The following is a 144,179-nucleotide window of genomic DNA, read 5'->3' as shown; positions in this document are numbered from 1 at the left end:
TTTGTACCACTTTTAGTTTTAAAGATATCGTTAAAAAACTGCCGTATACGCTCGGGACAAAAATAGAAGTGGATTGAAAGGGATTTGGTTTTACTCAAAAAATGTTTGCCGTTTTTTTTATGCAGTTTCGAAGAAATTCGCTCGGGACATGTGGCTCGGGACATTTTTTCCGACTGTTTTGTAAAGTGGATTTCCTCACCTCTATCCCTCAATTGCTGGATGTTATGCCTTTAACTTAATAGTTTAACATGTAAATGAAGCATTCAGTACAGAAAAATGTCACATATTAGCATTCTTATAGGAAAAATTAACAACAGAAGACATGTCCAAAAAATAACAAAAAAATAGCCAAAAACTAACTTTTGTGTATATTATTGGGGTTTGTCAAACTATACTCAAAATTTTTAGTTTATCTCAGGATCCGACTAATTAGTAGGGGAGTGTAGGGTAATTTGACGAGTAGGGTAATGTGACGAACTCGTCGAATCTCATATATGACGTCACGACAAAAATTCCAAATAAATGTAGTCGTCTCCCCTTATCGTGTCGACAATGTATTTACAGTAATATTAATAAGAAGTCCCGTAATTTGTTCGTGAGGTAATTTTTTCTAAAAATGTGGTGCGCAAACTAGCAAACCTATTCAATTTACTTGTGTTTCAGCAGTACCAGAGCAAAGATGAGTGAAAAATATAACCAGGCAAATATATGCACGTATACATAAGATCTTTATCAACAGTTTTTGGTACCTCGCGTTTTTATCTTTTGCGCCGTTTGAGAGTGACACCGTTTTTGCTCCAAGTCTACAATGTAGGGTATCGTGACGAACTTTTTGTAGGGTATTGTGACGAACTTTTTTTATTCAAGAATTTAAATTGTTATCGTTAATTATTTGTAAAAAAAATATAATAATACCAGATAACATTTACTGCTGAAATTTAATTTAATTTAATTTAATTTAATTTAATTAAACAAAAAAAAAAAATTTTTAATTTAAAAAATTGCATTTTGACCATTTTTTTTTGTAAGTTTCGGTATTATCTTATTACTTCTTTCTTTTCCGTATCGAAAATAACTTTTCCGTAAAGGGGCTGTCCATATATTACGTAATTACGTTTTTGGTGATTTTTGACCCCCTCCCCCCCCTGGTGATCAAACGTAATCATTCAATAAAAAACCCCCCCCCCCCCCAATGATTACGTAATCCCAAGAATAAAATTTTTTTGTTTTAATCTGTGGATTCAAAAGGAGATGCAACCCAATCTTATATATTGTTTATAAATGGAGTTTGGTATGACACATTCGGTTCGTCTACGCTAAAATTATCTCCAACATACTCTTCGTCAAGCCATTCCAGGTCTTCGCGTCCTTCGTGTGATTGAACCACCAAACATTTTCTTTTTCGCCGCCCAGCCACTAAAAAAATTTTTTCTCTGCTTTCCTATCTAAGTTTGTAGATATAATTAAAGGAAAAAAGTTTTTAAATAAATTCTTTAAATAAAAAAATTTATATAAAATGATTACGTAATCAGTGTGCAAGACCCCCCCCCCCTCCCCATTTAATCAAACATAATCATTTCAATGACCCCCTCCCCCCCCTAGGTGATTACGTAATATATGGACAGTCCCAAATTATATATAAAATTTTTTTTTTTTTTGTGAAAAGGATGATTTACACCAAACGCTGTGGGATTTGGCTACGTTGAAATTTCGAATACAAATTTTTCAGAAATATGCTCAGTAAATGTAAGTAACTTTCTGCTTTTACACTTTTAAAAAATATTGATTTTTGGAGAAGTTACATTAAAAACCAAATCGTTCGTCACATTACCCTAAAACTTTTGAAAGTGCTAAAAAAGAAGGGTTCCCGCCAAACGCTGTGGCACTTGGCTGCATTGGAATTTCGAATCCGAATTTTACAGGGATATGCTCAGTAGATGTAAGCAACTTTCTGCGTTTACACTTTTGAAAAATATTGATTTTTAGAAAAGTTACATTCAAAAAACGAATCGTTCGTCACCTTACCCTACACTCCCCTAACTAATATGGCGGCAAAATCATGTGGAAATATGTTTTTTTTCAAGTTTCAAGTTTTTTGGCTTGGTGGACTTTTTGGTGGCCCATATCCATATCCTCGCACTCCCTTTAGCTGAGTTACGATTATTAGATAGTCGGGAAACCAACCCGACTACAGCGTTCTCTCTTGTTTTAATTCATTATCACTATGGACGGCAGTCCATGTAGTGACGAAGCGCACCAGGAGAGTGTGCGAAGGCGACTACTATTATATAGCCGCAAAATTGAAAATCTGCTGTGATAGTCCGATCGTAATGAGTAATACACCAATCGAAAGGTATTGCAAAAACTTAAAGGATTGCATACCAAGACCTCAAGAAAATTTCGAATTTTTGAGCTGTTGGGGCCGGTGGGGATAAATGCCCCCTCGCAATGTTTTAGTTGTATTCCTTTTAAAAATACCCGTCGAATGAGGGGTCATTTGTCAAAATTCGACGCTCCGTTTAAAAGTTATAGCCAAAATAAGATTTTCTTCTTCTTCCCAAAATGAAAATTTAATTCTGTTTGTCAGTTTGTCCAAAATATGTTTTTTAAGTTCTAAAAACTTGATATGACGTTCATCACATCGATATAAAAAACTTTTGTTCTACCACTTTTGGAAAAACCCGCTAGTTTAGCGGGAAAACAGCTATAAATAGCTAAAATTCGGAAAGCCGTAACTTCTATACTACTAAAGCTACAGACTTGTGCTGCATCTCGTTTGAAAGGTATTTTTAAATGCTATAAACGCCCTCTATCTGCAATTTGTGTAAATGTAATAGTTAAAAAGATATGAACCTGAGTGTTGAATTTTGTGCGTGGGTATCAAAACTGTATATTAGGGTCATGAAATCAGTTAATTTGCATTTAACAGTTCCATATAGGAATCTTTTGTTCTACGACTTTTGGAAAAAGCCGCTACTTTAGCGGGAAAAAAGCTAAAAATGGCTAAATTTCGTTAGTTTGTAAGTTCTACACTACTAAAGGTACAGACATGTGCCATACCTCGTTTAAAAGGTATTTTGAAATACTTAAACACCTTTTTAACTTAATTTGTTTAAATACAATGGCTTACAAATTATGATTGACCAATTTAAATTTTAATGTATATATTAGCTCCTATGAGAGCAAATGTAAACAAAAAAAAACTTCTGATATCAAATAAAAACACCTCTTAACGAGGTAAAAAACTACACTCATAAAAATTAATTTCTAAATTTTGGAAATCTCGCCATTGAATCGGCCTACCTTTGAAAATAGAAAAAAAATTTCTTGTTATTAGAAAATTGGCCTTTGAATACAGAAAACCTTTCTTGATGGAAAAAATTCAAGAAAGAATTTTTCTTAAAAATAGAAAAATGAAAATCTCATATGTTTGTTTTGCCGTCGCAGCCAAAACATTTTTGTACGTATTTAAGGACAAAATAACCTTTGAATATATGAATGAAATGACCCTAGAATATAGGAAAGTAGCCATTGACTTCCTTCGGCTGCCGAATGTTAACGACAAGAAAAACGAAGTGGGACGAAGGGCCTACTCGGCCCGACTACTACCGACTTCTCTGATCCCCCGAGCGTCAGTTGTGAAAAAAATTCGTGAGTGATGGACGTGATTTTCAAGCGGATAAGAGGTGAAGCCTTTTTCCGAATATTCAAAGGTATGTAAATATATAATTTTTTGTATAGCGCGCGTACAATTGTATGTATGTAATTAAAGGATAAATTCAAAATCTCTTTACCAAGCTTATATCAATTAAGTTGAATTGTTTTTTAGCTAAGAGCTACGTACATACATACATTTGTACATAAATTTCTGGGTGTACAGTTCTATAATAACTTTATCTTATTACTCGCATTTTATTTATTTTTCAGAGTGAAAATACCTGCAGTTGCATCAGCCAAATAATTTGTTTGTCGAAGCTGTAATTTTATTTTAAAACCTTCTAAGGTAAGAAAAATATGTTGTATTTGTTTGACATACTTATGTATGCATGTAAATATCTATGCATGTACGCGGCTCACCCGATCTGAAACCCGATTTTCAACCCTTTCATATTCTGCTCCTCTCTCTCGCTCGCTTGACCTACGCGTCGCGACGTTTCTCTCTTCTCCTTCTTAAAACTGACACGATCTGCCCTGCTTACATTCGGTCTCCCTTCGCGCAAGGGACTGTATGTAAATATATATGTATGTATGTACGTGTCTCTCCCGTGCCTCTCTGTCTCTCTCTGAAATTCGATTTTCAACCCTTCATTTTCTACCTGTCTTGCTCCTCTCTCTCGGTCGTCTGTCCAACGTGTTTGTATTTTGGCTATTATTAACATTACATTATTTCAAAAAAGTTGTTTATCTAAAAACAAATCATTGATATCCCAATAACTCTTTTTTTATAGATGAGGAAAGGCGAAGAAAATGGATCACCTTAGGTCATATGAAGTTCAACAGACCTTGGGTAATAATAATGTTTTCTTGAGTCAAAAATGTGTTATTTAAAAATGTTTAAATGTTAAGTGTTAAATGTTTTAAATGTAAATAAATATAATATGCAAAAGCAAAAACTAAGTTACATTTTATTTTTAGGGTTTCACAGTTAATATAAAACTTCCTTTCAAGAAATATTATTTCTTAAATCAAGAAATAAAATTTCTTGAAAGGAAATTTAAACAAGAAAGAATTTTTCTTGTTTAAAAGGTGCCTTCCTAAAAAACCCTTTCTTGTTTTAAGAAATTTAATTTCTTGAAACAAGAAACAAACCACCTTTGAAACAAGAATCGCCTTTCTTGTTTTAAGAAATATTTTTTCTTGTTTTTATGGGTGCTTTCTAAAAAACCCTTTCTTGTTTTAAGAAATTTAATTTCTTAAAACAAGAAATATTTTTTTTTTGTTTTAATGGTGCTTTTCAAAAAAACCATTTCTTGAAACAAAGGTGAGGTCGCCTTTGGCAAAAATTCAAGAAACAATTTTCTAGATTTTAAGGAAATTCTTCGATTTTTATACCCTTGCAGAGGGTATTATGATTTCAGTCAGAAGTTTGCAACGCAGTGAAGGAGATGTCTCCGACCCCATAAAGTATATATATTCTTGATCAGCATCACAAGACGAGTCGATCTAGCCATGTCCGTCTGTCCGTCTGTCCGTCCGTCTGTCCGTCTGTCCGTCTGTCCGTCTGTCCGTCTGTCTGTCTGTCCGTCTGTCCGTCTGTCCGTCTGTCTGTTTCTACGCAAACTAGTCTCTCAGTTTTTGAGCTATCGGGACGAAACTTTCGCAAAAGTCTTCTTTCTATTGCAGGTAGTATATATGTCGGAGCCGACCGGATCGGACAACTATATCTTATAGCTCCCATAGCTTCGGTGTTTTTTGAAATATTACCTTCTACTTTTGGGGATGTTATTTTTTAAATATTTCTGAATTTCGAATTAATTATTTAAAAAATCGGACACTATATCATATAGCTGCCATAAGAACGATCGGAAAATTAATGGAAAAGTAATAGGAAATAAATTCTAGCTTCTTTGGTTTTTATTGTATTATCTTCTACTCTAGGATATAACTCTTTTTAAATATTTCCGAATTTCAATTTTAATTTGATCAAAATCGGACGACTATATCATATAGCTGCCATAGGAACGATCGGAAAATTAATGAGAAATATTAGAAAATTGAACATTTTTGCGATTTGTTAATTAATAGGAATGATCTGCAAGGGTATATAAGCTTCGGCTGGCCGAAGCTAGCTTCCTTTCTTGTTTTTTATGAGTGTAGTGACGATCGCACCTTCAACATACAAAAGTTCTGATATCAACATTTGTGACCAAAAATTATTACACTCGTCATTAAATAGACTTTCTAATATTTTCTCATTCGGCACGCTGCAATAGAAAATGCCTGTGAAGGGAAAAAGGCTGGAATAGTTTGCTAGGGCGGGCCGAATGAGAAAATATTAGAAAGTCTATTTAATGACGAGTGTAATAATTTTTGGTCACAAATGTTGATATCAGAACTTTTGTATGTTGAAGGTGCGATCGTCACTAGTTTTTTACCTCGTTAAGAGGTGTTTTTATTTGATTTTCCCTAGTTGTTGACTGTTACTTAATAAAAAAAAAAATTGAATACAAAAAACCATAAGAACAAATTCCAACCCAATTACAACAGATAAGATTTTGTGACGTTATTGGCGATAGATATTTTGGACTTTTTTGTGTTTCAGTCGCACAATAACAGTTATTTTTAGACTTTTATTTTTTTTATTTTAAAAGTCTGAAATAACAGTTACTTCTTGACTTATAAATAAAAGGTAGTAAATAACGATTAATCAATGACTTTTAAAGTAAAACTTATAACTGTTACGGTCCCTGCTTTTAAGTGAACGAATAAACTCACTAATTTGGCTCACTTGTAGTTACTCACTTGCTCAGTTGCTCACTTGTTCAGTTGTTCACATGTTCAGTTACTCACTTGTTCAAATTGTTTATTCTTCCTTTTTTTTTACTTTTTAAAAACTTGGTAAAATCAACTGTAATAATCACTATGGACGGCAGTCCATGTAGTGACGAAGCGCACCAGGAGAGTGTGCGAAGGCGACTACTATTATATAGCCGCAAAATTGAAAATCTGCTGTGATAGTCCGATCGTAATGAGTAATACACCAATCGAAAGGTATTGCAAAAACTTAAAGGATTGCATACCAAGACTTTAAGAAAATCAATTGGCTTGGGAGAGAGAGCGGTGAAAGTGAAAAAATGAAAATTTCGAAATTTGGAGCTGTTGGGGCCGGTGGGGATAAATGCCCCCTCACAATGTATTTAGTTGTTCATCCCATCGATATAAAAAACTTTTGTTCTACCACTTTTGGAAAAACTCGCTAGTTTAGCGGGAAAACAGCTATAAATAGCTAAAGTCTATTTAATGACGAGTGTAATAATTTTTCGTCACAAATGTTGATATCAGAACATTTGTATGTTGAAGTTGCGATCGTCACTAGTTTTTTACCTCGTTAAGAGGTGTTTTTATTTGATTGTCAAACAGGCCCCAACCAGCAAAATTGTCAATTCTACTAAGTAAATAGTTATTCCACAACAACAAAATGCACACAATTAGCAAAGATACACACCCAAAGCAAAAACAAAATACACGTAACTATATTTTACCAAGCAAATTTTTTTGTGTGTAGGTGGTGCTAAAACGTTCAAAAAGACGGCGCCAACTCCGGAACTGGAACTACTGGGATCAAGACATGAACCACAATGTAAAATGCCCACCCTTGACATTAACCCTATGTACACAAAAAAATTTGCTTGGTAAAATTGACCAACAAAGATAGTTAAGTAGCTAATAAAATAGTAACGTGTATTTTGTTTTTGCTTTGGGTGTGTGTCTTTGCTAATTGTGTGTATTTTGTTGTTGTGGAATAACTATTTACTTAGTAGAATTGACAATTTAGCTGGTTGGGGATGTGCATAAAGTTAGCAATGCAACTTTTGAAAAGGCAAATTTTTTTCTATCGACAATTTGCCGTTATTTATCCGTAAATTATTCGTGAAAGAAAAAAATTTGCCGCTCAATTATTTTTAAAATTATGAGATGTTCTGCAAAGTTTATATCAACTTAGCAAAACACCGCCACTAAAGTTCAAAATTTCCAATATCTTTTTTAATGGGAATTTGCCGTTATTTATCCGTAAATGATTCGCGAAAGAAAAAATTTTGTTGCTCTTGTTTTAACATTTTTTTTTTTTAAAAACATAGTTGTTCTGCTAAGTTGATATCAACTTAGCAGAACACCCCCACTAAAGTGCAAAATTTCCAAAATCTTTTTTAATGGGAATTTGCCGTTATTTATCCGTAAATGATTCGCGAAAGAAAAAATTTTGTTGCTCTTGTTTTAACATTTTTTTTTAAAAAAACATAGTTGTTCTGCTAAGTTGATATCAACTTAGCAGAACACCCCACTAAAGTGCAAAATTTCCAAAATCTTTTTTAATGGGAATTTGCCGTTATTTATCCGTAAATGATTCGCGAAAGAAAAAATTTTGTTGCTCTTGTTTTAACCTTTTTTTTTTAAATCATAGTTGTTCTGCTAACATACATATGTGTGTACAACGCGGACGGTAGCAGGGCTCTGCTGACGTCGACGTCAAATGTGTAAAATTCCCGCGAATTCTGCTTCTGTGAGAAGCAACATCCTTTTTTCATGTTTAAACATTTTTAACTTTTGATTATGTGTAATTATGTAAATAATATTGACTCAGACTCACTGCAGAAATCAATAAACCTCAAGGATGCAGAATTCGCGGGAATTTTACACATTTGACGTCGACGTCAGCAGAGCCCTGCTACCGTCCGCGTTGTACACACATATGTTAGCAGAACAACTATGATTTAAAAAAAAAAGGTTAAAACAAGAGCAACTAAATTTTTTCTTTCGCGAATCATTTACGGATAAATAACGGCAAAATCCCATTAAAAAAGATTTTGGGAATTTTGCACTTTAGTGGGGATGTTCTGCTAAGTTGATATCAACTTAGCAAAACAACTATGTTTTTTAAAAAAAAATGTTAAAACAAGAGCAACAAAATTTTTTCTTTCGCGAATCATTTACGGATAAATAACGGCAAATTCCCATTAAAAAAGATTTTGGAAATTTTGCACTTTAGTGGGGATGTTCTGCTAAGTTGATATCAACTTGTTTTGTTTTTAAAAAAAAAAGGTTAAAACAAGAGCAACAAAATTTTTTCTTTCGCGAATCATTTACGGATAAATAACGGCAAATTCCCATTAAAAAAGATTTTGGAAATTTTGCACTTTAGTGGGGGTCTTCTGCTAAGTTGATATCAACTTAGCAGAACAACTATGTTTTTTTAAAAAATAAATCTTAAATTAAGAGCGAAAAAATTAAAAAAAAAAAAAACATTTAAAAACATTTTGGAAAAGTTAACATTTAAGGAGTTGTACTGCTAACTTGATATCAAGTTAGCAGAACATCTTATAACTTTTAAAATAGTTGAGCGGCAAAATATATTGTTTCACGAATAATTTACGGATAAATAACGGCAAATTGTCAATAAGAAAAAAATTTCAATTTCCAAAGTTGTTCTGCTAACTTGATGCGTATTGGTTGGGGCCTGTTTGACAATTATTACTGTCGATTTTACAAAGTTTTTTTTTTGTGTGTGGGAAAACATGTGATTTTGAATTAATTACACAATGACCGTCTTCACCAGAACAACATGATCACTGATCTCTTATCACTGATGGATCAGTAACACTAGTTTACAAAATAATATTTTTTTAGTGTTGGACCCCTAGATCACAAAAATAGCACTTTTTTTTTCGATGGCACAGTTTTTTTTTTAAGATTTTTTAAAGTTCGAAATGTTAAATTTCGGACTTTTTTTGAATTTCTGACCCGGCTGCCGTCACCACTCATTTTTGTTTACATGTCGCCGCCTATGATAAATCTTAAATTTGGACACTGTCAACCGAAAAAGGTGGAAAAATCCGAACTTTAAAAATCCACCATAAATCCAGTTTTCCATGAATTTGGGCCATATCCAGCTTGTTTTATTCGGTAGGATGTAAACTTTAAGTTTGTACCCATTTTGATTTTTCAACGGATTTATTTCAAGTTTTTACGATATATACAGCCGACTTACAGACGACCAAAAAACACATTTTTTATCTTTGTCGAGCTTCTGCGCTGCCACTACTCATCCAATCATATTGATCTGTATGGCAAAGTTAAGCTCTGATCTATTGACTTTAAAATAAAACTAAAACTGGCCCAATCGAGTGGATATCTGCCGAGATATAAGAAGAGATTCGAAAAAAGTCCGAAATTTAACATTTCGAACTTTAAAAAACCTTTAAAAAAAAAACTGTGCCATCGAAAAAAAAATTAGTTATATTTTCGTGATCTAGGGGTCTAAAACTAACAGAATTTGCCATCAATTGCTGGGGAGCATTTCGGCTGTAAACTAGTGTAATCAGTGATCAAGTTTGTTCTGCTGAACGCTCATGATACATTTCGATGACGTTAAAGTAAAATATATATCAAATACTACGCGCGCAATTTGAAAAAAAATTTTCCCGCCCCCGCAACTGCAGCACTGTTCACAGCCAGGGACCGTAACTGTTATGAGTTTTATTTTAAAAATCACACTTTAACACTTATTTTCGGATTTATATGTAAAACTAAAGGCATAACTGTTATTTGCTGAGTTGTGTAATAAAAGTTGAAAAATAACACTTATTTTTTGAGTTTTATTTTTCGATTGACAGATAACACTTATTTTTGAGTTTTATAGTAAAAGTTGAAAAATAACAGTTATATCTTGAGTTTTATTATAAAACTCAAAAATAAAACTTAAAGTTCTTTTGTGGCTCTTCTTGGGTAGATTAAAATAAAACTAGTAAGTTGTTCAAAAAAATTCGTCTTCGACAATTTTTAAAAATTATTTTTAAGTCGTTACGATTACGGCTATGTTATAAAAATACGTATGATTATTGTTATTGGCAGGTGGAATCGGGGATAAATTAAGTACAACTGAAAAAAAAAAGATCCTCCTTAAACACACGGAAAGAATTCATACCAAGACGTCGAAATGGTCTTCTTTAATAATAAAACAAGAGAGAACGTTATAGTCGGGTGCCCCGACTATCAGATACCCGTTACTCAGGTAAAGGGAGTGCGAGGGAGATGGAGATATAGATTGAAAACTTTGATCACGCATAACTTTTATACGAATGGTCCGATTTGAAAAATTTCTTCTACATTTCGATAGGTATTGATAAACACAATAAAACTGCATTTTTACTTTTCCAAAATATTAAAGTTTTTAAAATCGTATATAGCGATTGTGGGCGTTAGAGGGGGCGTGGCACCATTTTGAAATAAACTTGCGCTGCGTAGGAACTCCTAAAATCTGCATGCAAAATGCCAATCTTCTAGCTTTTATAGTTTCCAAAATCTCAGCGTTCATACAGACAGACAGACGGACAGACGGACAGACAGACGGACAGACGGACAGACGGACATGGCTAGATCGACTCGGCTAGTGATCCTGATCAAGAATATATATACTTTATGGGGTCGGAAACGCTTCCTTCTCCCTGTTACATACTTTTGCACGAATACAATATACCCTTTTACTCTACGAGTAACGGGTATAATCACAAATAGTCTACGAATGTTTGAGCAATACCACAGGAAGCTGTAAAATAGCATGTTTTAAGCTGAAGAATAATTAAAATTAAAAGCTGATTGATTTAATGTTCAATCTCATTTAAAAAGTTTATTCAGTTTAACAAATAAGAGTTTTTTAATGGCATCTGAAGAAAGGTTGCAGCGCAGGTCTGTAAGCACTAACTTAAGCGCCGAAAATGTGCGCTCAACGCTGTCCTGCGTTGCAGGAACGGAATGCACAGCCTTAGCCAGTTCGAATAGATAAGGGTAAATAAACTTTTTCTCCTCCCAATAAGCCATTATGTCGGTATTCAGATTTACAGGGTTTGGATTATAATATAACACAGGCCGACAAAATGTGACATGGGTCGGTGTCCAGGCCTGCCACCATTTTATTTCGATAAATGAGGCTTTTCTAAGCATACACTCAAAAAAAAATTTTAGAAAATCGCCTATGGATTTGCTTTACTGGCGATTTTTTTCTATATTTCTGGAATATTTCTTGAATTTAATGAATTTTGATTAATTGGAAGAAAATTTTCTTTACCAGTAGAAAATTTTTTTATTTTAAAGAAAAAAATCGCCAGTGAAGCAAATCCATAGGCGATTTTCTAAAATTCAGGGCGATTCATTTTCTGAGTGTAAGTTAACACTACGCCTATAGTCCATCAGCTCTGGTATTTGCGGTATCTTTAATTTAAGAAAATCACAAATTTTCTTCATCTTTTGGGATATTTCTTTAAGAGTGGTCAACCAATTTTGGTAATCTTTTCGGAATTAAATAGTTACATGTCTCTATTATACGGTCGTTTTGGAAAATTCAATCTAACTCAACCACACGAGGAGGTGGGCGCATTCAAAATTTTAAAGTCACAGCAAAGTTAAAAAATCTTCATTTGTGAACAGCGTTTAAAAATTAAATAAAAATATTTTCTTCTACAATGCATTTTTGATCCAAAGAGACCTTATGTCCCTAATTTTTAGGACACTCATCAGGCTTTTGTAAGTTGTTTTGGAATTTTGAAAATTGTTTTTCTTACTTCCTTCACAGTGACGATTCACAAACAGTGCTCAAACCTGTCACAATTTTAAATATCATAATTCTAAACGATCTAAGTAGTTTTGCTTTGAGTATAAACACATGAGCGTAGCCTACTAATCTTTGGGGGCTGAAATGCCTGAAGTGTAATCCCCCTCCAGCTTTTAGCTTACGTCCATGTATAAATATTTTTAAAGCAAGGGTCACTTATGCTCAAAAATAGTTATGAGTTACGTAAAATAGTGACAGGTTTGGGCACTGTTTGTGAATCGTCACTGTGAAGGAAGTAAGAAAAACAATTTTCAAAATTCCAAAACAACTTACAAAAGCCTGATGAGTGTCCTAAAAATTAGGGACATAAGGTCTTTTTGGATCAAAAATGCATTGTAGAAGAAAATATTTTTATTTTATTTTTAAACGCTGTTCACAAATGAAGATTTTTTAACTTTGCTGTGACTTTAAAATTTTGAATGCGCCCACCTCCTCGTGTGGTTGAGTTAGATTGAATTTTCCAAAACGACCGTATAATAGAGACATGTAACTATTTAATTCCGAAAAGATTACCAAAATTGGTTGACCACTCTTAAAGAAATATCCCAAAAGATGAAGAAAATTTGTGATTTTCTTAAATTAAAGATACCGCAAATACCAGAGCTGATGGACTATAGGCGTAGTGGTAACTTATGCTTAGAAAAGCCTCATTTATCGAAATAAAATGGTGGCAGGCCTGGACATCGACCCATGTCACATTTTGTCGGCCTGTGTAATCATTATATGCATCAATTTCTTGGTAGGCACGTTTAAGGTCTTCGTTTGACTCATCGGTTTCCTCTGTGACATCAATTGAGTTTAGAAACTCGTTCAGCAAGGAATTTGATGCGGATGAGGTGGATGGTTCCTCTACAACAGTAGAGCTTTGACGATCTTCAGACTAAATAAATAAAATGAAATGTTTAAATAGTTTATTTAAATATTTATCAATACACGCCTTATGCGAGGGTCTAAGTAAATAGCACACACTAAAATTTTGTTCTCCATGAAGACATTTTCCCTTTTTTGCAATCAATTCAATAGGATCTGGCTACTTGGATTTGCTATGGCACCAACTTCCAGTTTTAATTCCAGCCACATCTTGTAAAAATCGCCCATAAACAGCTGTTCAGCTTGAAGTTTTTTAGTTGCGACGAATATTGGCTTCAAAGTGAGAGAAAGTGTGCGAATTTTACTCCAGTCACTAACCGTCAGCTTAGATTCTCCATCTAATTCATTATTGCAAAACGCTTCATAATCTAAAAGTTTTTGCAACATTATGTAAGTTGAACCCCAACGCGCAGGCACATCGATTACGGCCTGAAGCAATGACTGGGCAGAAGACTTAAACCTTTAAAAAAAATAAATTGTTATCAAATAATACTAGAAATTTAATACAAACCTGCTCAAGGGGTTCGTAAAATTTTTACTACTTTACCAGATTTTTTAATAATTTCATGACTGTCCGAGTTATTCAAAAAATTCTTAACACTTAATTGTAAGGTATGGGCTGCGCATTTTATAGAAGTTATGTAAAATATTTTAAGGTTTTTTATTTGTATTTGTATTTGTATTTGTTTATTTAAAGCAATGTACTGCTCAAAAGACTTAAAATTATATACATAGCATAAAAATATCATAAATGTAAAAAAAAAACAATAAGTAGGAGAACTAAATTAAGTCGATGTAGAAAGGAACGCAATGACTTTTAGCGAATTAGCCTTGGCAGAGCACTCATAGGATATGAGGTGATAAAGTTCATTATAGTTATCACATAGGATTCGGAAGGGGTCGAAACGGGAGTAGTTTGACCTGCACACAGGAAGTGCTAATGGACGGAATCTGCGAGTAGCTCTGCAAGGAACGTTCCAATTGAGGGTGGCTAACAGATCAACTGAGTCGACGGCGCCAGTGATGAGTTTGTGAAGTAATATCACACCATAACAGGTCCGACGATCCTTTAAGGTAGGTAGATCCAAGAGGCGCAACCTGTCTCTATAAGATGGCAAACGGCGTCCCTCCTCCCAGTTTAAGCCTCGTAGTGCAAAAAGGAGAAATTGCTTTTGGACGGATTCTATCATATTTTGATAGTGCTCATATTGTGGAGACCAAACACTGGAGCAGTACTCAAGTGTAGGACGAATTAGAGAGACGTAAAGGAGCTTAGTGGTGAAAGGGTCATCAAATTCCTTAGACCAGCGTTTTATGAAAGCTAATAAGCATTTAGCTTTATTGGAGATGGTACTGACGTGGCTATTAAAACAAATCTTGTGGTCAAATAGGACACCAAGATCAAGAACAGTATCAATGCGTTCAAGTGCAGAGTGATCTATTGAGTATGTACAAATATATGGATTGGATCGATAAAATGACATGGATTTACATTTATCAGGATTGAGCAGTAGCTTGTTGACTAGGCACCAGGATTGAAGGTTATTTAAGTCGAGCTGGAGCTGCATGTAGGAACTAGGTGAGGTCAGATGCATACACAACTTGACATCATCCGCAAACATAAGTACTTTGGAGAACTCAATTACTTGAGGAAGATCGTTGATAAATAAGCCAAATAGTAAAGGACCGAGGTGACTGCCTTGTGGTACACCCGAATATACGGAAACAGCTTTTGAATAAATGCTGTTGTACTGGACCTTTTGGGTACGATTTGTTAAATAAGAACGAAGCCATGTCAGTAGAGTTGGAGGAAATCCGAGGAGGAGGAGCTTGTGGAGCAGTAGCTCGTGGTTGACCGAATCAAAGGCTTTACTAAAGTCAGTAAAGATAACATCAGTTTGCATTGTGGATTTAAAGCCTTGACTAATGAAGGTCGTAAACTCAAGCAGGTTAGTTGTTGTAGACCGGCACTTTGTGAAACCATGCTGCTTAGAGGATATTAAGGAGCGACACTGGTGCTGCAGTTGATCGCAAATAAGTTTTTCAAAGAGCTTAGGAATAGCACTAAGTTTGGCACTGGCGTTGGCAGAAACTAATGAAGCGTACATTAGTGAGCTATTGGAGGAGCCAGGATCCCTCATGGATGAAGGTGGAATAGTAGGAGTAAGGTGGTTTATTAATTGGCCAGTTGGAGGAGAAGAAAGCTTTGTTGGAGTTTCCTTAATTATTTTTAGCCCATTAAACTGGGACTCAACGGCTATCAGCTTCTCGTGAAGGTGACTAAACAGCTTCTTGATCTCCCTGAAGCCAGTTCGAGTTTGCCGCATGAAGGAACGCATCTCGTCCGTAATCTCACGGCACGCGGAGCAAGTCCAAAGAAATCCAATTCTTTTGGAAATAAGATCCCCAATACGACCATGTACGCCGACACCGGCGCACTTGCAATGCGCAGTATTCTCGCATAGCCAGCACAACAAATAAGTTTCGCCAGCAATAACGCCGTTGAACTCGCATTTTTTGGCTGAGCAGGATAGACTCATTTTTGAATGCACTCAGGTCACTATGCAGAGCAAAGTAAGAGCGGCGAAAGATTAAGGCAACGCGTGGAGAGCAGCGGAATACAGAGCAGCAAGCTACAACGTTCGGATTTAAGAGCGTAAGTTAGCAGGAGGGCTTGCACTGATCGGTGAATTTAGGCGACACGCACAAAGCGGAGAGCGGGAAAAGTGCCGTTAGAGTAATAACGGACCGGCAGCTCCGAGAGGCGTACAGCAGGAGAGCGGGAGAATAAAAACAACAACACAATACTTGCTGTGACAAAGCAGACGCTTTGTTGTTGTTTGCTGGCTGAAGTTAATTTTCTGGTTTGTTTATAAATTAAACACTTTTATATTAACTGTCCGAGCTCGGATTTGATTTGAACAGGAGGAGTTTATGAACCACAGAACTTGTAGGCTAATTTAGCGATTAAATTTAAAATTTTATCACTCAAATAAACAAAAGATTCTGGAGCAACAGAAAAACACGACCGGCTTAGGCAAAGGTAGTTGAACAGTTATTTCCTTATCTTCTTATATTTCGTTTTCGTCACCATTGTACAAGTCGTCGTTAGATTCATCGTTCAAAAGGTCCACTGCTTTGAGCATGTTCCTTTCATTGTCGGTAGTGATGCAGTAAATCTGGTTTTTATTAATTTCAAATTCGTTCAAAAGTTGCTTGATTTCTGTGCATAAATTGGCTCCTGAATGCCTTTGGTGCAGCTCGACAAGTCCGAGAGTTCTGATACAAATCCGGTTATTATAGTAAATTTGAGCATTGATACCCAAAAATTCCGCGGTTACATCTGGTAGCAGTGTCCATTTTCAGACACACCATCTTATTTTTGAACAATTGTTTTAAATTTTGTTTCATTTCAATGTATTTCAGTCCAATTAGGTCCATTACATTTTTAGACGACACTGGTCTCATACTTAGACCATCAAAAATTTGTTTTGTCAAAGTTTTAAAGGCTTCAGAGTTTAGGACTGAGAACGGCATTTTTTCGGTGGTAACAAGGTCGATACAAGCTGCTGTTACTTCGCCTTCTGACATGTTTACCATAAACTTAGTTTTTCCGTCAGACACCGCTACGCGCTCAGGTTCAACAACTTCCATTTGGAACACATCTTTATGATTTTCGATTAGATGTCGTTTAAGATTAGTCAGATACTTTCCTGCGAATACTTTTTTGCACATTTTGCAACGCGACTGATTATTTTCTTCACTAAAGTTAAAATAACTAAGCGGTAAATTATATGGTTTGCGTCCCATTTTTAAAATATTTAAAATAATATTCAGACTATTATTAAAGGCAAAAATGTACCGAATTGTGATATCAAAACGGAGTGCTACTTGAATCCTTTTGATTAAATAGGAGAAGGTAAAATATTCTTATTACTCAAAACTATATTTTTTCCCGGCAGATATTGTTCCCCTGCTAATAACGGCAGTATTTTTTATTTAATTATTTTTCATACATTGTATTGTACAATATATTAATAGCCGCGGTCGTAAAGACTTTAAAATAATCTTAAAAAATTGTCGAAGAAGAATTTTGTTGAACCACTTACTAGTTTTATTTTAATCTACCCAAGCAGAGCCACAAAAGAACTTTAAGTTTATTTTTGAGTTTTATAATAAAACTCAAGGAATAACTGTTATTTTTCAACTTTTATTATAAAACTCAAAAATAAGTGTTATCTGTCAATCGAACTAAAGTTTCTTATATCGAGCTGTTGAACATAATATCAAATTTTCAGGACTTTAACACAATGTTTTGGACAAATCTTTCACAAGGTTGCGCCATATGCAATTTCTGGGACCATGACTTTTTTACCTTTTTTGGCTCTTAAAACCGCGGACGCACGCGGACGCAGCTACAACTTTCCTAATATCAAGAAGAAAGTCCAAATATCGGTTTACGGAAGTATAAAAAATATAATATGAAATACTTTTTTTTTATTTTTTATCAAAGTTTGAAAATTTGGAATAAATTGACGTTTCGCAAATAACGCATAACTAAGAGATGCGGCTGGCAAACTGCAATATGTTTTTCTTTTATTACTCTTAACTAACACACCAATCAGTGGAAAAAAGAAGCAAAGCGATTCGATACCTAGTTTTTCAGATATACCCCCCGGAAGCGCGAAAAATTACCTAAAAACTGTGTTTTTTTAAAGTGAAAAATTGTTCAACTTTGAAAATGCATATCTTTTACAAAAATGTTTGATTTGAAAAAGGGTTACATATTTGTAATAGTGGATCAATTACCTGATTAGCTAATCTGGGTTGCCAGACCATTCCCACATAATTTATTTATTATTGTTTACTAATATTTATTTATTTTTTAATTAGTATGTCTCAACCAGCGAAAATAAGAAAGATTTTGTTTGATGAAGAAGGTAAGTGTAAACACAAAAAATGGATTTATTTTCTTTCTTTTTTATACAAATAGTTTAAAAAATGCCCACATTAATAAAATATTTGTTTTTTACAGAAACTCCAACCGTCTCTAGTAAGTATATAAACCTGTGTTTTTTCGTAATTCTTTAATTTTTTTTAAAGATTTATCTGAAATGTCTGCGTTGAGAGGTAAGTTTAACCTATACTTTATAAAAGTTTATGTTTTTTTTTTAAATTTATTAATATAATCCTTTTTTTTTAATTTAGAAGAGGTTCATCAGCTCCGCAATGAGAACCAGAAACTAATTAGGCAGCTAGAAATACTAACGGATAAACTGGCAGAGAACACCGTCTTGCTAAAGGAATCACTTAAAAAGCACAAGGATGAGTTTAATGGAGGAGTAGACTTCCCCTTGAACACGGAAGAGGAGCTGGACTTCTTCGAGGAGTCCATGAACCCTGAACTCCAGGATTTTTACGTAAGTATAAATTAGAAAAAAAAACAATGTAAAAACGTAAATACATATCTGGATATTAAATTCAAAATTTCCTAGGATCAGGGACCGAAAATAACTGCTATTGTAAATGTTTCTTAAAACACTGTTGACAAATCTGTATGGGTTTTCATTTTTTGATTTTTATAATAAAACTCATAACAGTTACGATCCCTGCTTACTATGTTTTGTCTTAAAAGATTCGATATTGTTTTCAATTTAAATACCCTACGTAACTTTTAATTCAATATCCAGATATGTATTTTCGTCTTTACATTCTTTTTTCTATGTAGGTAAATATATCATAAAAAACCTCTGTCTATATATGTACTTATTTTTTATTTACAGATCAAGAAAGTGACCAAAATAATTAAGAAAGACTATTTATCGATATGCCTGAAGCTCATTATTTCAGATAGTCTGCTCATTAAGTACAATCTAGACGGAAGCAGCCGCAAAAAGTCTATAAAAGCACCCAAAGGGCTATATGCGGTGCTTAATGGTCAGTACGCACTTATTTGAATATTAAATACAAATAGTAATACTTGTTTTTAAAATTTTTTCAGGAGCGTTGACCCACCAATCCGAAGACCCTGATAAGTGCCTAAGAAAGGCCTTACTCAATATTAAAAATAAATTGGTCAAGCAAAGATCTAGAAAAAACAATAATAATAACTTAAATAACACAATTAAAAAAAAAAAAAAGAAATGTAAATGAATACAATGAAATAAATAAATGAATAGAAAATACAATAATTTGTTTTTTTTTTTTTAATAAAATTGCTGACGACATTTTGGAAAAAGTCACTGGTGAAATCATGCGTGACATGTCACAGGATGGCGACGTCTCATATGACCTATTCGTATAAGGCACTGGTGATATCACGAGTGACTTCAAAAAAATGTCATTGAAGCTATCACTATGGTACGGGGTAGGAACTCTTGAACAAAAGTCTCTTTGGAAAATCACGAGTGCGTCACGAGTGTCAAATGACCTGTCACGAGTGATTCACCCGGTGATTCACGAGTGAAAACTGATTTCTGGAACTGAAGGGTAGCTAGTTTACGGTTCAGTTAAACATCACGAAAAACCCGACCAAATTGAATTAAATAAATGAATTTTTGTACATCGAAATAAACATGAACATTTTCTTAAAGAACGATTATAAAACAGAGATCAGTTAAAAAAAAATATATATATGTATATGAAATAAACCCTGATGAAGTGTAATCCGGAAGCTACTGTTAGTCTCTTACTGGAATTATTGAAATAATACATTAATTTTTAATAATGTTTAAAGAAAACATTATGAGTGAGTAGATAACTTCCCTTCAGTTCCAGAAATCAGTTTTCACTCGTGAATCACCGGGTGAAAAAATATTTTATTAGCCGCGCAAAACACTCCTTCTCTCAGAAAACCTTGAAAGTAATGCGATGCACCAAGTCTTCTTCTTACCCCTTTACCCGATTTCTTTTGTTTCATCTTCGCTGTTGGCGCGTGCCAATGCTCCTACACCCTTTCCAAAGCGGTATATATCCGACTAAATAATTTGCATTTGTTTGGTAAAAACGCAATTTCCTAAAACTGTTAGTGTTATAATATTTAAATAAATATTAATGGACCATTTTTTTTTAACTAAAAAATCTACTTATAACATCAAGTTAAAAAAAAATTGAATTAGGTAAATGTATTGTTTAAGTAAATTCAAATTTTATGAATAAACAATTTAAATTTATAACAGGAAATTAATTTGTTTATTTTGAAATATAATAATGCTCAAAAAATGTAAGGGCATACACATGTCGCTGCGTCACGAAAATTATTCCAGCCAAATTTTGGTCGCTAGCTGAACATGACGGCGTTCATCAGAATTCATCCGCTAAATCTAGTATTTTAGTGGTATTTTCTTACTATTTCCTTAGCTCAACTGAGTACCGAGGTGGGAAAAAGTCCCCGGCTAAGGGCTTTAGCTACCTATTTGCCTCTCGCTTACTCCTATGCTTAGCTAGCAGTTTTCGTCGTACTGAGTACTAGACTTAAAGCGCAAAAGAGAATGACGGACCGACCGAAATTGGCCGAGTGCAGGCAGATTATAAGACAGAAAAAGAGAGAGCAATATATGAATATCGGCTTCCCTTTCTTGCACGATAGATTTCGTCCGCAGTCTTCTACGCTGCGCCGACTTCTCTGCTGACGTCGGCAGCGGCCGTTCGTTTGGTCTAATGAATTTGTCATGTGTCACCACTCCAGAACTGAAGGGATATATAAAATCCCATAAAACTCACCATGGGCCTAAAATGCACGTTTGAATCGAACATATGAAAAATTAGGGAAATTTTTGTTTTTCGCCTAGGTGGCATCATTGGCGATTTCGCCGAAGAGAGCGGCAGAGCAAATGGCGTTTCTATACATTATTACTCTATGCCGTCAGATCTCGCGTCAAGTCTTTTGATCGCGGACCCATAGAGTAAGAAACTATATAGAGGCACCATTTGCTCTGCCGCTCTCTTCGGCCAATAATTACTTCTAACTTTTTATATCAAGACTTGACAAATGTATAATACTGTCTGTACTTTTTTTTTAAATATTTCTTGAATTTTATTAGCCTTGAACTTTTTATGTCCAAAACATGTAATAGTCTCTATATTTTCAATAGCCCCTTTTATCTTATTGCAAAACCAAGAATTTTGAACAGAGCATTTAGTTTTGCTAAACTGAATTTCCTCAACCGTACAACTTTTTATGAAATGAGAATAGTTAATAGAATTTTACTTGCTATGGAGGTATACATATTTTTTCTAGACGAAATGTTTTTAGCTTACGATTTTTGTGCTTTGCCTTAAGAGAAAATGTCCACAAATTAGGGTTGTTGAAAATCGATAGCGGACACTATCGATATTTTTGGCTATCGATGGTGGTCACTATTGATACTATCAATAGTATCAAAAACAAACAAATTGTAAAAATAAAGGAATATGTTGAAAAAAAATTATTGAAAATGTGTGGTTGACTCATATAAATTATGGGGAAAGCAACGATCTAACTTTTACAGCGACTAAAGTGAAGCAAAATTCGATGTTGAGCTTTGACACTTAAAATACCGTCATGTTCTTAAGTATATACTTTAAAATACTTTTTTCCTTAAAATATACCAAAAGTTGCTTGTAAAATTCAATTATTTTTTGGAGCGATAGTATCGATTGTGGGTTTAAACCATCGATGTTTCCTGAATATTAAAACCATCGATACTATCGATAGTGCTATCGATTTTTTTTACCAACTCTTCCACAAATGTTTCAACGGGCCAGATTCCATTACAATTCTATGATAGTGATTGAAGAAGTAGAGTATCCTGAAATAGGATAGGGTATTGCTTATTGTGATAAATCATAACATCTTTTAGTGCTCTTAAACTTGTTGGGCAATATTCACTTAATGATATTAAGTGAAAAAAACTGCGTCATCGGGGCTAATACAATCTCCTATCATTAAACTAAAGAAAGTGGCAAAAGTAGGAAGTTCTCTAGCCGTTGATTTAATGTTGAATTTTGTTAAATAACTCATTTGCAAGGCAGGGAAGATGTTTACTATTTCTGAAGCTCCTTAGGGAAATTGCGTCTTTTGTATATTTAACAATTCTAGGTCAAAATTGCCTTGCTTTATGTAATGAAGGACAAAATGCCACAAGTCATATTTGATAGCACCGTGCTGCAGCAAGTTTATAGCTTGCGACTTATGTAAGTGTAATATAATATTGTAATATTTTAAAATTGGTGCCAATTGATTTGTTTGCAGTTTGTCAACCCAGCTGATTTACAACAAGACCATGCTACACGCATTGCGGGTGAGCTCTGAAAACTTCGGTCCAACTACAAATAGTAATATTTATACCCGTTACTCGTAGAGTGAAAGGGTATATTAGATTCGTGCAAAAGTATGTAACAGCTAGAAGGAAGCGTTTCCGACCTCAGAAAGTATATATATTCTTGATCAGGGGCACTAGCCGAGTCGATCTAGCCATGTCCGTCTGTTCGTCTGTCCGTCTCTCCGTCTGTCCGTCTGTATGAAAACTGAGATCTCGGAAACTACAAAAGCTAGAAAGTTGAGATTTCCCACACATATTCTTTGGCTTCCTACGCAGCGCAAGTTTATTTTAGCCGAGCAGCACGCCCCCTCTAACGCCCACAATCGCCCACTAACGAGTTTAAAATGGGTCCTGCGCCCACATCTTTAAAGATTTCCGAGAAGTATAAATGCAATTTTGTTGTGTATATTTATACCTATCGAAATGTAGAAGACATTTTTCAAATCGGACCATTCAATAAAAAGTTATACGCATTCAAAATTGTCAATATATATCTATCTCCCTCGCACTAAAGGGAGTGCGATTATTAGTCGGGACACCAACCCGAGAACAGCGTTCGCACTCCCTTTAGCTTTAGATAGTCGGGACACCAACCCGACTTTAGAGTTCTCTCTTGTTTTTGACTAGAGAAACTCTTAGCCGATGTGGGTACTAGGCTTTAGTTTGGAGCGAAATATTTAAGTGAAATTCAAAGGTTTCAATAAAGAGGGTGTTCCCTAAACTGTTGAATTGTTGAAAATTCAACAGAAAATTTCAGCAATTAAGAAAACGTCTCAAAATGGTTCCCGTTGAATTTTCAATCAGCTGTTATTTGTTAAAAGTTTCACGGAACTTAAAACATGTACATTGTACATGTACACACAAAAAAAAAACTTGGTAAAATCAACTGTAATAATTGTCAAACAGGCCCCAACCAGCAAAATTGTCAATTCTACTAAGTAAATTGTCATTTCACAACAACAAAATACCAGGGATCGCAAATAAGAGTTACTTTTTTAAAAAAATTTACAAATAAGTTTTATTTTTCAATTTCTATTATAAAAGTTGACAAATAAGTCTTATGCTTCAATTTTTATTATAAAAGTTGACAAATAACTCTTATGCTTCAATTTTTATTATAAAAGTTGGCAAATAACTCTTATGCTTTAATTTTTATTATAAAAATCAACAAATAAGAGTTATTTGTCAACTTTTATAATAAAATAAAGATTGAATTGAAATAACTCTTAAACTGTGGGGTACATTGGTTTAAAATTTAAATATATATAATCTACGCTTTAATACCTTTCTGTTGATATGCCATATGTCCCCAAAATATTTTTTATGATGTAACAAATATTATTATTATAAAAAATATTTTGGGGACATATGGCATATCAACAGAAAGGTATTAAAGCGTAGATTATATATATATAAATTTTAAACCAATGTACCGTACAGTTCAAGAGTTATATCAATTCAATCTTTATTTTCAATTTTTATTATAAAAGTTGACAAATAACTCTTATTTGTTGATTTTTATAATAAAAATTGAAGCATAAGAGTTATTTGTCAACTTTTATAATAAAAATTGAAAAATAAAACTTATTTGTCAATTTTTTTAAAAAAGTAACTCTTACTTGCGATCCCTGCAAAATACACACAATTAGCAAAGACGTAAACCCAAAGCAAAAACAAAATACACGTCACTATTTTAATAGTTACGTAACTATCTTTGTTGGTCAATTTTACCAAGCAAATTTTTTTGTGTGTAATATATGGGCAGCCTCTTTTATATAATTAAAAGGGGGATTCCCTAAACTGTTGAATTGCTGAAATGTTGAGTTTTGGTCAGCTGTTAATCAGCTGTTCCATACAAAGTCATCTTTCAGAAATTTCAGCAATTCAACAGCCTCGATGCTGTTGAAAATTTTGTTGAATTGCTGAAAAGCCAGAGCTGTCACCTTTTTTTAAAAGTCGTGGCAACACTGTAACATTTCAGTATCACCAGTACGCATTATTTATTTTAAAATCAACTTAAAAAGCATATTTGTGGTTCTTTTTACTTTGGTAACACTTTTAGACAGTAACTTGCAATAATAAATCAAATTTTACATGCTTTAAGTTCCGTGAAACTTTTCAACAAATAACAGCTGTTTAAAAATTCAACAGAACCCATTTTGGGTCGTTCCCTTAATTGCTGAAATTTTTTGTTGAATTTTCAACAATTCAGCAATTCAACAGTTTAGGGAATCCCCCTAAAGTCTTGTCGATGTTCTGAAACCTTTTCCAAACATCGGAAGCTCTCGGTTTCCCTGGAGTAACTACTCCTTTTTCTTGAGAGTCTACTCGTAACCAAATTAATCAATTATGCTGATTAAATAATTTAATTGTTCTTACCATTTTCTTTGAGAACAGCTAACAACTTGTCCATTTTAAACAAAAATAATAACACAATATTGCTTTGGATTTTACGAAGAAATATTAGAACTAAACTAAAGAAACGAGCTACAACGGTACTTGATTTAGAAAAAAATCAATAGTAGTCGACTGAAAATCGACTGTTGGCGAAGCATACTATCGACTTGTAGTCTACTTTTTGTCAGCTGTATTGAACATACACACACAAAAAATTGCTTGGTAAAATTGACCAACAAAGATAGTTACGTAACTATTAAAATAGTTACGTGTATTTTGTTTTTGCTTTGGGTTTGTGTCTTTGCTAATTGTGTGTATTTTGTTGTTGTGAAATAACTATTTACTTAGTAGAATTGACAATTTTGCTGGTTGGGGCCTGTTTGACAATTATTACAGTTGATTTTACCAAGTTTTTTTTTGTGTGTAGCTAAGAAATATTTGATTTACTTTTATCGACTACTTGATGTCCTTTAGCAACAAGTTAGATGGGCTAAATATTTTCGAACTGCTTCGAAAAGGGGAATTTTCCCCCTAATAAAGGCATTCCCCTTCGAAAGGGGAAAGATTCTCTTGGGATTTTTGCGCCCAAACAGCCAGGAATTGCCATGCGCCCGCTCCCTGAAATTTTCAGAGCTCTCTCGATTAGTTCGCCGCACGGCCGTAGGGCGCTGCAATCGCCGAGCACACCGAGTCGGCTAAAACCGAGTGATGTTGGCCGAGAAGAACGAATGGCATCCTGTGGCCTGGGCCTCTTTTTCGCTGGCTGAAATGGCGAATTTCCATGTCAGTTCACGTTCGATATTTGTGTTGTTTGGTAGCGGCAATCGGGCGACCGTCCAGGCGCTTTAGAAAAGGAACCGAGCGCGTCGCGTTTTTTCCCAAAAACCGTTCTCGAAAATACAACCCAGCGGGTGTGTGTGTATGTGCGATTTGGATAAGATGGTTGGCTGTGTGCGTGCCGAAGTTGTTGCATTGACAAGGCGCGACCAAAAACAACGCCCAGAAAAGTAGGCAACGGATATAACAACTTCTTTTGACCTGCCCGAGAAAATAACGCAGATAAAAATAAAAGGCAGTAGGAACGCCGGAAATCGCAAGGAGCCAACAAATTCAAGTGTGTGTGCCAGTGTGTGTGGCCGTTGTGCGAGTGTGCGTGAGTGCGAGGCGCCAACTTGCCCCGGCAGAAATATAGAAATAAATAGTCAGCCAAATGGCAGCCCAAAGGCACAAAAAGTGAATAGCACATCCCGGCGAAAGAAATATTTAAGAAAATTAAATTTTCCCTGCTGTGCGAGGGCCCAGTGAAGTGTGACGAAAAGAAAAACCATTTCCGAAGAAAGTAAATTTTGCAAATCAAAGCCAAGCACTTGGATCCGGTCTGGACTATTAAACGGTAATTGAGTCATAAATCAAGCCATAATTAAACCAAATTCTTTGGTCACTTCGCTACGCGAGATTAAACTTGAAATGAGCTTTCAGAGGCGCCGAAAGTTGGCCAATGCGAAAAAAGTGGCCAAAATCAAACTTCAAGCCGACCCAATCCATCATACGATGCCACTCGAAAAAAGTGACGAATAACACGGACCATGAGGGCTGGGCTTCCTCTGATTGATTAGTTGTCGACTTGCGGGCACGCACAAGTCAAGTGATTTGGCCACGAAAATTCTGCTCGATTGGCGCATTTCTTTATTCGATTGCCCTTGTTCTCTGTCAGACAGACAAACATCCTCGCACTCTCGAGGACATTCGACATTTGACATGAACAGCGCAATTAGTCCATAAATCGGATTGTGATCCGTAACCTGACAATGAACCCTGTCAGTCATTAGAGTTCAATTGTTTTGTGCTCGCCGCTTTCTGTATTTGCATTTGCAGCGGGCTCTTTTTGCGCTCGTTGGGTTCGGATTCTGAACATGATATTCCGATGCGCTGAATGTAATTTCTTATTCATAATCCATTTAACTTGGCACTCAGGAGTTTGTGAACCTGCAAAAAACAAAAATATTCCAAAAATCTAAAATAAATTCAAGTAAATTTAATATGTTTGATCGCGCGAAGTAGTTTATGTGTATCATTTAAGGTCCACGTAGACCAAGCTAACAGTATTTGTTAAATTCATTATTAGCTTTTATAACGTTACAATGGTAATTAATCGAAACAAAAAAATCTTTTAATTTATAAATGAACGCCCCTTGAATTATGAACAGGGACCGTAACTGTTATAAGTTTTATTTTAAAAATCACACTTTAACAATTATTTTCTGACTTGTAAAGTATAACTCAAAGAATAACTGTTATTTTTTGAGTTTTATAATAAAAGTTGACAAATAACAGTTATTCGTCGTGATCAAAAATAAAACTCAAACTTGATTTATGGCGATTTTGTGGGTAAAATAAATTTTGAAAAAATATAGGTATGAAATATGCGCGGTTGCCTTTTTTAACAAATTTTTAGTAAGTTATATAAAACACGGGTATCATGTTATTTTTAATTATTTCATTTTTTCAAAAATGTCATTGGAATAACAAATAACAGTTATTTTTTGAGTTTTATTATAAAAATTAAAAAATAAAAATCATTACGGATTTGTAAACAACAATAGCTAATAAAAATTGTGGTGTATTTAAAAAAATTTTAGGACCCTTCTAAGTGCGTGATTTTTTTTTGTAAGAAAAATTTACAATAACAGTTATTTTCGGTCCCTTATTATGAAACGTTTACCAATTCACAAATGTTCTTCGTTCCAATTTAACTAAAATAAACAGCTTCTAAGTAAATTTTTTATAATATATTATAATATATATTATGCATATTGCATATTGTAACGTTTCCTTATCGATTAATCCTAGCTAATAAGTATGAATTGGGTAATTGAAATTGACAGTTTGATAAGCATTCGGAGTATTATAATGAAAAACCATGAATTATAAATGAGTATTAATTAAAATAGATTATAAAAACATATAGTAAATAATAAATAACTATTAACGCAAATATATTTTCAAAATACCGTAAGAGTTATTTTGGTTTTTACTTTATAAATCTTTATTTATGGCTCTTTTATTTATTTTTATACCAAAAAAAATAAATGTTCTTTTTGCTGTTGCAATGTTGGTAGTATAATTAAAATTTTTTCCAATTTTTATTTGAACTGTTATAAATATTTTTGCAGATAAATTATAATTTTAGGAGCACTGAATTGGAAATATTTAACTAAAGAATTTTTACCCTCGGTAATTAAGTTTTGATTCGATGAAACATTATTTAACCGTTGGGCTATTTTTCCACCCCATATTCATTAAGTTGACGTCCGAAAATAAATATCATCATAATTTCCCAAAAGGAAATTAACTTTTCTCGGCGCATGTTCACCCAGCCCCCGCACTTGACTTTTAATTAAATATTAATTTTGATGAGAAAATAATACGCGCACATTAGCGCAGTGACCACCGCCAGGGGCGATGACCAATGTAATTATTTGCCAGGACCGGAAGTGCTCACTTCATGCATAGCTTTGGCTAATGCCGAAGCCATATCGGAAAGCTCCTGGTGGTGTTGCTTAGTCGCTGTGATTAATAATGCTTAATTGCAAGTATTTGCGCCCCCAAGGAAAGAACTCCCCGGGCTGCGGAGAGGGCCTTCCCCTTTTTGATTGATTACCACATTTTGTCGCACTAATGCCGAGTTGCCTCGGATAAGTTTGGCATATCCTTGAGTCTGAACTCTGAGGATTACTAGGGGGCTTAGCAGGGCGGCCACGAGATTGAGGCGACCACGTTGCGGCACTTGAAAGCTAATCAACAATTAATGAGCAATTAATATGCAAAATTGGGCAGAGGCGATGACGATGGCGATGGTGATATGCTGGTTATGTGCAATCGGGCATCGTTTAAATGCATAAATTAATAAACGCTTCTCGTCGCGATTTTCTGTTGATGCAGTCGCTTATTAAGCACTCGCAGGACACATGGGTAAATGAAATTGGCATTAATCAATTGATGAAGTCCGAATTAAAAAGGAGATCCGCCCGAAAATATTGCTTTCGATTAATTATTATGCTTTTCAGCATGAAATTTAAATTTTGTATGCTCTTGCGGCAACAAAAAACCAAATAAAACTTTAATCACTGGCAAACATAATGAAATATTCTGCGCCATTAAAAGATGAAATTTATTTTTGGTAGCTAGCGTCCTGAAATATGGATGGAGTTTATTAAATGGGACTCTAGCAAAATGATTAATTAATTTCCTGCACATCGAGTTGAATTTGATATGTGTAAAGCAAACAGAGAAGTAATTGCATGTGTCATTAAAATTATAGTAAGCGGCAAAAATGAAACAAATGCGTAAAAAATATATTGTTTCCATAAAATAGCAATTAATTTGTAATGCCGAACAAAACACATTAAACAACGAAAAGCCGCAGCAGGCAAACACAAAATTTATTTTAAATACTCCAGGCAGACGCAGTGTAACTATTTACCTAGACCGCCTGGGGAATAATAAAGTGAGCATTTCGGGAGAAGGCGGCTTCAAACATTTTCAGTTTCCAGCGAATGCTTGGTAAACTGTGCCGATAAGAGGCAAAATTATTCCTAAGGCCCAGTGTTGCTTGGCAATTGCAGTAATAATATGTCACGAATCCGTGCAACTAAACATAAAATAATGGCAGCCATAAATCATGGACATTGGCCTTGTCAAATGGCAAGAGTTTGATATATTTGCGGCTGGCGAATGCCAAAACTACACGCAATCGGAATACCAACTGAGGGCAGCAATTGAAGTTATTTGAATAATAGTCGGGCCGAAGTAAACTCAGACAGCCCAAACAGGCATTAATTCAAACTCGAATTAGGTGGAAGTCCTGTGCAGTAACTGTATATTTGGTACTGCTTGGCTACATGGTTATTTATTTATTTAAAAAAATTTTTTTTTTAATTTAATTAGTTTAATAGTTTAGTTCTAAATTAGTGGAAATAGACAAAAATGATTGTTTTTCTGAACTGTACGAAAATCTATTGCCAGAAACGGACAATACAAATTATTCATCACGATAAGGAGCTTTAAATTGTTTTTCAATTATTCCTGTTATTTCGGCTTATGTACTTTCCTTGGTAATATCCATCTCCTGCCTGTCTGAGCTTCCCAAAAATAATTTATAATTAGGCTAATTTAAATTCTTTTTCGCCCCTGGCTAATTTCCAACGTATTGCGTGCTAAGAGGAACGTATTTTCGCCGCATTGTTTTTCGCGTTTTCCGCGAACATACAAAACTGTAGGGCTAGCTTTATTCCATCAACACGAGCATAATGAAATCAAATGGAGGCACACGTTGTCTAGCGAAAATATGGAAAAAACATCATAAAACAAGGGGAAGGAAAACAGCAGCAAATGTAAAGTTTAATGAAATCGACTCTCGTTCTTTCCGGGCATTCATTATATTGTTTTGCTTGGGTTTTCTTTTTATTTTCTTGATAAGGGCAATTAGCAAAGTTTTCCAGCGATGGCATACAAAGTAAGGAATACTTTTGCGAGGGGCTGCTGTCGCATGCATAGTTTTTTGAGGAGCAAGAGGAGGATCTGCCATGTAATTGAATATTAATCATACGCCACCCACGCCCATAACTCACGGAAGGGGCGGGACATTTGCATGGCAGGCTGGACAGGTGAACGAGAGACCCTGCCGTGAATCGAATGCATGCACTGAAAATAAAATAAAAAAAGAAAAAAAAACCGTGTATGCCAGCAACATTTATTTATGCAACAACAATGACAACAAGGACTCCCCATGGCCGGAACCGAAGAGTACACCTACGAGAACTTCTGCCGGGCACCTGGCATTGCATGCAGGGCCATAAATAAATTTGCTCATATTTCAGCACATGAACAATAATTAAATTCGTTTATATGGCACATGGGAACGGCTAACCGTTCGGACCCCGTCCATACTTTTTCCCCTGTTTTTTCCAACCCACCTTGGCCATCATCTTTGCAGTTTTTGCGCTGACTGCTGACATCCATAATGGAATGAATGCTGATGGTGCTGCAGCCCAATTAATTGTTTTTACCGCCTGCGCTGCAGTGAATTTATTCTGCAGTTATTGCGCCCACCGATCGGCAGACTAGCAAAAAGCACATATGGGGGCGAATAAATCCCAAGTTTATGAGGGACACACACCAGCTGTAATGAAACCGAATTCCCTTTTTTCAGATTGATAAAATCGAAAATTAATTAAGGATTTATTTGCCCTCTTTCTGGCGGTTCCTTTTAATGGCCTTCCTGTCCGTTTGATGGCTTTGAATATTCAGTATGTAATGTTTTTGCCATGGGTAAAATATAACAAATGGATTACCAACGAGTTACGAGTGCTCATGAATCGATTGTCTTTATGTAACTTTATTACAAAGCTGTTATTCCTTGAATTTGTGGTGATGAAGAACACTTCACGATTTGGGAAATTCAAGAGCTGCACGTTCCCAGTTAATAATTAACCATGCTCCAGATGTTTTTACTTTCAATTACCATTAAAAATGCCACATTAAAATGGGGCAATTTAAATCTTTTCATTGTTGCAAATTGTAGCTTTCCATTTATGATCCCGCTGCATTCCTTTGACCTTTTTATTTTTGTATTCAGCGAGCCAAGGAGAATATAAATTGTGTTGCGGCTGCAATTAAATGAGCAATTTCGCTTTTGCAGAAAATAAAATTCCACCCAAACACATGTGATAAATGTATCTGTAGCGGCTTTTTCAATTATAATTATAAAAACGCATCTATAGAGAAATGTATAAAAAGCACAGCAGAAGGCCCGACAAATATTGATTTAAATGTGAGAAGCGAATTAAATTTGCATACATTAAGAATGTGCCAAATGAGCCGCCGGCGTTGATAAGTTTTAAATTTCTGACAAGTTGCCGAGGGACGAATCATCGCCCACGGCGCTCGTTAAGCTCCGGGAAAGTCAAGCACTTCAGACAAATCCGCCAAAGGACCATAAAATATCAATGCCTGCGTTCTGCCAGCTTTAATTTAAGTCATTGCGTGTCGAGAACTGCCTTCAAGGCTTTGCATGAGTTACACAGAGAAAATATAACAATAAATGGCGTAGCTGAAAATTAATTGTAATTAATTTCTATACTTCTATATTTTAAATTATTTTTTAAAAAGAAATTCGAAATAAATAAAACACTTTTAGTTCTTGAACTCATTTCTTTAAAATGTAAAACACTTTCATACTAGAATTTTTTTCTTATAATTTTTTCTTATCTCTTTTAAAGTTCAAATCCAATAGTGATATGTCAGTATCCAAAAATAATAAAAAAAAAATGCCGAGCCACTTATTTTTTTTACTAACTATTTTTTCTAACTTATCCAACATCTAACTTATCCAAATAGCAAGCAATAAATGGTTACACAAATATCTAGCGCACATTAATAATTATTAATTATAAGTGACCATTTTGTTAGGTGTACTGTCATGACATTCCTTAGGAAATGTAACCCATTTTTTTCACACAATTACAGAGTCACACCTAACTGAGATGCGTTCTTGGAGAGCCTTTTTGTCTTAGACATGCCAGTAAACTCTTTCTCCATGATTTGCTGGCAATTTTTGAGCTCGCCTTCCATGGAATGAACTGCGCAGCAAAACATTTTGAAAAACATTTCGCCTAAGGCAACCCCTTTCCCCACTTCTCGCTGCCTTCCGTCTTATAAATGTTTTAACAGAGTGCCATTTTGAGACGAAGTGTCACTTGTCTAAAGACAACAGCCTCACGCTCGTGTGCCTTCTTTTTTTGAGAATGAAAATCCCCCTGATCACCCGACAAAATTCGTTATTTCCCCACTGGCTTCTACTTAGAGAATTTTAATTTTGAAATGCCTGCCAGGCAGGCGAGGGGAACTTTTGGTATTTTCGTTGAGGTTTTAAGTGACACGACGACGAGTTAATATCATAAAAATATGAAAATTGTGTCAGAAACACGCGTAAATGGCGGAAAGGGAAGGAAGTCCGCAAATGATGTCTTACACATATGTTAGAATGTTTACAGACAGATTCCAACTCACTTAGGCAACTTTTTGATGTACCACCCAGAGCGGAGACACACTCGTGTAATTACGTAAAATTGCACAACAATTTGGTTTACATACTTTGCTTTGGAGAAATCAATTCCCCTCAACCGCAAGATATAAATTAACCCACAAAATCCCAGATAAATATCTATTAGCTTAGCCGGCGATGGCAGTGAAATCTGCTTGGGCCCCGCTGCGCAAGACATAAACCTCACACGCTGGCCGCACCCATGACTTTCATTAGAGCCAGAATTGTTTTTTCTACTTGCCTTGGCTTATTTATGGCGGCGAAGGAGGGACGCCTTCCTTTTGTTTCACTTGATGTGCGATAATAAAAACGATGACGAGTATGATATGCATGTGTGGCAGCCCGGTTGGGCAATGAAACAGTCCGAGATAAATGGCCTAGAACTCGACTGCACAGGGAAAAAAGGTACACATCTATTATACTTTTTATCCAAATAAACCTAAAATGTATAGAAAGTAATGAACTATTAAAACCAAGAATGGAAGCTAACTTCGGCCTGCCGAAGCTAATATTTCTTTACTATTCAAAAGATCAATGGTAAAAAATACAATAAATACGTCGAGATGTATCATGAGTCGTATAGAAAGCGTATTCGGATTTGCATCTAAGAATTCAGTGGTTTTTAAATCCTTTTTTCTATATTTATTTTTCCAACTACTTGACTGAGAAAATCAATTTTTTTTGGTGTGTGGTAACTGAAATGGAATCGCAGGCAGTCCAATACCAAATCAGCCTGTGAAACGGAGTACAATGCCGGCGCACTTGATTTATGTTTATTATGTTGCCCTGCCAATATTATCGGCCCACTCCCCGCTACCCTCTCTCCACGAACTTGTTTATTACAAGACAATGGCGTTGACAACGGAAAGAAGCAAAACAGAGGGCACAAGAAATATGGTGGCTGAGGCAAGAGCGCCGCGACTGGCAATTAATATTCCATTCGTTCGCTCCGTCAATAGTTAACTACTTATTTTTGTGGAAGCGGCACACAGTCCTGCATTTAATCATTCATTCAGTTCGCTTTCCGCATTCAAGTGGCATTCAGATCGCGAAGGGCGAACCTTGAAATGGGATCCATTATGAGTCTGGTTCGCAGGGCTTGATTAATTGAAAATAAACCCGGTCCTAGACACTCAGTTTCGGCAACAATGCCAGCGCCATCATCATCATCAACTGAATGGGAAAAATTGAAAAACAAAAACAGTCAGAAAAGCGGGGTAAATCAGAAAAATACGGAACCAACTGCGGAGACTATTAATGCCCATTTCAGTGCAATGCCAAACAATGCGAATGCACATGAAGGGAAATGAAACTTTTGTGGTGCATCATCCGGCGACAATGACATTGGCAGAACAAAACCAGCGACTCGCTGTGTGTGCAGCAATAATTTTTAATCCGGCATTGTTGCACACGAATTTCCATAATTACTGGCGAAACTTTTCTGTTTCAGTGCAGCCTTTCTGGGCGCCCGCTAACCTTGAAATCACTGCACAACGAGTTTAAGGCTCCCTTTTGTGGAACGCGTCGTATGCGTGATTTTTATGCAAATAGCCAACAATACGCAAACAAAACCCGATGGCAGAGCGTTGCTCCATTTTTTTTGGCTACAAAAGGAAAGCGCGGGCGAGCGTTGGAGTGTGAAAATGCAAGCTTTAAATAAATTAAACGTAATGCGAGCTGTGTGTGTGAACTGGTTTCTGGGTTGGTTTGTTGGTTGGCTGACTCTGAAGGGTAATTTTTTCCCTGGCTGCATGAATAGCATAATTTCCCCTAAAATGGGTCAAATTCAATGGAAAACAAGAGAGAACGCTATAGTCGGGTGCCCCGACTATCAGATACCCGTTACTCAGCTAAGGAAGTGCGAAGGATATGGATATAATGAAATAGAGATGGAGGTATTGATAAACACCATAAAACTGCATTTTTACTTTTCCGAAATATTGAAATTTTTAAAATCGTATATTGTGGGCGTTAGAGGAGGCGTGGCACCTTTTTGAAATAAACTTGCGCTGCGTAGGAACTCCTTGAATCTGCATGCAAAATGTCAATCTTCTAGCTTTTATAGTTCCCGAGATCTCAGCGTTCATACAGACAGACAGACGGACAGACAGACGGACAGACGGACATGGCTAGATCGACTCGGCTAGTGATCCTGATCAAGAATATATATAGTTTAAAGGGTCGGAAACGCTTCCTTCTACCTGTTACATACTAGACATCTGCATGACTGGAATCAAACAGGCTTTGAAATGATTCCATTCGAATAGAATAGAGTTGAGTAAATGCTCAGCACACTATGACTAGAATGGATTGCATCTTGGTCCGTATAGAGTATGACAGAAAAGGCCTAGAGTTAAACGAGTGATAACGAAAAACAGAATGTCATATTTGAATATGCTGAAATCATTCGAGTTATTCGAATCCATTCGATTTTCTTATATGACGTCATAAAGGCAAAATAGAAAATTAAATTTGTTTTGATATACATATATGTATGTCTATAAATAAGTATTTTTGTGATTTCTTATTTTCGAAATTACCAAGCTCCCCTTAGTTTAAACTCAAAACACATGCAAAAATCCACGAGAATTAAAAAAAAATTTGGAAAAGCAATTAGTTTTATGAACATATCCCAGAACCAAAAGATCCGCCTCAATCGCCACAGATAAAGAAAGGAATGGTCTTCCTTGGACCGCGACTTCTTAGTATTGTCATCCTGGAGTTTGTTAGATAAATTCTTAAGAAGTTGCGGTCCAAGGAAGACCATTCCATTCTGCCTCTTCACTACACTATTTTGTACTTCTCCTCCTTGGTCCGCGAATTCTTAGGATTTGCGGTAGAAGGAAGACCATTCCTTTCTGCCTCTTCACTACACTATTTTATACTTCTCCTCCTTGGTCCGCGAATTCTTAGGATTTAAATATGAAAATGGCATGGTTGGATTCAGTGGCGAGCTAAAACTAAAGGTAGATTTGTAATTTAAAAAAAAGACAAAAAACCAAATATTTATGTAAGTATTTCAAAACAAATTTAATTTTCCATTTTGCCCTTATGACGTCATGTATGAACTCGAATGGATTCGAATAAATTCGTCTGAGTTGTTCGTGTACTCATTTACTCGATTCGTTTTCCATCACCATTTCTTGTTCGACTGAGTTTTACGTCAGTACACTTATTTATTCAAGCCAGTTTCCCTACACATTCCAACTCATTCAACTCATTTTGAACATTGTCAATTCGAATATGTATTTTTTGTTATTCATGCAGATGTCTATTACATACATACTTTTGCACGAATCTAGTATACCCTTTTATTCTACGAGTAACGGGTATAATTAAGAAGAAAAATTGAGTGGAATTCTAAAGAAGTTTATGTTCAGGTACTGAATTTGTAATTTAAATTTCGTGATCTGGCTTTAAAAAGTTTATTTTAATCGTAACACCGATTCGGGATCATAATTCAATTAAATTCATAAATTAAAGATTATTTATATTTTTCTTGTATAAAATACATGATTTGAATTGCCAAATAACTATTTGTTATCTTCCTCTGTTTCCATTTTACAATAATAAAGAATGTAAACCAAAATATATATTTTGTATTTGTTGTGTTGCTTTCCATTCCCTCAGATGAATTGTTAAGGTAATTGTGTCATACAACTTTTTATGTCAAGCATTAACAAAGTTAATTATCTTGCCAGATTCTTCTCCTTTTCGCCTGTTCCACACAACCACAAACAATTTTAAAAGGGCATTTCTCTTTTTTTCTTTTTCTTCTGCCAAACCTTGACTCGCTGACTGATTGTCTCATTGTGACCAAGTCACATACCCAACTGGCTGGCTGACAGACTTCTGATGTTCATTGTCAAAAATGCATCACAGCATCAACAGCCAGCTGAGAACTGTGCTAATTTGTTTTTGCACTTGTTGTCGTGTTTTTTTTATGTGTTTTTCCCTTTATGCCATGGCCAGCTGGCCAAAACAAAAAGCAGTGGGAAAACGCTGCAGCAAGCCGAGCAAAAGCAGCAGCAGACAGACAGCATGTCAATCAAGCCCACGCTTTGGCTGAAAGGAAAAAAGCCCGAAAAGGGAAAAAATATGGAGGCGACCGAGGAAACGCCACCAGTGCAACAAAGTGTCTTCATTTGCCAGCCCGAAACTCGGAGGCTGAGGGAAAGCCCGGCCTGCAAGGGGTTATTCGGGGACCCTCCGGCTGGCCTTTGGTTGTAACTGCTGCACCGAGTTATGAAAACAAAATTAATGTCAGGCGCTGTGGGTCAGGTTGGGCCTGCACCCCCCGCTTAACACTTTCGACCAACTCTCAAAGGGCTTTCTGCACGGAGAGAAAAGCATATTACATGTTTCTCAAAATACTATTTTTAAAAATCTCGTTAAATAAATGAAATATTTTCTATATCTATGAATTTTTATTATATTCTTAGTTATGCATATTTTAATTTATAATCTACTTCTTGGCTTAAGCATAAATAAAAAAAACTACATTCCAATTCGTTTTATCTCCGTGTAAGTAACAGCTTTCGGCCATCAAAGCGAGTTTAGTTTCCTTCTTTTCATTCACATTTTTTGCACTGCCAGTGCCGCTTTTGCCGGCGACCTTGTTAATGACAAACAATATACATAGTTTGTGCGATGCTTTTTCATCTGACAAATGGCCGCTCGGAGGCTTGAGTAGATGTCTCTGAGCAAATTCACAGCATCAGGCGTCCGTCAGCACCAGTGCTGATTTTTCCAAGCCCCTTATATAGCATCTTCCCCATGTAACTTCCTATGTTGTCTCTGACGGGTCATTTTATGTGCGCAATAAAAAAATGAAGCCGTTTCTCGGTGCTTCTAGAGAAGGCAACATAAATGGGCCGACTTTATAAACAAAATGCGTGTACACATGGAAGAAAATTCTCTAACTATAGTTCCTTGAAAATAAAAAACCTCTCTCATCAACAAAAATGACTTAAATATTATAAATTTAAGCTGAGAATTATGTTATTCTTTTCTAAACTTTTAAGATTTACCGAATAAATGTATATTTTTTTAGACTGGCGGTTTTATCAGTGTAAAGTTGGCCGCTTGATGCTAACCCCATTGCCTAGTTTCCTGCCCAAAGGAAATGTCAACAGCAAAAACAACTTGCCTCAGACTCATTTTTTATGGCACGAATTATGCAAAATTTGTTCCGTCTTTTTATTGGCGTAACAAAAATGTTTTTAATACGCAATGGTCTGGAACCAGAGTGATAAGCTTAAATTACAGGCAGACCTAACAGACCCACAACTGTTTGGATGTATAAGGAAAATATATATATTTTTCTATTTAGCAGTTTATTTTGCAGGCCGGGCTGTTGAGCTTTATTTCTGTTTGGGGCAGGGGCAGCCCGAAAATTTCCCATAAAATATGGGTCAGTCCGTTGTTGATTGAGTTCTGAATGGGGGCTGTGGCTCAGATTCTGGTCAGTTGAACAGTCTGGCATGTGAATTAAGTTGTGTGCAGGGGAGAAAATAGAAAGATAATACAAACAAACAAAAAGGAAATGGTAAAAAAAAACTGAAAGAGTAAAAGTGAAAATGGAATAAACATGAGATAGGCTTCTGTTTACTTGGCACGTGTTTTGGCCAAATTGTTGTTTTAGCTTTTCGGATTAGAGCAAAACTGTTAAAGTTTTAAGACTGGAAGGGAATTTCGAAAGTGTTTCAGCAGATGAACAGGGATTTACAAAAGCACCCAGCTTGAAAATACAATTGCATACACCTTTGGGCAATAAAACAGAAAATATTCGCATTTATGAAAAATTATTTTAACGTCTTTAAAATTTTTTACTTATACGAAAATATTTATTTAATGCTTTAAAATAATGTTTAATGGCTTGCCTTTTGTTACATTGTTTTAGTTATTATATATAATTTTCTATTTCTTAATCAATCTGCATGTTGAGCTTTATTTTCACCATAAACTAAGAGTAAATTAAGGACAACCAAATTTAGCAATTTAGACCAAATCTGGCAAATGCCAGCAAACTGCACTCATAAAAATATTTTTCTACATTTTAGAAAATCGCCCTAAAAAATTTTTCGCCTTTGAACTGAGAAAAATTTTCTATTTTCACGACAAATTTGCCATAAATTTAAGGCAGGTGACCATAAAAAAATATTTTTAGGGTTAATTTTTCTATTTTTCTAATATTTAGGGCGGTTTTTTTCGATTTGCTTCGTTTTGACCTTTTCTAAATCCAACGGCGAATTGCCCTAATTTTTTTTCTAAAATTTTTCTAAATACAAGGGCGATTTGCCTTAAAAATCACTCCAAAAGTGTGAAATTCGGTAGCCCAGCGGTCTAATCACTTGCGCTTTCAACTTTGCTATATGAGGACTAAGGTTGTGGGTTCGAACCCTGTGTGATTCAACTTGATTTTTATGTTTTTTTTTTTTTGTAAACATTATAATACTGAGGACATTTTTTCGTCCGAATTTTAAATTAAAGTAGTCTTTAAACCTTAAAAACGTATGGGAGTTCTGAGTTAAAAGCATCTTTGTGTTTGCTGGCAAGAAAACGGGACTAATTGTCACAATCGTCAGGAAAAAATATACGGTTTAGTTGCCTTTAGTCAAAATATAACGTAGACCTCAAGAAAATAAGATGTCTGCAGAGTTTGTTCGTTGTCTTGCGCGATGGGTCTGTGGTGCAGCGGTAGGACGCTAGACTCTAAACCGAGAGGTCGTGGGTTCGATTCTCGCAACGACCAAAAAAAGTAAGTTGTTTTTTCTCCTCATATTTATTTCCCTAATTCGTTTACAAACATGATTTTTCAGTTCTAACGGCTGTGTTGTATAGATCGGGCCCCCCTCTTAACGCAGCTCCCATATAAGCTACACACCAATACAATAATATGAAACGGTGTCCTCCGACGGTGTTGTTTAATTAAAGCAGCAGTCCCAGAATATAGACGATTAAAAAAAAAACATGCTTCCCAAATTCAGTTAAGCATGCTCAAACACGATTTTTTTTAATTTGTCTAATTTTTTAGGGCATTTGCCTATAAAATCAGAAAATTCGCCCTTAATTTTAGAAAAATACACCTTAAAATTAAGGCAAATCACCCTAAAAACAGGAAAATATTTCTTATTTCAAGAAAAATCACCCTAAATTAAACCAAATTTCCATCGGGATTTTTTAGAAAATTTTTCTAAATACACGGGCGAATCGCCAGCGGATACGATTTATGGGCGATTTTCTAAATCCACGGGCGAAAAGTCAGTTTTTTAGGGCGATTTAGGGTAAAAATTTCTATGAGTGTGAAATTCAACCAGCACGCAGACAATAAATGCAATTAAATCTTGCATACAAATAGTCGCACAGCAAGAAAACTGAGAGCCTCAGTCGGAGGCTGCGTAATTTCATTGCATTCAATTACATGCTGGCAACAATAAAATCCTTGAACTGCCGGCCCTACTTCCTCCACTTTCCTAAACCACTTGGGTTGACCCACTTGAGCGGCCCAGCACTTGAAAATGAGTCTCCAAGGAGCGCGCCACAGTTCTTCCTCCTGCCGCCATTGTCCTTGGTGGTGTGCGCCATTTTATAATAATTGCAAGAATGGGAAAACGAAGAGGCAGGGGGTGGTGGTGGTGGTGTGAGAGGAAACCGCCTAAAAACAAATTGTATGCGACCCTCAACAACGATATATGTAGCCCAAGCACAAGTCCGCCCACAGAAAAACCCTTCCATTTTTATTTTCGTTGTTGGGAATGCAAAATGTGATAAAAGTTGGTGTGCTTATGTGAAAGTGCCGATCATTTTTAATAGGAGAAGAAACATTTTTGATTTAAAAGTATACCCATTGTTAAAAATACTACTTTCAACTTAGATTACTTCAATAATTCTTCTAAAAGTTTTTAATTTATTATGATTTAAATAAATATGGTCGATCTACTAGGTTTTAAATGCTTCAAAGAAGGCTTCTCTTAATAAATAAAAAATAGTTTAAGATCCTTTTTTAAAATAATGGCTTTAAATGATTAAAAGAATTTTTATAGCTTTGCGTCCATTTTAGTACACCGAAAAAAAACACGTAAGCCCCTTGTGAATATCACGTACAGTCCATTTATTTGAACACAATTTTCTTAATTTGAAAAAAGAATGTTCCTTTAATCTATCAATAATTTTTTCGGTGTAGTAAATTTAAGTAAATATTTATTGAGTTACTAGCAGTGCAGAAAAATGAAAAGCAAACACTTAAATCCCAAATTTGCCCCATTTAAAATAATATTTAACATCAATTTGCACACAAAACTCATTTCGTTGGCCAGGTCAGGGTTGGATTTGGACAATTGATAGCCAAGCGAAATTGAATTCACAAATTGAATTTCAGCTAAATGGCAAGCAATCAATAATAATCAAGTTTCAGTTGAATGACACTGATTATAAATGAGAGCCGCATTGCGTGATACAAAATTGCTCGCCAAAAATGTTTATTTCTAGATCGTATTGCCCCATGTTTGTGGGTGAAAATCCAAAGAACACCCCTTTATAAAAATAACCATTCAAAGGAAAACAGACCACTATCAATATGGTTTTGATTCGTGCCACTTGTTCGGTTTGCTCTTTCTGTGGGAACCACCAGATAACAATCAACGGCAAAGCTAGCACTCAAGCCACATCCACCACTCAGTAGTCCACAGAAACAATTCGCCGGAAATTCCCCCTCGATCCCCGGGGCGGAGCTTTGTTGGTTAGCACATGTAAAATGCCAAAAACTTTGAAAAGGAGCCAAAGCGATAGACATCAATTTGAAAAATGGGCTAAAAGAGCAAAAACAACGAACAACAAACACGGGTGAACAATGGGCAGCCCAAAAGCGTACGAAAAGCGAGAATGGAATGGAGTCCTTCTTCGGTTTATAGATACCCAGTTTACAACTTGACAATTATTAAAAAGTTATTTATAAATAAACAATGGATAAAGGATAATCTATTGAAATAATTAAAAAAATAAATTGTTTTCATAGTATATTTTAAAATGTGTTTTTGCGTTATTTTATTTATTTGAAACTCTTATATAGATTAAAATTTAAAATCTGTAATCAATTTCGTAAAAATTTAGATTTTTTACACTTCCATATGTTTTAGAAAATATTTGAAGGACCTTTAAAAGTACACATACTGATATCATGGAGAGACCCCAACCCAGACGGTGCCGTATACTTAACGTTGGGTTCGTGCTGGAAATTTGAGCAGCATAAATTTTGACAGCCAGCTCACACGGACAGACACACGAGATTGCCCTGACCAGCAGGAAGCGAGCAATAAAAAATGTTACACGGATGGCAGGGAGAACAAACTAACGGACACTCACTGGCACCCACACAGAGACACTCTCACACACACACTCATACGATGGGTGAGCCATAACAAATGCTTAGCCATACGTCACTCATACGCCAGGTAGCCCAGCAGGATACATAGTAAGTCCTGGGCTGCTGTACACAGAAAAAGAGGAGATCAATTGAAATTTAGTGTTTAAAATTCAATTTAATTTTCGATACTTCAAATTATGGATGATATCCAAATATACTAGTAATCCAAAGATTTAAACCATTAAAATTTAAATAGTTGAGAAAATGGAAGTTTGCATATAAAATTTAAGAAACTTCCGTATAATATATTTAAATCTCTGAAAAATTTAATAAACAAATTGGCATTCGAAAAGGGTTTTTTGCTTTTTATCAGCTTTATATGAAAATACTCTGGTATCAAACTGCATTAATTCTAAAATATTTTCTCTGCACCTGTGAGGTGTGTCATGCGTACTCAGAATGAATGTCCTTCGCCAAACTGGCGTTTCCAAAGTGCTGGCTAGCTGGGGAAAATTCAATAAAAACAAATTGATTGCTTCGGAGGATTTGCGTGCATGGTGAAAGGCAAAGGTAAACACCATCCGCATCCGCACTCCGCTTCTTTTCGGCTTACCCCACCTTTATGTTAAGTGGCACCTGACAGATTGTCAGCAGAGGCGAGGGCGACAAACAAACGCTGCCAGCTGACTTCCTGGATGGTTGAGATGGGGGATACACCTCAAGCACGTCGCTCGATCAATATTTGGCCAGCGGCGAGGATTTATGCCAGCTCATTTGACTGCCTGCCTGCCCATTCCGGTCTTCGAGACTTGACAACTTGATTTGGATGCGAAGAAGTCAATGCCCAGAGGCTTCCCCTATCACACACATGCCGTGAAGTCCTGGCATAAATTCCAAAAGTAGAAAACATCGTTTGTTGCTCACTTGATGTGCGCTCACGCATAATTCCATCGGACTTTCCGGGTGTGTTTCAAGGCGATTTATGTGAAGGACAGCAGAAGTTTGCTTTCGTATTTCGGCGAGGGGCATAAAACACATTAAAGTCCCTTTTATGACCGCCATAAAAGTCAAGTCAATTCGCCTGCTTGACCCTCGAAAAGAACACAGAAATATTGTACTAAAAAAGGTGAACATTAAAAAATCTTTGTGAGCCGGGCAAAGAACAGCGAAATGTGGAAAGTGATGATATTTCTTACGGGCTTAAAGGAAAAGCCTAAGAAAATTTTAAGCAGTTCGCGAAAAGCTTCTAAGATGGATGAGAAACCCCTCTGGGTAATATCCGATTTTATGATATTTTTTCCATTTGTCTAGGGCATCAGCAGGCAATCAGTCATGCACCGGAAAAAATGTGCATATATTTATTACACTTAAAAACTGTAAGGTTTTAGATCAACATACATTATGTGAGTTTAATAAAAACATTTATATTTAAAATTATTATTTAAAATAGCATTTATAAATCTTATTGTTGCAATTTAGTTCAATATATTTGTTTTTCAGTGTAGGCAAGCACGCGGATTCCTTTGACATGATTTTCCTCCTCAGCCCAAACCAAATCCCCTATCACAGCAGGATTCATTTCGAATCCCTGCCACACGCACACTTTTAAAACCTTAGACAGATATCACAAAACAATACAAATCCATGGCGTACAAATATAAACATTATTTAAATGTTTCCCAAAAATATGCTACAGCAAAAACAAAAAAAAATCTGAGAAAAATGAGGGAAACTGAAAACAAATGTAAAGGCGGCAACAGTAAAAAGTGGGACAACATCGGGGCAAAAGGCGAAAACAAAAATCAAATAAATGGCAATTTAATACACTCAACATGCCATTTCAAAGCAATGGTTGTTACCGTTTTTTTTGTGGAAATTGTTATTGAAGCAACATAAATTTGCCGCAGTTATTTGAATATGGCTGCACAACAAAAGAATCTCACCCACACATGCGATGTGGCGGATTTGCCAAAAGGGTTTTACGCCGAAATCAACCGAAATTAAATAAAACTCAAACTGGAACTGTTTGCCGTCTGCCGTTTGTATGTGCGAATGCGTAGTCCAATTTATTCTGTAATCCGCCGAAAATGAAATAAAAAATCTGTTGACCAGCCGTGATGTCCGATGCGATAACAGCCCCTGGATTCAGCGGCTGGATATGGCTGCAAAGGACACGCGTAGGACACGGGACACCCTCAGCCAGCACATTTTGTTTGGCACACTTTGGGGCGCGCTGTAATTTGCTTTATTTAATTTTGGCCAGTCGTAAATCTGAGCAATCAGCGCCAGAAGACAAACAGGCCCTGCACAATCAATTAGCATCAATTAAGGTGCTCAATGAGGCGCAGGACGTGGATCCCAGATGCGGGCAGGGGTTGTATCTACATCCACATGGCCACCCTCGACTGCAGCTCTCTGTTCTTGTTGCATTGTCCGTCATGCAAATGATAACTAATTAAATGCGGATGGGAAAACTGCCGTTTGTGTTGGCCGTCGCCTGATGACGACGATGCCGTTTGCTCTGTCGCCTGCAAAGTTGTTCGAGCGTTGTGTCAACTTCTTGCACAGATAATGAGTTAATGAGTTTGTCAAAGTTGTTGCAGCACAACTTGGCCAAGAAGAGGGTGTGCAGCTGCCAAACAGGCGGTGGGAGCAAAGCGCTAAGAGGATCTTCTGTGTTTGCCATGTGAACTTGGCAAAGGATAAGTTGAGTGCGTTGTTTGCGGGAGGGACATTTCGTAATTCCTGCAGCCATTTCCCATTAATTAACATTAGGCTTTTAGTTCTCTTCAACATTAATCAGCAGGGTAATTAGGGACAATTACCGTATGGTTATTTAAAAAACTCATTCGGAGTGATATATGAGCTACAATATATTTATCCAACATACAAAACTATTAATGTTAGTTTTACAAAAAAATATATACCTAACTTTAATAGTTTAATTTACTTATTGCCTTGAACATTTCGGTAGTGTTTTCTCCCCACTTGCCACTGGATGATTAATACATAAAACAAAACCGCAAATATATATTTGGACCATAATATAAAGAAATATGAAGTCATAAAAATACAATGGCAAAAACGTTACTATGGCCAGTCGAGCAACAAGGAAAGAATTTATTGGGCCTTGGGCCTACGAAAGCTGGCCAGGGACTCCGAATATATATAAACGAATATAGAAATACATTTTCAAGGCACAACTTCAATTGTGCCAATAATTTTAGAAATTTATGGCTCAACTTCTTGATTTCGCATTGAAATTTTACGCACTACTTGCTGCAGCCGGAAACTTTGACAATAAGCAGCGAAGCCAAAAGCGTCGAATCCAAAGCCGGAGTACACATAAAACAAAGCAAACGACCAGGCAAACAGTGGGTCACACATTTTATGAGCCAACTCTGAACCGAGGGCACTTAAACCGCAACAAAGTTGAATGTGTTTTGACTGAAATTCCGCTCGACAGCCAACTAATCCGACCCACTCCCGCCACCCATAGCATAAAATCGGGGGCCCTTGCTTTTATGTGAATACTTTTCACAAATTTATTTATTCAACTCGTTGCCTTTTTAGGGAGATTTAATGGCACAAAACTAATAAATGCCCAGGCTGTATTTTAATTAAGACATTTCCTTTGACGCAGCCGAAATTTGCAATTGAAATGTGCCTGAATTGGCCTTATGAATATGTACTTCTCCCGCCGCCCATCAATAAGTCACAGTAATAAATACGATTTCGCATTGATTTAATTACGTGATTGGTCAATCGATCTCGCCCTGTGTGTGCCTATTAATTTTAGTGTGTATCATCACGCACATACGGAGAGAAGTATTTTTCAATAAAACAACTGGCCATGTTTGCCTTGCGTTATATATAATTTTAATTAAAATGCTCTGCCTCGCCGCAAAAATATTTCATTAGAGAAGTTTTCATCATAATAGCCACAAGCGAAAAGCCATGAAGGTGAACGAGGAAAAGTTTATTCTTGAAACGCTTAAAGCCTTTGGATTTTAATAAACAAGGCTGGGACTACTTTGATTTTAGTCATCTCTTTACAAAATTCAAGTAAATAACAGAAACCTATTTATTGTGGCATAAAAGCTGTTTATAAATTGTAAGTACCAAATTTTTGAATTATTAATAGTTTTTATTAAAATAACTCGCAAGCTGAAAATTGTTTGAAAAATATTCGAAAAGACATTTTGGATATTTTGCATTTCTGTTTTGAGTTTAAGATATTAATTGTTGTATCTTAAATTAGAAAGTATGAATAAGATTTGACTCTTGGTGACTTTAGGGCAGCCAAGCATTTAAATTTCATGCGCTCATGTTATGGGCGCTTAATGAAGCCGCAAGCATTTCAACTTGCCAACCGCATAAAGTCACACGCCCAGCACTTTCCAACGCCCCTTTCCCCGCCAGATGGCAGTTTATTAGCCAATTTAAGACAAAAGCTGCGACAGGCCACTCCGAGCCATCTCAGTCTCGGTCCTTCATCCTTTCGCCTGTGGTGCGTTTTATGTGCTGCGATGAATTCTGGCGGCGTTTTTGCCGGGCTGCCATTCATTTAATGACTGAAACACACACACACACACAAGCAAAGGGGATGCTTTGGGGGCCGCGCCCCCTGAAAAGTGCAACTGTTTAAGTTCCAAAGCTGCCCCACCTTCAGTCGAAACTGTGACAAGTGTTTGACTTTGTCTTTAGTTTTCCGCCCGCTTTCCACAGACTTTTCCCCCGGCTTAGTAAGTGGCACTTTCTCGCTCTGGCATAACGTTAATTATACGACTCGTTGGCCGTGCTATTAGAGCTCAGTTTTTGGCTTGAAAATGTATAAAACTTTGTCATACTTGCCGCTCCTCCCCAGGAGGCTTTTCCTTGACTTTTCCTCGGTTTTCTCAAGTAGTTTTGCGGGCTGACGACTATGCTTGAAGTTCATTTTTTTGGGGCTCCTGGAAAAAAACTAATACAAATAAATTCTTTATTTTAATTTAATTACTTTATTCGTAAAGTATTTAAATCTGATCAAATTAAAATCTTAAGTCAAAATAAATTTGTTATAATTATAATAAGACTAAGACTAACGTCTTTTTTAGAGCTAAGGGAAGTCTCCTTCTTCTTTATTTTCACAGCATCACTCCTAATTTACGCACTTACATAAGTGCTGGCCGTATAATATTTTATTTATCCTCGCTCCTTACCATTTCGGAACAGCACTTGTAATAAAAGCTTTTTGTTTCTATTTTCAGGTATGTGAAGATTGTTAAATTGAATGTGCAGCAAAAAGGTAAAAGGTAAAATATTAATTGAATTACTCCGTAGTTGGCCGCAAAGCCACATTTGCCACAGTCAGGCCAAATATTTGACATAGGCAGCTGCTGGAGTAGATCCAGCACACAGCCGCAAGGATTCCATCCTGCTGGTCCTGATGCCGATGCCAAAATGCAAATCAGTCAAACGCATTTCATGCATGCCTGGCACTTTGGCCCACCATCAGCAGTGAAAGCTGCCTAAGTGGAAATTACAGGGCGGAGTCGAGCAGATAATGCTGAATGCCAAACCACAGCCAGACAAAAGCGCTTCCTGAGTGCGGTTGCCTCGGGAGCGTTTTGCCAGCATCCGCTGCTTATTATTAGATGCTAAGGCATCTATATATATTCTCCCCTTGAGGTTTGTAGATTCAGCTTACTTCTTCAACTTGAGAGTCATCAAAGTCATCTAAAAAGTTTTAATTTCAGCTTTAACTGAGCTCTTCAAGTAATCATTAATTGTTGAAGAAATTCGTTGGCGACAATGGGCTCAAACCTTTTAAAGGCGAAGACAATTAATTTCATTTCAGGTTAAACAAAAAAACTAAAATAAATTCTTTACAAAAAGTTCATTCCTAATTGGTTATTTAAAAAAAAAATATTTATATAGGTATTTTATTTCGTCGTACCGGTATTATTTCTTGTCTACTTAACCATACATAAAACAAGAAAGGAAGCTAGCTTCGGCCAGCCGAAGCTTATATACCCTTGCAGATCATTCCTATTAATTAACAAATCGCAAAAATGTTCAATTTTCTAATATTTCTCATTAATTTTCCGCTCGTTCCTATGGCAGCTATATGATATAGTCGTCCGATTTTGATCAAATTGAAATTGAAATTCGGAAATATTTAAAAAGAGTCATATCCTAGAGTAGAAGATAATACAATAAAAACCAAAGAAGCTAGAATTTATTTCCTATTACTTTTCCATTAATTTTCCGATCGTTCCTATGACAGCTATATGATATAGTCGTCCGATTTTGATCAAATTAAAATTGAAATTTGGAAATATTTAAAAAGAGTCATATCCTAGAGTAGAAGATAATACAATAAAAACCAAAGAAGCTAGAATTTATTTCCTATTACTTTTCCATTAATTTTCCGATCGTTCCTATGACAGCTATATGATATAGTCGTCCGATTTTGATAAAATTAAAATTGAAATTCGGAAATATTTAAAAGAGTCATATTCTAGAGTAGAAGATAGTACAATAAAAACCAAAGAAGCTAGAATTTATTTCGTATTACTTTTCCATTAATTTTCCGATCGTTCCTATGGCAGCTATATGATATAGTACTCCGATTTTTTAAATAACACTAGTTTACAAAATAAAATCGACCTCACCCTAATCGAAGGCAACCTTAATTTTCCGGTAAAGTACATCTCCCTGATTAAGAAATGGGCACTTATAATTTTTTGTATGGTGTCAATTTTTTTTTAAGTGTAAAAAACGTTTTTGGCCCTTTTTTATTTTTTATCTCGAGTTCTGGTATACCGACTGAGGTCATCGATGACTCATTTTACAGGTAATATATTGCTCTTTAACTTTCTTATACACAGCATTGAGTTTCAGTCATTAGTTTAGAAGCCACACCTCGTCAAAGTTAAAAAATTTGAAAAACATGCATAAGTTTTGGCATAAATGGCTTCGTTAAAAATACACGCAAATAAACCGAAATTAGTTTTATAACTTATTCTGGTAGATGGTACTTTGACAAAAAAAACAAGCTAATGATCATTAGAATCCACCAGAAAATGAATTTTATATCGATTTTTTAAGTTGTGCAAAACGGATATTAAAGCCCTGTTAGAGCCCTGTCAGAGACCTGTTGTCTCAGTTAACAGCTGTAAACGGCCAAAAAATCATGGTTGTCCCAAACTTAAAATATTCATATAAAATTCATTTTCTGGTGGATTCTAATGATCATTAGCTTGTTTTTTTTGTCAAAGTACCATCTACCAGAATAAGTTATAAAACTAATTTCGGTTTTTTTGCGTGTATTTTTAACGAAGCCATTTATGCCAAAACTTTTGCTTTTTTTTCAAATTTTTTAACTTTGACGAGGTGTGGCTTCTAAACTAATGACTGAAACTCAATGCTGTGTATAAGAAAGTTAAAGAGCAGTATATTACCTATAAAACAAGAAAGGAAGCTAGCTTCGGCAAACCGAAGCTTATATACCCTTGCAGATCATTCTATTAATTTACAAATCGCAAAAATGTTAAATTTCTTATTATTTCACATTAATTTTTCGATCGTTTCTATCACAGCTATATGATATAGTAATTCGATCTTTTAAAAATTAAAATCGAAATTCGGAAATATTTCAAAATAGTCATATCCCAGAGAAGAAGGGAATGTAATAAAAACCAACAAAGATATAATTTTTTCCCATTAATTTCCATTTAATTTTTCGACCGTTCCTATGGCAGCTATATGATATAGTGATCCGATTTAAAAAACAAAAAAACCGAAATTCAGAAATATATACAAAAAAATATTCCCAAGAGTAGAAGGTAAAATTTAAAAAAACACCGGAGCTAGAATTTTTTTACGTTTTTTTTTTTTGATCCTTCCTATGGGAGCTATAAGATATAGTTGTCCGATCCGGTTGGTTCCGACATATATACTACCTGCAATAGAAATACGACTTCTACGAAAGTTTCATCCCGATAGCTTTAGAACTGAGAGACTAGTTTGCGTAGAAACGGACGGACAGACGGACGGACAGACGGACGGACAGACGGACAGACGGACATGGCTAGATCGACTCGTCTTGTGATGCTGATCAAGAATATATATACTTTATGGGGTCGGAAATGTCTCCTTCACTGCACTCAGAAAAAAAATCGCCCTTAATTTTAGAAAATCTCCCATGATTTCAAATCGCCATTGAATTAAGAAAATTTTTCTAGATTATAGAAACATTTTCTTAAGTTTATGGAAATTCGCCATAAAATTTTTTATAAAATGAATAAGAAGAAGAATAGTTGATTTTTTTCTTGGATTAATGGCGATATTTTCTTGGATTAATGGCAATATTTACCGACCTTTTTTCTTGAGTTAATGGCGAAATCGCCTTTGATTCTAGAAAATAAATACCTATTTTTTAGGAAAGTTGTGTAATTTTTTAGTGTTCTAGTATGGTGGCCTAGCTGTTAGAGGCGTTCGGACACTAAACATGTGTACAAAAGTCGCCGCGGAAACCGCGGTTCGACTTCACGCAGGGACGAGTCTAATATTTTTTTTTTATTAATTTTTGGTTTTTTTTTTTCGTATAAAAAATCTTTTGTTTTGGTTTTCCATTCACTAAATTGTTAAAACTGTTGTTAACAAGATTTAATTAAAGTAATTGTAATTGGTATACCAATAATACGACCGTTGACACTTTAGGCATCTTAAGCCATTGCATTGCAAGAAGCACGCGTGGCCGAGTGGTTAAGATGTCTGTCTATGGTGTGAGCGGTCGCGAGTTCGAGTTCAGGTCGAGGTAAGAAGTTTTCCTTAAGTCTTTTATATGTTTACAAAAAGTTTTTTCTGTACTTAAAATGCATTGTAATTAATAAACATTTATAATAAATTTGAATTTAAATTAAATAAATAAATAAAAATGTAACCTATTGTCACGATATGATTGTCATTAAAACATGAAAGGTTTCCTCTTAGCTAACAAACCTAAATGCAAAAGTGATAAAAAAAAGTCGGACAAAATTAAAAAAAAGTTATAAACAAATATACTTTTATTTTTCTATTTTTAAGAACATTTTTCTTAATTTTAGGGTTTTTTGCCGTAAAATTCAGAAAAATTGGTAATGATTTTTAGAAAGGCGAAACCGTAAATTCAAGAAAATTATTTCCCATTATTAATGGCGAATCGCCGTTGGCTGAAAATCATAGGCGATTTTCTTGAATCAATGGCGAATTTCTTGAATCAATGGCGATTTTTTTTATGAGTGTGCGTTGCAAACTTCTGACTGAAATCATAATACCCTCTGCAAGGGTATAATGAGTCATCGATGACCTCAGTCGGTTTACCAGAACTCGAGATAAAAAATAAAAAAGGGCCAAAAACGTTTTTTACACTTAAAAAAAAATTGACACCATACAAAAAATTATAAGTGCCCATTTCTTAATCAGGGAGATGTACTTTACCGGAAAATTAAGGTTGCCTTCGATTAGGGTGAGGTCGATTTTATTTCGTAAACTAGTGTAATTAATTTGAAATTCAGAAATATTTAAAAAATAACATCCCCAAAAGTAGAAGGTAATATTTCAAAAAACACCGAAGCTAGCATTTTTTAAAGTTTTTTTTTTCCGATTGTTCCTATGGGAGCTATAAGATATAGTTGTCCGATCCGGTCGGCTCCGACATATATACTACCTGCAATAGAAAGAAGTCTTTTGCGAAAGTTTCGTCCCGATAGCTCAAAAACTGAGAGACTAGTTTGCGTAGAAACAGACAGACGGTCAGACGGACAGATGGACAGACGGACAGACGGACATGGCTAGATCGACTCGTCTTGTGATGCTGATCAAGAATATATATACTTTATGGGGTCGGAAACGTCTCCTTCACTGCGTTGCAAACTTCTGACTGAAATCATAATACCCTCTGCAAGGGTATAAAAATTATATTTTACATAGATAATTTAGCTTTTTATACCCTTGCAGAGGGTATTATGATTTCAGTCAGAAGTTTGCAACGCAGTGAAGGAGACGTTTCCGACCCCATAAAGTATATACACTACTGGTCAAAAGAATAAGTACACACGTTACACCCTCACTTGCTAAGAGATATCTCTATAGTTATTGAGGCCAGACCTCCCAAACCTTTTTATTTGGAAAGGTTTTTCTGTTCTGCAATATTTAAATAAACAATGGATACAGTAAAAACGAGCGATAGGTCGGTTTTGGTGTGGTCAAAATAATAAGTACACTTGTGTTACTTATAAATTTTAAAATATTAAATCTAGAATGGGGCTACGGTTAGTATTTTATCTTAAGTTAGGATCATGTTTATAAGAAGTCTGGGCCAATTGGACGATCCAAAAAGTTTCCAAGCCTGGATTTGGTTATTTCAAAGTCATCATCCATGCTTAAATGTTAGCCCTACATTTGTGCGATAGGTCGGTTTTGGTGTGGTCAAAATAATAAGTACACTTGTGTTACTTATAAATTTTAAAATATTAAATCTAGAATGGGGCTACGGTTAGTATTTTATCTTAAGTTAGGATCATGTTTATAAGAAGTCTGGGCCAATTGGACGATCCAAAAAGTTTCCAAGCCTGGATTTGGTTATTTCAAAGTCATCATCCATGCTTAAATCTGATTTGCAGCTTAAAAGGAACACTTAACACTTAAGTATGGCTTGTGATTCCCTAAAATTTCCTTAAAAATACTACTCTGAATAAATAAAATCGATTTAGAAAAAAATGAGTACTTACACCGTAAAAAATAAGAAAAAAGGGGAAATAAATAAAAAAAAACCAAAGTTACATGCGGTTTTAATTAAAAAAAAAAATAGTTAAATTTTAAATTCTTAATTTTTTTATTTTTATTTTGATAGTAGATAAAACGACTAAAAAAATTATATATGTTTCATAAAGATCGGTCAACAAATTATTAAATGGCTGTTGACGATGTGCACGATAACAAAACTGCTATATCGTTAAAAACGAATTTCATACAAAATTGTATGGACGGGCAATTTGTATTTATGTATAGATATCTAGCGTTGTGCGATTCATGTAGTACGGTTTAAGTTGTTTACCGATCCTAATGAATAATATCTCATTTTTTTAGTCGTTTTATCTACTATCAAAATAAAAATAAAAAAATTAAGAATTTAAAATTTAACTATTTTTTTTTTAATTAAAACCGCATGTAACTTTGGTTTTTTCTTATTTATTTCCCCTTTTTTCTTATTTTTTACGGTGTAAGTACTCATTTTTTTCTAAATCGATTTTATTTATTCAGAGTAGTATTTTTAAGGAAATTTTAGGGAATCACAAGCCATACTTAAGTGTTAAGTGTTCCTTTTAAGCTGCAAATCAGATTTAAGCATGGATGATGACTTTGAAATAACCAAATCCAGGCTTGGAAACTTTTTGGATCGTCCAATTGGCCCAGACTTCTTATAAACATGATCCTAACTTAAGATAAAATACTAACCGTAGCCCCATTCTAGATTTAATATTTTAAAATTTATAAGTAACACAAGTGTACTTATTATTTTGACCACACCAAAACCGACCTATCGCACAAATGTAGGGCTAACATTGATTAGACAGGTTTTACTGTATCCATTGTTTATTTAAATATTGCAGAACAGAATAACCTTTCCAAATAAAAAGGTTTGGGAGGTCTGGCCTCAATAACTATAGAGATATCTCTTAGCAAGTGAGGGTGTAAAGTGTGTACTTATTCTTTTGACCAGTAGTGTATATTCTTGATCAGCATCACAAGACGAGTCGATCTAGCCATGTCCGTCTGTCCGTCTGTCCGTGCGTCTGTCCGTCTGTCTGTTTCTACGCAAACTAGTCTCTCAGTTTTTGAGCTATCGGGACAAAACTTTTGCAAAAGTCTTCTTTCTATTGCAGGTAGTATATATGTCGGAGCCGACCGGATCGGACAACTATATCTTATAGCTCCCATAGGAACAATCGGAAAAAAAACTTTAAAAAATTCTAGCTTCGGTGTTTTTTGAAATATTACCTTCTACTTTTGGGGTTGTTATTTTTTAAATATTTCCGAATTTCGAATTAATTATTTAAAAAATCGGACTACTATATCATATAGCTGCCATAGGAACGATCAGAAAATTAATGGAAAAGTAATAGGAAATAAATTCTAGCTTCTTTGGTTTTTATTGTATTATCTTCTACTCTAGGATATGACCCTTTTTAAATATTTCCGAATTTCAATTTTAATTTGATCAAAATCGGACGACTATATCATATAGCTGCCATAGGAACGATCGGAAAACAAGAGAGAACGCTATAGTCGGGTGCCCCGACTATCAGATACCCGTTACTCAGCTAAAGGGAGTGCGAAAGAGATGGAGAAAAACTTTGATCCGCCGTAACTTTTTAACGAATGGTCCGATTTAAAAAATTTCTTCTACATTTCGATAGGTATTGATAAACACAATAAAACTGCATTTTTACTTTTCCAAAATATTGAAATTTTTAAAATCGTATATGAGCGATTGTGGGCGTTATAGGGGGCGTGGCACCCTTTTGAAACAAACTTGCGCTGCGTAGGAACTCCTAGAATCTGCATGCAAAATGTCAATCTTCTAGCTTTTATAGTTTCCGAGATCTCAGCGTTCATACAGACAGACAGACAGACAGACAGACAGACAGACAGACAGACAGACAGACAGACGGACAGACAGACGGACAGACGGACATGGCTAGATCGACTCGGCTAGTGATCCCGATCAAGAATATATATAGTTTATAGGGTCGGAAACGCTTCCTTCTACCTGTTACATACTTTTGCACGAATCTAATATACCCTTTTACTCTACGAGTAACGGGTATAATTAATGAGAAATATTAGAAAATTGAACATTTTTGCGATTTGTTAATTAATAGGAATGATCTGCAAGGCTATATAAGCTTCGGCTGGCCGAAGCTAGCTTCCTTTCTTGTTTATTTTATATTTCGTTGGAATTTGAACGTATTTTAATGATTTTAATTTAATTTGAATAAAGAAATTTTGTACATTTAGGAACTATTTAATTTTAGTGAATTACTTTGACTTTTCAAGAATACCTAGCAACATTAAAATGTACATACTTCTGAATAAATACATACAGAGATAAATTTCCGCAGAAAGCAAATTGTTCATAAATTCAGTTTCTGGGCTTTAGTTATTAAAAATGCATGTGTGATTTACCCTTGCATTCATTTTCTTTTGTTCCTCCGCCTAAATATTTTTCTCTCAGGCACCAACAGCTTTTCGCACTTTGCCCGTATTCCGCAGACACTGCCATTCTATCATTTATTATTGAATAATGGAATAAATGAAGAAAACTTGTATACATAGTTGGCCAAGAGCTCATGTGTGCAAAGCAGCTAAATTTATAATGCATTGCGGCCTCTCCGGCTGCTGTTGCGGTTAATGAGACTGCCAGCCAGTGGTCGACCTGCCAATATCCCACTCCACAAATCCTTTTCGCACGTGCCAACCACCTGGGATACGGTATAGATTATCTGGGTTCCTTTTCATTAGATTGCATAATCATTTCCAGACACCAGGCATTGTGAGCCGGAATATTGCCTTTGTAATATTTCATTTTGCCAGCAAGTATCCTTAATTATTTATGGGACAGGGCTACACACAAACGCACTTAGGACCGAGAGAGAACTTGCAATTTTGGCCAAATAATTGAATATTTAAGTTGCATCCAGCCAGGAGGATATATGAACTTAACAATCAGCTTATGTTTATTGGTATCTAACAGATACATGCCTTCTGTAATAACAAGATAAAGCAGCCGCTGCGTCTTGTTTTCATTACGCATGTTATTTTAATGAAGTGAATGCGGTATGTTTATTTTGAGAGCCGCACTAAGCCTTTGTCGAACGGCATTAATATAGATTGCCTATCTAAAATACTTTTCGCGCCGTAAATTATTCACCGAGCTTGTCCCAATTTGCCATCAATGTGTCAAGCTAAATTTGAAAGCTTCTTAAAAACTTGAACTCATAAAACTCTGGCCCACAAAATATGATACAAAAGTTAAACACACATGCCCAGGACAAAAACCCTTCGCACACACTCGCACACATCGGAAGGACTAAAAATAAAAAATGCGGTGGGGAGAAGAAAACATTCAAATCGTCCTGGAAATCAGGCCAAGCTCGTGCTCCGTACTGGTGCTTTTATTTTCTGGGGAGAGGAAAGTTGGCTACGGATACGGATTGGGGTTTCTGGTGCGCCGCAGCCACAGTGCGGGCACATCTATGCCACTCCCCATATTTTTGTTTATTTTTCAGGTCTTTGGGGAAGCATAAATAATAAGCAGCTGCAATTGCCATCGGAAAAGCTGAATTTCGGTGTGGCTGCGTTAAATATTTATTCTTTTAGTGGCTGATTCAGCGCGTGTCACATATAATAGCGTCACTCTCGCTGCTGACACCTTCGGCGTTGTCAGTTGCTTGATTAAATGGCTGAGTGCACTGGACGTGTTTATACAGGGAAAATTAATGGTGATATTTATCAGGCAAAATCAGAGAAATCAGAGAACTATTTTCTAAAATTAGTTACATTTAAAGCTTAAAAATCGTTCACCAGAGTAGCTTTAAATAATATTGAATTTATAACATTCAAACCTTTGAAAAGTATTTGTTGTACCTTATAACAAAATATATTGCGAAATTTAAAGCAAACTTAATAACTTTAATTTTAAGTTCTTAAAATATTTTTTTTTTATTATACCCATTACTCGTAGAGTAAAAGGTCACTAGCCGAGACGATCTAGCCATGTCCGTCTGTCTGTCCGTCTGGCCGTATGAACGCTGAGTTCTCGGAAACTACAAAAGCTAGAAATTTGGGATTACCCACACATATTCTAGGGCTTCCAAAGAATAAATGCAATTTTGTTGTGTTTATATACATAAATTTATTTATACCTATCGGAATGCAGAAGACATTTTTCAAACCGGGCCACTCATAAAAAAGTTATGCGCAATCAAAATTGTATATATCCACCTCCCTCGCACTCCCTTTAATTGAGTGACCCACCCACCCGACTATAGCGTTCTCTCTTGTTAGATACTAAATTAAGTAGTATTTAAATTTGAATCTGGGTATTGCTTTTTGCATATTAAGCAAAGGTATTTAAATTTGTTAAGTTTGTTCAGAAAACTTAAAATGTCTACAAATCCTAAGAAATATCTTGAAATAAATGGTTTTGTTTTTCTTTACACACTCAGTATTTCCAAAATGTATCTGTGAGCATCTCTGCGATAGTACGACGTGGCTGTGTTCTTGGCATTGTGCGTGCTCCACATGCAAATGCCATTAGGGTTTCTTGCCGGAGGCGTGTCTGCGCTTTAATTATGCTGCAAACTTGCCACACTCGATACTGCTGGTGTGGACTAAAAACCAGGGGATAGTGGCATTTATAAGCGTATGCTCTGCCCACAATTAGCAAAAGTTGCTGCAGGCGTTTTATGCACAAGTTGCTCTGGGCGCAGAGAGCTCTCCTTCTTACTGTTCCTTCGATTCTACCCCAATATTCTTGCTGGCTGCGGTTATATCTGTATTTTTATCACAGCCCCTTTGCCATGGCTTGGCACATAATGAAACTTGATTTAGCTGACAGCAAAAAGTCACGTACAATGGTGCGTATTAGTAATCTTGTGTTAACTTTGTTAGCAAGCACTTGAGCATGTCGCAACGGAAAATGTTCCCTCCGCACATACATATGTATATCCATATATCCATACATAGTTGAATGAAAAGAATGGCTGAAAATAGTGAAAACACATAAGTGTGTGCGTCTCGGTTGTGCATCCTAACTGGGTTAGTGCATAGTTTCATAAACTTGACCAACTTGATTGACAAAAGGTTGCTTACCGGGACACAACGTGCAAGTTCCGCTTCCTCGTCTTTAAAATGGAAAATAAAATTTAGCTGGTGCTAAGGGAATATTTCTTAGGCTCTAAATTAGTCCTTTTTAATTTAGAATATATTTAAATAGATTACAAATTAAAACAAGAAGGGAAGCTACCTTCGGCCAGCCGAAGCTTATATACCCTTGTAGATTAAAGAATGCTTACTCGGTGCAGTTCCAGGGATTCCAGATTCAACGTTTCTACTTATTTAAATTTTGTTTTTAAGTAGTCAAGAATCAAAACGCCTACTTCCTACAAAGTTATAATGAATTTTCTTATATTTGTTTGAATATTCCTATGGGAGCCTTAAGATATAGTGGTCCGATCCGGCTCGCTCCGACATATGTACTACCTGCAATAGAAAGAAGACTTTCGGGAAAGTTTCATCGCGATAGCTTTAAAACTGAGAGACTAGTTCGCATAGAAACGGACAGACGGACAGACGGACAGACGCACATGGCTAGATGAACTCGGCTATTGGTGCTGATCAAGTATATATCACTATGGACGGCAGTCCATGTAGTGACGAAGCGCACCAGGAGAGTGTGCGAAGGCGACTACTATATATACACGAAGAAATGAAAATCTACTGTGATGGTCCGATCATAATGAATGATACACCTATCGAAAGGTATTGCAAAAACTAACAGGATTGCATACCAAGACTCTAAGAAAATCAATTTGCTTTGGAGAGAGAGCGGTGAAAGTGAAAAAGTGAAAATTTCGAAATTTGGAGCTGTTGGGGCCGGTGGGGATAATTGCCCCCTCGCAATATTTTACTTGTATTCCTTTTGAAAATACCTGTCGAATGAGGGGTCGTTTGTCAAAATCCGACGCTCCGTTCAAAAGTTATAGCCAAAATAAGATTTTCTTCGTCTTCCCAAAATGAAAATTTAATTCTGTTTGTCAGTTTGTCAGTTTGTCAGTTTGTCCAAAACATGTTTTTTAAGTTTTGAAAATTTTATATGACGTTCATCACATCGATATAAAAAACTTTTGTTCTACCACTTTTGGAAAAACTCGCTAGTTTAGCGGGAAAACAGCTATAAATAGCTAAAAATCGGAAAGCCGTAACTTCTATACTACTAAAGCTACAGACTTGTGCTGCATCTCGTTTGAAAGGTAATTTTAAATGCTATAAACGCCTTCTATATGCAATTTGTGTAAATGTAATAATTAAAAAAATATGAACAAAAGACAATTTTTTAAAACTTTTTTTTTAGCTTTTTTTTATTTTTCTCAAAAACGGCTCTAACGATTTTCCTTAAAACCTTAAACTGTATAGCCCTTGAGATTCCTTAAATTTTGGTATATAACACATTACTGTAAAAAGTCACGTTTAAAAGTTATTTTTATACGAAAATAGCCACTTTTGCCAGCTCGAACAATTAACGCTCCCTGAGTATTGAATTTTGTGGGAGGGTATCCGAACTGTATTTTAGGGTCATGGAATCAGTAAATTTGCACTTAAGAGTTCCATATAGGAATCTTTTGTTCTACGACTTTTAAAAAAAGCCGCTACTTTAGCGGGAAAAAGCTAAAAATAGCTAAATTTCGTTAGTTTGTAAGTTCTACACTACTAAAGGTACAGACATGTGCCATACCTCGTTTAAAAGGTATTTTGAAATACTTCAACGCCTTTTTAACTTAATTTGTTAAAATACAATAGTTTAAAAATTATGATTGACCAATTTAAATTTAAATGTATATATTAGCTCCTATGAGAGCAAATGTAAACAAACAAAAACTTCTGATATCAAATAAAAACACCTCTTAACGAGGTAAAAAACTAGTGACGACCGCACCTTCAACATACAAAAGTTCTGATATCAACATTTGTGACGAAAAATTATTACACTCGTCATTAAATAGACTTTCTAATATTTTCTCATTCGGCACGCTGCAATAGAAAATGCCTGTGAAGGGAAAAATGCTGGAATAGTTTGCTAGGGCGGGCCGAATGAGAAAATATTAGAAAGTCTATTTAATGACGAGTGTAATAATTTTTCGTCACAAATGTTGATATCAGAACTTTTGTATGTTGAAGGTGCGGTCGTCACTAGTTTTTTACCTCGTTAAGAGGTGTTTTTATTTGATATACTTTATGTGGTCGGAAACGTCTCCTTCACTGCGTTGCAAACATCTGACTGAAATTATAATACCCTCTACAAGGGTATAAAAAGAAGTTCGAGGCAAAGTCGAAATAGTATTTCGGAAATACGTATAAAAATCAACAGTAAATAACTTTCAAAATTTTTTGATCACTTCAAGGTACGGAAAAGTCTATGTCTAACATATTTAATAAATCTAAACTATTTATTTAAAAAATATATATTTCAAATCAAATATTAATTATAGCCCGAAATTGATGGGAAAAGCTACTTAATTTTCGGACCTTAAAGCTCGGGCGTTGCCATTTTCGATAGTTGCCGTTAAAAAAGTTTACCAAAGAATTACCACAAGGCAGTCTGCTTTTTCTACCAAAATGGTCAAGACCTTTTTTAATAAACTTATTTTGATGTTGCGGTTTCTTATCAGCAATGCCCACAAAATAAATGAATACGCTTTTACTTGACTCAATTATATTAATTTAAGGAAGGTCTGTCTGCTGGCATTTTTATTGAGCAAATCACCAAAGGACCCCAGATCGTTTATGATGAAACAAGAACATGCATACATAAAAATAGAGCTAAAATATTAGGAATGGTAGCTGGAAAGCTTGTTTTAGTAATAGATTTAGTAATTTTCAATTCAATTAATTATTTTGAATTTTTTGTTTTATATGAATGAATTTATTAAAATTTGGAGTTTAATAGAATTGAATGAATTTGAATTTTGAGTTTAATAGAATTGAATGAATGACATGAATTCCGAAAAATTTAAAAGACAGTTTTCTTTGAAGAAGAAAGGGCCATAATATTGTGATTAAATCTGCCTGAATTTTTTTACTATGCAGATAACATTAATTAGTTAAAAATGTTCCACTTCTTGTTCATAAAAGAAGCAAAAAAAAATATGGAAAAATTAAAAATTCATAAAAATTATTCATTTAATCATTCAATTCGAAATGAATTAGAAAAACATTTAATTTATTTAACATAGAATTGAATTAAACAAATCAAAAATTTCATGGCATACTATGATAAAACAAAAAATGAATGATTCATTCAGGGCTCTATTGGACAATAATGCTAAAATATTAGGAATGCATTAATTAAATAATAATTTTGGAAAAGTAAACTTGGCTGCTATTTTTTTGAACGCATGTGTATCTACACATATATTTCGCTCACCTCAAAGTAGAAAAGGCAATTGCATGTGGGCCAGCATTTTGTCGGAGTTGTTGTCTGGCGTAATTGCTACACGCATTCAACGACCATTTGACAGCCTGCCCACTTGCTTTTGGGCTAATAGAATTAGACCATAAACCACTTTATTGTCTGCAGTTATACGAGTGTATACGTCACACACAACAAAGCATTTTTATGACAGCTCGCCGATTTGCTCGCCCTGGAAATTGGCGCAAAACTTTGAGCCTGAATGTAACCTCATTAAATTCAACGCCTGGCTTTTGCATACGTATGTGTATCTGTGTATGTGTGGGCGGGGAGGGGCGTGGCTAGGCTGGTCAAGCCATAAAAAATGAAACTCATTTCAGGCAGGAAAATTGCGCGCTCAGTTGACGCACTGCAGGTGCGGCACATTACACGAGGGGATTTCCCGGCCGCTTTCGCTGGAAGTCGCTCTTTATGATTGTTAGGCTGCTTATGCCTGGCTGGACAATAAAGGAAAGAGGGTATGATGGGTATGATGGAAATTTGCAAATTATAATTATAATATAACGTGAAATCGTGCAAAATATTAACAAAATATTTTTGCAGAACATAAAGTAAATTCATTCTACAAATGTTAAATTTAATTTAAATACTTTTTAAAACTACCTTATGTTATTTAAACACTATTAAAAAACAAAGAATACATATCTATTTAAAATATGGGTGTCTTTCTTACACATACAGAATTTATATTTTGGCAATTTAAGGTTTAAGTAAGTAAAGTTGGACATTTTTAAATTGACACGCTTAGCCTTTAGTTGAATATAAAGAACTTTTCATAGGCCAAAGTTGTCCTAAATATTAGATGGTAATGAAAGTAGAGACAAATGGTGCTGACATAGCAGAGAACAAGCAAGAATTCCCACGTATAGCCTTAACAGATTTTACTTCGTTATGCAACTCCCAGCCAGAAACACGGAGCAGCAAATTAGACAAAAAAGAAAGTGAGCACAGGAAAAATTGGCAATATCAAAAGCAGCCAAAACGGTAATGGCAACAAAAAACAACTTGGGAAAACTGAAAAAGCAAAGGAAGCGGAGGCAAACAAAAAATTCCATGTTCCCAGCTAACTAAGTCCTTGGCCCGAGGGAATTAAATGGCAGAGGCAGGCATTGCCGGAAAGCCCAAAGAAAAGCAGAAGCTGGCTAGTAATTATCGGAAAAACTGCAAGCAAAATACCCAAGGAAGCTTTAAGATGAATAACAAGCTAAAACAGTACGAGTTTAGCTAAAAGCAAAAAAATACATAGTACACAACTCATTATAATGTTTAGTCAAAATAAAAAGAAATGTAAAAGAGTAAATTCGGAAATTTAAAGGGCATCAAATCATTTGTGCACATAAAAAAATTTGATTGGTAAAATTGACCTAAACGCATGCAAAGTAAATATAAAAAATAAAAAAATTAAATTGAAAGCCAATCTATTAGAAAAAAAGTGGGAATATTTCCCTTTTTTATTTTCAGTAAAATAGTACTCACAACATACGTATTCTGATTCCTTTTTACATCAATTTTAAAAATGACTCTCTTCAGTTTCATTTGAGAATCGAGTGTGTTTGTGGGAGTTTTTTCCCATGTTTCAGATTTCACCAGCACTCATGCCCAACTCGAATCTGGAGCGTGAAAAATCAGCGACACTTGTGCTCCCTTTGGCTTGTTAGCCATCAGCATCTGTTGCCGTGGAATGTTGGTAGCGCCCCAGAAAACAGCCCCCAGGCTCAGTCAACGGTTCTCAGCCACATTTCCTGCTTTTTTTGCTGCAATCTGGGCGGTGGCAGTGGGTGGCGATGGGGGATGAAGGGGGATAGATGGCCGCGAAGCTGCGCTAACAAGATTCGACATTTGAACGAGAGTAATCCATCAGCTAACGTTGAGTACAAAAATGGATTAAGAAGAAATGTGTGTGTATAGTATAGCGGAGAAGGTTTCAGTTTCATATATATATCGTGCCACCGCCTTTTTCCTTCTATTTTTAAATCGCTTTTAATGTGCGGCATTTGCTCTCGGGTTTTTACCGCTCCTCCAGTCGCTAGGATGTGCTTCATTTTTCACAATGGAATGAAAGTTCAATTATTTGATTTGACAGGCCCTGCCAGGAACTGGCTTCAAACGACGGCTGCGAGCATCAGATTTACTCGCACACAAACAATCACAAACCCGCCGAACCGACTGCCACAACATATTTTATATCGAACATGACTTTGACTGCACAATTGAAGTGTAATTTATTAACTTTCCCTCGAGCGAAATGAGTTTTTTGCGTTCGTCGAGCTTGAAAAACAGTAAATCGATAAACAATTTCTTGTCAATGCTTCAATCCATTGTGTAGAAACGGAGTAGGAAACCCTCCGTTTTAAAGTACCATATTCTAGAACTTTTAAATAGATAAATAAATATATAAAATAAACAAAAAATTCTCAAAATATATGCAAAACAAAATTTTAAATAATTAATTTAGTTTAAAATTTAAATATTAATATTTCACAACTTTAAAAATTGGTTTAAAAAATAAAACAATTACATTGATCTTAATAGTTTTTTCTTCTTGTGTAAAAGTAATCGTTATTATTGCAAATTTCCCGAATTTCTTTTAAGGGTAAGAAGTTTGATTAACCTCGGCAAATTAAGGTGGAATACTCAAATCCTGATATCTTTTCCATCGCTACCTTCATGAGCGTGTAAGCTGTAAAAGACGATAAAGACGAACCCATAAACAACACACTCAGCTGGTTGATAGTCCGTAAGCCCCGATGCCGCACATCACATCTACCTTTTCCCTGGCATCGGCAACAAATTTTAATGAGCGAGCAGAGCCCATCTGCGGGTTCATTTTTGGGTTCAGCCCGCAGCCAAATAAAATACCTTCCCTCTGCGGTTTGGCAACCCGAAACAAAAACTGTTGGATTTTATTTGTGTTGTGGGCGATAAGTGGTTGACAATGTAGATTTTGCTTTGCATTGAGCAAGCCGAAAGCCCTTAAATACATTTTGGGTTGGCTGGCTGATTGGGTGAAGGGACTCTTACCAGGACATTTTAGAAAGATTTTTACTTGAGTTCTTTAATTTGCATTACCTATAGTTTTAAATATTCCCAATGACAAGAAACCAGAAATAATTAAGGATTCATATGAAAATTAAATGTAATACATTTCGGTTTACTTGGTAGATTTCATTTAGATATTCTCAGATGCTTACAATAACAGAGTCAAAGAACGCTTCTTTCTAGAATTTCACAATATCAACAACAACATCTGTCTGGCCCAGTCAAAATCCATTCGATTCTCATCAATTTTCAGCGAGTCAAAGGCCCCTGCCAAATCACACAGCCAATCGAAATTCCAAGTGTGAGAACCAATTTGCGACTATTAAACGGGTCCCAGAAACACAAGGAGCCGTATAAGCCAAAAGGATCGGATCGAAAAGGAAAGAATGAAAGCCGAGCGGAGCAGTCTGCTGTGCAATGCATTCTGTGTGGGTGGTGGATTGGGATACAGACCAGATTTGAATGGCAGCAAAGCCAAAACGAGCAGTCAAGTGGGTGTGCTCCAGTGTGTGGGTACCTACACTGAAAGAATTGGGGGTTACAGAGTACATTTTTTATTTTTCAACTTTTAATTTCTAATGAAAAAACTGAAGTGAAATATTTATTTATTTATTTTTCGATAGCTATAATAAAATCCTCTTTGGAATTTTATCATAAGCTTCATGTTTTTAATGCGTATGATTACTTTTAACAAACAATTTTTTTATAGTTCATCACTTAGACGCCTATAATTTTTTTCTGTGAGTCTCCGCATAGAAGCCAATCTCGGAAAAGGCGACAGCCAGAGCAAGCTGAACTACGAGTACAAATTGCAGTACTTGTATCAAGATACATTCGAAGAACGAGCGAGCAACTGAAGCAGAAAGTTTGAATGGCTGAGGGGGAAAGCGGTGAAAGGCAGTCTGGAAATATTTGCATAGGTGACTACCCCTTCTCTGCGTTCCCCAGTCCCCATTTTCCCTGTTTGCTCGCATATTGATATGCTTTTGGCCTTTTGTCGGCCCTAAATGCCGGTCTGAGCGCTTTAAGGCAATCAAAATCCCTGCAGATGCGTTGCCTAAATAGTTAAACGCGAAATCCCCGCGCAGAAATTGAGCCAAGACTTAGCTAGTGGGTGACTGACTATTTTCACTTTGACATTTGTTTGACTTTGCTAGTTGCCATAACCCAAAAGTAGCAGCACCGTCAAACTTGTGTGCATTTTAGGGGAGTTTTTGGGGGGAACACAGCCAGTGGTAAGACCTAAGTCATGTTTAAGTTTTGCAAACAAAGGGTAAAGAGTCTAGAAAGAGGAAGTTGTTCAAAGATGTTTAAGAGGTAACAAAAAATAATAACTTTTTCATTTAAAAAAGTTTAAAAAATACAATAAAACCTTTTTAAATTTGGTATATAATATACAAAAAAACTACATTAAAAAAAAATCTGAGAATGAAAACAATCATGTAAGTTGCCAAATGTTACTAAAAATTTTATAAATTTGGGGCAATTTAGGTGATAAGTACTACTTAATATTACTGTCACAAAAAACTTTTTAGTAGGTATCCGATTTGTTCAGGGATTTTACTTAAAGTTTAATTTTAAGGTAAATGTGAACAGTACACACTTAAAATCCAAGCTTCAAGGGGTATTGTTAGCTTCGTTTTTGAATTCGCTGATGCGAAGCACATCAACACGCTCACATTAACAAGCACACACCCTGACATTTAGCCAGGAGGTCACAGATTGCGTATACGCCACGTCTTACGCTCGCTTGCCACCTGCTTGCTTGTTAGGCGAAAACTGTTTGCTGCCTGTGGAAACTAATTAAAATATGCACAACTTGCCAAAATACTTAAAAGCAACACATGTGGGGCCCGAGACGCAGAATGAGGCACTCTGTGGCATGCGGAAAATGTTGGTAAACGCCGCTTTTGCAGTTTTTTGTAATTTTCCACTCAACAGATTTCTCGGCTCCCCTTGTTACCTTCACTTCTATATGCCGTTTACAAAAATGTTGGGAAACAGGGCAAAATGGGCGTCGAAAATGCTCGGAGCTGACTGCCTTAACAACAAATAGTTTATTTATGCGCTTATTCTTCGTTATATATGCACGTTCCCTTTGTGTTGTGCTAAGAATTAATTTAAATTTCTTTCTTGGTTTCTGCTTAGTTGCAGCCAGGAGAGTGCACCATTATATGGATGGAGCTGCAGTGTTGGGCATCCATAAATTTATGTATGCCAATAGTATCACAGAATGAATGTGCTTCACCCATGAAGATTTTAATGGCCCTGAAATCCTTGATGAAAAGATCGTTTTGAAAAGGGAATTTTTAAAATGGCTTGGGCATCGTTTGATCGTTTAAAAATACCCTATTATTCAGTCCCCTAGCAGCAAATTGCCCACTTGGTGCTAGCAGAACAAATAGCCTGCTCACCTTTCCGTTTTGTCCTCAGGCCAAAGTCGACTGCTGTTTTTGCCAAAGTTTTAACTAATTTTCTTGTTTTCGTGCCAGGGACACGAGGCGAGGCAACTCCACGATAAACTTTCTTTCTTACGCCGCATAGGAGAACAATTAAAAAGATTTGTTTTCATGCTTGAATTCGGTATTCAGGGCAGAAATTGCATACATTTGTTGTGGAAGAGATCCTCCGGCTTTAAAGCCACCTGCTACTCGATAATTTAATTGAATGTGCCAGCCGAGAAGGGCGAGTAATTAAAGTTAACGTTTCGGGATGGGCGGGGCCTTCAAATTAAGCCGAAACAATTTCGGATGCCTTTGTTTATGCCATCGTTTGGCCCAAAAGCTGGAGCGACCAAGAACGCGGCAGCAGGCCACTTGACGCCTAATGACCAATTTAATGGGAAGGCGGAAAGCTCCATGGCGCTTTGTGTCCAGAGAACATTTGCAAATGAAATGGCCTGAACAATGGGACGGGAAGGGGAATGGGGGAAGAGCAATTCGACCGCCTGCCGATTACCTGTTCGGGGTTGTTAATTAAGTTTAGGCAGCCTAAATGTTATGGCAAAGTTTTCTATTACCGAGCCGAGTCGGGCTGAGAGACGGGCACACGTCCCCTAATGAGGCACGTAGGCGTATGAGTAACGCAGTCAAACAGGTGAATTTACGGGACAGACGACGTGACACACTAAGTCCGGCACTCAGACAATGGGGCGTATGCGTAGTGCACAGGATAATCACCTTCCCTTAATTATTGCCTAGATCTGGGGCGTAAATACTTCTGCCAGCTATTAACAATTCTCGGGCTTGGCCTGCTGTACGGCTGAAATATGCATGAAACCCAATTGGGGAATTGAAAAAAGTCCCTCCGAAATATTCCATCTAACAAATTTTCCAGCCAAAAGTTACCGAACCAAGGAGCAGGAGCTACCACTCGGCTTAGCGTGTAATACCATCCGTAACCCAGAAGCCACCCCGCCTATCTATGAAATTCGAGACTTTTTCTTGCTGGTGCTCACAACTTTCGCTGCTTGAAAGTTTTCGCACATGAGCTTCAAATTGCGCGTATCCCCCCAGGGGAAAATGGCAAAATGGTGGGGGGATGAGGAAGTGGGGCCCAAACTGAAATCGAAAATTGTTTGCCAAGCGAAGCGCTTAGCTAAATGTCTTCCGTGCCAGTTCTCCATTGGGAGGATGTCGATTGTTGTACAAGCCGGTAGAGGAGCGGGAGAAACAGGGGCATGGGCGTTACAGGATAAGGAGGAGCTAGAGCGCAGGATAAGGGGACCAGTTTCGAGTAGAGCAGGTGCAGTCCTGGCCCACCCATTAAAACGAACGACAAGTGCAAACATCGAGTCCCACACGGTGAAAAAAATATTAAATCGAATACAAGATTCTCATTTCGTTCAGTAAACATTTTTGTAGTTAAATATAATGGACTCCAAAGTATAATATTTAGACTTCTAATAAATATTTTAATAAATCAAGTAAGTAATACCTTAAGTTGTACAACAAGAACTTTATTTGAGACTAATAATATTACTTTGTTTTAAAAGATTAATAGAATAAATTCGTTTGCAAGCCCACACAAAAAACGACGGGATCAAATCAATTACCATGCATACATGGTAAATTTCTGGTATTTATACGCATATCGTTTTCACCATGTAATACCGATTTCACTCTCTCGGAGATTTTTTGATTTCGAAAAAAAAGGAACAAGCAATATGGCAACTTAATTTACGTGAGTCGGATCATGATTAACTAATTCTCTCAATTTGAAATAAAGCGGGATGGCACTTACTCACATGAGTGAGTAAGAGAAGAACACATTCGAAATTCAAACTATAAAATACTTAGAAAATACAAAATTGATACCACATAACATGAAACCGATCATAGTTTTATATCAATTGTCCGTTAAAATTTAGTATTGACTAAAACTAAATTTGTACTTACTAACTTAATTGCAATTTAAATTTAATTTATTTTTCTATTATTTTCCTAGACCTAGCATGATTTCTTCTATCTGCACCCGTGCCACATTGCTGTATTTACATGCAGACAATATGAAGCAGTCGTATATGTTTATAACATCCGCAAATTGTTGAAGATAACAATTATTGTGCATTGAAAGCAAAGCTGGGGGAGTGGAGCGTGGAGAGGGGGAGGTGGGGAGCAGTGGAGCAGTAGCAGCCGGAAATGACAGTTTACGGAAACACACAAAGCCAACAAGGACGCCAGGACCAAGGACCAGGACGGACACAAAAGCCAAGCCCAAATAGCCTGGAGATGTGCCATTAGGTCGGCCACGACCACCACCCACACAATTCCACCCGCTTTGTGGTTAAGCAGATTTTTTGCTCGTGTGCTGTAAATTTTGCAACTTGTCTGGGGATAACTATTTCACCTTTACAGCTGCTGCTGCTCTTGCTGTCTCCCCAGGTGTTGCTCATTAGTGTAACAGGCTCTCCTATGCGGTTAAGTTGAGATTGTTCAGATTGAAATATTACTGGCTAAGACTCGGGCTTACAGCATGGGGTCGAAACTCAATTAGGACCAGCTTGGAGAGTTGTTTCTTTACTGGCATTTTCTCTGCGGTGTAATGAATATGAAAGTTTGCGTACAGAGCAGAAAATATCACCGAAATGGGTATTTAGATGTTCAAGTTAAAAGAGCCTTTTGAAATTGTACTTACACTTAAGTAAAAAATAAAAGCAAATAAAGAGAGTAACTTAAAATGATTATTAGGTTATAATAACCCTTATACAAAGTTTAACTACTTTAGTTGAGTTTTCTAAAGCTATTGACACAGAATCAAGCATTTTGTATATTGTATTGGATAAAGTGTATACATTTTTCTTGACCACTAAATATGTTTACTTTCTAGCCGCCTTTTCGACTTGGCCTAATTGATGACCATTGTCTGGGCTGAAATGGAGCTCTTATCCTTGAGTATTTTTCCCATCAATGCTTTGTTAAAAGGTCAATTACGGCGGGCTGTCTCGTTATGTAACTCTATCCAGCGATGAGTTGACCTTGCATTATTTGGACAGGACGATTCGCCCTTGCATATTTATAAGGCGGTGCGAAGCCAGCAAATGTATTAACTAAGTGGGCAAAAACAAAGCCCGAGGCGAAACAAAATGGCTGGCGTGGCAGGGAATGCTCCTATGACCGCACACACACAAAGGCCCAAAGGACTAAGGACCCGTACCCGTTGTCATATCGCGCCAGCAACGCCCTCATTGAGTAAACATTGAGTCAACACTTCCGCTAAGATAACATCAACATGGCGCCAACATTATGGAAGGGCCGAAAGCGATGGCCAAATAGATATTCCATTGCAGATAACATGAGCCAAAAGACAAAAGCGAGGACAACGCAGGCGAAGGAGAAAAAAACACTGGGTGGAAGCTGGCGAAACCAGAGCGCTTAGCTCTTGGCCAGCGATTTTTACCCAATAAATTATTTTATCTGCCATTTCAGCCAAACAAAAACAAATACGCCGAATGGAGGCCGAGCCACGTGGCATAAAATGGAATTAGGAACGCATTGACAGACACAAAAAAGACACACAGAATGGCGGCGGCTGTTTATGAAAACGTCATTAAAATACCCCAAAGAGCATCTAGTTCCATGCCACAACTAGTAAAAGTAATCCCGAACAAAGCCAAGGGCGCTGCTTTGGCGTGGGTGGAAATTAATTAAGACTAACGCGCTCAGCCGGGATGAATATTTCGGGCCTGTGTCCTTTGGCGTGTGCAGTGCAAATTGATTTTCATTCGAAATTGTCGCCTTAAGTGTGATGGACTGGCAGGAAGATAGGAACTCGAAATAAATTACTCGAAAATGTGGGTCAGAGATGGCAATTGTAGCGTAACAATCGCTGGAAAGGTGTGAAAATTGGGGTTCGGGTTAGGAAACTATAAAATATGTTTTTTACATATATTTACATGGTGTTAAAATATTGGTTAGTTATTTTATTTTATTTATTTAGATCATTAGGAGCGGGGAAAATGGAAAATTAATTATTTTACAGGTTACGCCAAAGTCTATCCCTACGATATGACTACGAGCTCCACGCCTTGACTTTGCCGACTCTGGCTGGCTTTGCCCTCTAGCCTCATTATTTAGTCTGCCTTGGCTTACGGGGCGTATGCGCAATGTCTTCGTTCGCCAATGTATGTATGTCGCCTACGTCATTGTCGTCAATTATTTTCGCATGTGTGTTGCTACGTAATGGCGTAATGTTGCTTTAATATCATTATTTCGTCATTTGCTGCTGGTGACCCCCCAAGGCAAAATTATTTCATGCGACGCCGAATAACGAATTCAATTTGCGAATTTCTGGCAAGGCCGAAAACACAGAGGAATGATTGGAAAGAGGGCCAGGAGTCCCTGGGTATCGTATTATTTGCCAATATTAAACGATAATTTATTTCTAACTGCGTCGAAAATTTGCTTTCGAAATTTGTTAGCCGCGAGCGCTAAATTTATGCCATGTATGGGATGAGAATTGTAAAATCAGAGGAAAATTAATTTTCCATGCATTTTCCGGGCCCAATTGTGCGAACAATTTATTGCTTTAGCTAATGTTTGGCCCAAGGATAAATTCATGTGTATCTCATTCGAAGGATTCCAAACGTCGAACAACTTTGCATATTTTAAACATTTTGTGATTGACTTTTCCGTCGAGTGCCAAATTTAAAATTGGTCGAATTTTTGTAAAAGATTTCCTTGCTTCTGATTAATGCACGCTGACTATTTAAACAAATAAATTATTCATATCTTTTGAAGGACCGTCAAGTTAAAATTGGAAAAATTAACGAGTACACCATTTGCATAGAGATAAGTACCGTTTTCCATTTGCAGTTAATGCATTCTTTCATTTTGCATATTTAATTTTATGTAGCCACTTATGCTAATATTAAATACACTTTTAAGCTGCTTTAAGCCTGCAGCCAGAAACTATTTTCCCCCATTATATTTTTATTTTAAAAATGCAGATGGATTATAATTTCCGCCAAGTATTTTTTATCCCCACCACTTGCCAGAGAAGCTTCTTTTTTTCCCTCGTTGACTTGTCAGTTGCGCTCTTCCTGATGAAAGTCGGTTTAATTTCTGCCTTCGTTGTTTTGCAAAGCCATTGTTTTAGCCATTTTTGCAGGCAGAGGGCGGAGCCCAGTCGAAGAGGCGAGAAGTTTTGTACTCGCATACATAAATAAGGGACGTGGGCGAGCAAAAAATTATAAGCCTTTGTTTGTCGGATAGTCAACATAATGAAACCCTAAAACGCGGCAAAAAGGAGGCAGCCCATTAAGGCAATGAAGAGACGCAGATAAAAAGTCGGAGAGTTCTTCTCGAATATTATTATCAAGAGACGAACTCTGACATGCAAAATGCATTTGGCTAAACTAAAACGTAGTTAAAAAGTCGCATTATTTCCCATCACTTGGAAAGTTCTCCATCCCACTTAATACTTGGCTTTTTTCCGTTCTCCTTTGGTTTTAACTCTTTTGCAGATTGCATTTTTCGCTCATATTTTCTTGCAGCGAATTTCTCACATTTTTGCATAAATTTGCATGAGAAATTACAGTTTGAGTTGGTCCGAGTATCTGTCTCCTCTCTGGTCTCTTTTTGCTTTTATCAGACGAAGCTTTATGCAAAAACAATAGTTTTCCCGGGAGTCATGTGTTGAATACTGTTAGTTTACTCTTTGCGGTCGGAGGTATTTTCTAAAATAATTGTAAAAAAATTCAGAGAGAGTCCATGCCCAGAGATGGAGAGACACAACTAAAAATACATACTTATTACATAACCATTTCCATTCTCCACTATCGCCCTCCGTTTTTCCCGCCTTTACATGGGTATTTTCATACCCACTTAAGCAGGGGAAGGCAAGACAGTCATTTCAATAAACTCAAATAACAATGCCAAGGCAAGTAAGTCAGAAACATTTTCATTTTCATTTCCATTTCCAGTCAGACAACTGCTAAACAATTTTCCCTCCTATCTCCTGCCCTTTTTACCGCTGTCCTGGCATTCCTTTGCCGTTGCTTTGCCTTTGGACTGGGATTTCTTTTTATATTTGTGAAGATTCTTTCGTTCCGTTTGCCTTCCACAACTCGGTTAAGCACCAAAACTGATTAAATTTCCGGAAATACATGTCTGCGAATGTTCCAATCGATATATGTACTATAAAGAAGCAATTTTTCTGCACATACGGCCATCGAAATGGGAGCATTGAATATAAAGCATACGCATCGTTGGCGTCTTTCAACGATTTTAACTTACATTTAGTTTATCACACAGAGAGAAAAAATAATGTGCTTTAATTTGTCATGTAATTTGAGTAATTTTTATAAATATATATGATATTTCATATCATCTGAATATTTAATACTGATTAAATGATCTAATATTGATATTAAGAATACAGAATAAAATTTTTTTCACCAAGACTTTTTTCTTTGTCTAGCCCTTGGTCTTCATTAAGCTTGCGTGTGTACTTTGAGTTCCCTTTGGAGAAGACAGATTATGGCTGAAAAAATCGGAGCAAACAAATATCCATTACACCTAAGGATTGACCTAACTTTGAACTTTATTGCTCATTGTCCGACCTGCTCCTTCGGCCTCCTATCTAATTGCCCGGCCCACAATTCTTAATTTAGTTGTGCTACTTAAGCAGTTTAATGCCTCGGCGGCAAGGACTGCTCCTCGTCCGAAATGCCCTTTCATCCACCCTCGCCTCCACCTCAGAAGACAAATTAATGACCCTCGGACTGGGTAAAATAACTGAGGCTGCGGATGCGAATGCGGATGTTCCGTCTAGCTGGCGCTGAATTTATGGCGCAAAGAGCGCAGAAAAAGTTGCGGCAAGGCGGAAATTGCGGCTAGTTGCAAAGTCAAGAGACTACTTTCAGCTTTTGCTGGAGATATAATTCCCCGACCTTCCATGATAAAACGTTTTCCATAGCAATCCCCTGGGCCGCTTATCGCGTTTTGATTTTTAATTATAGCAAAAGTATTTCACAAACTGGAATTTCGTTTCGTTTATTTGCAATTAAATTAGGCAAACAACATGAAAACACTCTCGAATCCAATTATCTCTTCGAGAGCCGAGATACAAATTACAAATGTGAATAAAGTCATTTCGAATACTTGCGCACATATACAAGTTGTATACAAATTTGAACTTTTGACAACTTTTTGTTTTCAGTCCAAAAGTTCGGCAAGAATTTTTGGGGAAGAAACGGCAAAGTTGGAGATGTTTTTCCTGTCATGTAATAAGGCGGCATTATTGTGTACATAGAATCTTTGAGTGCGTTTGAGGATGGTCCTGGCCTGACTTCTTTCAATGCTTAAAAAAGCAGTAAGTATAAGTCGGAAATGTTAAAGCCGGACGTCGGCTGACGGTGGACGAATAAATGGATATTTGTATATTTGTCACCCTCTTTTACTTGAAAATTCCACCGCAGCGTGACGGGCTCTTAACTCGTTCGCAATCACAATGGCAAAATAAAACAAAGCGTCTGTGCAACAGTGCGTATGATTTACAATGTTTACCACGGAGTGGGCCGAAGTGAAGTTAAGTAAAGTCACTACTGCTGCGGACAACTTGATGACGTTATTTGTTGAGCAAACTAAGGAACTCGCACTCTAAAATCCCTTCTGGCCTGCCCTCTGTTTACTTATGTGACTCGACGTCCCGGCCTTTGCCTGGGGGAAATTATATGCTGAAAATGTAGTCGAAATTCGCATAATAAATGAATAGCACCAACAAGCCGGCGAACGCCAACGCTATGCTTTGATGGAATGTGGGAATAACTCAATTTCCACGAATACAATTAATTCAACTAGTGAGCCGAGGATTATGGGCGGAGCGGCAGCCGAGTCTAATTACTTTGGTAATGATCTGCATCACTATGGACGGCAGTCCATGTAGTGACGAAGCGCACCAGGAGAGTGTGCGAAGGCGACTACTATATATACACGAAGAAATGAAAATCTACTGTGATGGTCCGATCATAATGAATAATACACCTATCGAAAGGTATTGCGAAAACTAACAGGATTGCATACCAAGACTTTAAGAAAATCAATTGGCTTGGGAGAAAGAGCGGTGAAAGTGAAAAAGTGAAAATTTCGAAATTTGGAGCTGTTGGGGCCGGTGGGGACAAATGCCCCCTCGCAATGTTTTAGTTGTATTCCTTTTGAAAATACCCGTCGAATGAGGGGTCATTTGTCAAAATCCGACTCTCCGTTCAAAAGTTATAGCCAAAATAAGATTTTCTTCTTCTTCCCAAAATGAAAATTTAATTCTGTTTGTCCACTTGTCCACTTGTCCACTTGTCCACTTGTCCACTTGTCCACTTGTCCAAAATATGTTTTTTAAGTTCTGAAAATTTGATATGACGTTCATCACATCGATATAAAAAACTTTTGTTCTACCACTTTTGAAAAAACCCGCTAGTTTAGCGGGAAAACAGCTATAAGTAGCTAAAATTCGGAAAGCCGTAACTTCTATACTACTAAAGCTACAGGCTTGTGCTGCATCTCGTTTGAAAGGTATTTTTAAATGCTATAAACGCCTTCTATATGCAATTTGTGTAAATGTAATACTTAAAAAAATATGAACAAAAGACAATTTTTTAAAACTTTTTTTTTAGCTTTTTTTTATTTTTCTCAAAAACGGCTCTAACGATTTTCTTTAAAACCTTAAACTGTATAGCCCTTGAGATTCCTTAAATTTTGGTATATAACACATTACTGTAAAAAGTCACGTTTAAAAGTTATTTTTATTCGAAAATAGCCACTTTTGCCAGCTCGAACAATTAACGCTCCCTGAGTATTGAATTTTGTGGGAGGGTATCCGAACTGTATTTTAGGGTCATGGAATCAGTAAATTTGCACTTAAGAGTTCCATATAGGAATCTTTTGTTCTACGACTTTTGGAAAAAGCCGCTACTTTAGCGGGAAAAAGCTAAAAATAGCTAAATTTCGTTAGTTTGTAAGTTCTACACTACTAAAGGTACAGACATGTACTATACCTCGTTTAAAAGGTATTTTGAAATACTTCAACGCCTTTTTAACTTAATTTGTTAAAATACAATAGTTTAAAAATTATGATTGACCAATTTAAATTTAAATGTATATATTAGCTCCTATGAGAGCAAATGTATACAAACAGAAACTTCTGATATCAAATAAAAACACCTCTTAACGAGGTAAAAAACTAGTGACGACCGCACCTTCAACATACAAAAGTTCTGATATCAACATTTGTGACGAAAAATTATTACACTCGTCATTAAATAGACTTTCTAATCTTTTCTAATTCGTCACGCTGCAATAGAAAATGCCTGTAAAGGGAAAAAGGCTGGAATAGTTTGCTAGGGCGGGCCGAATGAGAAAAGATTAGAAGGTCTATTTAATGACGAGTGTAATAATTTTTCGTCACAAATGTTGATATCAGAACTTTTGTATGTTGAAGGTGCGGTCGTCACTAGTTTTTTACCTCGTTAAGAGGTGTTTTTATTTGATAATAATTTACTTACACTTGAGGGCATCATATAATTAAAATTTTCCACCAGCTCCGAGTCACTGATTCAATTAATACCCTGCAGAAGGGGCTGTAAGGATAATCTTAGATTGTGTTTGATGTGATTAATGTGTCATTAATAACCTTTTATATAATATTCCAATAAGTGAAAAAGTTGAAAGTTGAAATAGCAAGTAATTTGTTATTCTCTTTGCATCTTAGTTTATTCAAAATTAAATGGAAAACGTAATAAATATTTACTTTTTAAACTCCTTCAAAGGTTTTCATGTTTGGTACATATTCAATTTCTTTTAAAATGTCCGAATAACCCAGTGGCTTCCATAGTTATTAATATCTTAGACAAACTGTTTGCCCTCTGAATACGCATATGGCGCGTGCCGGGTTAATTATTAAGCATAGTTTAAGTGCTGCATGAGCGAATGAAAGGTCTAATAAAGTGTGCCATCTCTCTGATCCGATTGCAGCCTCATCCGCCATGGAAGGACCTCAACTAGAGCCCCCCTGCTCGTCCTCGGAATCCTTCTCAGCGCTGAGTACGTGAACGTCTCCGCGGAGAATGTCCGCTTGCATGACAATTGTAGCGTGCCGGCATTCAGAAAACGCAGCAGCAGCAGACGACGCGGCTGAGCGAGCAGTACGTGAAGTGATTCTCAACAAGCAGCGGCAGTAGGGCGCGAAGGAGCAGGGCCAGGAGCAAGGACATCCCACATCCAGCATCCAACGCACATGCACGACAGAAGGGCTTAGCACCTGCACTCGAGCCGCAGACAGCAGAAGAGCCAACGCACGGAATAAGTAAGTGCGAGCTGAATAAAAATACTTTCCTTGGCGGAGGTGGAAGGAAAAAAAGGGTATTTCAGGGGGCAGAGCAGCTGGGATCATCAGTAAGGCTGGTCTTCGGCTTACTCGAGGCGAAAGCTGCAGAGGGATTTGGGAAACAACTAACATTAATTATTATTTTATTTTTTCTTGATTGAGTAAAATTAAAAAACTAAAAATCATTATATTTCATAATCATTATATGCTTTCCATTTTTAAATACCTATCTTGTAGAAACAGCTCAGTGTATTACTTTTATGAAATGGGTTCTGAGTGCAACTGATCCATTAGTTTTTCTTTCATTGAATTTAAGCTACCCCAAAACAAATCCTTCCATAAGCCTTTCATCAAAATCTGCTTATCGGGATGCCCACATCCTTCGTTTGGCTCCTTCGAATTGTTGATCCAATGACCCAATGTCACCAGTCAGGCAATGAAAAGGCTCCAGCTTTGTTCCCTGCGCCTTAACTCCCCATCGCCCCACTTCCTAGTCATTCCACGTAGGCATTCTCCTCGTGTTGTCAGGAGTCTCGGCTCTGCCTGCCTGCCTGCTAGACTGACATGTCTGGCATATGCAAAATGCCAACTGTCCCTGCCACCCCACCATTCCGATCTCTCCACCCACTCCCATCCCCAAAAACCCCATGGTTCCTTTGTTGTTGTGTCGACTACAACAAGGGCAAGGACACTACACCAAGTGCAAACAAGGTGATGCTTCAGCTGGCAAACATACCAAAAACAAGATGGGGAAAGGGGTAGGGCAAACGAGTGGACGGGTGGATTCTTTGCCCATTTTTCCAATACCCCTTTCTTTTTGGGAAAATGCCTCTAGAAAGACAACAAAAAAAAGGCAGTGAGGACCGAATGAAACGCTTCAAGGCACATACTCGGCGGAATTGCCTTCCAGAGAGCAGAAGAGCCCAAATGAAGAATGCAGAAAAAGGTTTTATAGAATTTGGACTTAAACTTAAGTCAGATAAAGTTTTAAGGATTTAGGGTAAACTATAACAAACATCCCAGAAACTGTGGTTTCATATTATGTTTTTAAACAATATACATATAAGACCGGAAATATTTTTAATAATTTTTTAAATTAATAGATTTAAGTTTGTTAGGGTTTTCTGATATTCATACATCACTTTTTACGTTTTATAAATATTAAATATAAATGCACTAATTACATTTAATTGTACTTGTTTTTCTTTCCAGTTCACTTAAACTGCCATATATTTTGCAAACAAAAAAAACGACAAAAAACGTATCGCTGCTGTAAAGTAAATTAAAAGCGGACATAAAAAGTGTGAGTCCTTGCCGAAACGAGCAAAGCGAAAAGCAGGCCACGCCACAAACAGCTATCTTGTGGTCAATTACACAAGAGGAGCGCGGGGGAAAGAGTATAAAACAGCAGTCTGACATCAAGTTATCGGAAAAACAAGGACAACATTGCGACGTGGCCATTTTGACCAATAATAATAATGGTTATGTTGCTGCACTCGAAGCGACCACTCCCGCCATCAGCAGCAAATCCCACGAGAACGCGGCGGAAAGTGCCGCCCACGAGACGGAGGCGGTCCGGATGGGCGTGGTCGTCTCTGCTGGTTCTGGTGGTCCTGGATATAGTCGTATCCAGATGCACGGCGGCCGGCATTAGTTACAGCAGCAACAGCGGCAACCTGAGCACATCGCAGAAGAGTCCCTCTTCGGTGAATAATGGCGGACTCGTGCTGATCGGCTCCAGCAGCGCCACTTCCAGTTCCGTGCCCTCATTATCCCTCACTTCATCCTCGTCGGCGGGCTCGTCCTCGTCCGCCCCGAGCAGCTCGTCTGCTACGAGTAGCAGCGGATCCAGTGGCAACCGCAGTGGAAGACCCACCGGCAGCAGCAGCAACTCGAACTCGAACTCCAACCCGAATCACGATCAATTACCCGCCCAGCTATCGTCGCGGATTATCCACACACGCAACGGCGCCATATCGGGCGTAATTGTCCAATTAGATGGCAGGCACTTGGATCCGGTCGAGGCGTACCGGGGAATCCCCTACGCCTCGCCGCCGGTCGGCAATTTGCGGTTCATGCCGCCCGTCTCGGCGGCCATGTGGTCAGGTGTCAAGAAGGCGGACAGGTGAGTCGGCTCTATAAATTTAAAGGCGGGCATTAGGCGCCACTAAACCGGGATTAGCCTAAATTATTTCCTTTCGCATAAAAAATAATTTGAAAAAATGTATTACTACAATGTGTTTCGGAAGTCAATCTGAAAATAATATTATTACACAGAAAAAAAAGGGATTTTATATTAAATTTAAGGTTTCCATTGAATATTTTTATATTTAATTTTAATAAAAACGGCAATAGATGAACAACATAGCGCATAATATTTAAATTGAATCAGACATTTAATGAAATAACAAGAGAGAACGCTATAGTCGGGTTGTTGTCCCGACTATCTAATACCCGTCACTCAGCTAAAAGAAGTGCGAACGCGGGTTGGTGTCTCGACTAATAATCGTAACTCAGCTAAAGGGAGTGCGAGGGAGATAGATATATAATTTTTGATTGCGTATAACTTTTTAATGAATGGTCCGATTTGAAAAATGTCTTCTACATTTCGATAGGTATAAATATACACAACAAAATTGCATTTATACTTGTCGGAAATCTTTAAAGATGTGGGCGCAGGACCCATTTTAAAATCGTTAGTGGGCGATTGTGGGCGTTAGAGGGGGCGTGTCGCTCGGCTAAAATAAACTTGCGCTGCGTAGGAAGCCAAATAATATGTGTGGGAAATCTCAACCTTCTAGCTTTTGTAGTTTCTGAGATCTCAGCGTTCATACAGACGGACAGACAGACAGACGGACAGACGGACAGACGGACATGGCTAGATCGACTCGGCTAGTGACCCTGATCAAGAATATATATACTTTATGGGGTCGGAAACGCTTCCTTCTAGCTGTTACATACTTTTGCACGAATCTAGTATACCCTTTTACTCTACGAGTAACGGGTATAAAAATAAATATTTCCCAAATTTTATGCAGCTGAAAATCTTAGTTGTCCCAAGAATATAGAAATTATATATAAAATCAAAATATTTCTCAAGTCGTTGTATATTAACTGACAACTAACAAAACATTGTTACAACCCAACGAATTTGTCCTTCCAATCCCTTCAGGATGCGCCCTACACGAACCCTCGTCTGAGTAATTTAATAAATTTCCAAAGAAGTCCCCGACTTTCACCTTCCGACAGAATGCTTTGTCCATCTAAAAGCATTAAATCATTTCTCAAAAGGGTTGATTTTGATTTGCCTTTCGAGTGCATAAAATGATCAAAATGCTATGAGTCAAGAGCCAAAGCACCGAGTCTCTCGAGAGTGCCCAACAATTGTCACCTCAATTAACTGGCTCATTATTGAGTCAAGTGCGCAGGCGGCGGTCCGAAAATGTTGAGAGCCGCGAGTAACTGAAAATAATGAAAATAATGGAAAATGCTACAACCCTTGCCCGAACCGGGCCAGCGACAACAATGGGCATAATGAAAATGGCTTCTGAAAATAACGGATGAAAAAATGGGGAAATACAAGTCAAAGGTCAACTTAGTCGGCGGGCTTCCGCTCGGAATATCTCGCAAATTAAATATTTACGCTGTCGCCGGCAGCAAACTGCGCTACGGGACAAACAGCAGCTACACAGCTACACAGCAGCATCTAATTTACAAATGCTCCCAAGTGGCAAATCATTATTCACAAAGATGCCCAGAGATATTCCAGGTTCCCTTGTTTACCATTGTTATAAAAAAGGGAAGCGAAATGGGGCCGCGTCGCGACGCAGCAAAAGTTTTTCCTTTCCCCTTTACCCGAAATCAGAATGAGAAAGAGATTCAGACCCATAATGCCGATGGAAAAGGGCCGCGAAATCAGTACAGCGCACAGCGGAGCCCGGCGAATAAAATATAATTTTTCAAGTTTAACAAAGAACACCACCTGCGGCCTCGCAGCAGACTGATGATTCTCGCATTCTCGCATTTCCCCGCCAATTTTTGGGTAATTCAAGCCTGCGGATGGACGGTTTTCGTCTTCTGCCGCATCATCTTCACTCTTCCTTCCGGAGAGCTGGGCGGTCGGCTTTATTTGTCAGGCCGTCTTGTTGACAGCGGGGGTCAGTCGCCAAAGGAGCCAATAAAACGGCTTGAGTAATGGTCGGGAGATTTTTCAGCACGTCAGCGTAATAAAGTTGTCCATGGACAGTTGGCACAATAGGTCATTAGCCTGATTTTCCACGTGAAATGGATACCTGTCAGGCTGTGGAGGGTAAAATGTTTAGATTGTTTTGTGGTTTGGCTAAAAGTTAGGCTTTGGTTTCGGTGGCTTGCGATTGGCCTAACTCTTTTTGGGATCTCGTAAATAAAGCCATAGTTCTAACATAGTTATAACATTTATCGTTAGTTTTGGGTAATTTTCTGTATTTTGGTGATTCTACACCCAAAAAAAACTTGATGGATTTGATGCTATGTTGTATCAATTTTGACTTGATATGCGGCATATCAATTCGAAATTCTCGAAATATAAACATGTTATAGGTTCGAATTTCGAATGTGTCTTTCTCCCTCCCACTCATGTAACTTTAAGCGCTATCCCGCTCTATTTCGTATTGAGAGAATAGTTGTTAGTTACCAGAAATTTACCATGCGCATATTGATTTGATCCCGGCGGGGTTTTTTTCTGTGTGTAGCATTAGAAGTTGCATCTATTCTAACTGTGGTCGGCCCTTTTCACCTGTCACATTCCGCCCTTTGAACTAAACTTTACCCTGAATTTCCACTACAACAAAAACCGAACTTTGCGGGGGCAACATACTTTTCCACCACAAGTTACCCCTCAACTTTCATCGGCCACATTGCAAAAATAATTTCTCACAACCACAAAAAATGGACGCAATGGAGGCAGGCAGGAAAAAAGAAGAGCAAATTATGTCCACACATATTCCTAGCCCGCCAAAGGCAACAGCTGTTCATGGCTTTGACAAGCCACGCGTGTCACCACCAATTCACCCTGCCTCCCAATTCCACTTCCACTTTTCCAGCCCCATCCACGCATTTCCACCCCGGCGTCTTTAATAAAAATGAAATAAATTCCGCCAGCCACTTTGCACTTTGGTGCTGTTGTTCCAACGGCTGCACATTGGTCCTGGCCTTTACGTTGCCTGTGGCGTAAGGATTATGAAAAACAAGCGGATTAGTGGCCAACCTCTCCTGACCAGGTTCCTGGTGCACGGGTGCCTGGGTCCCCGGTTCAGGCTCATAAACGAAGTGTAAAAATCGCAATAAACTGACGAGTTTTATGCATGACGCCAAAGTTTTTAATAAAGACGAAAGTAAAAGCTCGACGCAAAAACGCTAAGTGGGGAAACTCAAGTTAACGATTTTCCTAATAAAAAAGCGCATTAATGAGTGGTGGGCAGGAGGGGAATATAGGGTGTGTATACCTATAGGTAGCGAAAGGGCCTTCGGAATGTGCGTGCAGCAGTTTGAGAGGCATCTCTTTCGCCCCGGCAAACAGAAGCTGGCTCCGTCATTAAAAACGTTAATTCCAATTTGAGGCTCAAGAGCAAGTGGTAACCGCAAGGCGGCGGTGGGTTAAGGGAGGGTTAGGGGTAGGTTAAGGGAGGAGGAGGAGTAGGAGGGGCCATCTCGAGGACATCAGCCGCATAAATTGCCGACTGACTCGGCGGCGGCGCTACAAACTGTTGCCCGTTTTAAATGAAATTGCGAAAATTCATTTTAAATTGGATTTTATTTAATTTGACTGCGGCAAGAAAGCTTTACGCCCGAAGGAGATTTTCCGAGGAAGGTGTGAGTGCCGGTCCCTGTGAATCCTGTGTATGTGTGTGTCTGTGTCGCCTGCCAATCTAATTTTTGTGAACGGTTGGAGGGATGGAAAAATCAGGATGAGGACGACAACCTTCTGGCCCGTTGGCCACAGGTAAAATTAATCTATTTTACTTGACGTGGCCGCAATGTCGCGTATAATTTTATGCGATCTGGTGCCCTTCGTTCATCACCCACCTTCCTCTGTTGAAGTCTGCACAGAGAAAAAGAAGAGCAATGTTGGGGAAAATAAAAAATAAAATAATAAACCTTTTATTTAAAGTATATTTATGGTGTAATTTAATATTCCTCTAAAATTTTACGAATGTTTCTTTGATTTAAAAAATCTAATAATGCCTTAACCTGCATTAAATATATAAATTTTCCATACTTTTTATATGAAATATCTTTAATAACTATGAAACTGATAGTCTCTGGAAATAATATAAATTATAAAAAATCATTGGCTTATCTTCTTTTCTTCTGTAAATTCCTTATGAAACTAAATATACTAAAATATTATTGGAAAATATTGAAAAGTATTTTTTCTCTGTGTATATGCGTGTATTTTTCTGCTTGGCTAAGATTATGCTTTTGTTTGATGTATTTAAGCCGAAAGCGCCAGCGGATCTCTGGCCGGGCTGCTGTCCTGGCTACCATTTATTTACCACAAAGCGCTCGTCCTTCTCCTGCTCCGTAAAAGAGCCTCATGAAATCCCCAGAACCGTGACCCTTGAAGCTTTGACTGCTCTTGAGTCTCTCCCCCTGCATGCAGATTAGCCCGGCCTTCCACTCAAATGTACACAAAACTCGAGCATTTTGGGCCAGCTTTGCTTTATGTTTTGTTTGTGAATTCCAAATTGCATGTATTCCGGAATACGAGAGGAGCTGGAGTAGCAGCGACGGCTATAACCTTGTTTACTTTTGACCGCGTGCCCAGGCTGCCGAGCAGTTTCCCACTGGTCAGGGTCACCATCTTCAAATTGTTTGCTCGAATTTCGCAGATATCTGTTTGTGGCAAATAATCTGCGCTGAAAGCAGGCGATGTTTGAGAAGCAATCCGATATTAGTTATTAGTCAGGGCGGAAATATGTTGAGAATGTTTAGACAAGGAAACATAAATGTCTCGAACTTGAGGACATTCCAGAATGTAGAGGAAATGCTTTAAGGTACTTATATTCAGACTGCCAGACTGAATCAAAACCAAGTAATTTATTTTTTATGTTAGCTTATGGACATCCTCTATAATTTTTGAACAAATATTTTTTACAGTACGAACCTTGCGATAGTAAACGTAAATATAGTTCTAATAAATCCGAATTGGACTTGTTAAATTTTTAGTACCGCTGATAATTACTTAACCTTTAATAAAAGGCTATAAATATTTTGTTAATATTGTAACCTACACATATAAAATACGGATACATTTACACAGAGAGAATTTTTCATGAACGGTGCACTTAAATTGAGAATTTTCTACTCAAAATAAAACCAAGTACTCACTTTAAGTACAAAGTACTTACTTTCAGTACCAATTTTTTAAATAAAATACCTTGGAATTGAGTCTTTTTAGAGATTTTTTTCTCAAAAAACGGGGACAAATAAGAGAGAAACAACATGGTGAAAGAAATAGGTTTCTTTTTTCAAAATTTGTCCACAAAATCCGTATTTCCTCAAATTGAGAATACAAATACTTAATTTGAGAACGTCAGTCTTCTTGCTTAATTTTCTCTGTGTATAAAATATTTTCTTGAGAATTAACAAGTAGCTTAATTGAGTCGACTGAAGTTCTCTTTTGTTTTTATTCAACTCTGTTTACCAATTTCACTTGGAATAGCAATCCGAAAGTATTTTCCTGCTTTTATCACGAACCACCTCAGTAAAAAAGCAATAGTAAAGCATACGATGGCTCTAAAGTAAATTGGCCCACCGGGAAACATGATTATTTCCCCTCACAGCTGTCTGTAAAATCTACAAGTAATTTTTTTTTTTATTTTTTATGATGGACGTTGATGCACTACGAGCAGTACAAACAAGTGGCCCAACGATACCAAGCACGTGCTTGTTACGCGCGGGACCCTTTATCAATTAGGGCAAAAATGCGAGTTCGCGAGGAAAAGACATGAAACCAAATACTACAAAAACTACAACTAAGATTGAAGCAAATGAGATAAAATTTTAGTTTTTAATACGGGGATAGATGTTGAAGTGCAAATTAAATGATAAAGATTGTTATAATTTTTACATAGAACACGAAAAGGCTCATGCAGAGTAAAATTTGATGTACATCGAGGCAAATTAAGAGGGTAATAATTTCGTGTTAGTCTAACGGGAACATTAAAAGTTAAACGGTTTACCAGTTCTACGGAATCAATATCACCTCTTATAAGATTTTGCATAAAAATAGTACCAAGCATTATTCTACGGTTTTCAAGTGTAGGTAAATTAAGCAATAGTAATCTACTCTGGTAGGAAGGTAGCCTTACGTTTTGATCCCAGTTCAAACTACGAAGGGCAAAAAGAAGAAATTTTTTTTGCACCGACTCAATACGGTCGATGTGCACTTGATATTGTGGGCTCCAAACTGAAGAACAATATTCCAAAATAGGACGGACAAGGGAGGTAAATAATAATCTGGTTGTATAAGGGTCATCAAATTCCTTTGACCAACGCTTTATAAACCCAAAAACACTCATAGCTTTATTGACAGTGGCCATTATGTGGCAATCAAATTTAAGTTTTGGGTCGAGAAGAACACCTAAATCGTTAATTGAATATATACGGTCGAGTGGTGTATTTTGAAGAGAATAACTAACAAACGTAGGAGTGCCCCTGTAAAAAGTCATAACGTTGCATTTAAGGCAGTTCAGATTTAAAAGGTTGTACTCACACCATCCCTGAAAACAATCAATATCTGACTGTAAGTTGAAACCGGACCCTACATCTTTATATGATAAACAAAGCTTAACATCGTCAGCGTACATTAGTACACGAGAATGAGCTACGATAGAGGGAAGATCGTTAATAAACAAAGTAAACAGCAAAGGGCCTAAATGACTACCTTGAGGAACTCCAGATGTCACGTTGATCATTTTAGAAACAGCGCTCTTAAATATAACCCTCTGAGTCCTACCATTCAAGTAACTTGATATCCAAGTTAATAGATTACATGGGAACCCAAGCTGATCTAATTTGAATAAAAGGAGAGAGTGGTTAACAGAGTCAAAGGCCTTACTAAAATCTGTATATATAACGTCAGTCTGCATGTTATTCTTATATCCATTTATTACAATAGATGATAGTTCAAGAAGGTTGGTGGTGGTCGATCTTCGCTTAACAAAACCATGCTGACACGGTGATATTAGCGAGGAACATAAATGCTGCAAATGAGAAGTAATAATACATTCAAATGCTTTAGGAATTGCCGACAATTTAGAAATGCCTCTATAATTCTGAGCATCCGCCTTCGCACCCTTTTTGTGGAGTGGAATAATGAAAGAGTCCTTCCAGATAGTTGGAAAAACTGATGATGAAATAGACAAATGAAAAAGTTTAAGAATCGGTTTACAAATGGTTGAAGCACAAAACTTAAGCACACTCCCAGGGAGTCCATCAGGACCGGGAGAATACGTTGGCGTTGTTGTTGCTAAATCCTTTAAAAGAGAACTTTCGGTAATTACAGGGGTAAAAATACAATTAGCCCTATTTAAGTGGTTAGGGTAGGTAGGGTTTGACCAAGCAGCCGAACTATAAGTAGTTTGGAAAAACTCGGCAAATAAATCCGCAATTTCAGAATCCGACGATGCCTCTTTTGAGTTTAAACGTACCGATGAAGGCAATGCCGAAGACTTACGCTTGGCATTAACGAAGTTATAAAACTGCTTCGGATCATTTGAAAACTCGAATTTACATCGATTTAAATACATGGAATAGCAATGACTGTTGAGAACATTAAAATCTGAACGAGCCACAACATATTTCGCAAAATCAGATGGCTTTCCCGTTTTTTTATACTTTTTATAAGTGTTGGATTTAAGATTTTTAAGTCTTTGAAGCTCATTGTTAAACCAAGGAGGCCTGTTTAGCTTCGGAGGAAGACTGTCAGGTACGCATTCGTCAAAGAAAGTGTTTAAAACGCTATAGAAAAGTTCAATTGCACTGTCAATATCCATGCAATTGTACAAATCAGTCCAATTATATTGAGAAATCATGTAGTTTAGTTTATTATAGTCACATTTACGAAAGCATCTCCTTTTAGTTTGAGGAACTAAAGGAGAAAGGGTATCAGTACAGGGGAGGCCAATTGTCAATTCCAAAGTTGGATGATATTGGTCTTCAGGTACAACAAGTGCGTCAATTCTAGCTACAGTGACTTCATGCGGATCTAAAACAAAGACAAGATCTAATTGTCTATTTAATGAATTTCGTATAAAGCTTACTTGCTGTAACGATAATTCTAAAAGGCCATCCACAAAATCATGGGCGGATAAAGGAGTAGCGACAAGTGAGTCAGTGGGAAGAGACCAAGAGATATTTGGGAGATTAAAGTCACCCAAAACAATCAAAAGGTCTCTGTTAGAAAGAAAGGATAGAACAGATTTAATAGCAGACAGATGGTGCTCATAAATTATTAAATCAGAGCCAGGAGGAATATAAGAGCAGGTTACAAAAATAGATAAGGATTGAATGGAAACTTTGACGCTAACAAATTCAATATCGTTAGGGATATGAATGTTAAGCCTCTCCGATGTTAAACTAGAGGTAACGGCAATCAGAACACCACCCCCCCTACGCGGGGAGCGATCGGTCCTGTAGGTGTTAAAGTTCATTGACAAAACTTCAGAGTCAGATATCTCTGGTTTCAGCCAAGTCTCCGTAAAAGCCAAAATATCTTCAGTAAATGCAGAGGAGTCAGCATAAAGCTTTGGTAGCTTCATATTTAGTCCTCTAACATTTTGATAAGCCAAAAATAAACCTGTTAGTTTTTTGGCACAGTGGAAGGCCTATTATTAGGCACAGTGGAAAGCCGATTATTAGGCACAGTGGGAGGCCTGTTATTTGTTCTCGGTTTATTGGGAACAAATTCTTTTATTACCAAATCATCATTAAGCCAAAAGCTTTCAGAAAGTAGTACATTAAACACATCAGGCGGAGCAAATATTTTAAAAGAAGATATCCTACGGGCGTACGAAAATCGAAATTGTTCAACTTCAATGTCCTCGGATGGGAATTTTTCACGTATGAATTCCATAACATCCTCAGATTTGGTATCCGGGGTAAATCTAGAAACAAACAATTGCTTCCTATGTGGAACAACTGAAAGTTTCTTACGCCCCCCAGGAGCAGTCTGAACCTCACTCGGCTGGGACATAGAAGCGGTTCCTACTGTACCTACGGTCAGCACCGACTTCTGTAGCTCAGGTTGGCATCCAGAAACAGGGTCACCTCCGGAACTGGCTGTTACCATAGGCACAGGTGGCTCGCTTACCCCTGTGCCGACCGGAACTGCTGCAGCTACCGAGTTCAATGTTTTGTTATGTTTCACGGTCTTATTAACCGCCCCTGAGCTGGCTTTTTTCCGTTTAGGCGACTCAGTTAATAATAATTTCTTATTATTAAATTGGTCGCAAACTGAGTTGAACCCGTCATTGAGCTGTGTGAAAACTCGTGAAAGGTTTAATAGTCCGTCTCGAGTCTGCCTCATAAAGCTGCTCATTTCGACTGTCATTTCCTTGCAGGACTCACATGCCCACATGAGACCGGTACGCATTTCAATGAAGTCTTTAACTCTGCCAGTAAATCCTGCACATTTGACGTGCATGACCGAATCGCAGAGCCAGCAGATAATAAAAGAATCTTTGGTTGACATCGGAAGAGCACAACTTTTCTTCATACAGATAAGGGCCATTTTATAGGAAAAAAAGATTATTCAAAGAAATAGAAAATAAAATGTGGAAAATATACCTCGAGTAAATTTGGCACTGGGATCAAATTCCAAAACCGCAAAAAACACAAAAGTATAAGAGCGCGAGATCGCGAATTAAGTCGAGAGCAAGAGGGCGCGAGAGAAAAAGTGTTCAATCGACTGAGCGTGGCTTGTGCGGCACCAACAACAAAACGAACGAACAGTTACAATGTAAAGCGAGAGAGAGAGACTATGAGAAAAGCACCCAAGAGTCTACAAGAAATTTGGCAGGTTCCGAGAGAGCGAAATTACAGTTAAAATAGAGCGGAATAGAGAGAGAGAAAAAGAGAGAGAATACAAGAGCAAATTTAGAGAGCGCAAAATAACACCAACAAAGCCAAGATATTAAACAAATCTAATGGAAATTGTTAAAATAACTAAAACCACATACCCGTTAAACAGGGAGATCTATTTAAAACACTAACGCGATTGTTAGGCAAACTTTGTTAGTATGCTAAACACAAAACACTTGCGTGAAAAATCACAAAAATAAATCAAAAACTCAGAGCACAGGTAAACACAACCGTTCACAAGCGACGCTAAAATGCGTTTTAATTATCAAGTTTTTAATGCCCGACCATTTGCAAACGCTGCATCGATGGCGAGAACTCACCCTGACCTTAATTGCGGCACCCGTTTTATAAGCTCAACCACTCCCTGGGAGCTGTGTACCTGCACCACAGCCACCATCCCCGTAAGCACCACCACCTGTACTGCTTGCCACCCGTTCTTATCTGCTAAAGTTCAGCGGTTGCAAAGTGGCATAAACAAGATCGCTTGCCACTTGAGAAGTGTGCGCCATTCATTTGCCATGGGGGCAACATTAAAAAGGCAAAATGTGGCTTTTATGACCTCGAACTGGAGGGGATGGGGCGGGATTTCGTTACCTGCCCGGACCTCTGGCAACCACTGGCAACCACTACAACTACGCCGGTTGCCGTAAAAACTTTTCACTTTCATTATTTTTAATATTTTCTGCTCATCCAAGCTGCTTTTGCTCCTGTTCATGTGGCTGCAGGGTTCCGAGGTTGACACCATGTCCGCTACATTAAAAGCAAAAAAAGCAAAGGGAGAATGAAGCCCGAAAATGAAACTTTTATTACCTGCCTTATTGTTTTGCCATAAAATTAATGATTATTATGGCAATCGCATGGCCACCACAAGCGTCCATTAAACCGGCGACCCACTGAGGGTCAGTTCCAAGTAGACTCCCCATTTTCTGCGAGGCGTTTGGAATGCCATAAAAACCAAAAATTAAATATACCCGCCATGGTAAACAAAAAGCAGCGGCGGCGCTGCGTTGGCGGTAATAACAAAGATAAAAGGGCAACAGCGAAATAAAGTTAAGGAAATTAAATAAAATAAATTCTCGTTTCGCAATGTCATTAATGTTAATGCATTTTGGGATGACTGAAAGAGGAAGCCCCATAATGGCCGCCCGATACGGAGGGAATGGAGGAGATTTTCGCTCTTAAATGCTCCTATTGATTTTCGCTTTATGACAATTTGATGGCCAACAGGAGTTGTGGCTGTTAATGAGTTAAGCCGACTACTTTAAGGGATCCAAGCACTCAGCTGTAAATTAGGACGAATTCTGACGACCGAGAGGGCTTGACGAGTGGAACTGAAGGCTTTCCCCAGACAAATCGCATTGGCCTTAATTCATTAGTAGCCACAGATTCCCTTTCGTTCGTTTGCCAATCCTATCATTGGTATGTGCTGCCACAAATCTACCACTGCCATCATGAAATTTAAACGAAATTTTACCTAGAGAACATGTCCTTCCCTGGAATAGTTCGAAAACTTGGATGAATGTGCTTCACCCGCCCACACATAGATCAGATTAAAAACAAATAATAACAATGCGAACTCAAAGCAGCTGGCAGAGCCAAAACCACTTCACACTGAACAAAAAATAGTGGTCAATTACTCAACCTCTGTTATTAAACATTTAAAATCTAATTTTGAGCTAGTAAAAATTGGTGTGTAGTCCAAATTTTACTACCTATAATTAAAAATCTTGAAAGTCAAATTTTTTATTAATTTATTTGATTATATTTATATCTACCAACTCATAAAAAATATGTAAATAATTAAATGTTTTATACATTAACTGGTTAGATGTCAGAATTATAAATCTTTAAAAACGTGCAATAATGCAATTTTTTAAATTATGCTTTGTTTATTAGATCCCAGTTTTTTTTTGTGTATACCAAGCCCCATCCGATTCATAAATGAGCGCAAGGCCAAAAGAGAGAACGCTTCTGGCATTTGAATGGGCTGTATGTGGGAATAGGGGGAGAAAATCAGTAAATTGCACAAGTGCACACACAGAGGGAGATCTGCCAATGGGGAAAATCGAACGATAAGAGCCAAATCGAAAACCAATTTACCAGGATCGAAAATAAGCCTCGGCCAAAAAGAGGAAAATGCAAAAAAAATAAGGAAATGAAAGGGGCATAAAAAAAAACAGAAAACAAATTAAAACGCAAACTTTGCGTTCAAATCAAAAAGTTGTTATGGCCAAAAGACAATCACAAAGTTGACGTTGACTCGGCCTCTCCTCAAATCATTACAAACTCCTCCCGAAAAGCCTCCCAAAGATTACACAATTTCAGCAAATTAATCTATTTATAACGACATTCGAGGCCAGGCATAAAAATAAGCCTATTTACCGAAAAACTTTTTTCGCTTATTTCTGTCAGGGTGGGGAAACCTTTTTAAGCTACAACAGGCAAAATGCCACCAGAGAAAGTTTTTCCTTTGACGAGCCTGGCACTGAAGTCTTTTTCGATTTTACAGATTCAGCCCGGTTTGCCCGCAGAGATTGCCGGACATCCACAACGAGACGGCGGCCCTGGAACGAATGCCCAAGGGCAGACTGGAGTATCTGAAGCGATTGCTGCCCTATCTGCAGAATCAATCAGAGGACTGCCTCTATCTAAATATTTATGTGCCCATACAAGGTGAGTGCGGGGGCGAGTGGGGCTTTGGCTAACACCAAATAAGTGTGCTATAATTTTTGTTTTTTTTTGCACCCAGCTAAAACCAAGAAAAATGACATGACCATGCCGGGGGACTGAGTCTTGTTTATTTAGCACTTTGCAAGGCATTTGAATAAATTGGCAGTCGGCTGGTTTGGGGAGACTCGCTTCAATTTTTCTTTCCTCCGTTAATCCCTAAGGCCAACGCCAGAAAAGGGTCAGCCTTGGTAAAGTTTTAAAATCTCTTTTTTTTTTGGATTTTTCGCAGGGGTTTTTATTTTTTTCATGCCCGTGCTGCACGCAAATGGACAAATGTTTGGGTATTTTTCAAATTGCCAAAGAAAAAATTCGCTAAGCCGAGAAGAAGGTCCAAGGTCCCGAATGCAAAGTGGCCAAATTTATGCCTAAAAGTATGTCTGGTCCTGTCTGGAGAAAATCCGAAACGATTTGCCACATTTGTCTGCAGCTGATTTGCTTTTTGAGCTCTGAGAGAGTGAGAGCGGTTAGGGATCCATTAAAATACATCTTATAAATTGTGTTTAGTGTATTAAATGTGTGTAAAATATTTTTAATTTTAAATGTTTATTTTAAATTTTAATTAGGCTATCAGAATATTTTGGTATTAAATTCAGTGTATGAGGCCTGGTTGGTTTTTCCTAAATTCACTTTTATATAATTCAACTAATCTAGATTTAGCTCTTGGTTTTACAGTCTGAAGTTTTTGACCCCGAATACTCACTACCCATTCAGTCCGCCTTACTTATCGATTCATCTGGATGTCTGTCCGTCAGTCTGCCAGTCAATTTAAGTTGGCCACTAGTAAATGCAACGGTAGCGAACTCAAACGTAGACGCCGTCGTTCGACAGGGTAGTAAATTACATTTTAATTAAAACCCAAGGGAGCGTTGGCCGTGGGGAATCCGGACGTGTAACTTGGGCTTAATGGGAACCATCAGCGGCAGTCAGTTATCCCAGCTAACCGAGCCAACTGAGCCGGCTCAGGCAACTCCGGCAACTCAAACAGCGCGGCACCTGTCAGCCGGGGAGTCGAAGAAGTGCACTACGAATCGAAGTAAATTTGATTGTCTATCAGCGCGTTAAGAGCTAAATTTAATATACTGCTTGGCGGCAATGGAGTTTCAGTTTCAGCCGCAGAGCGACTGTCTTTCAGTCTGTCAGCCAGATCCCCGGCAAGACAGTCGTCCATCATTCGAGGAGACAGTTGCCTTGATTTCGCCGCCGGCTTTCAATTAACTTACAGTTTGCCGTGGCGTATATTTAATGTATTTACCGAGTTCCCCTCTGCCAGCTGAATGAAATTTAGATATCTTTCCCTGGCTTTTTGACATTTGTAATTGCGATGTAATTCAAAAGCTTGTTTATTTAGCATAATCAAATGCAACAGCATTCCATGACTAGACTAATAAAATTTTGTCTGATTAACTGTTTGAGGGGTCTTGATAGATTGAGACGTTCTTATAAATTTACAGTGAATTAAGTAAGCCGTTGTTATTTTTTTTATATTACAACATATTAAATATGCCTTACATCGCATTTGATTACTTACAACTTATTTCAAAATGATGAACTAAATGAAATATTAATTTTGATCCCAACTCCTACCAAGCTTATTGTCGCATATTTTTACCCACGCAGTGATTCTAAGAATTCGTCATGCCCTCTATTCAAATACCATTTAACCCCCACAGACATTAGGACAGTCCAATTAGATAAGTTTATGTTGTTATAACAACGTCTCGCTTTTTTTCGGTTAGCTGATAAGGAAAATGTCGCCTTGGCCCAGCATGAAAAATGAACAAAAGTAAATACCTATAGAATAAACAAAGATTCGCTCAAGTATGAAAGAATTTACATTTTACCTGCAATTTGTCTTCGACAGCAGATGTCAGAAGGGTCTCTGCCGATGAAGGCGTTCCAACTTCGCTGAGTTGCAAGAGTTTTCATTTTTTCTCATTTATTTTCTTTGGGAAATTATGATAAATTGTTTGGGCCCGAAACTTGAGACGCGGTCCTAAATTGAATTGGAAATTGTGTACGTTCTTCGAGTGCAATGTTCATCTTCAAGGGCAGCTAATTGAACGAGCAATTTGTCGAGGGCAAGCGCAAGTAAAAGGGAAAATTAAATGTCTGGTTTTTATAATTGGATAAGCAGTCCCCGAAACACAGGAAAACTTTTTGCACACAGCAAGGGCAACAAAGATAAGGACATATTATCTGGGGATAACAACCTCAACCAATCCGAGACCATGAGCATTTCGTAATAAATCGTTTGAAAAGGAAAAGAGAAACGTGAGGAGGAATATGTAAATTTTTGACAGTTTAACTTAATGAGCTGAGGCCCCCGTTTTTTGCTCTGGGCTGCTCAGCTGTCAGAAGGGCACCTAGATGCATAAATCATTATTTCTGCGGGCTCATGTCGAAGTAAGTTTCCAGATAGGCAAAGAAAGCGATCGGAGGCAGGTCATTTAATATCGTTTATAATCAGTGATGAGCAGTTCCAAACTGAGGGAAAATTATTTTACGAAGTTTTTAAAATTAAAATGTAACACCCCTTACAAAAATCAGATGTTCCCAAAAAGGAATAATACGTTAAATCATTTTATTCTCATTACTTAAATATTCCTTATATTCCTTAATATTCCATCTCTAAAGTATTCAAATCATTCAAGGTGTTTTTATTCCAAGGCTGAATGTCAAAAGAATGAGAGATTGTGTAGCTCTTTTTGTTGCAGACACGAGGCCCACTTAATGTCCGAATATGTATGAATTTGCTGCGTAGAAAGTGAAAAATATACTTTTATTATCCTTACCACACACAGAAAGACAGACGCACACATAAGCGCATAAATCTCTTGTGCCTTTTTTGTAGTCTACTTTTTGAGCTCCGTTTACGGGATTCGAGGAGCCGGAATTCGGGACCCTGGACCTGGACTCGGACGGATATGCAGCTAGTTTAATCTACTTGGACATGACAATAAAATTTATATCATCTTAGCTTTTCTCTCCTTTTGGGCTGCTTCGGCTGCTTAGTGAAGTCCTTTCTCGCCTCTGTGGTTTTTATTTGCTCCTCGCCATCGCCATTGCTTATTGCCTGCGCCTTGCTCTTGGCCTTGCGCTTCATTTTGGCCTCTTTCTCATCTCATCTCATCTCGTCTCATTTTATTTTATTTGCTGCCTTTTTTATGGCCTTATTGTTGTTGCTGTGTCCGTCGGCGTTTTCTTTTAAGTCCCTGGCTTGTTCTCGCCGGAAGAAGCGTAGAAGTAAAATGTATAAAAATAAAAAAATAAACATACAAATGCCACATTAAGCATGATTTGCCGCTTTTCCAGGGAAAAGTCCATTGGGCTTTTTATTCCCCAAAAACCATGCCCCTCCGGATTTTGAACCCTCATCTGGCTTTGCTCGTTCGTGTGTAGATTTCAAGTTTATCAGCTGTTTGAATGTTGGCCATATTTTGTGCTTAACTGACTTTTGTTTGCCCAATGAGAAATGGACCTCTATCCCCTGTCCCTGGAGTGGTGAAAAATTAATGTCATAATTTCTAATCTTCAGCATTTCCATGTGATTAACCTCTTCAAGCCTCACTTAATGGCGCATTATGAGAGGGCTTTGTTGCCCATTGACCAATTGATATATGTATGCCAATGACTTTCTTGACCTTTTTATATTTGAGAATACGAATGGAGGCGTAGATACACGAAACAGATGCATCTATATTTTCCATAAATCCATGCCAGCATTGTGGTTGAATTCGTAATGAAATTTTCCCTTTGTGTCTTTGGCTTCGCCTGAATCCAATAAGCCAATTGAGTTTGGCGAAAGGTTATTTGATTGCGTGAACCAGACAATAAACAAATATTTACCATGAGTACTTTTCGCTGTCGAAGTGGGTTTTCGAAATTGATATGGGGCAACAGAAAGGGGTTTCTATTGATAAGTACTAGACTCCTGCATGAATCTATTCAAATTGAATTATACATACTGTACAGTATTAACTGTACTCAACATTTACTGTAAAGTCTACTAAGTGTGTAGTGCACAGTGTCAGGCAAACTGAAATGAGTACACCTTTTTTGAGTACACCTTAAAAATGAATGCTACGATCATTCATCGATTTTCATGCTGTACACCTCATAAAAAAGGTGTTCAGTAAAAATTCCATATGAACAGTAGTGTGCTTACTGTCATGTACAACAATAATATTGAAACTGTATGAAAATAATTTCGTAAGCATGGAAATGGAAACCGTAAGAATATTTATCAAATTTTGTAAGATTGATGGTTAATTTTTGTATTTGTGGTACATTTAGCTGGAATTGTCTAAGACCGAGATGGCAAATATAAAATGTAAAATAATTAGTGGAGAATACACCGTGACCAATAAACGAGGAAGCAGAAAGGTATGGAACACCTTTGGGAAAATTGATGACCATAACGGACAAGAGTTAAAAAGTGTTGTGTGCTCAGAACTTGCAAAAATGTTTATCGATTTAAAAAAAGTACTTCAAACCTTGTAAAACATAAGTGCTACATAATAGATAATACAAAGAGGACAGCTGGGCCAGAAGAAGTGGAAGTGGATTTGGCAACAAAACATTACGGAGTAAAAATTATAACGGAATGGACTTTAAAAAACGGACGATCTTTTAATATAATTGACGACTCAGGACTAAAAAAGTTAGCGCAGTTTCTCATTAAAGTCGGTGCCACCTTTGGGGAAAATGTAAATATTAATAAGTTATTGCCCCATCCAACCACTATCTCAAGAAACATATCGAAAATTTATTTCGACTACTTCACGGAGATAAAAAATGAAATTCTAAAAAATAAAACTCACGGCTATAGCATAATGACAAAAACCAAATGGAAAAGGTAGCGGAAATAAGTTTGAGCAACTTAAGGGAACTTATAAAATTACTGTCTCATTTTGAAATGGCATCCAAAAAATTAGAAGCTACGAAGGAACCAACATTGCATTTGGTTATTCTACATATCAATCATTTACGAAAAATTTGCAGTTTAGACACAGATGATCCGGAAATTATTCAAAATACCGAATTTAAGTTACTTAATCTTATTCAAAATGTAGTTCTCCAAAATTTAACAAAGTTTCATAGAATGGCTTTATTTCTAAACCCGCAAACCAACAAATTGTCCCAGTTTTCCGAAGAGGAAAAAGAGGAAACAATTGGCGACATAAAAACCATTATGAATTTGTATGCTTCTGATTCTTTGGAAAACCATATCCCTTCACCCGACCATGAGATCGATGCCATATTTTCGGACTATTTCTCAACCAACGAGGACCGCAATATTTTGGAAAAAATTAATAATGAACATTACTTATACGGAAATGTACGCGTTGGATTCAACTCCACATTTGACATCCTTCAATGGTGGGCCACTTCAAAGGATCAGTTCCCACTGCTTTTTAAAACAAGCTGCAAAATCTTTGCGGCTTCTGCAAGCAGTGCAGCGTCGGAAAGAGCGTTTTCCATTGCAAAAAATTTAATTTCGGACAAACGTTGCAAAATTGGTACTAATGAAGACATGGTTAATCAAATTATGTTCTTAAACTACAATATTGACACAATAAACATAAATGTAGACACCGACACAGACAATAAAGATGAATGAAAAATAAATTAATCAATTAACCAATTTCAAGCCAATACTAATTTTTAAATTGTCATATCTTTATCAATTATAATCGAAAAATGGAACACCGAATTTATCAGCTTATATGTGAAAACATGGTTGTCCCATATGGTCTATTGTTTCTGATAAAAGTGTGGCTTAGAGGTAAAGAAAGTTAAAGAATTCAGGATTGTAGAATAAAAATCAATTTATAACTTTTTGAATCCAAATTATCAAAAAAAAATTTTAATATCATTCAGTGTACACTTGGAATACTGTACAGCAATAATACTGTACTCACAAAAAGGTGTACAGTAAAATTGTGAGTGAGTACACCATTCACACAAATATAAAAATCATAGCATTCTACAACATTCACAAAAAAGGTGTACAACAAAACATGTACACCTTTTTGGGGAAAATGATTCAAAAGGCCTTATGAATGTATTCATGCAGGAGTCTAATAAGTACCTCCAAGCGAAAATCTGTGAAATTTGTAAATTGAGAAAATGTTTGTCGTAACAAATTTTAATGTATTTTTAACTGAAAACAATTCCAATTAAAAGCTAACATTGTTATGGGGTATTTTTATCCATCTTAATAAAGTCATAAGATTTACATAAGTAAATCTGGATTAAGTGCGAAAATGTTGTATTTTAAAAATATATTTATACCCGTTACTCGTAGAGTAAAAGGGTATTCGTGCAAAAGTATGTAACAGCTAGAAGGAAGCGTTTCCGACCCCATAAAATATATATATTCTTGATCAGGGCCACTAGCCGAGTCAATATAGCCATGTCCGTCTGTCCGTCCGTGTGTCCGTCCGTCTGTCCGTCCGTATGAACGCTGAGATCTCGGAAAGTACAAAAGCTAGAAGGTTGAGATTTTCCACACGTATTCTTCGGCTTTCTACGCAGCGCAAGTTTATTTCAGCCGAGCGCCACGCCACTAACACTAACGATGTGTCTGGCGCCCACACCTTTAAAAATTTCCGAGAAGTATAAATGCAATTTTGTTGTGTATTTTTGTACATATCGAAATGTAGAAGACATTTTTCAAGTCGGACCATTCATTAAAAAGTTTTACGCAATCAAAATTTATATATCTATCTCCCTCGCACTCCCTTTAGCTGAGTTACGATTATTAGTCGGGACACCAACCCAAGTACAGCGTTCGCACTCCCTTTAGCTGAGTGACGGATATTAGATGGTCGAGACACCAACCCGACTATAGCGTTCTCTCTTGGTTTAATGTTTCTTTTGTATTGTCCTTAATCGAAATCGCCAACCTTTGAATGTATAATTTTATAATCGTACTTTATTTTATGACATTGACTTCCATATCTTACAATTTGAGTAAATATAAATTAAATAGTGTAAAATTATTTAAATTATTTAAAATAACTAAATTTAAAAGCGCAAAGTACAGAAACATATTTGAAATATAATCTTTCTCAGTGTACATATTTCGTTTTGATTATAACCAATCCTCTTTTCATGCCCAATCGAATCGGGGGATTCGAACCCATTGAAAATATATTATTAATGAGACCAGGGTCGTGGCAGGGGCGGTGGAATTGATGTGTGCCCAAATGCGTGCCGCATTCAACACGCAAACGGCGGCACAAGTCAGTCAGTCCCGAAAGCGGAACCGGAAATCGAAACGAGAGCCGCCTGGTGCGTGTTTCTGGTCACATACGGAAATGAAGTTCTTCCCAACTTTTTTCGTATGAGCCCTGCCAATACAAGAGTTATGTATATGAATGGCCAAAAATAGAGGCAATGAACCTTCTTTCATACAGCAGTAGCTGAATTAACACAGAATAAGGCGGCCAAAGGAAAGGAAACTGCAGAACTGAATAAAAGGAAGGAAAAACAAGTAAACTTTTCACTTTGTCCGCTCCCCGTAAACTTTCCACGCCAGATATTGCAGCTGGATGAGATTGTCAGTTCTGTGGGGGCGAAACGAGTCAGACAAAGACCAGAATGAGGTTACTTTGCTCATTTTCTTATGCCAGACACAATTGCCAAACGCAACGAGAGAGAGTAGGAAACGGAAAATTTCGAAATTACATTTATTATATCCCCAGCCCCTGCGTGCCATTTAGTGTCAAGTTCGCAAAGTTTTTCATCAGCATTTGCATGTTTTAAAGCATTGACTTGATTTGTCAATGCGAAGCAACGGGTCTCATGAAATTTTAGTCTTACGTTTACAAGACGGACATTTTAAAGTCACTGGTATACTTTATGACGAAGAATTTGTGCTTATGTAAGCAAGGCAGGACAAAAATGTAAGAGACAGGCGACAAACTTTTAAAATTCTAATTAAACAGGCAATTTAAATGCGAACTTTTTAGAATTCAACACAAATTACAGCTGAATTTATTAATTTTCCTCAAAGTTAATTCGGATTCATTTGAAGCTTAGGAAATAAAAAAAAGATATTTTATATTTTCTGTATAGGGTTTTTTTTTGGCACTTATGGAAAAACAATCATAAAAGGAAAGCAAAAATTTTAATATCACATGGATTTTAAATGATCTGTAAATATTATTAAATTTAATGATGAGCTTCCAAACTTTAACCAAATCTGTTTTCCAAGTACTACTTTCTGGCCCATTTCTTCAAATTTCTAAGTTACCAATCGCTTTCCAATTAGTAATAAGTAACAATCCATGCATCTAGTCGGTCTGCAATCAGAGCTTGAACGAGTTCCCACAAATCGATTCCCATCAGGGGATTCCCAGTACATAAGTACATACATCAAATCGCTCATTTTGCGTAACTCCTTTCCCCGAGACAGATAGTCACTCCTCCGTGGGGATTGTGTCTGCGTTTGTATTACTGATTGTATTTGCTGCTTGCGATTGCAATTTCCTAGGCTTTGCCAACACACAAATACACAAGCATCTACAATAACTCTGGAATAACTACCTACAAGTGACGATGGAAAGCCATAAATATGAGCAGAAAAAAAGCGGCTGGCAGAAAAAGGGCGTCGGAAACTTTTGTCAACTTTGTGTTATAAACGAAGCGCTTGACTACATATTGACTTTAACTGAAAGCGTTTACGTTGATTGTATATGTGTGCATATTTATGTGAGCCTGCGTGTGTCCTTACACTGAAAATGTGATATAATATTATTATTCTTTGACTCAATTTTCTTCACTATAATTTTCCGAAATAATCATTATTCTGAGAATAAAGATTCAAGCTTACCTTAAAAATATAACAATGAAATAGAACAAGTTCTATAAGGACATTTTTTTTAAAATCCTAATATAAAGTCAAAAACATTATTATTTAAGTTTAAGAATGTTTAGAATAATTTAAATTGTATTTTCTCTCAGTAGTTGTTCTCCGCACATGGGTTTGTGTATTTGGTTGTGTGAACGTGGAGCGCTATCAATAAATCTACAATATGTATAAAAGGCAAAGTCTCTTCTGGTGGCCGCCATTTGTGTATATGTACGTTCGTACATGTGCGCGTGTGTGTGACATTTCCCCACATTTCTTCTGTCTTTCACTGTTATGAAACAATGTTGCATGACACTTTTGACATTTTTTCATATTTCGGAAATATTATCATACTTTTTTCCATGGCGATTTTTATACTCGGCGATCGTTGAGAAGAGGGTTGAATGGTTTCCGTCAAGCGAAGTACCATTTTTTTTCGTCTATTAAAGTTATTATACCCGTTACTCGTAGAGTAAAAGGGTATATTAGATTCGTGCAAAAGTATGTAACAGGTAAAAGGAAGCGTTTCCGACCCTATAAACTATATATATTCTTGATCAGGATCACTAGCCGAGTCGATCTAGCCATGTCCGTCTGTCCGTCTGTCTGTCCGTCTGTCTGTCTGTCTGTCTGTCTGTCCGTATGAACGCTGAGATCTCGGAAACTATAAAAGCTAGAAGATTGACATTTTGCATGCAGATTCTAGGAGTTCCTACGCAGCGCAAGTTTGTTTCAAAAGGATGCCACGCCCCCTCTAACGCCCACAATCGCTTATATACGATTTTAAAAATTTCAATATTTTGGAAAAGTAAAAATGCAGTTTTGTTGTGTTTATCAATACCTATCGAAATGTAGAAGAAATTTTTTAAATCGGTCCATTCGTTAAAAAGTTACGACGGATCAAAGTTTTTATCTCCATCTTTTTCGCATTCCCTTTAGCTGAGTAACGGGTATTTGATAGTCGGGGCACCCGACTATAGCGTTCTCTCTTGTTTTTAAATATGTAAATATATTCTAGAACTAAGTCAACAATAGTGTTGATTGGGTACTCTAAAATGTAAGTTAATTTTGTAGGTATTGACCGTAAGTACCCGGCATCTCAAAATCGTGGCACTCGACCATCGTGTTTTATGATTGAAATTAAAATTAATCTGAGTACTGAAGAACCTTTTGATGTATTTAATTTTTTGTTGAAGCCTATCAGGAACCTATCATTTAAAATACATCGCCTTGTTATTCCTTATACCTCCCACGTCTCCTGGTAAAACTGACAAAAATTACTCAAAATTTGGAATTATCAAAAAAAAATGATTTGCTTTTTATTTTAAGAAAAACAACATGATGCAATATGGAATATGTCTAAATTCTTGTTAGGTTATTTTTCTATAAGGATATAATATATATGATAGGGATATACATATGACATAATTTCTACATTTTATGTAATTCCAGTGCTGATGCCTTTCCTTGTTATTTTATTTGTATTCTCTTTTTTATACAAATTTAAATATTCAATATTGACACAGAAAATGGCGCTTTTAAAGCGGCAGCCTTATTTTTAACACCGCCTGAAAAAGTCCTGACGCCACCCAAAAAGCCACCTTGTGAAATATGTATTTTTGCGTTATCAACCCTGGGTCACCCACACACACATTGACAAACACAACCAAGCACACACAGTGTGACAGCCCTGGAACACTCAAAGCCAAAGTATAAAATATGCATGAAAAATTTGTCACATCTCGGGGAAATGGTCGAAGAGAGTTCACCTTTTCAATGGCCACTTGACCCTCGAAAGTGAGCTATACACATATAGTAAGAACCCAAGGCATTGAATTTAAATTGCGCATTAAATGTGACCAACAGAATTCGACCATTTCGGTGTGTGCGGTCATTTTCCAAGGAATTGATAAGTCAAAGTTCATAATTGGCTTCATGGGCCTCCACCTCTTTTCAGCTGGTCAATTTGGCAGGCTTCACGAAAATAAAAAGGACCGCTTCTCCGGAGTGAGTAGGGAATGTGTGAGAGCAAATTGAAATGGAAAATGTGCCAAACTAAAGCAAATAGAAACTTGCAAATGGCACAAAGTCCGTCGAAAGAAGGGCGGAAAGTAACTTTCATTGCATGCACTTGAAGCATTTCCCCCAAGACATTTCCTTTCCCAACCCCAGGGGCTCCTGCCTGATTTTCTATTTTTCTTCCCTGTATTTGTGCACTTAGCGTGTCATAGTCTAATTACAGGGCGTTATACTGACTGCCGTTTTGCATGCTAGCAGTGCATTAGACACATACCCACGAATTTGTAGCGGCATGTCTGCAAACACACAAGAATCTCCGCCGTGGCTTCAGCCGACCGGATAAATGAACAGCTGACTTATGCATTTTGGTGTATTGCTTAATATGGGGAACAAAAAAGTTTTCTAAGACTTCCTGGCCGCTTTGCCTTGCCAACTGCACGCAAACTAATCTCAGTTTTAGTGCAAACAAAATTGCAATTTGATAGTTTTGCTGGTAATCAAAGAAAGGAGTGCCAGGACTTGCCACCTTTAGGGGTTGTAAAGGAATGGTTTTTATTTTCATTGAGTTAATTTTGTAATATGTGTGAATTAGTACTTTGCTTAACTATTAAACGTGTTTTATAAAATTATTGCACACAAAACAAAACTTGAAACGATGATCAGTCTCAATTCGATACGTTCAAAATGTATGCAACATGTTCTTTCTCCCTCCACATATGTAACTTTAAGCTCTAACTCGATTTATTTCGATTTTTAGAATTTGTTTCTCTCGCTCGCTCTCACGTAATTTATGCCGCCATATTGCGTATTCCTCTCTTTTTTGAAATCAGAGAACCTCCGGGGGAGAGAATCGACAAAATTACATTACTTTATATACATTTTACTAGTATTGCATGGTAAAAATGATATGCATATTGATTTGATTCCGGCGTGTTTTTTATTTGTGTGTGATTGTATAAAATCTGGATAATTTATTTATTTATTTGTCTTTTCTCTGTATTCTACCTTTCAAAGTGGTTCAGGTTTCCCATTGATTAATCTGTCAGAATTTCTAAAGTCGTTAGGCTTCGTTAACCTCTTAAAACGCCACACGACCCTCGCTTCCCAGAACATGCTTTAAATCGACCTAATCGATTGCATAATCAAAATCAGCTGTCAAATCTAATCTAGAGATTTCGCCTCGTGATTCCTGGAAGACACGGATTAAATTGCCTTCAAAGATACTCTCCACTGGCACTCGAACACCCGGGAACACGGAGAGCGAGAGCCGGGCAGATATCACACCACACATTGTCATTTATTACCTCCAGTACACTTGACTGCCTAACTGCCAAACGAGCGTATATAATATTTCATTATAAATTACACACGACTTACGTCAATTTGTTTTCGGTGGCCAAACAAAAGTGAAGTTCGGCAGGATGGCAAGCATCCCATAAGTAAGCCATCGCGCGCACACTTACGCACAACATATGACGGCTCAGTTTATTAGACAGCAAAAACGGAAGTGGCCATAATTTACTAACGAAGCCATAAGAAGAAAATGGCCGGGCAAACAACAAGCACCCACACATGGCTTGTACAGAAGGAATGGCAGACGTAAAAGAAAATTTATCAATCAAAGATGCCCGGGAAAAGGGAGGGGGAAGACACGCTTTCGAATAGTTGTAGCAATAGACATAAATTTGCTACAACAAGGAGGGCGAACTACTTGATGGCCATTAATATTTTGACAATTTTTCGCCATATCTAGCGGATATTGATGATGCCGACGATGGATGAGTTTTTGTGCTTATTTGTTTATAACGCATACGTCATGTTAGTTATTGATGAGCTTGCCATGTGCAGGCCATCAATTATGTGCGGACTCTTCCCCTTGGGTGGCGGTGGCACAAACTCCACCGGAGTCGTTAAAATGCAGCATAAAATGCGAATAAGAAAGCCCCAGTGTAAATAGGGTGCACATTATGCATACGCCCTGGTGTCCCGGGCACAATGTATGACACATTTACGGGGCTACAACAAATGCAGAAAAGCAAGCGCGTTCGAGAATTGTGCACAAAATGTAACTGGAACGCAATTATGTGGCAGCTTCTCCCCTCCACCTCCCCTTTGATCACCATAAATTGCTATGGGTCCGTAGGGAAAATGAGGAAAGGAAAACTATTAAGGTGGCGAAGCACTTGCTTCGATTTCAAAACGACTTCCAACCAATTTCTATTCGCCACTTTTTTCCCAGTCCGCAATTTTCTTAAGCAGTTTTACGCCTGAACGCTGACATAATGTTGTTAACCGATAATACGTTGAAATTGAAAAGGGAATCGAAAAGGAAAGCGGAAAAGCGGACCCAGCACAGCAGGACCTGCAGTCGCAGTCAGCGGCAAAGCCACACAAAATCTCTCACGACAAATTGCATATTTCAATTTGCAACAACATTCAGGGCCAGGAGCCACATCGAGTCTCCCTTCTGGTCCAGACATTTTTCTCCCACCCATCTAGCCTCCTTATCTTCCTTCAGCAGCTCCACACTTGGGGAAAATCTTCATTTAAGTTAAAAAGCATAAATCATGATTTAATAATATGAACGCAATACGGAAGTTTTCCATATCGAAATTATAGCTCGAAAGTCTCTCAGTCAACGGTTATATATTTGATTAACAAAAAGTGTCCTTCATGACAATATTCCATATTAATGATCTTAATTTTGGTTTTCGTTATTATTAAAGTTATTAGAATTTATTGATTTAATTAAGATCTTAAAATAAATAGATTTAATTATTTTATAATTAGAAATGTGAATATTTTTCTAGTTGTTTGCTTTTCGCGCAGTGCTCCTCCTTTAAGAGCTTTCGTTTTCGCCCACAATTCTTTTTTAGAAGTCAGGTGTCTGCCGCATATTGGTTTCGTTAAAATGCACTCTCACCTGTGCACTCGTATGCAAAACGGCTGGCTGGCTGGTTTAAGCCGGAGTTAAGCTGATGCATGGGTTAAGCGGTAGAATGCATTAAGATTAAGTGGCCGCTCTCTGTTTCTGGCCCAGATCCCAGCCAGCAGCATGCCTTGCGATCGACTCCTCCGGCCTGCAGTGCAATTTATTACGTATACGGGGTGCTGGGTTGGCTTACATTAAGTCGGTACATGTGTTTAACTAGCTTGCAAATAACAGCCGGAGCTTTTTGGAGTAACAGGTGCTGGGCTAAGTGGATCGTTAAAGAAACCCGAAAGGCCAATGATTCCAACCAGTAACGTTTTCGATGACATTTCAAAAGAAATTACCATTTACGCCCGGATTTTCCAGGGCCAATAGAGGGAAAAAATTCGAGTGGATCTCACACAATGCGTTTTGAGTGAACGTGTCCGGAGGCATCATAATATTTTACATTTTTATGAAGTGCCAGACGCTGCCACAGGGCCAAGGCAATAAAAATCGTATTTTGTGGGTTATAAAAGTTCAACAAAAAGCAAAAAGCAGGAAAAAAGTGAATATCAAGCAATGTTGGCAGCAACATTTTCCATTTGCATTTGACTCGATTCGTTTCGGTTTCGGTTCGTCTTTGCAGCGCTTTTCCTTTATTTTTTCTTTTAATGATTTATCGGCATTTAAGTGTGGCGTGGGCCAAGTGACGCATCGTAAAGTTTTCCACTCTCCGTGTGCGCCTAATTTAATGCAACAATTTTTTCTTCACACTTGCTGGTTTTTCCCAGTACCCAGCATTTTCCAGGACCATTCTGGCGTCGCATTTTCCTCTTCTCGCACTCTTCTCATTCATTTCGGGCTTATCAGCGAGGAAGCAAAGGGCATTTGGGCGGGCGAGAGGAGCACGTGTGTGTTTGGGTGTTGTGTACATGAATGTAAATTGAGTTTTGGCGGGCAAAGTACTTTGTAATTTATGGCGTGCAATGTGCGTAAGGAGTCACGTGATAACTTCATACTTTTCCTCTCCCGCTACCACTCCCACTCCCTCAGACGCATTCATATTTCTTTTATGAGCTTTTATGTTTTTTATTTATGAGTGTTTAGCCGCATTTTGCATGACGAAATCATAATTTCATCTCTCCTCCGTTTTTTGACATTTAGCTTTGTTTCCTGCGGTGGGTTCCATCTAATATATTCGCCAAGTACGTGCAATATATTAAATGCCGAGAATTTATCCGTTGGGTTTATTAACATTATAGGGCCGCAGATTACTCGAGATTAGATGGCTCATTTAGGAGAGAATTGCCAACTTTCCTCCAGCTGCCGCTCGGAATTTAAACTCTAACGCTTTCAACTCGCATGCAATTCGAAAACTTTCTGCACATACAATTTGTGGAAAAGTTTCCTGCCGGAAAACTTTAAGTTTGAATGACTTTTTGCATTTACGAGTACATTTGCCTACTCACTCATGCAATTTGAGACAAATACTAAGTGGAAAATCAAGTTTCTCCGCCTGACCACAGGAACTTTAATTGGTATTTGGACCAATTGACTTTTGGCCAACAGCTTTTCGCAAAACATTTCCCAGTTTTCCACAACATAACCAGAAATCCCCATTTATATCTTGTCTGCAAACTGAATTATTCAATTCACTTATCGGGTTTTTACTAGCCAAAAGTTACCAACTTCATGTGCTCCTTTTTTCGAAAACCCCAAACATGTTTGTGTTAATCTTCCAACATCACTTAAGCCCCCATAACGCAGCCAACAGTTTAACAAGCTTTTTAAAACTACAGGAAAGGACTGAGAAAAAGTGAAAAAATATTGAAAATATTTCCAACCAGTTTCATTCATTTGTCGGAGCTGAAAAGTTTCGCTGAATCGAAAACATAAAAATGGTAGGAAAAAGGAAAACTTAAGCGAAAGTAATAAACTACAAAACCGAAAATGCACTCGCCACCTAAAGCCAAGAGGAGAGGGTGAAACAGTTTGGGACAGGTCGGTTCAGGAGTTAAGAGGACCAGCAGCTTGGCCATAAAGTGCAAAATGTCGAAAAAATAATGATAGAAAAGGAAAACTTACGTGACCGTAACTGTGTCACCTGGATAACTCAGGGCCCGGCGAAACATTTCCACGGGCCGAGAGCCCAATGAACCTTAAATTGAAGACACACACCGCTCCAGCGACTCGGCAATTTATTAAATCGATAAAAACGGAAAACAAAAAGTATAAAAAAATGCCAGCGAATATAGATTGATGGAGATCAGGAATTTGTTGAGTAAACACTTTAAACTCGACCGGTTCTAGCCAGTGGTAATATAACTTCAAGAACTACAGTGAATACTTTTAGCATTAGCATAAAATTTTGCAGAGAGGTTTACCCAACTTAAGGTGTGATGCCAACACATTTAATTAAAATACTTATTTTATATAAAGGAAATCTAAATATATTTGTATAATAAAATCCATTTCCCTTAAATAATATATTAAATACAGTTAAATAAGTCCTCTTGATTAGATTATGCTGTACTTGAAAATATACTCGGTATAAACAAAGGACGACACTAAACTTGAAGCTCAACGAAATGAAATTTTCGCACTACAACTACCATAAAATGAAATGAACTAGATTTTTTGCAGCATCTTCCGTCGAACACAAGTAGCATTGTTTGGCGAGCAGGAAATGAAAGGGTTTTTCCAGGGTAAGGGTGGTGGGAACTACGACGACAATGCGGCTGCCAGCGGGCCAAGCAAAATGAGTTGAGGATATTGATTTCACCTAGTTTTTGGTTGCCTGAAGGCTGTTTTCAGACTCGGTTTCCTCTTCTCCCCGAGCTTTTAGTTTGCTACTCTTTTTTGTTTATTGAGTTGGTTTTGGGTGTGAAAGTGTGTGCCGTAAAACAAGCAATACAATATTGTGTGAGCATACTTGAAAATGTATTTCAATAGCACAAACTTTATTATCAACAAATTGCTCTACATACTCGAGTGGTTTGTCAACTAAACTTTGTTTGTGGGAAGTGTGACACCGAATTTGTGTGCATATAAAATGTTCGAAGAAAACCATTTTCAAATATTTAAAAATGTTATATTTAAATATTTCTTTTTAAATAAAGGCATTTGTTCAAAACCAAAACGAAGTCGGACAAAATTTAACAATAAATTATCTTTTTGCTAAGTATTACTGTTAACTATTTCCATTTTTAGAATATTTAAATAGAATTATAGAATTTAAGTAAAGGCGTTAAATTAAAATAACTTTAAACAAATTTGGCATAATTTTTGGGCAAAGATAAAAAGATTACATATTTGTTTTATCACTTCGGCTTGCCATTCATGTTTGTTCTAATTTTCGATAAAAAATGATTATAGAATTTTCTAAGAAGAGGGAGGTACTCTAGTCTATTTTGAATAATTTATTTAATTTTTCCTCCCGTTCTCTACTAGCTTATAAATATAATTCTGCTTAATGCCTTAATCCGTTCCCCAGTTGCCATATTTTCTAGAGTGCTGCCTTAACAGTGTCAATCACTTTAGTTCCATTTAAGTCACACACTGACAAAATTTGGTTAAATGTCGCAAGAAAATGTCTGCTATTAGCCGGCAGAAAAGAGAAGGCACACATTTGCCACATGTTGCAAATATGATTAAATTTATGCCAGTCAAAATAACACAAAACTGTCGACACTGCGCCGAAAGACAGCAACTCCCAGCGGCAACTTTCAGGCGAGACTGCCTAAAAAGTTGACATCCAAGTTGTGATTTGCCAGTCGCAAATAAATGGGGCTGACTGAACGACAACCCGAGCTCAGCGTTAGCATGTAAATTAAAACATGTTCAACTTATTAACAAGCCCGACAGTGGGCCTCGAAAGTCGCATTAGTTTTCCGGCAAACACATATTTGTAGTCGCGTTCCTACAAAATATTTACATTTGCCGAAATTATGCGGAGCAAACTTTTTGACAACCACCCAGCAAAAACTATTGTACAAGTTTTTTAAGGCGGGGCAGTTGTGGGTGGGCCCGGCTAAACTTATGTCTGTCTGCGATATGTTGGTACACAGAAAGAATGAAGTGAATAAACACACCCAAAAAAAAATTGGATATGCAACGAAGAATAATTTGATATTTCGTGGTATCAATTTGAATACCAATTTGATAATTTTTTAAAATCTATCTTAACTAAAAACCCATTGTTTAACTACTTTATTTTAAAGTAGTTCTTCGTTTGTTCTCAGTGCATTTGTGTATGTGCTGACTTCTTCTCGGGGGCAGTCATAAAAGTTTAATTCCTTTTTCTCTGGCTGTTGTAAGTAGCATCCCCCGGGGGCTGCAACTTGCAGAAAACGTCGCCATTTTTGTTGAAATGACAACAAAAGTTTTCTGGCCGGGTTTTTGTGCGGGTGGTCGGAAGTTTTGGAGACAAGTTTTAAATGCTGTTTGCATGTTACGTGGCTTTCCCTTCGCCCCTCGTTCTGCGAAGAACCTTTCTGGCCTCAAATTACTGTAATGACTGAAGGGGGGCTTTGAATTTTTGCGGCCTTCATGGAATTTATAGGTTGCTACAGTCCAAAAAGTTCCCTTAGAACTAATTTAGAAATTTTTGTCAATTATGCGGTGTAATTTGCTGAGCTAAACTGCTATGTTCTAAATTGGCAAATTATTGAAATGCTTAAAGAATGTAGATTTTACAAGCAAATTATGTGACCAAAGTATGTGAGATGATATGACATAATAGAAATTAATTAACATTTCTTGTGTTCCATTTCAGTAATATTAAACTTATTTTTCCAAGTTTAAGAGATTGCCATTTTAAAAAGCATTAAAGACTTTCCTCCGTTTAGGAGAAAACTCATTGAATTAGCTCGAAATGTGAGAATTGTGACACTGCTGTGACATCGAGGCGAGAAGATTTTCCATAGATATTGACATTGGTTTCCATTCCGCGACACGTTAACACACAGGGGCTGACTCACAGTGGGTTTTGGCCAGGTTTCAATAGGTATCTATCCATACATGGTGTGGACCCCCTCGATTCTTTGCCCGAGGTCCACACACGTGCCACGAGTCATTCTTTGTTCGCGCTATTTATAAAAGTCACTGACACAGTAACTTGCTTTCCTCCTTTGGCCTTTATATGGTGCTCGTTTCGCCACTTCTTCTAACTCTTGGTAACAGAGCCACCCCCCTACCACCCATATCATCCATACCATCGCTGCCCCAAAACCCCATCGCCTCCTCAACTCTTTTTCCGCTTTGATAAGCAGGTTCTTTTGTTCCAGCCAGGAACTTTCTATGTGGGCAGCAGGCGAGAAACCCGTGCTCATATTGCTTTTGTTATGCTTGTTGTTGTGGCTTTTGTTCGGTGGGTGGCTGGGAGGGGTCGTTCAAAGTGGGTGGTGGGGCGACTCCGCCTGATGTTGACTAGCTCAGATACAAGCGTGTGCTCAGATACATGCGATATGTATCTACCAAAGATGCAGCTGCACAAACTCTGCTTTCCTCCTCGTTTCCTTCTTTTCTAAAGATAAATTTATGTTTGCATTTTGCGAACGATTTCGTGTTCTTCGCTGCAAAGTGAGTATGGTTTTACTTGAAGATGGCCTTAAAGTGATGTCTTACTTTTTGATGCAGTGTACAGTTTTAAAGTCGAGCTCTGACTTTAGTAATAACCACTCAAACCTACAATATGACAGCTTTACAATACATTTATAGTTAAAATGAAAAGTGATTGGAATATAAATAATTTCTAAAAATTGGTTTTGGTATTTATAGAACATAATATATTTGATTTGTATTGATTTGTAAATGCCAACGTATTTTCTGTTTTTAATTATTTATTTGATTAGATCTAAATTATTTATTTCGCCAACAGATTTCGTACCGTTTACTGGCTTTTATTTTCAAAAAGAAAAAGGAATTGAGTTGTTATATTAACACAGTGTGGCAACTGAAACTTGGTTCTGTATTATATTTTTGAATACCTACTTACCTTAAATTGTAGTTTATTGTGTTCGATTTGGCAATCTAAAATATGATAATAACTTACTTTTCCAAATGTTTGACTTAAAGTTATCATGTCTGGATGGCTGAACTTCTCCGCCTTAATCCCCAAATGTGCGCCTTTTAAGGCTCACACCAATCCACACTGGGCCAGAAAGTTAATTTTTTGGCCAAAAATCTGTAATTTCTTTCCTAGGACAGTTAGAAGGATGCAGTTTTTTGCGTTTTTTTTTTAAAAGATTAAACTTTCCAACGAATTAAAAGTAAAATTTCTTGGAATTTTATATGATATAGATAATCCAGACCAAAGTCGGAAAATTTTACGTACTTTTCGGTTTTTTATTTTTAAAAAAATAACTAGAAGACGCACTTCTTCTTTTTTCGAAAACAATAAAGTATGAGATAAAACAAACTAAAAAAAATTAACATCACTAAAAAATATTATGTCATTTAAGGTTTATGAACCGTTAAAAAGTGCAACTTTCGGAGGCTCCCACATCAACGTTTATCAAACAATCGATTTAAAAAAAATTTCTATTTTTTTGTTCTTGTTACCTTTTAAGTTTTATATAATCAAATTATGTAAAAAAAATTGTTTAAAAATATTGTTTTTTGATTTGTTAAATGTTAATTTGACATATTCTGAAGTCATCACAAAAGTATGCTACATTTTTATTTGCATAGTCCTGATTAAATAGATAGATATAGGTTTGGAAAATACCATAATCGATTAGTGTACGTAAAAAGTAGATTTTAGATGTTAGTCACACTAAAATCAAATTTTTGAGCTCAAAATGTTCACCAAAACCTGAAGAAATAAAGTATGGCATACTCTTGGGCTCTCTTAGCTAAGCTCTTCAAAATAGCTCGACTTCGAGTTAAGCCTTCAATAAAAACTTAAATTACCGAAAACTAAGGCAAAACCGCATCGAGTCGGTGGGCTACGCTTTTAGTAAATTGATCAACGAATTTTTTTTTGAAGGAATGAACTAATTTGGGGATGGCACTCGAAGGCACTCGAAAAGCAAAGTACTCATTTGCTGAAAAAAAGCGTAAAAATTAACAATTACATTTATTTTAGCAAACAAGTAAGACATACGAGCTATATTATATTTTTTACTTGTTGAAAATAATCCCTTCTGCAAGTTTCGGAAAGAAGTCGAACAGCAACATCAGCATCTTTGACTTCTAAATTTTTTTTCATTTCCATCAATATTTTATGAATTTTTCACTTTGAAAATATGGTAAAAGAAAACTACTTGCCCGAATTCTTTGAAACTTTGGCATAAATTAGTTTAATGTATTATAAAAAGGATCCCAAACTCAATTTGGTCATTTTCTTAAAAAAGAAAAACGTATTTTTGGCCAAAAATCTGATCGGCTGGCCCAGTGTGCAATCTTAGAATTACTTTACTCACACACGTCAGCAAAAGGGGATAAATTCAGTTCCCTTTTTTTTTCTTCTTAAGGAAAAAGCCTTTCAATACGTAAATATCTTAAGCTCCAAAACGTGTCGGTTCCGATTAGAATCCACTAGACCAGGAGAGCCTTCGATGCCTTTGGGCTTTCGTCACACAAGCCGAACGGGAAAAGAGTTGTTTGCGTCTAATTTGGCTATTTTCGAGGCTTAGACGGTCATTTATCCCTGAATTGAGTCTATATAGAAGGTCTGATTTAATACCTTGTTTACCCGTTTTCTAAGGCAGACTTGATTAATGGTTTCAGCTTTTCGGCTGGTGGTTTAAAGGCGAAGTCCGTGACTCCCTACTTCCGCAATTATTTCCCTCATTGCAGGCTTGAATTATATTTGCAGGACTTCCACCGGAAAGTCAATCAATTTTTGCTTTTCCATTATACAATTTACCTCCGTCGTTTCCTTCAATTGAGCAGCTGTCAATTACCATTTCCTTTTTGTTTCGCTGCACAGTAAAAAAAAATTAACTCCTGAATCTTGTCTAAATAAAGTCTAAATCACAAAGTAAAAGATATAAGCTTTTATCTAGACATGACATAAATAATAATTTCTAAAGTGCAATTTAAAATGACTTAGAAAGTAAACCTTGTTTTAATGCAGATGTTTCTTTCTCTGTATTTTACAGTTGGATCGCGTGACTCCTCGGGCAGTTCCTCTTCTTCTGGCTCCTCATCCTCCTCCTCATCGGGAAGTGGTGGCTCCAGCTCATCCTCCTCGTCGTCCTCATCATCCTCCTCGTCGGCTGGAAGCGGAGGTCCTGCCAAGTATCCTGTGCTGGTCTTTGTGCACGGCGAGTCGTATGAGTGGAACAGCGGCAATCCCTACGACGGATCGGTGTTGGCCAGCTACGGACAAATATTGGTGGTAACCATAAATTATCGCCTCGGAGTGCTGGGTAAGTGCTCCGCACACTCAAATCCTAATGCTAATTGATATGCCGAGTGCATGACCAAAAGGACGAGCGACTGTCGGACGGACGGGCGAGTGAGGTCAGTGCAATGAGGCGGACGTGCGCCAACCAGTCGACCTCCTCGGCCTTTCAGCCAACCTCCATTCCCATCCATCCCAAAAGCTGCAACATCAACTGCACTTCCGCCGTAACAACTGCAGCAGCTACCAGGCGTACATTTATTCCATAATCTAACTAATTTAGCTACAGTCTGGCACAACAGCACAGTGGAGACCGTAGAAGGAATATCGCAATCATATTTTATAATTTTTGAAATAAATCTCAAGATCTTGATTATTTTGTACCAATAAAGTAATGGTACTAAAAAGTAATAGGAAAACTAAGAGCATAAAAACCTTAGGCATCTTAAATTTTACAATCTCTTTTGCACTGGTTTAGATGAATATAATTATTTTTATGTTTTCTATTAGTTTCAAAGTAAAAAATTAATTTAACCTTAATTTGCCCATTGAAAATTTATAAATTAAAGTAAAAGCATAGATAGTTTCCATATGTTTTTAGTCTTACTATGACCACTGTGCGCTGCCCGAAACTCTGTGTAAATTCAAATGCACAGACGAAATTAGTGTGACCTCATTTGGCGCCTGCCACCATTTCTTTCTGCCTTCTGCCGTTCTACCATTTTTCCTAAACCAGCCGACCCCCTCTGCTGCTGCTGCTGCCGCCGCCTCTGTTGTTGCAGAGGAAACGGAAGTGCTGACATCATGATTTGCACGCGTGACTTTGCACATTTTTGCGCGGCCGAGGGAGAGGCGAAAAAATGAGTGGCGTTTGACATTTTAAATAGGCAAAGCGACCGACTGACTGACTGCACGAGTACGCGGCGAATCGATTAAATTTCCATTCGCGAGCCAATCAGGCGGCAAGGAAAACTGCTGATTAAGTGCGGGCAAACCCGGCAACTCTTTGCAGGCTTTCTGAATGCCAACACGGACCGCTACTCGAAGCTGCCGGCCAATTACGGCCTGATGGACATCATTGCGGCGCTGCACTGGCTCAAGGAGAACATCGCGGCCTTCGGCGGGGATCCCAACAGCATCACCCTCGCAGGACACGGAACGGGGGCGGCCTGCGTCCACTTCCTCATCTCGTCGATGGCCGTGCCGGAGGGTGAGTACGACCCCATTATCCCACTGACAGAAGCAAAAGCATATGAGAGAATCGTGGTTGCCATTGCAGTCCCCTATCTCATATGCCACTCAGAGGATAAAATACAAAACCAACATTAACATTTTGTATTAACAATTTCCATTATTATAAATATTTTATTTAAATACTTATTCAGAGTTCGAGAAATTTTGATTTTCATTTTTATACCCTTGTAGAGGGTATTATAATTTCAGTCAGATGTTTGCAACGCAGTGAAGGAGACGTTTCCGACCACATAAAGTATATATATTCTTGATCAGCACCAATAGCCGAGTCTATCTAGCCATGTCCGTCTGTCCGTCTGTCCGTCTGTCCGTTTCTATGCGAACTAGTCTCTCAGTTTTAAAGCTATCGCGATGAAACTTTCCCGAAAGTCTTCTTTCTATTGCAGGTAGTACATATGTCGGAGCGAGCCGGATCGGACCACTATATCTTAAGGCTCCCATAGGAAAATTCAAACAAATATAAGAAAATTCATTGTAACTTTGTAGGAAGTAGGCGTTTTGATTCTTGACTACTTAAAATCAAAATTGGAATTCCTGGTACTGCACCGAGTAGGCATTACTTTATCTACAAGGGTATATAAGCTTCGGCTGGCCGAAGGTAGCTTCCTATCTTGTTCTTTTTAAGAAAGCTAATTATTACAATTAAAGTACATTTCTTTTAACTTCCTATTAAGAAATATTTAAAATTAATTTATTGATTCGAATTCAAGTTTAAAAGTAAGAAGATTTTACCTAAAACCTAATCAAAGACATTGCAAAAGCGTTTTGGATTAAAGATAGAAGAGCTTTCCACATTGGAAATTCTACTGTCGTGTGCCTTTAATAATTGTTTCATGTTTACTCTTCTCCTCCAGGCCTGCTCTTTAATAGAGCCATCTTGATGTCGGGCTCTGGCCTGGCGCCCTGGTCACTGGTCAGCAATCCGGCCAAGTACGCGGCCATTGTGGCCCACCACGTGAACTGCGCCTCCGACCTCCCGCACGCCCACCTCATGAAGTGCCTGCGCGAGAAGACCCTGGACCAGCTGCTCAGCGTGCCCATCCGCCCGCCGGAGTTCGGCTTCGCCTTTGGGCCCAGCATCGACGGGGTGGTCATCGACGGCGGGGACTACGTGCCGCCCGCCCCCGGATCACCGGCGGCTCAGGCCCAGGCTCAGGCATCGACGGCCGCCGGGAACGGACTGGGCGGAGAGGCGGGAATCGCGGCTGCCGGCGGCTGGGGGACGCCCGGCCAGCTCGAGAATATCGGTAGGTTTTGAGTTGGCAATTGAGTTACCAGTAATTTTTTTAAACAATTGAGTGCTCGAAAAAGTAGAATTTTTTTTGTTGGGAATCCATGTATTAAATATACCTCATAAAATCGAAACTTCTTTAAACAGCACATCTAGGAATATGTAATAAAGAATTGCATACTTCTAGGATTGTGACATAATTCGCCGCTTAATCTTCTAGTGCGTGTGAAAGAAAGAATGGCTGCTTCCCGATTTAACAGATGCGAACCACAACAACTAAATAATTAATTGGTGATTCGAAAACTTACGCATTTTTGTATCCGGGTGTTTTTATGGGAGTGATAACCCTTTTATAGTTTCTATTGGTATTTTGGTCGACCTGTTAACATAAATTATTATATTTTTGTTAAAAAAAAATATGTTTTTGTATTATTTAAATAATGTAAAATATAGTCATTGTTCAAGGTACAAAATATATTTGACACCTCTTAATTATGTTAAAGGGTGATTAGGTAAAATTAATGAAAATAATGTTAAAGCATCTGTTCGCATTTTTTGTTTACTCGCAAATTACTTTCATTTCCTTTGCATAATTAAAATAAATTATAATGGAATGGTTTTTTCGGTCCTCCATTTTTCTTCTCAACACGACTCCGACGGCTTCTGCGGATGATGATGATCTTGATGATGATGAAAATGATGTTTCCTCACACATATTCCTGCACGAATGAACAAAAACACTCACGCTTTCACGACATGCGGTGGACTTTTTAATTAATGCAGTATTAATGAGAAAAACTGCCATTAACAAGTTGTCAAGGTAAGTTGGGCCAGGCCAGCAAATGCTTAATTATTTTTACCTTAACTCGTACCCTGCCCAAACACATACAACCATCTGTGGGATTACACAAAGAAAAAATAGTACGAAAAGAAATAAAATGTTTACTTAAATAGTACACAAAATAATAATATTGTGTTTAGAAAATACTATTATCAATATACAACTTAAATTAAAACAAGAGAGAACGCTATAGTCGGGTGCCCCGACTATCAGATACCCGTTACTCCGCTAAAGGGAGTGCGAAGGAGGTGGAGATAAAAACTTTGATCCGCCGTAACTTTTTAACGAATGGTCCGATTTAAAAAATTTCTTCTACATTTTGATAGGTATTCATAAACACAATAAAACTGCATTTTTACTTTTCCGAAATAATGAAATTTTTAAAATCGTATATAAGCGATTGTGGGCGTTAGAGGGGGCGTGGCACCCTTTTGAAACAAACTTGCGCTGCGTAGGAACTCCTAGAATCTGCATGCAAAATGTCAATCTTCTAGCTTTTATAGTTTCCGAGATCTCAGCGTTCATACGGACAGATAGACGGACATGGCTATATCGAATCGGCTAGTGACCCTGATAAAGAATATATATACTTTATAGGGTCGGAAATGCTTCCTTCTAGCTGTTACATACTTTTGCACGAATACAATATACCCTTTTACTCTACGAGTAACGGGTATAAAAATATAGCCGCTGAGTAAATTATTTCCAATGTGCATTAAGCTTTTCCCCCAGTGCATAACTTCATGTAACTAGAGTATGGTCTATAATTAATTTAAAGTTCTGGCTTCTTTTGGCAAGCTTGTGCTTGCTTTGTTGGGTGTCAAAGGAGTTTTATCTTGGCTTTTGCCACGGCACAGCCGTTAGTTTAGCCAGCGATAAGATTTGGCCACAAACCTGCTTTGCCCACACTTGCATATAATTAATTTATGCACATTAGGCACGCAAATGCTGGGCTTCATTTTGTTATGCTCAGCTCGCTGCTGCTGGTCATTGTGGCTCCTGTGGATTTCTGTGGATTTCTGGAGTGCCGAGTGGTGTGCGCCACTTGATTTATGCACTTTGTGTTTGAGCCATTTTACAATGTTAATATATATTATTAACAGCTAATTAGCTGCGATTTCATAATTGATGTGCGGCTCTGCTGTTGAGACCCTTAACAGGGTTAGCCTTGGTGATGGAAGAAGAACTTACTTGTGCTGAATAGGTATGGAAAATACCTACTAAAAAGGAAAGAGGTCAATAAAAATCTAAACTTAGTTTTTTAGGTTATATACAATTATTATGTAAGAAGTTTCTAGAAATTTTTTATTAATTTTCAGATTTAACTCGTAAAGCAGGGTAACTATCGATATATAGTTCTTCCCATCACTGGACAGCTGCAATTCAAGTCAAGCACCATGGCGAACTGCAATTGAATAGATAATTAACAGAGAATTGGAATGCCAGCCAATCAAACGCACAGTCAATAGTTAATGAGAACTCTTTTTGAGTTGAAAATTGCAGCACTTTGAGGTCCTGGCTTTGAGCTGCACTCGAGTGCAGCGTTGCATTGTGGGTCTAACATGAATTTATCTCGGTGCGCTTTGTAAACTGTCAATGCCCCGGGGGCTATTAGTCGGTCTCCCAGCCAAAGGAGTATAAATATTTCTTTGTGCACATTTAAAAGCAATTTGCCGAGCACACACGCACTCCGAATATCCAAAGGAATGCCATTAAACGCATGCACAAAGAGCAAATAAAATTTACCAAATATAAAACGCAAAAGTTTCGACCGAGCGATCTCTCTTTTCGTCTATGTCCATCGCACACTGTGCGTAAGCAAATAAGGCAAAAGTAAATTTAAAATTGCAAATGCTGCAAGTAGTTGCGATGGTCAGAGCCTGGCAGATACTTCCCCAGCTGCTTTTGGCCAAGAGTTGCCTCAAAGTTTTATATCTATCAAGAGTGCGGTTAGCTGCAAGGGCTGCTTCAACTTGTTTAACAAATGAATGGATCCAAAGTTTTCGGGCAAAATTATTGTGGCAGAGAGATAAATGTGAATTGATGCTTGAGGAATGCAATTTGTTGGTTGCAAATTTGTAATTACAATGCATAATGTAAACCAGAGTGGGCACTTGAGCAGGGCCCTGTGTTTATTTCTTAATTCGGTTGGGAGAAGGTGGAAAATTGACCCGCTCACTCAGCCTCTCAGGTGGCCTTAACTTATCAGAGGAACCCCATTTTCGGCTAGGGGTTAACAAGGGTAGAATCTGACAACTCCTCCATAAGCAATTTTACACCGATAAAATATTCGACTTTTAAAATCAAAATTTTTGCTCATGAAATTTATTTATATTAGTTAGGTAATATAAATAATACAAACTGATTAATTATAATTTTATTTGATTGCCTAAATTATTTAACAAATGATTTCATTTCAATTAGATATTCCTTGATGAATAATAATTTTGTAATTTGTAATAAGTAATAAGTTTTATAACATTTTTCGTTAAAATAAATGGTGTTACTAAATATATATATGTAATAGGAACGTATTTATGTCTTAAAAAAAAGTTACAAAACCATAATTCATTAGATTAAGTTTCCAAATTCTTTGTATAGTTTTCTGAGCGACTTTAGGACAACTTTTTCCAGTGCACACATTGACTCCCCATTTCTCATTCGCATTTTCGCAGATACGACCTGATGGCCGGCGTGACACGTGCCGAGGCCTTTTTCAGCTTCAATTCGGGCGACGTGCAATATGGAATCGAGGCGGATCGACGGTCGAGAATTTTAAAGGCCTACGTACGCAACACGTACACGTTCCATTTGAACGAGATATTCGCCACGATTGTCAATGAGTATACGGATTGGGAGAGACCCGTGCAGCATCCAATTAATATCCGGTGAGTAATTGCGTTTGTTTGCGAGCCCAAGCCCCTCGAAGCTGAGACTCCAAACGGGTGGAAGGATTGAGGGGTCGAAAGGGGGAAAGGTGGGAAAGGTGTGTGCCAAATAAATATTTCGTTCTTAATTAAATGCGCAATGGCATGCCCCGATCTCTTGCTCCGGTGCTCACTTCCCGAGCAGCTTTCAATTAAAGCGGCTTAAATGAATCTTGATTTCAATCTTATGGCAAATGAAATGCAAATTTTTCGTCCATTCGTGTCGGCCTTCCAGCCTGCCAGTCTTCATAAATAATGTTTGGCTGCAATTTGTCTGCAAACTGGTCGCATAAGTAACATGGAAATTGCTCGCACACAAACCCAATCAAATATATGATTTGCTTTTCATTTTTCGATTTCGATCAATATTTATGTTTGCGACTAGGTCAAAGTGACATCGTAGCCGGCACACAGAATGCATTCATATCATGTACAATATATATTTCGGCTCTGGGTTCGTTTCGGTTTCCTCAAACAATTTATTTGTGTTTGCATAATTTATGCGGAATTACATTTCAATATTTCCAAAGAAATATGGCAAACAAATTGATTTTCCCCAGTGCAACGCGTGGCGTATACTTAATACAGCCTTTCACAGCCTTGTGTCAAGTATTTGCCGGAGTTGTGCGGACGTGCGTTAAGTGGCCTGCAATGGAGCACGGCACACGTTTCACGCTTCAACTCCGCCGAAGACCGCGTTTCCTTGGAGCATTGATCATGGGTGCGGAGGAGGAAAATCAGGTGGGCTGTGGAGTAGGCTCCCTTTCCATTTAAATGTCAGCAATACAATAAATAGGTTTGCCAGCTATTGAAAGTTTTCCTTGCTGAGAGTTTTTATTATGTCTAAAGTTGGAAAAATAAGAAAAGTAAATAAATAATTGAATAACATAACAATAGAACGTTTTCTTCTTTTAATGTCACAAGTTTTGAGACAAGCTAAATAATATAAAAAAATTAAATTTTAAAAATACATAACAAATATAAGTAGTTGACACCAATAACATTTTATCATTTTTTGTATAACTTCGGGATAATATAAATATAAATATATATATATAAATATAAATATAAAATTTATTAAATTTATATAAATATTATAAATCGGTTTAACAAAAAGACTATTTCAAATAGCGTTTAAAGGTAAAGCTCGCCCAATATTAAGCACTACATTTTGCGAGAGGCACACAAAATAATAAAAAGCGAAAGACTGAACCAACGGCTGGTGGTTCCATCTTTGCTGCATTGAAAAGATATGTATGCAAATGCGCCAAATGGGTTTTATTCAAATTTTACGCTGCTGCATTTCGAATGCTAAACAAACTAAAAAAACGTAAAGGGCAGACAGACAAAAATAAGGAAAAGTGCAGCAGAATCAGATGGGTAAAAAAGTGGGGACCAAAAATAGGCTTAGGCCGGCGTTGAGAACCCCACTTGGTAAACAGGTAAATACGAGCCACATCAACGAAAGTGGCAGCACTCAAAGTGGCTTGTTAGTTGCGCACTTGAACACAGCTCGATTGGCGGAGGGCAATAGCAAAATAGCCGGAAAATTGAAAACGAGCTGAAGGGCGCTGGCGGGCAAATATTGAAAAATTGTTATTTGATTTTAATGTTGTGCCTTTTACCCCCATTTTCCATTTTCCGCAGCGACGAGACGCTGGAGGCGCTGAGCGATGCTCAGGTCGTAGCTCCGGCGGCTCAAACGGTGGATTTGCACTCGGCGGATCATCGAAACTCCTACTTGTACGTTTTCGACTACCAGACCCGATTCGGCGATTATCCTCAGGTGAGTTCAAGTTCAGGGTGGGGTTTAAATTAAAAATAAAACATGCCATATATTGAAAAAAATCGATGGCTTTTGGGGAAATTAAAAGATGTCTTTGTACCAGATTTACTGTTGAAACTTACAGTCAAGATATAATTAAATGGTTTTATAAACGGATTTTATGTTGCTGTTTAGCTTTACCAACATTAAAGAACTTCTACTTCTATTACAAATTGAATCCTTAGCTATTTCAAATATCGCAGTTGTGTAGAATAATTTCATGGGCACACCAAAAGTGGAGATGCAAATGCATTAATACTAATGGGTGTAAGGTCAAAGGGCTGACACTCAATTTAATTTCTGGTTTTCTGGCATTTTGCAGCGCCAGGGTTGCATTCACGGCGAGGACCTGCCCTATATCTTCGGTGCCCCACTCGTTGGTGGTTTCAATCACTTCACGCGCAACTACACGAAAACCGAAATCAGTCTGTCGGAAGTTGTGATGTTCTACTGGTCCAACTTTGTGCGAACCGGGTAAGTGCATTCTAAACGCTGCAGGTTTCCATTTTAGACGGGCTCAACTAACTGACCACAAGCACGTGCACTGGGAAAAAACTCTATTTCATTTGAGATAACTAAACCAAACTTAAATTATAATACTTATGATTAAGTTTATATTTTCTTTTTCCTTTTAAAATTATAAAGGGCATAGGGGAACAAGCCTGGGAAAACTGCCCCAGGCGATATTGCAAAATTTTAGATGAGGATTGGTAGATAGGAACCTAATGGATAAGAATTCCAATTTTCAAATATTTTGATCCGCTGGTTTACGAGTAATCTGCCGCAACTAAAGAACATATCACTTGATGTATCTTCCCTTCGGTGGTTCTTGAGAAAACTTTTTTGATGCCAATAATTTTTGTGTTAACCTTCAAGAATGTCAGCCATTCTTTGGATTTTTACCATTCTTATAAGCTAACAAAAATCGCGATTCAAATTTTCAAAAAATTGGTTCAAGACTTTCCAAGTCTGACAACACCGCCAATTTTTTACAGTTTGTGTGTCCTATAACCATCTACTTCATATAAAATATTCATAATTTTTCGAGTGGTGCAACAGTGTTAAACAAACAAAAAACTGAAGAATTTATTTCTGAGAGGGTAGGAATAGAGTCAATAAAATATATTTGGCTTGTAAATAGTTAGTTCTAAGACCAGAATTATTATCAAAGAGTAAAGTTTTTAATATTATGGGTGAAAAGTGGTCCGAATTATAAAATGTTTGGCATGTATTTGCTTGTAATTGATTTAATAGGGACCCAGTCCCAGTCTAGTCCCCACAGCTTCGAATTTCATATCCTCCCTGGACAGAGATTTCATAAGAAATCTCTTGAGCATGGATGACCAACAAATACTTTAATTATGTGATTCTAAAGAAATCGCGGTCCAAAGAGGATTACTTAATATGCGATTCTTTCGGCACCACCGTTATTTTAAAAAGCAAGATAGTAATTTGAAAGCTTTAATATGCGGAGCATGATAACAAATTGTTAACAAATTCGCGCAATAACAACGGTGCCGAAAGAATCGCATATTAAGTAATCCTCTTTGGACCGCGATTTCTTTAGAATCACATAATTAAAGTATTTGTTGGTCATCCATGCTCAAGAGATTTCTTATGAAATCTCTGTCCAGGGAGGATATGAAATTCGAAGCTGTGGGGACTAGACTGGGACTGGGTCCCTATTAAATCAATTACAAGCAAATACATGCCAAACATTTTATAATTCGGACCACTTTTCACCCATAATATTAAAAACTTTACTCTTTGATAATAATTCTGGTCTTAGAACTAACTATTTACAAGCCAAATATATTTTATTGACTCTATTCCTACCCTCTCAGAAATAAATTCTTCAGTTTTTTGTTTGTTTAACACTGTTGCACCACTCGAAAAATTACGAATATTTTATATGAAGTAGATGGTTATAGGACACACAAACTGTAAAAAATTGGCGGTGTTGTCAGACTTGGAAAGTCTTGAACCAATTTTTTGAAAATTTGAATCGCGATTTTTGTTAGCTTATAAGAATGGTAAAAATCCAAAGAATGGCTGACATTCTTGAAGGTTAACACAAAAATTATTGGCATCAAAAAAGTTTTCTCAAGAACCACCGAAGGGAAGATACATCAAGTGATATGTTCTTTAGTTGCGGCAGATTACTCGTAAACCAGCGGATCAAAATATTTGAAAATTGGAATTCTTATCCATTAGGTTCCTATCTACCAATCCTCATCTAAAATTTTGCAATATCGCCTGGGGCAGTTTTCCCAGGCTTGTTCCCCTATGCCCTTTCAAAAGTTATTTTCTATTTAATTTTCTTTTTTCTCCGTGTACGAAATAGAATTCGCATTTATGCAAGCAATATTAAGCACTCTATTTCGCATGCTTGCAGCAATCCAAATGAGCAAATGGAAACGGAGCACGGCAGTCGTCAGGAGCGGAGTCGCTATAAAACCATTGAGTGGACGGCCTACGAAAGTGTTCACAAGAAATACCTCAATTTCGGTTAGTATGGAAATTAGTTCTTAAATTTGCCTTTGAGTTCCATTTGTTAGGGTTAAAGATTAAGGTTATAACCAGGGACCGTAAATAATCATTATTTGAGATTTTTATTTTGAAAAGACTACTGTGATATTTTGTTTTAAACGTCAAAAATAACGTTCTTTTTACTCTTGTCCACAAAGTATATGCGTTTTAACAAATCTGGAAAGCAAATTAACTGTTATTTGTTCATGTCTATAAAGTGCATAAAAACCAGTTAAATTGTTGATTAAAACTTGTAAAAACCTCAGTAGGCCTTTTAAAATAAAAATCTCAAATAATGATTATTTACGGTCCCTGGTTATAACATGCATAATTGGGAATTCCGTTTGTTATTTTCCCTTCCTTAAACCGTTTCTCTTCAGATACCAAGCCAAAGCTGAAGAATCACTACAGAGCACACCGCCTGTCCTTCTGGCTGAACCTAATCCCGGATCTGCATAAGCCAGGTGGCGATAATGTGCCCGCTGCCCACCACCAGCTGCACGATGACGACGACGAGGACAACAATATACCCAGCGATGCCTCCGTGAAGCCCCTTAATCCGCCGTACACTTCACGGGCTGCCAATGCAGCGGCCATGGGGAACTTTACGATTTTCACCAACCAGGTGTTCTCCCTGCTCAATCTCAGTTCGCCGTCCTCGTCGCTGCAGCGGAACGGCACTCGCTACGGGGGCGGTAAGATATATCCGGACGATATGATGGACGGCGATCACGGGGGCGGGGCGGCCAGTGCCTCGCAGGACAATGACGGCTTCGCTGCCTACTCCACGGCACTGAGTGTGACGATAGCCATAGGCTGCTCGCTGTTGATCCTGAATGTGCTGATCTTCGCGGGAGTCTACTACCAAAGGGACAAGACCCGGCTGAGTGAGCCCAGGCCACAGACCAAGCTGAAGAGGCAGGAGAACGGACAGATGCCGAACAACATTTGCGGGGACCTGGAGACGCTGACTATCCACGCGAAGAGCGACCCGGCCACCATACTGTCGCACCACCATGCCATGCAGCACCACCAGCTGCCACCGCCGGAATTCGCCGACATACCCCACCGGGCGCCGCCGCCGCCGAAACACATGAAGTCCCTGCAGGATCCGGGGGGCGGGGGCTCGGTCAGCGGTGCGGTGGGCGTTTCCGGGGTGGTGCAAATGCCGCCGCCACACGCCCTCCAAGTGATGGGCAATCAATGCGGCACACTGACCAAAAAGAGCTGCATGAAGCAAACGCAGGCCCAGGCCCAGCAGCACTCGCCTGCCCAGCAGCAGCAACAGCAGCAGCAACATGTGGTCACCCATCAGCAACACTTGCAGAATCATCATAATCAAAGCATGACCACTGTGCTGACCACGGCCGGTGGATTGGTGGTGCCCACGCCACCCACTGTGCCGGTGATTGTGGCCACCACCACGCAGCACCAGCAGCAGCAACACCAGCAGCAGCAGCAACACCAGCAGCAACAGCAACAGCAGCAGCAACATCCACTGATGGACGAGCTGCGTGTGTGACATTAATTGACCGTGCGTTTTAAATGTGATCTCTAAACGCACCGCGTCCTTAGTCCCCAATCCCCTTCCCTATGCGTTTCAGCTGTCTCTCGATATAAACTACATGGGCCACGGGGCCAGTAAGTGTGTGTCGGGAGCCAAAAACTGTGTCTATCCAATACACACAGATGCTCCTCCTTGCTAAACTCTGTTGCTAGTTGGTTTTTATCAATTACACTGTAAATAGTCAACTAAGTGTAGTTTGTTGTCAAACTCATTATCAAGGAAAGCTATCTTGGAATTTTCATAAGGCTAAAAAGTGTTCAACAAAATGTTTAATTCTATATGTTTTTCGAATTAACAATTAGAACGACTTGTAGGACACTTTTATAATAATGATTTCTGATTTAGAAATGTATTTATTGCCAATTCTATAATTTATATAAAATTTATGGAAGTGCATATAATTATGTTGGTCATTAGACTTTAATTTCTGGACTATATTTTAAGTATTACAAATTACTCTTTTGTATACTTCTTAGATCAGACTTTTCATTCACCCTTTTTAAATATATTTCTGCATTTCGCAACTAATTAGGACCAATAAAACTATGCGATTCCAAGTTACGGACAAGTTTCCATCTCTTCCTTCTGTTGGCGTTAGTATAAAAACATTACGGTAGAATAAAATATAGGAAAAACTAAGAGAATTCTGAATGCGTAAAAACAAAAAAGAACATGAATGTTATTCTTCCAAAGACTGAATTATAATTGTGTATTGTGTGTAAATAAAACTAGTTGCAGAATTAAAAGTACTATGCTCCATGTACAACAAAAAACTCCCACATATATATTAAATTTCAAAGGAATAAATATGAGAATACAGTTTTTAGCCAAACAAAAAACCAAGAGAATTAGGAAGCAGTCCAAGAAAAATGGCAGCCATAAAATCAAATCATGTACAGGTGCAGGAGAGCTGTTCGTTTAAGTTTTGGCAGAAGATTTGTAAAAAAAAGTTGTACAACTACCCCAACAAAACAATAGAAGCAACTTAAACTCAAGCTAAAAATGAAACTAAACTTTGGTCAGACAGAGAACAAACAACACGAGAGCAAAATTAAATTAAACTGTTAATTGTAAGCATGCAGCTACTTTGTTATGTAACTAAATAAATATTTATATAGCTATTAAAATTAAATGCGTATATAAGCCCACACAAAATAAAAAACCAGTAAGCTCCTCTATATAGCTATACAAATTTCCAACTGCGAGAATAGTTAAAAATTCCATTAGGAGTTAAGCGGGGCAATTGAAATGCACAGTGGAAGCATACAAATAATCATAATTTTATTTTTTTGTATTCAGTTGTTTTTTTTTGTTCTGAATTACAACTATTTACAAACAATTGCCCAAAATTGTAATTAAAATGGAAATGATACGGGAGAAAAAAGAGGAAGGGAAAATTAAGCAATGGAACAGCTCATTAAAGTGAAACAGCGCGAAAATTGCAAACAATTTACAGCGCTTATTAAAAATACTTGTAAATTATATAAACACATTTAGCGGCAGTAAAAACCAAAGTGGGAAGAAAGCTGTAATAAAAAACAGAAACCATTTACAGCCCAATCGAGGATGTATAAGTCTATAGCTTCTGTATGCATATACATACATCTATAAAAGTAAAACTATATATTAATGTAATGGTGTAAACTTAGCATAATTAGCAAAATAATACAAAAAGTACATATAAATAATATATAGAGTGCTGCATAACTGGCAAAACCAAAACGATACAATTAAAACTAAAACTCATGAAAACTATTGCGTTAGAAAATGTGTAACGATTGTGCGAAAGGTCTTAGCATTAATAAATTCGGACTAAATGGAATATATTAAAAATCGGTAAAAAGTATAAAAATAAAAACCCAATGAAAGGAAAGAATAAAATTTGATTTAAAGGTTTATAGCCACAAAAACGGTGTGAAACAAGTTGCAGACACTTAAGATGAAATGAACATTTAAATAATAATAAAGTTGCAAAAATTATATGATCAAGTGGTTTTTATGGAACAGAGCAGGTAAGTAATTCAATTATTATAATTATAATTTTAAATTACTTATAAAAATCATCTCCAGTGTCCTTTCTTATTCTTTATAATGCTTAAATCAAAAACACAAGCTAATAACCAAACACAAACAAATTTCATCATATTTAAATAGATTTTGAATAGCCAATTTTAAATTAATACCATTTCATCTTTGTTTTTTCGTCCTGTTCAAAATTTACTTTTTCTTTAAGTTCCCAATGGAAACCAATTGCAGTGCTTAACCAAACGGAAGTGTAAAATAATGGAGGCATATTCACTTTAAGAGACCATTGGAGCGTTCAATATCTGCACACATGTGCGCCAACACATCCTTATTGAGATACAGATACAGATACTTCCCAGCATCTTTATGCGAAACAAATATGGCACTGGCACCCACACAGATAAACCCACACAACTGCAGTTGTTAACCAAATATTCGCAGAGCTGCAGCATCAAGGATAAAGGAAAAATACGGACATGCGGGGAAATAGTTGGGCTGTGCGGGGGCAGACCGAAGGATAATAATGGTTCTATTGATACCAAAATAGAATGCGCAAAGGCAAAGCTCGTTGGAGATAAGTTTCCTTAGCACAAAAAAGAGATGGATAAGAACAAGAAAATCCATTGAAAATAGATTTATTATGTAAATTTGGCAAGCGTAAGTGAGTTCGCTATTACTCCATCTGTGTCTCTTGCAGCTTAATTTATAAAATAGAATAACAGCGCTCCTCTTCTGCTCCCGAAAACTCACCCATATATGCTTAAGGCTATAATTGAATCAAAACAATTTCAAACTAGCTCCGCTCTCGCTTTTCTCCTCCGTTCGGCTTAAGATTTGACTGATTTTTATTACCAATGACGAAATCCAATTGAAAGTCACAAAACAATGGGGCAAAACAAGGAGAGTCTTGGCATCTAATCCCCTCCGAAAAAGTTTCATTTTCGTAGTTTAGCTTTTGGGATTGGGATACTTTTTGCATACGCCGTACGTGTTGTATTTCGTCCGTTTCACTTAAAATCAGCAACCAGGATGGAAAAGGCGTTTGCCTTTTGGGTGGGCGTTATTCAAGCTGTGCTTAATTTATTAGCACAAGTCGGGCGAAATTAAATAATAAAAGTCTTCCAAGTGGCTCTCCCCTGCTTTTCTCCCTATGTGTGAGGGAAAATTATCACTTTTAATGCTGCCAAAAAGGTCACGAGTCAAGGGGCGTGGCGGGCGGAGGTCGTTCGACCCTTTGATGGGCGTGAGGCCAAAAGCAAATGGCTGGCGAGCTGAACATCCGTCCTCCCCGCTCTGCCAAGTCCCGACAAGTTGATAATTTATGTTGCGAAATCTGTTGGAAATTGCTTTATACGCTAATAAAAGTATTTCCAACGGGGTACCAAACAACTTAATTTAAGGTGATACAGAGTTCCGGGGAAACTTAAGGGGCGAAAACTTAGAATTGAGATCTCAAGTGAAAATCAAGTAGTTAATAGCTCTTTAGATATTTAAAATACAATTGGGCACACATATTTAATGGCAGATTGAGAATACGAGTTTGCAGCTTGAGAGCTTCTGTGTCAGTTTATACTCCGTTTTTTTTAAATTACCTTTCTGATCTTCCGACTGACCAAATCTAGGCTAAGACCTTTGGAGTTAAAAGTTTTACTTTGGCCAGTTTTATAGCACATCAACGTTAATCCTAACCAAAATTGAGTTCGGAATTGCTGAACAAAAATCGGTCGGCGAACAAAAAAATTTGCACAATTTGCGGAAAGTTCGTTACTGTTTTTTCCCAGAAGCTGTTGGGAAAGTTTAAACGAAATCGAAGAAAAGTGGCCAAGCAAAAAATGTTATACACATTATAACAGTTTTCCGTTGGATAAACTTTATTTGGCTGGCAATTAGTTTGTATTATTTTTCAGTTTGCTTTGCCATTTATATTTGTTCTCTCTGCTCCGGTCGTAGAGTTGCATTTTTCAACTTTTAAAATATTTATACAGTATGCGTTTTTTCAGATTTCGCCGGCTAGGTTCGCTTTTTTTGGCAGCCAGGTGAAAACAGGATTCCGTGCTATACGCTTTTTGAATGCCACAGAAAGTTTTATTAGTTGTTTGACCAATATCTTTGCCCCTGCTTCCCGCTTTTGGATTTCGTTACTTTTTCCGTGCCACAAAAACCAGAAATAACAAAGTTTGGCCATTGTCTTTTTGTCATTGTTGAGTAAAAACTTTGCACTCTCCTTCAGCCCGGCAGATAAACTCGAATCCAATTGGCAACAGCTATGAATAACATTTCAGATGGGCCCTGAAACCGTTAAAGCCGCTAATTAGTCAGGCGAAGATCCGCTCAATTGGCTTAGGCGATTGTTTCCTCGAAACTTAATTGGATACACATGGAGGGGCTGCTCATCCATTCACACGAGATTATTTCGATAGACTCGTCAAATCTCATTTGCATGGCACAGGGAGGTTGGCAATAATATCGCTGGGTTACTTTCGGTCCACGGTTCATATCGCATCACACACTTATTCGATACAATCCCCAACTAACCCAGATTTCGCTTACACGTTCACATATATGGGAACCATAATCTATCCATTCAGCCAAATCAAATCGAATCACAAATGCAGCAATGAGAGGACGGAGGAGCCAGCTCTGAAGGAGCTTACATCCGATGCAGTGCACACTGGAATACGGAGAGTGCAAAATGAAGACTAGGTCAGCCCTCCATCCATCCATCTATCTATCTATCTGTATCACTAGCCCGCCCGATCCACCTCTACATCCACCCACTCGAGGGTCGTACTCGATGGCTGTCAATGATGGCTCCGGCTGCAGGGAGCGGAATCGGAGGGCACCAACTGCCCGACAAGTGTCGTATGTCGTCCTGTCTAATGTTAAGCTACTTTTCATGTATGCCCCAACATCCAGTCCCCGTCCTTTAGTTGTGGCAACTTCGAACTTGCGCACGAACGCACACAGCACGAAAACAAATACATCGGGGGAAGACTCGACCATAAGGTACCCGGTACCATGAATCAGCATCTCATAACTTGTAGTCATGTAGATCAATAAACATGATTAAAAACATCGATTACCTTACTTAACATGGAATCAGCCATTTTTAAATATTTCACAGCACCTTATATGGTATCTAAATATTTTCAATAGATGCGTACAACACTTGTTGGTACTTATTTCCCATTTTTTCCTTCATTAAGAGGTATGACAAACTCAAGGCACATACTAAATAAAGTAGAAGGGAAGACTCATTCTCCATCTGAGGTCTCTGAGCTTTCAACGCCTGTTAAGCATCGCAATTATTCATGTTTATGATGCGATGACACTGCCAACTGTTCACCTTTCTTCCCCTATCCAGTTTTCCCTTTACTTTATACTTTATATTAGCCCATGAATGACGGAAAACCAGGGGAAATGTAATGGGGGCCTTAGAAGGTGTTTCCAAGTTAGGTCACGACCATGGCATCAAATTGGTTAAGATTGAAAAATTATAAATTATCGAATGCAAATATCCGATCGGCATACCGAGTTCTTGGAATACCTGAAGGCAAGGGGTTGAGTTGGGTCCATGACTAAGGGGTTTAGATACTTCAGAGGATAGAGATAAGTCTCTTCGATTTTGGAGGTCCTTTGTACTCCTAATTAATATTACACCGTCGTGTTGGACATGTACATTGTGTGCCTACGTTCTCAACTCAACCACAAAGACCACCTTAAGATTTACAGTGCGTTCAATAATTGCAAGCAAATGTAAACCAAGAAATTTACGAAATATATATAGTTTGCAGCTATTTTAATCTTTCAAAAAGTTAGTTAAAAGGAAGATTTAAAAATATTTATCAAGTAAAGATGAGTCTATATTTGAGAAAATACATTAATTTTCTACAATATTTAAGTCATTTGTCAAATGTTTGGCTTATCACTAGTTGACCTAACAGTTCGAACCATAGTGTACAATTAAAACAAGGCCTCGGATAAGCAGATCCCACATTTCACCAGCGCCCACTTCATTCAACACCCCCAGCAAACTGTTCTAAACTTAATCGTGTGTTCTGCATAAGATTATGAACACGAAATTAAACCGGTAACAAGAAACTTCAATTAGAGGTAAACATTTTGATTAACACACAGGGAAAAGGGGGAATGGCAAAGGGGCGGCAATGGATAAGTTTATCTGACCAAGTGCAGTTCAAGTTGGAAATCGCTCCAAGCTTGACGACAATAAAACATAAAAATTGCTTTTGGCCAAACGCAGCGTAACTTTGTCCAATCAATTTAAAAAATAAAGTAAAAGCTGAAAAAATAGCACGTTTAATGGAAAAAGTTTTTGGCGCCAAGGAAAATGCTGCTAATTTGATTGTCATTAGACGGCGAAGGCGAGAAACAAATTCATCCAACCTTCGCCATTGCCATAATGCCTACACTCAGGGAAAATATGGAGTATTCAGTAAACAGAAAATAACCATTTGCTTAACTACGATTGAGTTTATTTAATTATAGCAAAAATTATTTTATTCAAACAGAAATTTTCAGACAATATAGTAATCATACATAACCTATTAAAAAACTCCAATACTCCATTTATTCAGAGTTTAATATTTTTTTTAAGTGTTTATGTGTATGTGTGAATAGGCTATATGAAAGGTAATGCATATAATTGAATTTTTACACAACTAAAGAAGAGGCCTATTCGCCAAATGCCTTTGTTGCTAGAAAAAGCGCCGGCGAAAAGATGGCGATGCGATGGTGATGAAGACAGCGGAGAATGCCGTCGAAATTAAAGTGAAATTGAAAAAGTTTTATGAGCTTTTCCTCCATGCAGCGGGCCCCACAAAGAGAGCAGTCGGATGGCGGGAAAAGAAAGCAAAATATTACACAGCCGCCGACGACGCGTAAAGAAGACAAAGGGCCAAAACGAGAGGGAGTGCTTGGTAGTGGGAGTGAGAGGAAGAACGCTTTGCCACCGCTAAATTGCCTTCCTGTTCGGAGGCTGAGGGCATAACTTTGTGCAGCAGGTTGCTTAGGTAACAGTTTTATGTAGTTATCCCTCCGAGAGCCAATAGAAAAACGATGTCGGCCTACATCCTCAGTCTCCTCAGCCTCAACCTCCACCTCCTCCGCCCACACGTAATTGCATAATAATTGCAGTGGCAGCGCCACCAACAGCAATCCACACTCTGACAGCTCTGAATCATCCGAAGGCGGCTGCCACGCCCGCTTAAACTAATTTTCCCATAGAATTACTTTGGATGAGTTTGGTAATTAATGGCAGCGGCAACGGTGAGCAAGTCATCTCACACAGAGAAAAATAACAACAGGGTTTTCACTCAAAGCAATGCAAAATTAGTGTTTGGTGCTTACATTGACAGACGCAATCATATTTTGTTCATTTAGTTCATTTTGATTAGTTTTAATTACATTTTTTTAATAAGCGGTCCAAAAAAAAAATATTTTTCACAAAAATGTTTTCAAATATTTTAAAACTTTTTTAGATTTAAGCTCTTCGAAACGTTCTTAAAGTTCCCTTTAAAATAAATGAAAACCATATATTTTATTAAAGTTTTCAGTGCGTATGAATGTTATATTTTGAATCCAACAAAATTATGTTGGCATGCCTTAAATTCCCTGATGCTTACAGTATATTATCAGTAGGTGGGTAAGAGTGGGACCTAAAGAAAAAATTCAATATAAATATAAAAATATAAATTCAATAAAAGTTTACAAAAAAAAAAAAACATTTCAAACCAAACCTATACAAAATACTTAAGAATTTAACAATTTGGTCATTTTAATAACTATATATTTTAAATAAAATTAATTAGTTATAATTTGAGTTATTCAAATAAAACAGATTCAATGGCCCATTTAGAGCCGTTTTCTCATCCGCTTGTTCAATTTAAAGAACTTTTCCAAACGATTTAAAGGGTAAGCCTTACTTTAAATTTAACAAACGGACGAGAAAACGGCCCCAAGAATATTTTTTGTCTGTGCTTTAAAAATAAATCCAGTCAGAAAAGCGAATCAAGACAACCGAGGCAGCTATGTAGAACTTCATTCATAAATATTTCAAGCTGGAGAAAAGAGAAGTGATTGGACAGACTATGCAAACGATATACCCTTCTTTTATATCTGAAGTTAAGGTAACCAACTTAAAGTAAATAAATAAAGAATTGTCCAACCACACGACAAGGTATTTTAAAGCCGACCAAAAAAATCTTCTGGTTACATGCAACAAATTATCCATCCGTATCAATTAATAGCTATTTTTATGCCAAATAAATTAATCAAAAAATCGTTGTTATTAAACATGAGATTCTAAAAATTCTTCCCCTCCTGTAATATCTTTAAGTTTGAGTCAAACGCGCAGCTAAAAAATAAATATCATTTTAGCGCAAGAGCGGAGGCGCTAAGTCAACGAAGCGAATAATGTTCAACCCATTGAAAGTCAAAGTCATTGCAAATTAATTGAAAAATCAAACAATTTTTTTACGTTTTCCTGCTCCTTACAGACATTGAAAACGGAAGCTTGGACGAAAGCCCTGCGTGGCCTTTAATCTCAAAAAAAACTATGTTGCAAAGACAGGACGAAACAAAGGCCCAAAGTTAATTTGTTAACCATTAATAAATATTAAATAGCATATAATTTTAATTTATCATAGATAATGATAAAGGCTTTCATAGTAGCTATCTATACATTTATTTTAAAAGTCAATCATTTTATTTGACCAATCTACATTTTATTTTTACAATGACTGATATGCAAGTAATAAAATGAATTTAAAGTTAACTTTTTGGTACAAAAGTACTTTTAAAATGCTCAATGTGGCAATAAAAAAGTAACAAGTTTAAAGGGGATTGTAAAACTTTATTGGGTAATTTCACTAACAAACTCTGGCTTTGGCTCCAAAAAAGAAATAATCCTTCGTCTTTCGGACTTTGAGGTGGCCGGACCACATGGCGTATGAGCAACACTATGCAGATGCAATCCGCATTCAAAGTTGCAGAGCTGAGAGTCTTAAGAAAACACCACCCAAGGACACTAGACTGTCCATTCAGTTGGACTGCAGGAGGTCCTCGACAGCAGCTGGTGCTATTAGCACGTGACCAGGAGTTGCTACTAAGGGATTTGACACTTTCCGATGGACATTGAATTCACATTTAAATCTGCAGCTATTAAATGGATTTCAGTTGGGTGACAAATAAAATCCTGACAAAAGAAATGTTCTACCCTTTTAAATTGGTTTTTCGTTAAGGCTTTTCGAGGGCTGTTTAAATCAGTTTCGCTTTAAACTTCAAAGGAATTTCAAGAACAGCTTAGCTTAGGAGAATCTAAAGATAAGTCTGCTGATGCAATAAAACATGATTTAATGTTAATACTGAACTTCCTTGTAAATTAGCTTAGCGCACTATAATAATCCCGATAGATGCTTAAACATATAAATGCTATGTAAATATATATTTTGGTTTCACACGGGTTTTTTTCTGCGCCATTGTTTGCCATTTAATTATGTGTTTTATCTTAGTTTTTCATTAGGTTTACAGTTGATTGCACAATTCGAATTAGATTCCGGTTGCCGCTACTGGGAAATATTTACTTTGCAGTGTTTGTTCAATGTTAATTTAATATAATCAATTATGTGGGTTTTACAATAAATTTTTTTTAACGACTTTATTAGAATTTTCTGTATGTGTTTGCAATGCAAACAATGGAATTATTTGGCTGATGCTGCTGATATAAAGTATTATGTATTTAATAATATCACGTGAAAATGAAGGATAATCCCGCATCCGATATGGAATAAAATATGGTTATAAATTGGTAATTACAATTTCCGTGACCTATTTTGACCAAATTGATTTATATTTATCGACGGCAAGATTAATATTGCTTGAAATCTTTGAAATGCTTTTCAATCCCATCCTCAAATCGCACTATTTTCGGCGTTAAGAACACTAAGCTTAATGCATTTTTCAATTAACAGAAAAATGCGGAAAAAGAATCATTAAACCAACAATTAATTTTCATTGACTCTGGTATCCATTATTGCGGTTATAGCCGCAGTTCCCAGTTGAGTCATAACCGGGAGAACCTCCCACCGAATATAACTTGAACCATAATACCGACGAGTGCGATGTGGGTGCAATTTGTGCATTGTTATGTTTCTGGGAATATCTGTTGTGCACACACACTCGCGCCTGCCAATTGTTATTATTTTTCTGTCAATTTTCGCATTTTACAGAAATGTTATAATCCCAGCCCCCAAGCGAACAAACATATCGATCGATCGCAGTTTTAATTAATGCAAAAGCAGAAGCAACCATTTTTAATGTGACATTTGAACATGTTTGCGGTTGGAATGGAAATGAAGAGGGATTCCGTTTAATTGCCAACGGTGGGTGGATTCCGTCCCCGTTTAGTCGTCTTTAAGGATTGCCATCGCAAAATTCAGTAAATTTTAAGTGACCAATTTGCTTTGCTTCTTTTGCATTAATTTTAATGCATCGCCTGACTAAATATTTATGCAATACACAACGCCCCATTGCACATTTCGTCAGTGGAGCATCCAGGAAAAAGGGTTGGAGGGGTTCATTTCATTGGCTGCGCTCGCCCGGATCGTTTGCGCTGATGGCCTTTTGGTTATATTTATGAAATTGCCCGGTCTGGACTATCCACGAAAGGCAGAAATCGTTTTATGTCGGTTCAAAGCGACTTTGAAATGAACTTTTGGTTGAAAGAGCGATTCTAATCAATTTTGATTTCGCACAAATAAGTATGGTATGTCGTTTAAAATCCATCGAGCCAATTCTCAGCTGTATTTTATTTTTTCAAATATAAACCAAGGCCTCAGTAATAGAACTGGAAGCATAGGCTAGGTATAAAATATACATTTCGAATTTCTAATAAATGTAACATGTTTTACCACATTTAAAAAGTAATTTTATTATTTTTATAAAATAACATAAAACATGAAAACAACTCATTCCAAAAAAGGATACTCTTCCTCGCAGGCAGCAAATTTGCACCCGAGCTAGTCCTCCATTATTCAGTTGGGTTTGTTTTTACGTATTTCAAGTTAATGCTATTAAATGGTAATACTCACACGTTCCACGCATTCGAGGCAAATGGGTCGTTGACCGAGGCTCAGGTAAAATAGTAAGGGAGTGGCGAAAATCTGCCCGAACCGGTGGATTTCTCCCATTTGTGTGCATTCAGTTGTGCGAAACTGTGACGTTAAAAATTTGTTTTGCTTTGCATTATTTATGCCTTTTGTAAATGAGACCAACCTCCAGTTGGGGTGCCCATTCAAAGGGGGGATTGCCACACGGCAAAAGGTTGCAAATTGGAGTTGCTTAGCTGTTAATGGAACCAAACCAAATCATGTTTCAGTCCCACACACGAATTTCTAATTTGCAATTATTATTTGGTAGCAAGCCTCATTTCTGTTCGTTAAGCTTGCAGAACTTAGTTCGGTTCAGTTTCTGTACTGCGATTTTATACCATATATTTTATAACCAAATTCATTCTTCTACAAAAATTGCAATTTTAACACACAAAGTGGGAAATAATAAATCGTTTCAAGTCGACAGGAAAATTTCAGATTCAATGGAGGAAAGCATTTCATATTCAAACGAATTTTTGAAAATTAAAATTTAATGAGAATGCAATACAATATTAATCGAATAATGTTGGACGCAATTGTTCCTTATTCCTTAATTTAATAATGCAGTCGAGTTACCCTTCTGCAAATCGTCAAACAAATACAATTATAACGCTGAAATTGGAAATTACAAAACGATGGCAAATAGAACAACAACAAATAACTGTTGAATAATAAAGTGTAGAAAATGAGAAATTTCCCCCTGCGATACAATAAAATTACTCTGGCAACAAAACAAACATTCAAACACAGCGGGGACAAAAAATGTTATTAACACAAATAGAAAATAAACAAAAACGGGGGAAGCGACTGAGAAAGCGACATTTTGGATTTCGTGTGCTTGTTTTGTGTTTATTTTTGTGTCCGGGACAAGCGGGTGAAAAATAAACTACAAAAAAGAAATTTGCATAATGAGGCTATTATAATTTCAATTAAAATTTCTCTATGCTAGGATTTTTTTGGCTGAATCCCCCTATGAACAAACCCGGTGCATGACTAACGACCGCAGAACTACAACAAAAACTGAAAATGTGTTTAGGCACCCCCCTTGCCACTGGGCAAAACAACAAAATCAACAACAAACACCAATCGCTTTAATTACATTATAAATTATGCAAACAAAGTGTGTGCTAAAAAATGTTAAAAATGTGTATTACACCAACAAGGGACGATCGAAGGAATTTTGGTATCTTCTCAAGAATGGGAATAAATTTGAGTTGTTGTTAGCACATGAGAAATTTAATTTAATAGTATTAGTCTCAACCATGTAAATCCCTATAATATTAAAGAGATTTTGCGAGTTACTAAAGTAGCAAATTGATAATCTAAAAAAAAGGTATAAATGACACTATACATCTTGAAAAATTTTTGATTACTCTTTTTTTGTTGAATATTTGAAGTTCAAGCTATTTTTGGGAACTGATCCTGAATAAATAACCTCCTTATGGTTATGCCTAAAAGTGGGACCCAATATTTAAATTGGCAAAACAAGCAATGGCAGGCCGCAACATTTGCATACCCAAATGGGCTTGCTGCTGCCCCTGCTTTTCATGCCAAAAATAAAAACGGCCGTTGTACAGTTGGCTGCCATATTTCGAAGCCTGCCAGTGTCAATGCAGGCGAATGTCATAAATTTCGCATGCAGACGACGAAGATGCGACCCCGCCCCCTGCTCCCTGCTTCCACCGCCTTCGCTGCAACTGTGCCGCATAAATTTTGTTCCAATAAATTTAAATTAGCAGAATGTCAGGGAGGTACGGCTCCGGAACAGTACAGTTACACGAGACAGGGCCGCCAAGTCTGCTGCACACAGTATTTATGGCTCCATTCCGGGGGGATCGGGGGATACAGGGGGCTTATAGGGGGTTTAATGGGGGTGCATACTGGGGAGAGGGCGACTAGGTGCGACAATGTAATGAGTGTGGTTCTGCGGCCAGTGTCGCCACACCTAAGCACATTATGTTGTTGCTAATTAGCGTTGTCTTCAGAACAGAAGGATACACTGGGGAAAGAATTGGGTGATAAATATCTGAATACCACGAAATAATATACCTCTGAAGGTAAAGTTTAAAGTATTGTAAGATTCGTGTAATAATTATCTTATTAGAATTAAAAAATGGGACATTTCTTATATTATAATAAGTGAAAAATATAAGAACATTTTTGTATACCAATATTTCCTATGTTTTAAAACAAATACTTTAAATTAAACAAAAAATTTCCGTTTTATGGTGAACGTGTGAAACCACATCTAATTGCTTTCATTTGCACTCAGGATAAAGGATAACAAATGCAAATCAAGCTTATTTATTCAACGAATCCGACAAAAAAAATGTTGTGTGAAAGGTATTACACACTTTCTTAGCAGTTCTTATCTTTAAATTGAGATCGTGATTTTTCATATGCCAAAACAAATCAAAAAAGAATGGAGAACAGAAATGAAAATGTCTTCTTGATAAAGAACAGAGGAGGGACACTTGCTAGACCGACAACATTAAATATTAAGAGAGCAGCCTCGACGATGTCAGGCAAGTAATTTCTCAAATTGCAAATGACTTTGCAATTGTTTGAGGGTGTAAATTTTGGGCGAAGGCCCAAAGAGGTGGGGCCGTATTTCCGGATGCAACTTGTGACTTATCCCACAAAGCAAATGGTTTGAACCCCACCAGAGTCATCAATATAAGGCTACCACAACCGCAGGCAACTAATGACTAACTGCATAAGTAAAACGAGACAGAAGGCAGGTTTTATTATATCTTCCAATACCCTTATTTTCATTGCCACACGTTACGTATAAATAACTATAATATACGGAATGATGTAAGCATATAGTTAATTCTCAGCATTTGAGAGCTTACATTATAAATTTTAAAATCAGAGCCGAAGCTAAAGAAGTTGATACAGTAAAGTGGTTAAAGATTAAGATAAGATTTGGTAGAAACTAATAATTATTTGCAGTATAAAACAAAAGCGACGATGGGTTATTGTAATTGGGAAAATATCTGAGATACCCAGTGCCAGGGTATAATGAATCGAACATTTCGGAGAGTTTCTCTTCTTGCGGGCCAGCAAAATAGTCCCAAATGTCCATGAGCCGGGGCCACCAGCGCAGCAGTTTATCATTGTGAGCAAGAGCCCCCGGCCCAGTCCGCCTCCCTCCCACAGTGTAGCCGTCTCTCTCGGAGCTGCCGAATCAGCAGTGAAGGACAACGATGTCAGCAACAGGAACAAAGGATGACCTCCGCCGCCAGCAGCCCATAGCACACCATGGCATTCCATTTATAAACCACCAAAACGAGACGATGACGACGACGACGAGCATTGACCAGAAAGTGAGGGAGGCAGGCGATGGGCTACGGAAAGAGACGGCTAGAGGAAGTGGGCAGAGGATGGGCAGCTGCAAGAAAATGCCACAAAACTGTTTGGTTTTCTTGCATTTTCGGATCCCCCTCCTTCAGAACCCCCAAACAAGGACAAGGAAAACAACGCACCAAGTCCTGACAGCTGACATCGTGAGGAAGGAACAGCCGAAAAATATTCAGGGCCCATTGTTGGTCCTGAGTTCTCAGGATTCTGTACGGGACAGCTGAAAAGTAAAAGTTCGTCATTCAATCTATGCGTGTGCTTGAATTCAGCCACGCCAATGACAACTTTCTCTTGAAATATGTTCCTTAAAATTCAAGAGCCAAGATGTACGATTTCAAATTTGAGATGTCACCCAATTCTTATCACAAAATATTGTTTAATCGATTAGTTTCGTTTAAAAAAAAACACAAAATCATTTTTCCAGTACAAATTTAATATTTTTCCATATTATTATTCTCAGTAAATTCTTAATTTAACCTACAAAAAGGTTTTGCCCCCATTGTTTCAACAATGTTGCCTTACCTTTACTGTGACTTTCTTTTCGATTCGATTATCCTTTCAAAATAATCTCTCGGTTGGGTTAACCTGACCCGCATTACTATAAATATGCATTCGTTTCAAGGATGGCCTCAAGGACCGAGACCGAGACCGATTCCGATGCCGACCTGACCTATTCCAAGCCCTGACAACGAGATCTGAAGCCAGCAAAGCGTGAAATTTCAATTTAACCCATTAATAAACCCAGCTGAAAATTTCCAGCGAATGCAATCAGAAGCAGAGAGAGAAAGACACAAAAATAGACAATAGTCAAAGGCGGAGCCTTTCCCCACCAACTATTCATATCCCACCCCGGATTCTCGTCCAACTCTTTGGTTAGTCATCTCTTGAAGCGGCAGCGGCCACAAAACAACTTTGGACTACATTTCACAGGAGCCGCACACACATATACATAGCCATAGAGAGACAGCGCCTGCCACGCCCACTATTTAGACGATTTCACACAGCAGAATAGAGTGGAGGGTGGGGCGAGGAGGGGGTGGGGCAGCACTTCCGTTTCCGCTAGCTTGCACTGATTGTTTTATATCCTGTCAGAGGACACGCCGTTGCCGAAATTCACAAACTTGTTTTGCGCTTTCTTGGCGTCTTGACTAAGAAGCTCGATGCACTCAACAAAGTTGGTAGAAATGGCCTACAATGTGGATAAATATGAGAAATTTCTCAGAACTTAATGTCGTCTTAGTCTGAATTAAAAGAATTATTATATATTATTTGAGGCTATTTAAATAAATTAACTAATTAATACAAATTTATATGAGTAGCAAGATACTTTAATGATTTTTATTAGTTTAATGACATAACTTTTAAATTTATTTCGACATTAAATTTAATTTTTAGAATATTCAAGATACAAAAGTTTTTCTAAGGGCCAAACTATAGCTTAGTACTTGCGCTTCATCTGTCGAAATTAGAAATTGAGTGTTATTGTGAGTGCCTCTCATCCAAAATTATGGTATACAAAACACCAACCACAAACAAAGTTTTTGTTTTTGTCAAGCAAATAACAAGCTTTTAAGTCTATATACTCACAGAGTACCTCTTTGAGCAGCAGTCACCAATAATTTTGCTGACTGTAGTGAGATGGTGGATTGTTGGATTTCGGGTCCCTCGACTGTCGTTGCATTGCTGCGGCATTTGAATGCGGTCCTCGTCCAGCGGCGTCCTGCGAGAGAGCCCAGCATCCTTGCATATTTAATCAAAGTGAATTACAAATGCCACCAGACAATGACAGTGGCAACTTGGCAAATGACGATGAAGTCGACGCCTTCCACGCCCCGTCCTTATCAATTTGAAAGTGTTATATATAACACCAGGACCAGCGCCGGGATAATGTTTCTTTGTTGGCTGAACAGCGGGCGAGCGTAGGAGTCGGGGAGTTGTAGCTTGTAATTTGCGTTAGCGAGATCAAAAAGCATTTAGTTAATAATAAGACGAGCAGTCCATTATTTAGCCATTGATGGGGACCAAGCACTTGCCGAGTCCTTCCACCTAAGAAACACCGCTCGCTCCCTAAATAAAAGTTAATTTATTTCTTTTTCTCAGCTACTTTCCGAGCCCCGCAAAAAGAATGTATTCAGAGAAAGAAGGAAAGTTAACTTTATGGGTTGCACCTTTTTTCCCTTGAACAGGAAAAGTACGCTCAAACTTCCCTTACCTTTGCTCTTAGGGGTTTCCCCCTTGCTTAACCCAATCCCAGTCCCAGGGGCGACAGTTTAATAATTACTCATTTTGCTTTTTTAACCAAATTACTTTGTGAAAAATGGCAAAGTTGAATCCAAAACGGTTTCCATTTTCTATATAAACCTTTCTGATTTTAATTTCAGTGGCTTGTACTTCATTTACCCTTTTTTTTGGGGCTTGATAAGACTTTCAATTGTTTTTCGGGGTTTCCGTTGTTTTTGTTAAATATCGTATTTAGTTAAAGTGGTTTGACCTTTCTAGACAGTTTCTAGGAATTATTTCAATTATAAGAAAAATTGAAAAAAGAATGATATTTTCGCAAAAACTTTATATAGCAAATGGTATTTCACTTGTTATATTTTACACACGCCAGATGTCGACAATAAAATTGAAAAAATGTTAAAATCAGGCACGTGGCAAATTGAACGTTTCTACAAAAAAATCACAAAGATAAGAGAAAACAATTTTCTCCCCTGATACCGAACTTTAAACTTTACATTCCCGCCGAGGCACGCATAATTTTTGACGTATAGAAATTTGTCTGCATTTCAAATTCAGAATAGTTCGGTCGCACAAGTGAATGAAAAGTCCCTGTGGGTGCAATAAGAGTTCCAGAAAAAGCGTAAGTGGACCCAAGACATGAAACTTTCTAGCCGGACCCCAAGCAAAATATGTTTATGCACTGCGGTGGGTCGGTTTCGTTTTATGGACTTTGATTTT

At 37.3% G+C, this 144,179-nt stretch overlaps 2 protein-coding genes and 2 long non-coding RNA genes across 6 annotated transcripts; 3 read left to right on the top strand and 1 right to left on the bottom strand.

The window, feature by feature from the left end:
• Positions 1–3,612: 3,612 nt before the first annotated feature.
• On the top strand, positions 3,613–4,599 carry LOC138913560 (uncharacterized). The gene is made up of 3 exons (XR_011419335.1): positions 3,613–3,713; positions 3,928–4,003; positions 4,449–4,599. It is a non-coding gene; the product is annotated as an uncharacterized lncRNA (long non-coding RNA).
• Positions 4,600–18,469: 13,870 nt separating this feature from the next.
• On the top strand, positions 18,470–19,011 carry LOC138913287 (uncharacterized). The gene is made up of 2 exons (XR_011418960.1): positions 18,470–18,615; positions 18,979–19,011. It is a non-coding gene; the product is annotated as an uncharacterized lncRNA (long non-coding RNA).
• A 6,693-nt stretch (positions 19,012–25,704) lies between these two features.
• On the top strand, positions 25,705–128,646 carry Nlg3 (Neuroligin 3). 2 transcript variants are annotated; one of them, XM_044392513.2, is made up of 13 exons: positions 25,705–26,287; positions 77,148–77,478; positions 78,712–79,624; positions 92,132–92,295; positions 114,248–114,517; positions 115,505–115,702; positions 116,601–116,993; positions 117,761–117,797; positions 120,494–120,706; positions 122,393–122,531; positions 122,893–123,044; positions 124,966–125,078; positions 125,480–128,646. In XM_044392513.2, exons 3-13 carry the CDS (start codon positions 78,978–78,980, stop codon positions 126,619–126,621), a joined length of 3,468 nt encoding a protein of 1,155 aa, XP_044248448.1. In that variant the 5' UTR covers positions 25,705–26,287; positions 77,148–77,478; positions 78,712–78,977; the 3' UTR covers positions 126,622–128,646. The 2 variants fall into 2 exon arrangements, with proteins under 2 accessions (XP_044248448.1, XP_070073701.1); XM_070217600.1 differs by lacking the exon at positions 25,705–26,287 and adding an exon at positions 74,325–74,493.
• On the bottom strand, positions 121,354–142,968 carry LOC108068213 (uncharacterized). 2 transcript variants are annotated; one of them, XM_070217610.1, is made up of 2 exons: positions 142,809–142,968; positions 121,354–121,588 (listed from the first exon to the last, which is right to left on the bottom strand). In XM_070217610.1, exon 1 carries the CDS (start codon positions 142,966–142,968, stop codon positions 142,831–142,833), a length of 138 nt encoding a protein of 45 aa, XP_070073711.1. In that variant the 3' UTR covers positions 121,354–121,588; positions 142,809–142,830. The 2 variants fall into 2 exon arrangements, with proteins under 2 accessions (XP_070073711.1, XP_044252269.1); XM_044396334.2 differs by lacking the exon at positions 121,354–121,588 and adding an exon at positions 142,288–142,410.
• Positions 142,969–144,179: the final 1,211 nt, after the last annotated feature.

The sequence above is a fragment of the Drosophila takahashii genome, chromosome 3R, assembly GCF_030179915.1.
Source record: "Drosophila takahashii strain IR98-3 E-12201 chromosome 3R, DtakHiC1v2, whole genome shotgun sequence".
Taxonomy (NCBI): domain Eukaryota; kingdom Metazoa; phylum Arthropoda; class Insecta; order Diptera; family Drosophilidae; genus Drosophila; species Drosophila takahashii.
This window is presented reverse-complemented; position numbering and strand designations above follow the sequence as displayed.

Bases quoted from the DNA above. Each gene is read 5' to 3' on its own strand.
- Nlg3 (XM_044392513.2), top strand. From the start codon at position 78,978: ATGGTTATGTTGCTGCACTCGAAGCGACCACTCCCGCCATCAGCAGCA. The intron at 92,296-114,247 runs GTGAGTGCGGGG...TGTATTTTACAG, and splicing joins TATTTATGTGCCCATACAAG to TTGGATCGCGTGACTCCTCG. The intron at 122,532-122,892 runs GTGAGTTCAAGT...GGCATTTTGCAG, and splicing joins GATTCGGCGATTATCCTCAG to CGCCAGGGTTGCATTCACGG.
- LOC108068213 (XM_070217610.1), bottom strand. From the start codon at position 142,968: ATGCAAGGATGCTGGGCTCTCTCGCAGGACGCCGCTGGACGAGGACCG.